General features: G+C 44.0%; 3 protein-coding genes and 1 pseudogene across 4 annotated transcripts; 3 read left to right on the forward strand and 1 right to left on the reverse strand.

Moving 5' to 3' along the window:
• The first annotated feature begins 15,566 nt into the window (after positions 1-15,566).
• LOC124973369 (zinc finger protein 239-like) lies at positions 15,567-26,669 on the forward strand. 2 transcript variants are annotated; one of them, XR_007106672.1, is made up of 3 exons: positions 15,567-15,610; positions 16,431-16,493; positions 25,362-25,500. XR_007106672.1 is itself a non-coding variant. In XM_047537324.1 (2 exons), exons 1-2 carry the CDS (start codon positions 20,734-20,736, stop codon positions 26,359-26,361), a joined length of 1,008 nt encoding a protein of 335 aa, XP_047393280.1. In that variant the 5' UTR covers positions 19,459-20,733; the 3' UTR covers positions 26,362-26,669. The 2 variants fall into 2 exon arrangements, 1 of the variants encoding a protein (XP_047393280.1); XM_047537324.1 differs by lacking the exons at positions 15,567-15,610; positions 16,431-16,493 and adding an exon at positions 19,459-20,741 and having other exon boundaries at positions 25,362-26,669.
• Positions 26,670-48,946: 22,277 nt separating this feature from the next.
• LOC124973364 (zinc finger protein 709-like) lies at positions 48,947-63,881 on the forward strand. Its single transcript, XM_047537319.1, is given in 7 exon segments — positions 48,947-49,034; positions 54,510-54,562; positions 56,355-56,387; positions 60,291-60,417; positions 60,625-60,685; positions 61,587-63,290; positions 63,292-63,881. Coding segments are annotated over 6 exon segments (2,082 nt in total). The 5' UTR covers positions 48,947-49,034; positions 54,510-54,532; the 3' UTR covers positions 63,419-63,881.
• Positions 63,882-85,331: 21,450 nt separating this feature from the next.
• LOC124973383 (ADP-ribosylation factor-like protein 5A) lies at positions 85,332-86,070 on the reverse strand (annotated as a pseudogene).
• A 1,050-nt stretch (positions 86,071-87,120) lies between these two features.
• Positions 87,121-102,806, forward strand: LOC124973382 (zinc finger protein 670-like). Its single transcript, XM_047537334.1, is given in 7 exon segments — positions 87,121-88,227; positions 88,423-88,589; positions 90,875-91,012; positions 99,191-99,317; positions 99,499-99,559; positions 100,303-100,520; positions 100,757-102,806. Coding segments are annotated over 5 exon segments (927 nt in total). The 5' UTR covers positions 87,121-88,227; positions 88,423-88,589; positions 90,875-90,982; the 3' UTR covers positions 101,248-102,806.
• The last annotated feature ends 41,373 nt before the right edge of the window (positions 102,807-144,179 follow it).

Here is a 144,179-nt window from a genome sequence, read left to right on the forward strand (position 1 = left end):
AGAGTCTTTATCAAATCAGTGAATTAATTCCCTATAGGAATTAACCGAGTGGTAACTGAAGTGGTAAGTTGTGGAATTTGTTGGAGGACTTTTGAGAGGTTTAGCAGTGTAAACTGGAAATGGTTTATGTTATATAGGGAGCTTAATGGCTGATGCTGGTGAGAGCACAGAAGACCAGAATCCCTATAGGACTCTGGACAGTAAAGACAGGAATCAAGAGGGTTTAGAGGAAAAGGAGGACGCTATTAGTAATTGGACTAGAGGCCATTCCTCTTATGTTCTGGCTATGAAGTTGTCTGCCTTTTGCCTGTGTCCTGGTACTTTGACTGATTTTAAAAGTGATGGACTTCTTAATCTGGCAGGAGAAATTTCTAGGCAGCATAGCATTCAGGCACTGGCATGGATATTGCTGGCAGCTTTTAGCCAAATTTATTGTGATAATCAGTAGCAGAAAGCAGAGCACAGCAGAAAGATTTGGAAAACAAGGACTTGAAAGACTGGAGTATAACTGGGGCTAGGAAGTTGCTGTTGGTAAAGACTTTACTGCCACTAAAGAAATGCTAACTACTTTGACCAGAGACAATAAGGAAGATGGCCTGAGGGTATCTCAGGAGCTGGCAAAAACCACACCATTCTCATGAAACTCAAGGGAGTAACAGTTAAAATTGTCTAGAGAAGAGACCAGTGGAGCATCCTTCTTACACAAGAGGGCCTAGGAAGTTTTTCAACATGCTCAGCCACCCAGACACTCAGAGGCTTCTGCATCCAGGATCTGTGACTGCTTGAGATGGTGACAGACCTTGGTGTCAACCATGTGCTGCTCTCTCTACAGGAATGCAGGATGCTGAAGATAAGGTGTTTCTGTGAAGATATGAAAGGAAGGCATGATAGAGCAGGCAACATGCAGCAGGGTCAGAGTCCCTTTGGGCACTCCCTGACAATTCAAGGTGTGCAGATTTGAGGAGGAAGCTTAAGATGAAGTGGAGAGCCCAGAGATTAAAAAATGCTAGCAATGTGGAACATCATCCTAGGAAACCTGCAGGAACAAAGCAGTGACAACACAATGGAAAGGTCACTTGGGCTGCAACCCACAAGGCCACAAGGATGGAGCTGCACAAGCCTTTTGAGGAGAACATCACAATGCTATGTGCCCCAGGTGCTAGACGTGGAGCTACAGGACCTCTTTGCCTAGCTGTGTTTTGGTTTACCTATGGTCCTATCCTTTCTTTCTATGCCCCTATTTTTTTAAATTAAAATGTTTATTGTGTATCTTTATAAATTAGTTGTAAATAGCTTTTGATTTTTACAGGAACTCATAAAGTGAGTTTGCCCTGAGTCTGAGAGGAGACTGTAGTTGATCTTTGGGCAGTCTTGGAAATGGACAAAATGTACTTTGCATTGGAGATGGTTGTGGGCTTTTGTGGGCTAGGTTCGAAATGTTATGGTTTCCATATGAGATGTCCCCCATATCTTCATGTGTGAGTCAATGCAAGAAGGTTCTGAGGAGAAATGATTTTGCTGTGATAGTCTTAACCCAACCAGTGAATTAATTCCCTGATAGGGATTAACTGAGTGGTAACTTGCCCAATCCAACACCACCAAACCTGTGGTTCTGGTGAGGGACAATGGGGGATTAGAAAAATAAAGACTCACAAATGTAGATTTTAAAGCAGGTGGAGTGCTGCTTTTTGATGGAAAGAAGCTCTAAAGAGTTACACCAGCAATCTTTATTTATATGTGTCTCACAATCAGGTTAAAGACTGTGCAAGCCTTATTGTTTGTATTCAGGAATGTTACAGAAACTAGGACATCTCTGTAGCTTTTCCACAGTTGAAATCCACAGTTGCAAAGTGCGATGTTGAAAGCTTTGTGTAGCTCTCAAGAAAGTCCATTACTTAAAGTTACTGTTAAGTGGGCAGGAGCAGCAGTGCAGGTGGTAGAACACTGTGGTTTTCCAGCATAAGAATTCCTCTATTCCCAGGGACTGTTTGTGTGCAATCAAGGTCAGAGGTGGTAGGACTTTTGCACAGAGCCTCCTCATGCAGGGCATTGTCAAAGCAGCTAAGCATCCTGTGCTGTTGCACGGGAACATTCCCAGGCATGCCACAGCCATGAAGTCATCAGACACCCCTAGTCTTAACCACTGCTCTCCCATCCTCTGTCATCCTATCCTCTGTCACCACTCTCCACATTAACTGAATTTATAGGGTGTGACTGGACGACGTGGGACTTGGAGGGTTTGGCTTTGGGTATATATTTGTGTTTAGCCAGTGGAGACCTCTCTCTGCTTCCTGGTCCTGGTGTGAGCTGCTTCTCTCTGGCACACTCTTCTACCACATGTTCTGCCTCACCTCAAGCCCTAAGAAATAGAGCCTGCTGTCTATGGATTAAGACCTCTGAAACCTTGAGCCCTTAGTAATCTTTTCCACGTCTACAGTTGTGCTGGTTGGGTCATTTAGTCACAGCAGCGAAAATAACTGACTAAAACAAGCCTTGTGAATGTAAACAATGTGAAAAAGCCTTCACTTGTTCTAGTCATTTTCAAATACATGTCCTAATTCATACTGGAGAGAAGCGTTACAGATGTCCAGTGTTGGAAAGCCTCCATTTTTCCTTCTTGCCTTGACAGACATAAATCAATTCATATTGGAGAGAAGCCTTATAAATGTAAGCAATGTGGCAAAGCCTTCACTCAGTCCAGTTACCTTGACTTACACGTCAAATTCATACTGGGGAGAAATGATGGCTGTTAACAATGTGGTAAATCCTTCATTATTTCTGATTATCTTCACAGACATGAATGATTTATTGAGAGAAGACTTACAAATATAAGCAATATTGCAAACCCTTCACTAGTCCAGTCAGCTTCACACACATGAACAAACTCAAACTGGAGAGAAGCACTTTGAATGTAAGAAATGTGGGAGAGCATTCACTAATTTTGCTCACATTAATAGGCACAAAATAGGTCATACTGGAGAGAAAGTGAATGTAAAGAGTGGGCGAAAGACTTCAGTAACTAAATCTTACTTTCATATAAATGAACTGTCTCATACTAGAGAGAAACATCACAGATATAAATATGAGACACCCTTTGCTAGTTCAAATTGCCTTCAAATTCATTGTGAAGATTAGTTGGGGTCCAGCTATAAAGGTGAAGGGGAGAGCAATAAAGAGGCAAGCACACAGGATGACTTCCTTGGAGAAGCCAGTTCAGTTTTATTAACTATTCCAGGGTCATATCAATTACATTAGGTTATATAGTACAGTTAGCTGTGCGCATATGCAGCTCATATAACTTGCTCACTTCTCAGAGTTCAGTAGTAACAAATATTCTTATAATAAGGTAATGTCTCCAGGCCTCAAGAACAGAGGAGTTGCAGAGCATTTCTAAACCATTCAAACAGGGGGTCTGTTGTCTTACGGAGATTGCTCAACTCAGGACATCACTCCTTTGGACTTTCACTGGCCTGAAATCTCTACAACTCCCCTTTTCTGTTTTGTATGGCCTTTTAAATAATTTCTGCTTAAGGAAGGTGGAAGGAGAAAGCAAGACAGACATTGGGAAAAACAAGCATAGCATAATAAGGCAAGTGTCAATAAATATCCTCCACTGTAAAGCTGTTTGATCCATGTAAAATTTGGTAGTCATGAGGTTAACCAGTCTAGTAAATCCCAACCTTTATCATCTATTGCACCTTCTTTACAATGTCTTTAAGATGATCCAATTTTTTTGAATGGGATTACTGTTATCAGTTAAATGGAAACAACCACACATTATGAAATTCATGGCATCTCTTATGATGTAACAATAGCAGATAATCAATAGCAGCCCTGTTTTCAAGAATAGTATGATGTATACAAATTTCAGAAGAATTAACAATTTCTGCTAAGTACGGGCACTACCAATGAGGATACAACAAAAGAGGAATAACACAATAGCGAAAATAGTTGTGGCATTTTGGGTTAGTTTGGCAGAACCATAACCAGATTTTCTGGGGTACAATTAAACTCATCTATACTAGCAATTGTTTAGCAGATGTTGTTAAACTCTTTTTGTGCCCCTAAAGTCACTAGATGATTTTGAAGACCAGGGTTTCCTTGGTCCTCTCTTTCTTCCTGGAGGTTCCTTCTTTGAATCAGTGTCCTCTTCATCCAGGATGAAATGGAATTTGGGAATCGAATTGTGAAGTCCTTGATGGCAACTCATGATGATTGATGGGTCTCATACACCTGTCAGGAATCCAAACAGGACTTACAGGAGTAAGAACAGCAGCATATACGAGAGACTGAAGTGAATTTATAGCAACATCAGCATGGGCATTTCCCTTAGTGAGTGGTCCAGGAGTCTTGCTATGTATGTGAGCAAGAAATATTGAAGCTGTATGTGCCTATAAAAGAGATTGAAGAGTGATAAACAGGGATAACAAATTAGAGTCCAAAATAGGTGACAAAATTGCAGAGGAAATATGAGGCATCAGTTTTTCTATATACTGAGAATCTGTAATGAGGTTTAAGGTGGTGGGAAACGTAAGAGCCAAAATAATTGTATTTAATTTTGCTCCCTGAGGAGGTTTGAGGCAATGTACAGTAATCAGTCCATTTTTTATCAGTGAATATAGATACCATACCCTGTTGTTTCCTCCATCAGTGTAGACAGTAATCCCACTGGAAAGTGGAATGGGGGAGATTATGGAAGAAGGAGCATGAAAGACTTGACACAAAAGGAAACACATTTACCATGAGTTGCATGGAAAGCAATAGGAGCTAAAAAATCAGTTAAGAAATCTTGAGAATATGAAGAAAATTGTAAACATTGCGAGTGTAAAATCTTTACATACGTAAGATAAAAGTACATGAATATCTATTCCTGTAAGAGAGAAAATACAATTGTGCACATCTGAGATCAATTGTGCATACATATTAGCATAAAGGAGAACACTCCTTCCTGAAAAGTGAGGAGAACATATCCACTCTATTATATACAAGTCTTGATTATAAATGGCAACAACTGCAGCAAAGGCATAGTCTTTCCAGTTAAGATTATTAGAGATAAAGGAACATTGATTGTTGGAAGTCTATAAGAACTGTAGATAATTTTTCATTAAGATGCTGAAGAGCAGTGCAGTAGTTAACTGGATAAAACTGGTGGGATTATTTTTTTTAATAACTCAAAAAAGTGACAGTGAATCAATAGTTAAAGAAATATAAGGTCAGGCCCAATTTAAATGTCCTAAAAATTGTTGTAAATGAACAAAGGAAAATGTGGAAGGAGGGTCAATTTTGGAATATGGAATGGAATAATGTTGGAGTATTTTGTGTTCTAAATAGTTAATAGGGAGTTGTCATTAAATTTTCTCTGTGGCCACATGGAGGCCAGATTGTAATAGAATGTGCTGCAACTTAATTAAAGTATCTTCTGTAAGTTTTGGCTCAGCAATCAAAATATAATCCATATAATGATACACAAGAATGTGTGGGAATAATTGTTGGAAAGGCCGAAGAGCCTTATTTACAAAATGTTGACATAATGTGGGGCTATTTAACATACTTTGAGGAAGAACATTCCACTGATATCTATCAACAGGATTATGATGATTGAAAACAGGAATTGTGAGGACACATTTTTCTCGATCATCAAGAAAGACAGGAATAGTAATAATTTTAAAAAAAAAAAAAAAAAACCAGGCCTATAACACATAAGAAAACATCCTGTGGAATTAGATTAGTGTTAGGCAATCCACAGTGAAGTGGACCCATAGGGTTATATACATTTATTTCTCTTAAATCTTGTAATAATTTCCATTTCCCTGATATCTTCTTCATGATAAAAATGGGCATATTCCATGGACTAGTGTAAGGTCCAATGTGTCTGTCCCAATTGAAACTGGTCTTGAATGAGGGCCTCTGCAGCTGCCACAGTCTCCTTAGACAATGGCCATTGTTCTCCCCAGACAGGACTGGTGACCTTCCATTTTAATGGCAAGGTGGTCAAATCCTCAGAGGCCCCTATTAAAAAGGTGATTCCATAGACATTCGTAACTTGTGGAAGATGTCTCTGCCCCATATAGGAAAGGGAACTGCCATAATGTATGGTTGAATATCAATAATAACTTGCCATTGGTTAGAAGGGGTGGAGCCCTTATGGAGCCCTGGGGGCAGCCATAGAGAGCTCTTAAACACATGTTTATTATTGCCTCCTATGAGGGCCATGCATGAGATCACATTGAGAGGTGTGTAGCTGTAACATGAGCACTGGTGTCCAGCAACCCTGTGATTGACAGCCCATTTAAACAAAGGGCTAACTTTGGTCTATTTTCAGTAATAGGTAAACATGCTCCAATAACAATGCAACCAAACCCTGCATTCGCTCTATCATTTAGGGGTTGTTGTGCAGTAATATAAGGCATGACAAGAGCTATGGAGGATCCTTTGGGGAGATATAAAAGTATATGAGACCACACTTTAATATACATTACACCAGTATAATCAGAATCAATTACTCCAGGAATTACAAATTTTCCTTTTTTACTACTGTGTCAAGCAGAGCAAAATTAAAGCAAAGGTACCTTTAGGTAGAGCTCCTTGAATTTGCGTAGCAATTTTAAATACTACCCCAGAGAGACATACTTGAGCATCCTCAGTAGTAGTCAAACCTATTTCTGTGCTCCCTCTAGTGGCATGAAAGAATTTGTGGAATGAGCTTTTGTTTGAATTGGAAACATTTGTGAAGGAGACATCTGTGTATGTAGGTAAAAAGGGTTCCTCCCGCTTTGGCCCTGGGTTGGGAGATAACCCATAATTGAGTTTCCCAACATGTCTGTTTTAGATCTGCATTGCTTAGCCCAATGAAATCTTTTATGACAGATTGAATATGTCTCGGCCACTTTTGTGGCCCTTTTTTTAAATCTTACAGTCCTTTTGAAGATGACAAGGCTTTTTACAATTGTAACAGATTTTATCAGGAGGCATTAAAGCAGCAGCCAGTAAAGCCGCTTTATGAGTTTCACTTCCGACATTCTGACATTCCTTTATTAAATCAGAAAGTGTAGTATCCACTTCATGGTAAATAGATTTTATTACTTCCAGTTGTTTGGTCAGACTATTGGTAGTCTCCAAATTGTCTACTTATCTTTCAATAACTTTAGTCAATTGGTTAACAAAATCAATGAAAGGCTCCCCTGAGGCTTGTTGAATTACAGCAAAGGACTTGGAAGGATCCCGAGTGTCTGGGATCCTTCTCCATGCTTTACAGAGTTAGGTTCTTATGTGCAAAATGGATGTGGGCAAATGAGCTTGTTGTGATGTCCCTCTTTGATCCATGCCAAATAAATTGTCATAATCAATATTAACATTTTCCTGAGCATTATTGTCAACTTGAGCATGGGTTAAATCAGAGTATTCTTGTAAAAACACTATTTTGAGCAGGATAAGAAACCATTTTTACCAATGCTTTCCAATCATTGGGAACCAAGGCATAACCCATTCCCAGCCCCTTTATCATATTAAGAGTGAAATTACTATTAATTCCACTCTCCAATATGGTCCTCCTCAATACTTTAAGCACAGCAAAAGACAATTGTTCATATTTTGACTGATTAACATTGTTTAATCTAATGGGGCAGACAGCCAAGGTGTGAGGTTCTCCCTCTGTAGCTGCCTGCCTGAGACACTTAGATAAATGAGAATGGAGGAAAAAGGGGAGGGAGAGGAGTAGGAATGTAAGGAGAGGCCTGAGAAAAAAAACTTGAGTCTTAGAGACAACCAGAGAAGTTTATGGCTCTGTCAAGGCTATTTTTGAGATAGCATCTCGACACAACTACCAAGCATGTAACACAGGTAGGAGCCCTTGGCTCCTCGTGCAATTTTTTACTTATACCTTCCCAACCCTTAGGTCTCAAGGACCCACTCTCCAGACACCATGGGCAGCAAGAATCTATTTCAGACAGCAAAGCAGCAAGATCAACATTACTTATGGTATGCTTAGCCTTACGATGCAAAAAGGAAGTTCAGCCTGATGACAGTGTTGAGCGTCAGACAGGGAATTCCCCATAGATTACCAGTGGGATCAGTACCAGTCAACGAGAGACACATGTCAGAGCCTGTTCCAGGCTGTAAGCTATCCCCTTCTGTCAACATGTCCAAAAGGGTCCGTGCTTGGGCACCAGCTGTAAAGGTTAATTGGGGTCCAGCTAAAAAGGTAAAGGGGAGGCAATAAAGAGGTAAGCACACAGAATGGTGAACAGCAAGAAATGGCTTCTGTGGGAAAGCCAGTTTGGTTTTATTTTCTATTCTAGGGTCATATCAAGTTACACTAGGTTACAGAGTGTGGATAGCTTTGCACAAGTGCAAATCACATAATTTGCTTGCCTCTCAGAGTCCACTAATACCAAATATTGTTATATTAATATAATGTCTCCAGACCTCAGGACAGAGGAGCTGCAGAGCATTTCTAACTCATTCAAACTGGGTGCCTGTTGTGTCCTGAGGAGTTTGCACAACTCAAGGACAACACTCCTCTGCATAGTCACTAGCCTGAAATCCCTACAATACATACATCATACTGAAGAGAAAGCCTTTGAATGTCAGAAATGTGATAAAGTCTTCACTAGGTCTGCTTACCTCACTGACATGAAAAATGCATAGTGGAGAGAAGCCCTGTGAACACAAACGATCTGGGAAAGCCTTCACTTGTCACAGTTACATTCTGAAACAAAAACTCATACTTGAGTGAAGCCCAGTTAATAAAGAGAAGGAAAAGCCATCCATTATTGCAATTCCCTTTTAAACCTGAAAGTAGTTCTATTGGAGAAAAGCCCATTGAATGCAAAAAAATGACAAATCATCTAATATTCTTTCACCTTCAAATACATGAAAGGACTTGTGAAAAGTTGAGTTGAAGGAAGGAAGAAATATACATATATGTGTGTGTATATAAAATCATTGAGTGTTCTCTATAGTCTTCAAAGCATTTCACTCACTGGGGAATACAAAGCCTGAATGTGTGATGTTTCATTTTCCTTTCTATGCATGAAGTGACTTGTGAATGTGAGGTTTATGGAAAAGCTTCCAGTTTTCCCAGTTCCTTGAAAGACACAAAATGTGTTCACAAAGGTAAAAAACCCTATGCAATAATAAATATTATACAGGATTCCAGTGTTCCAGTTCTCTTCATATACTACCCAGATTTCCATTCCTGTGTCAGAACACATGATAAATCAACCTATGGGAGGAAAGATGATCATGCGATTCTCTCCAAAACTGGGTGGCTCTTTGGGGTGGTCTGAGGTCACTTACAACATCACGGTGAATGAACAGAGAAGGGCAGTCCCCATGATGGCAGCAGCAAGAGGTTGAAGAGAGAGGAACAGGCCAGCAACCAGAAACCCGATGGCTGTTTTTGTTTAAGATCACTGTTTTCTTGTCATCTTAGTACAACAGGTCACAATAAATTAGGTAGATATGAATGTGACCTGTGGTCTGAAAGTTGTTACAATAAGTAATCTAAATGCCGTGCAGCTGTGTCTGAGTTAAAATACTGAATGTTTAACTATCATGAGGTTGGATTTACCCATTTTGACTTCTTAAATTTGTAAAAATATGTATTCTTTCTATTGTTACATGTGTCCTCTTCCATGTTAAAAAACGTTAAGAGGGAGCATATGGTTCTAGAATTTGTGCAATAAGACTTTTTAAATTATTGTTTTAAGACAAACCCTTTCACTTTTGCTCATTTCCTTGATTTTCACTACAGATAAGTGTACTGAGCTTTCTGATTGGTATATATGGGTTTCAATGCAAATTGTATAATAAAGATATGTTTTTGATGAGAAACTTGTTACTTGTTAAAAATAAATGACCAATTCATGATTGTTCATAGTGTGGATGTAAAAATCAAATAAAGCAGCAGGGAAGCAGTAAGTAATAGAGGTGTAAAGGATTTGCAAGGTGAGTGTGTGTGGTAAGGACAATTGAAATTGATGATCACAGTGATGTTATAATGATGTAGTAGAATAAAAATCTCAATGGACTTGGAATGGGCAGAAGGCAGTATGAGTCAAAACTGCTGCATAAGAAGCAAATTGTAGGTCTAAACAAGTCATAATACTTCAGAGGAAGCTTCAAAGCATTCATGTAACAAGAATTTTATAAGAGGAATTTTGTGAGTATCCACATTGACTCTAAGTAATGTGAAATCTTTTCTAATTTTTTTTCTAAATATTGAGCATTGATATTTCACACAAATCAGAATCTAATTCACTATATTAAAGTGACAAAGTCTCTTAAAATTTTGACCTAGTATTAGGGAAAAACAGTTGGAAGACATTTTCTAGTTAGTGTAAATATATATATATATATATATATTTTTTTTTTTCTTTTTTCAACTCTGAAACTAGTTTCTTGGAATGTTCAGCCATGTTCTGGACTGCAGTTTTACTCTGAGCATTATATTCCTCCAGTGTAACCTGATTGATTTTTCTGGATGTCTCTGCTTGTTCAGGGTAACTACAACTCTATGCATTTTCGTTTTTTTTCTGAGTCATGTATGCCCCTATTCATAGCACTGATTTCCTTACTCTTACATACCTCATAAACTTGGGCACACACGCTTGTAGTATCTAATTAAATTTAAATAACTGCATCTGATTTAAATTCCAGGTTATCTCAGTGACCTCCATGTCAGGAAAATCAACCATAGTACAGAAAGCTTTTCTTCACCTTTGATACCTGGCCTAGGAAAACCAGAATTTTGTGTTTTGTCAGGATGACTTCTTGTTGTCTGTGCTGACTTTATGTGATTTTCTATGTTGTAGAAATCCAAGACTTGAAAAAATAAAGCTCAGGGTCTTTTGTTTTCATTTGATACTGTCTTTGATTGAATATGATTTCACAGTGATCGTCACAGTGTTTGTGTGTTGGTTTGTTTTTCACCTTTGAGATAGGGTCGACCAAGTTCCCCAGACTGGACTAGCATATTGCTAAGTGCCTGAGACTGGCTTTTAACCTGTGATCCTCATGCCTCAGTCTCCCAAGTTGCTGGAATTACAGGCCTGTGCCACCACACCCTACTTCAATTCTGTTTTAATCAGATGCTTTAAGCCTGTTTCAACATCTTTGGCAGGCCTCCCCAGGATCAGAGTTCTAAATTAAATTCCTTCAAACTGAAGGTAAATTTTGGATACTTCAAAGAACCCCAGAACTTTTCACATGTTATTTTACAAAAAGGAGATATTAAGCTCTTCAGGCTAATTTGCAATGTTGAATTCTATGGGAACATTGACAATTAACAGTAATTCTAAATTCTTGAAAAGTTATATTGGTATGGGTGTCATTGTATGTTAGCATATGGAATTTGTAATTGTCCTGATATGATGCCATCAGGCATGATTTGGGTTATCTTAAAATGCTGTCTGAAATAATCGAATTTTTCAGTTACTAAAATTTTAAGAGACTTTTAACCATATGTATTCTAAGTCATTGTTACCCATAAACAATGACTATTTTGACTTTTCTCTGAAGCTTCACAGTTGGATGCATGGAAATGACTCTGACAAGTATCCTTGATACAGATTTCTGATCTTTTTATGACCTTGGAGGGATTATGCCTTCCATGCGGGCCCCTGGATAGTGCCCATGAGGGCATTGCTACACAAGTTAGAGCCTGTTTCCACTTAAATTTTTGAATAAATTTAAAAAATGTCCCTTTAGAGTTTCTCTGTGGCCCACTGTTTATTGAAGTGTCTTATTCAGCCTCTCTGTATAATGTCCACATTTTGTTGTTCTTGTTGTTGTTTTGGTTTGGATCTGGAATGAAAGCCTGGTCCCAGTGCAGTGGGGCTGGGTTTGGGTTCTTTCAGGAATGCCTGGGTCATGAGGGCTCTGACCTCATCTGTGGTTAGTCCCACGCTGTCTGAACAGGCCACAGGAGGAGGGACTGAGCTGAGGGAGAAGGTCAGTGGTGGTATGCCTTGGAGCCTCTTTTCCCTTCCTATCTCTTTTCCTGCTGCCGAGGTGAGGGGGAAAACCTTCCCTCTTCATCCTCCCTAACTAACCTCATAAGGCTGGCCTCCAAGGATTGACGGTGACCGGCACTCTCTGTCCCAATGACTATCACCCATCAGGAGCACAGGGTAACTGCCACTGTTGAATGTAAGTCAATCTCTTTCCTCATCAATATATGAGCAACATTTTCAGCTTTGTCTGATATTTGGGGACCAACTCAGCCTTTCAAAAACTCTATAGTTGGTCTTCCCAAAACCATCACATAACAAACCCCTATTATGCAGCATTGTGGGAACTCCTTTACTCCTTCTTTTAAATTACACTTCATCTCCCCACTCCCTTAATGGGAAAAGACCTCCTGTCAAAATTTCAACCCTCCCTCACCCTTTATTTCCCCTCCATAAGTCCCAATATGGAACAACCCATCCGGCAGCTACAAACGTCTCTCCCTCGTCTTCTTCTGAATCCCCTGTTTTCCCCTACACACACACCACCTCCTTGTTTCTTTGGCCCGAGTAAACTGCCTCCTTCACTCCCTCTGCCTCCACACTTGGTCCATCCTCATGTTTGAGATCTGACCATGGAGCTTTCGAATCTCACCATATGCCCATCTCCACATCCCTGAAGGACCCCTCCTTCTTCCCACGTCAGCCTCAATACCCCATCTCCCTGACTCATCTAGAAGGCAAAAACCCATCATAATAGATCTTAAAAAAGGACTCCTTCATCCCACATATGCTCCTTTTAACACCCCTCCTACATGTTAAAAAACCCAATGGATCTAATCATTTAGTATAAGACCTCCGCATCACCAACACAGCAGTCCTTCCAATTAATCCACTAGTTCCCAACCCATACACTCTATTGTCCCTCATCCATAATGACACCTCTTACTTTATGGTCTTAGATCTTAAAGATGCTATTTTCTTTATCCATCCCGACTCATAAGATATCTTTGCCTTTACATGGACTGGCCTGGATATTTATCATTCCCAACAACTCACTTGGACAGTTGTCCCCCAAGGATTTCAAGACAGTCCCCTTTTCTTTTCTAAGCATTCGCTAAGGATCTCTCATCTTTCTCTGTCACATACTCTTCTCCTCCAATATGTGGATGATTCCCTCCTCTGCAGTCTCGCTCGCTTTCCTTGCTCAGCGCTCAGCTCCTTCCTCCAGGTCGGGCATCCCGTGCTCCGGCGTCTCCGCTGACTCCGCAGCCTGTGCGCCCCACGAGCCCCGGAGGTCCCTCGGGAGGACGGCGGGTCACCCCGGAGGAAGCAAGGTGCGTGTGCGGCCGGGGCTGGGGGGATCCGGTCAGCACCTGCCGTGTGGACCCGGCGTGTGAGCTGCGGAGCATGGCCGAGTCCCGCCCTGGGGCCTGTCCCCGGTCCCGGGGGTGGGCTGGGCTCGGGTCCCAAAGGCGAGGACCTTCCTGTGCCTGCTGGCGTGTGCTAGGTGCTAGTGAGAACTGAGTTCCTGCAGGAGGGAGCCCTCCACTCTGGGGAGAGGAGAGCAAGTGACTTTCCAGAACCGACGCCCAGCTGCTGAGGTCCCCTCCTTGCCTAGGAGGAGCCACTGGGCTACGTGCACTGAGAGTGGTCCCCAAGATTGGGAGTGTGCTCAACCACCAAGCGGGGGCTCCTGGTGAACTGCGGTGACAGGCTGCTTCCCTGAGCTGGGTCCTGTGTCCTCCATCAGATCTGCTGCCATTCAGTTGACTGAATGTAAGATTTTTGTGTTCTTGGTTGACGTTTACGTGGACAGAGTAGTGAGATGTGAAAGAGAGGGAGTTCCTGAAATAATTTCAGTGCTCAGTTTAGTGAGAATCTGAACACCTGGGCATGTCCGGTCCAAATAGAGGGGAATGAGCCCTGGGCAGGCTGCCCTCTCTCCCTGCTCTGCCCTACCTGTGCCTGCAGGTGAGCGCGGTGCCACTTCTTTCTCTCATTCCTAGTCTTTCACCATCTGTGAGGAGGCAGAATGTTCTTTGCTTGTATCTTATTGAGTTTTCACTAACTCAGTGCTGCATTAGTCCTCTGTCACTGTTGGTGCTGTGACGTGTATGGTGCTTCCTCCGCTTCAGTAGTTAGAGTAGTTTTGCTGTCTGAGGCTGTGGTTCTCCCAGGTCCCTCCCTCTTTCTGCTTCAGGAACCTGACTGGTTCCCAGTTTAAAGTTTATGTTCTTGACAATTATTCTTTTTTTTCAATTTGGTCCCCAAATGTGCACACTTCATAAGTTTTGTACACATTGGAAAATTGGTATAAGATTATAGTGTGTGGATTATTTCAAGTTACTAGTAAATTCCAGTGTCATATATGCATGAACTCTGCCTGTTCATCCATGTGTGTTCATCCCCTACACACGTCTATTCTCTTTACTTCCATGTGGTAACATGTTGCTTTTCACTGAATACCATCTGCATGAGCAGTTTTCTGTGCTGTTCTATATTCATTGAAAAGGAGTTCAGTCATTTTCTCATGTTTAATTCATTTGTGAGGTTATTTCTTTTTCTTTCAACATACCTGCACATGAATTCATTTCCTTTGTGGGACTGCAGACATTTCCCCTGGGGTAGGGCAGCCTTCTTGCACCCTGTTGCAGTTTGATGGAGTAAACTTGGGTTTATCAGTCTCTTCCTTTGGACTTTATCATCTTATATGAGAAAACCTATAGAACAGAGGACATGTTGGATTTTCAGAGGTAAATCCTTAGGTGTCCCTTCCTGACCTTTGGGGACTCAGCCCTCCTGGGGCTGCATTTCATCAGTCAGAATCTGGCTTCCAACTTGGGAGTGTGTTTTCCTATGAATTGGGGGTGAAGCAGTCTCCTCTCCTGAGCTACTTCAAGTGTTTGCTTTGCATTCTTTTTAAATCTCTTTTAATGCCATACAGTTAGTTTTTCGTGCATTTAATAATTGTGTTCCCTTGTCTTTTTATGTTCTTGGAAGTGAGTTGAGAGAGTTACAGTGTGAGGAGGCCTTGGCCATGCAGCCACAGGCTCTTCCCAAGTGAAAGCTGCCTGTGTCCCTCCTCTCCAGTCTGGCCTGACCTGGATCCCACCTTCTCTGAGGTCGGGATCAGCTGCCTTGGACCCTGAGTGTGTAATTCCTCACACTTGCTTGTGACTCTGTGCTCAGGCAGAAGATGCAGGAAGAGGCTCCTGAGAGGAGAAGACGACAGGGCCTACTTGAGAAAGGTCTTAACTGCCTGCCTGGAAATGTTCCCCTGATGGAGCAGGTCCCCTTGGAGGGAGGAAGTTCTGATCAAAAGGGCTTTTGCCAAGAACCTGTCCTTCTGCCCTCACTTATCCAGGAGTCTGATCCATCCCCTGTCACTCAGACCCCACAGTGTGCATGTGTGGGCTGGGGTGAGAGAGAGGTCTTGTGTAGCCCTGGGCAGTAAGCAGGCAGCTGGTGGGAGAGGGTGGCCTTCCACAGTCACAGGCCTTGATCTCTCACCCTGTGCAGCTCAGAATCCATCTCTAGGATTGTGTCTCCTCTGCTGTGTGAGGCCCCAAGTGGCTCTGACTGAGACTGTGTCCCTGTGAGCTGCAGGTGCTGTGTGATCCCCAGGAAGGATGTCTGGACTCCCCAGAAGGCAGGAAATGGTGAGTGGTGGGGCCAGGACTCCTGGGGGAGGTGGGCTGGTTAGAACTGGTGGGAGCCAGGGGTGGCTGGACTCTGGCCTCCCTCTGTGAGCTCCAGAGTAGGCCCACCCAGAGCTGAGTCAGATGCTGCTCCAGCTCAGCCCTGCTGCCTTCAGGCCTTGGTGTGGGCTGGTCCAGGGTGGTTCCCAGTGTGGTGCCTGGTCTGCAGCCACTTTGGCAGAGCCCTCTGTGCACAGCTGGACCCCTGCCTCTGAGTGTGCAGTGAAGGCAGAGGGCCTCAGCTTTTCAAAACCAGCCTTAGCAAGAGAGAAGCACTGAGCAACTCACTGAAACCCTGTCTCTAAATAAAATGCAAAATATTGGGCTGGGGATGTTGCTCAGTGATTGAGTGTCCCTAACTTCAATCCCCTGTACCCACCTCCCCCCCCAAAAAAAGTAAGAATGCTCCTAGTGAAAAGCGAAAAATAAATGTCATTTTTGCTGCACAAAAGGGTTACATTTCAACAAAAACTGTGGTAGGTAAATTTTAACTTCAAGTAGTCATGAGAATATTGGTTTCCTTGTGTAGTGAAGATCTCAAGACAGTGAAGAACTCCTTTTTGCTTCCTGTTTTCAGAATTTGAAAGATTACCACTACATTTCATGGGACTAACATCTCAATTGTCACAAATATCAAATATGGTCATTTTCTTCCAAACTGATTTAGTATCATGGAAATTGATATTGAATATCTCTGTTGTCTGAACACACAAGTTTTTATGAGATTACCAATAATTCATGAACACCTTTCACGATCTCATCTAATCCCCTTTTTTCCCAGATGCAGTCCCACTGTGAGTCCACGTTGTACCTTGTGAAGTTTGGGGTTTACGTAGACCTTCAGGTAGTGTATAATATTACCTGACAGTGTTCTCTAACAAACTTTTGGAGACTCGTAGACATTTTGGCTGTTAGAGCTTTTTGTACTATTTGCACTTGTAGAAGTTTTCTGAAGTTGCTCAACAAAGCAATCCTGGTCTTGGACTTCACAGAATTTGAGAAATGAAGCCAGAGAACCAACCGAGCTGCCCCTCTGCCATTTGATCAAGCTGCATGCAATTCATTTCTCCTCTTTTCTTTGCTGATTATTTCCCATTTAGTCAGGGTGCTGAATCCAGCCACCTGTGGTCAGGCAGGTTCCCTGGCTTGGCTGCCAGAAACTTTTCACATCACAGCATGTCACAGGCTACGCCTGGAGGAATGAATTGGAGTGTTACCTGCTTCCTTTTAGAGGAGATTAAGGAGAGTTTTCTTTTCCTCCTAGTGTGGTGCAGAATCCACCAGGACACCACTGGGCCATGCCTGTCCTTTGTTGACGGTTATTATCACTTCATGAGCCTGTTCATGTTGTGTGTTCCTCCTTGTGTGTGAGTTGTGCTCGATTGTTTGTCTCTAGGAGTTGATCCAGTTTATCTGAGTTCTCAGATTGTGGTCAGACACTTATAATATTCCTGTCCAGTTCTTTTACTCTCTGTAGGATTAATAATGGTGTCTTTCACTTCTGCGGAGTTAGTTTTGTGTCTCTTTTCTTAACTAAGCTGTGGTGTGTCTGTTACGAGCATGTCCTTGAAGAACCTGGTTTTTTTTTTGTTGTTTGTTTGTTTTTTGCGGTGCTGGGGATTGAACCCAGGACCTTGTGCTTTTAAGGCAAGCACTCTACCATCTGAGCTATATTCCCAGCCCATGAAGAACCTGCTTTTGATTTTGATTCTCTTGATTTCCTGGTCACAGTTCCACTGATGTCTTTAATTCTATGGCAGTGTGAGGCGTAGGTTCTCCTTGCTCTTTGTCCTTTGGTTCCTATAGTGGACGTTTTTATGGGTGATTTTCATCCTTCTTTTCTCATGTAAGCTTTCAGCACCTTTGATTCCCCTAAGCACTGCCTGTGCTGTGTTCCACAGTTTCCTAGGATGCGGTTTCAGATCTTTTCCTCTGACACGTTCAGCCCCATCTTGAGCCGTCCTTGGCCCGTGGGCTGTGTGGAACTCTGGGATGTGATCTGCACTCACCTGGAGGTCGCCCGGCTGTGCTTCTGGTACTGACGTCGGTGTGACTCCAGTGCTCCTGGTGCAGGTGCTGGAATTTGCCAGCCTTTTACACTCATGCCTGTCGTGGCTGCACGTGGCTGCTCTTAGTGCCTTCCCTGAGGTGTGGAGAAGGTTGGAGAGCCTGGCAGTGCCCATGACGTCCCTGTGGTGGGTGTGCTGTTGAGTCACGCTCACCTTGTGTGCTCTCTGTGTGCTCCATCTCTCACCCACTGTTAGACGGTTGCTGCTGTCTCCCAGTCACTGGATTTCACCACGTTTCCTTGTGAGTCTCAGTTGCTTTTCAGGTGTTTTCACCTGTTGTAGGTCATGCATCCGAAAGACTAAGGCAGTAGGGTAGGGACTGGGAATATAGCTCAGTTGGTAGAGCACTTGCTATGGATGCACAAGTCCCTTGTTTCAATTCCCAGCACCACAAAAAAAAAAAAAAAAATTAAGGCAGTGGGTTTAAGTCTTGTTAGTGAGTCTAGTGTCTGTGTTTTCTCAGTGATGCTTGAAGTCAAGTGTTTTCCATTGATGAGATGCATTTTTCTTTGTCTGTGCATTCCTTATTTGTTGCTTTTGAAAAGTACGTATTTGAATTGTATAATGGGTTCCTCTGAAATCAGTTTCTCCTCTATAGAGAATTTGCTCTCGTGTTGAAGGCTGTAGTCACTGTGTGTAGTGACTTTCCAGAGGAATTTTGGAGATGTTGTTTAGCTGTTCAGTGGAGTTAGTGGGTCTCTCTTAGCTGTGCTGAGCCAGAGTTTTGACTGAATTCCATGAGGAAATAGATGGAAAGAAAACAGAAGTACCAGCAAGAGCTCAGCTCCTCCAGTTTCTGTGGGTAGTTGTGCTGGGGCTGCTGCTTTAACCCCTGACTGTGCTGTTTAAAACTCTGCTTCAGCCTGTTCTCTGCAGAACCAAGCCTGCAGAGCAGCCAGTGCTGATCCTGTGGGTCTTGGTCCTCTCTGAAGGGTGTGCTTGGACTGTGTGGGCTTCTTCAGTACCTGGTACACCTGAGTGCTGGTGAATATTGATTTCTTCTTCTGTATTTTTTTTTTTTCTTAGTAGGGGTGCTCTATATCCCCAGGTCTTTTTATTTTTTATTTTGAGACAGGTCTCGCTGTGTAGCCCAGGTTAGCCCAAAATGTTTTGTCTTCCCACCTCATCCTTCTGGATTCCTGGGATTTGAGCCATGCAACACTGTGCCCAACTGAATACTCTAATTATTATTTTTTATGCCAGGGATTCACCCAGTGGTGCCTAACCACTGAGCCATATCCCCAGCTCTTTTAATTTTTTAGGGACAGGTTCTCACTAAGTTGTTAGGGCCAGCTAAGTTCCAAGACTGACTTTGATGACTTTGAACCTGTCATCCTCCTACGTCGTCCTCTCAGATCACTGGGATTAGAGCCATGCGCCACTGTGCCCAGCTTGAATACTGTCTTTTCTGAGAATAGGTTTTATTGTGCCTTTTCTCTCACATTCACATTGCAATTTTTTTTTCCTTAAAACATATTTAAGGGCTGGGTATAGTTTAAGGAAACATAGAAAATATGTTTCCTTAAACATATTTAAGGGCTGGGTATATAGCTCAGTTGGTAGAGTGCTTGCCTCGCATGCACAAGGCCTTGGGTTCAATCCCCATCACCACAAAAAAAAAAAAAAAAAAAACTTTTTAAGGGCTTCTTGTCTTTCAACTGGTAGAGCACTTGCCTAGCATGTTTGCAGCACTGGGTTTGATCCTCAGCACCACATAAAAATCAGTAAAGTATTGTGGTATTGTGTCCATCTACGACTAAAACAAATAAAAAAAAAAACCGTGTTTAAGCATTTCCCACTAATTTTCTACACCAGTTTTCTTCAGATTTCTGCAAAGTTGTGAGAGGCTTTTTACAAACTTTCAGATAGCACTAGATCCACTGTGATGTGCAAATGCACAGGTAAGTCCTTTCCTGTTCCCTCTGGAGTCAGTGGGCAGAGCCTCCCCTGGGCCCTCAGACTGCTGTCTTACATATTATTATGGATGTTATGCATATGTAGTATGTAGTATTGTTCTTTATATACTTCTGGATTTAATTTTAGGGGTTCCATTGTAAATTAACTTTTAATTGCTTTTAAGTGTTTCATATATCTGGAAGTTGATTTTTTATTATTAATTGATTTTTATTGATTTTTCTGTGTTAATTTTTACTGCTGACTTTGGGAACACATCTTCTTTGGTGCTCCCAGTTTTGAAAATCATGCATACTGCTGCTGTAAAGTTTGCAGTGCAGGATTTTGTGGGACCTACATTGTGAACTTGTTTTTGTTACCTCAACTTTGGGAAATGGCTTGGGGTCCAGGAACCACCAATGTAACACGAGATGGGGTTGAACATTCAGCCTGTGAAAGTCGCGTGGTCCTGAGCCTGTGAGGAGGTGTGTGAGACCTGTGTGTGTTCGTATCTGTTAGAGCCCATGACTTCCCAGGAGTTGATCTCCCCCATGTAGCAGGGTAGGTGCAGCCGTGAGAAACTCCATCAAATGCCCTGTCCACTTGCAGTAACTCTAGGGAGCAGGAAGCCAGAAATTCAAGTCAAATGTGTACCATGTGAGGTGGTTGCTATTGGTGGGGAGAGAGGGGTGAAGGTGCAGAGGCTACCTGCCTCCTCCCCCTTGGTGCCTGTGGCTGCTGTCTCTGCAGGTGAGTCTGAGTCTGTGTTTCCAGCACCCACCTGTGTCTGCTTGACAAAGTCCTTGACTTTGCCTCAATGTCTGGGGCTGTGTGAGTTTGCCCTGGGTTCTGAACACCATGACTGTCTTCCTGGTTTCCCTGGTAGCACCCTCTTGCTGTGCTGTCTAGAGGTGGTGGGAGCAGGCGTCCTTGACGCGTTTTTGTTGTCATGGAGAGAGCCTTTCGTTCATCAGCATAGCCTCAGGTTTTGTAGAACCCTGTGGCTTTTCAGGGTGTTTTACTCTTTCCCAACTATGTGGGTGTTGGTGTAGTGAAGATGGGTTGCGCTTTGTCAGCTGCTTTTTCATTCTTTCCAGGTATCGCCACCTCTCCTGAAGCCTGATGCACAGGTATTTCTGCAGTTCTCTGGGGTTCCATGCACTCTGCTGATGGTGTCCCACAAGGACAGAGTTTTCACTTTTTGGTGTTAATTCACTGTTAAATTCACATGCTGATGAGGTGCAGTGAGCTAGCTGCATACCTGTCCCAGTGCTTCTGATCAGATCAGGGCATCAGCTCTTCTGTCTCCTAACATTTGTCCTTTCCTGGAGTCTGTGGACTGCTCCCCCAGTTCATTTGAAGTGCACAGTGACATGCAGTGCACTGTGGTCCCCCTGCTGTGCTGGAGGGCAGTCCTCCTGACTCCTCCTGAGTGCATTCTGGTCCCTGATGCCCAGCCTCCTCCCCATCCCATCTTCTCCTCCTTCCCCTGTCTTCCTCACCTCTGGTAACTACTCTGTACTTACTGTGAAGTCAGCTTGCAGCTCCCATGTGAGTGAGAGCACATGGCATGTCTCTGTGCCTGGCTTATTTCACTTAGCTGGTGTCCTTCAGTTCCAGACTCATTGCTGCAGAACAGGACTGAAAGCTGTTTTTGGTGAAATCATGTTTGTCTATTACTTTTTTACAAATCACATGGAAGGTATAATATCCCAGAAACCATTCCCAAATCCACTGTTGCAAGACTTGTGAATTGGTGAGGTTTACATCTTACTCAGGACTTTGGTGCTGTGGATTTCCCGTGTGCATGAGCTGGGGGCAGGGTCTGACTTGAACTGTGTAAGTGTTCTGTAGTTTTCCTGTAAGACCTTGTGGATGATTCTAAACATTCTTATGCTGCTTTTGCCTCCTGTCCCTCATCCCATTTCAGTTGTGCATTCCTCATCCCACTCTGCGCCTGGCTCTGTGATGTCAAGTGTAGCGCAGGCTTCTCCTCCACTGTTTTCCATCTTTCAATTACCTTAATTTCAATATATTTGAATTTCTCATTCTTCTTCATTATTGCTTACTCTTGTTACATAAAAATGTTTTCCTGTAGAAAAAAAATTCTCTGCAAACTTGAAAATGTCTTAGTTTTGTATTTCACATCGGAATCTATAATGAATTAATATTTGTTCATGGAATAGCGGGAAATAATGCACTTTTTCAATTAGATGACAGTTTGTCTTGACTCATCTTTTAAATTACTTGTGAATGTTTCCACTCCTCTGTAGTACCTTTTATATCACTGTTCAGTTTTCCATGTGAATTTCAAGACACTGAAACTTTTGGGTTTTTTAATATTGATTGTTTTTAGTTGTTGACGGACCTTTACTTATTTATTGTATTTATTTGTTTATATGGGGTGCTGAGAATCTAACCTAGGGCCTCACACATGCTAGGCCAGTGCTCTACCCCTGAGCTGCAACCTATAGCCCTGGAATTTTCTTTTTCTCTTGGTCTATCTCTTGGTTCATCTTCATCTCTCTGCTAATCCTATGCTGTGTTCTTGGTACAATTTGAAAGTCTTTATTTGTAGTCAAGTGTCATTTAAACGTCTTGAAGTTCATTTTTAGGCTTCCTCACCATTGCACAAATACTGTAGTATATTTCTCAGTCCTAGAAAGAATAGCCTGGCTCTGTGGTGCTGGTGCTTCCTAGGCTACAGCCCTTCACAGCATTTCACTTTATAAGATACCAAAGGTGGTCATGCATTAGGTTGGTTTGTACACCCATCCCTACAAACACATTAGTAATTCCTTTACTACAGATAACTACGTATATGTAGCCCATTATTAACCAAAAATATCTTTGACCAAAGCATTGTTATGTGGTACATGACTGCACATTATATAATTCAACAGTCTTCTATCTAGAATATATTGATAGGTGTTACACATTTCTTATTCCTACTGGGAATTCTGTTTGCTAAATGTCAGAAAAGGAATTTGACACTTATCCAACTATATTTTGATAGTAATCAGAAGAAATTATCAGATTTTTTATTGATCACTGTTCTTGTTTACTAGTTGGTTAAATTTGATCTGAAATGAAGCTCCTACCAATTCTACTTGTTCTCTTGGTGTAGTCACATAGGATGGGCTCAATCACCAGTTACCATGTTGTGACCCATAATGAAATGTTGTCTACTAGGGAAGCTCCTACACTCTTTGCTCAGAGGGTTTTTTTTATTGATTTATTGATTTATTTGTTACTGTTATTATTTTGGAGAGTGGGGTTACTTAGAGCATTTAGGTTCTAACACAAGAATGGAACAAAATAATAGAATTTCTGAAGAAAGTAAATGTTAGGTAAATGTCATGTTGTGTATATACACTCTCAAGCATTATGATTCAGTGTAAATGCTTAGTTTGGTGGAATCCCTCCCAGTTCTTTAGTTCCCTGTACCAGCTAAAGTACCACTTTGTCATCAGGCATTTCTAAGGATAGGCACTGTCAGGGGGACTAATATTAGTTCACTTCTGCACATTAGGTGGTAGTGCTTCATTATTCCATGCACCCTATGAAGACCTTAGGGTTGACCCAGGAGCATATCTTACTCCCAGGACTCAACAATGAGAAGGGTGTTTTTGCTTTGTTGATGCTTTTCTGAATAGTTCAGGTCTTATATTGGTATGCCTTTGTGGGGAAGTGAGTGCAGAAAGAAAGCAGAAGTTTTAATGACCAAATCATGAACCCAATATTTGGAGATCACAGAAACGTGAGAACATCTCACATGTCGAGAATACAACCCTTATGTTGTCAGTCTCTTCTAGCATGTACTACATTTTTGTGGGTTATTTTAGAACTCTGTGGTCTTTGAGGATGTAGCTGTGAACTTCACCCAAATGGAGTGGGCTTTACTGGATCCTTCCCAGAAGAATCTCTATAGAGATGTGATGCAGGAAGTCCTAAGAAACCTGGCTTCTATAGGTAAGGATGTTTCATTACATATAGAAAGACAGAGCACCTGGGGACTGGGGATATAGTTCAGTTGTTAGAGTGCTTGCAGCAAGGCCCTGAGTTTAATCCCCAGTACTGGGGGCGGGGGGCGGGGGGGTGGATAGAAGACCTGGAAGTATTTTTTCCCCTCACAAATTTGGAATGTGAAAATGGAGAATTTGGGGAATAAATTTGACCTAATTTCATTGCACTGTGCTGCATAAATGCCAGAATTTTCTTTTTTCTTCTTTTTCATCTTTTTTATGGGTGCATTATAGTTGTCCAGATTGTTAATCCCATTCATTCTGAAATGATGATGATTCATAATGACTGTTCTGGGTCTACATTTTAGGAGACAGATGGGAGGACCAGGACATTGAAAATCAGAACACAAATCCCAGGACTGATAAGGTAATTTGTACTCATAAGAGGAAACAAGACAACATCTCTAGTAATAAGAGAAATGCAAATCAAAACCACCCTAAGATTCCATCTCACCCCAATCAGAATGGCGATTATCAAGAATACAAGCAACAACAGGTGTTGGCGAGGATGTGGGGAGAAAGGTACACTCTTACATTGCTGGTGGGGCTGCAAATTAGTGCAGCCACTCTGGAAAGCAGTGTGGAGACTCCTTAGAAAACTTGGAATGGAACCACCATTTGACCCAGCTATCCCACTCCTTGGCCTATACCCAAAGGACTTAAAATCAGCATATTACAGAGATACAGCCACATCAATGTTCATAGCTGCTCAGTTCACAATAGCCAGATTGTGGAACCAACCTAGATGTCCTTCAATTGATGAATGGATAAAGAAACTGTGGTATATATATACAATGGAATATTACTCAGCCATAAAGAATGATAAAATTATGACATTTGCAGGCAAATGGATGAAACTGGAGAATATCATGCTAAGTGAGATAAGCCAATCTCAAAAAACCAAAGGACGAATGATATCGCTAATAAGTGGATGATGACACATAATGGGGGGTGGGAGGGGTTAGTGTTAGGGTTAGAGTTAGGGTTAGGGAGGGGGGCAAGAATGGAGGAAGGAAGGACTGTATAGAGGGATAATAGAGATGGGAGGGGTGGGGGGGAAGGGGAAAAAATAACAGAATGAATCAAACAACATTACCCTATGTAAATTTATGATTACACAAATGGTATGCCTTTACGCCATGTACAAACAGAGAAACAACATGTATCCCATTTGTTTACAATAAAAAAAAAAAGAGGAAACAAGAGTGCCTTGAGGGAATTCTAGCATGTCCTGTAATTTTACATACAAGCAAAGAAAATAAATATGATATGAATTATATTTATTCTTTTTGCCCAAATGAGAACTTTACTGTGAGATACACATTTAGTGTTTTCAAAATAATCAATTTGTTGACAGTGCTAACAAACTGCTTTTATGATAGCACTGTTTCAGTAGTGGCTATGGAGAAGCAGTGTTGCAAAGTAATTGTGACCTTGAAATTCAGTTTAGACATGACAGAAAACCAGTACTTTTCCTGACCCTGGTAGTAGTGTAAGTCCAATGCCTATTAATAAATGTAAAAGTATTAATGAGCCAACCATAAATTGTAATTTTTTTTACAGGAGTCATATAGTAGGCTCTGTAAAAATTCAAAAAGGTAGTGAGTGTGGAAAAACCTCAGTGAGATTCCAAATCTTAGTCTTAAAAAGGACATTCCTTCTAGAAAGTCCATGTGAAAGCATTATGTGTAGACAAGTCTTCATGGATCATTTTTTCCTTAACAGGCCCATCATATCTCACTCTGCAAACAAACCATATGAGAATGAGGAGAGCGGCGGGAAGCCACATGAACTAAAGCAGAAGAGAAAATCCTTCACTCCTCTCACAAGTGTTCAGAGACAAGTGTCAGAGCACACTGTCAATGGATCTTATGGATGTTTGACATGTGGAAAAAGGTTCAGTTGTTCTGGGTGTTTTCAAAAATATCAACAATCTCATACTGGAGAGAAGCCATATGGATGCAAACAATGTGGGAAAGCCTTCACGACCTCAAGTTATCATCAAGTGCATGAACAAACTCACACCGGAGAGACACCTTACAGATGTAAACAATGTGGGAATGCCCTCATTAGTTTGGCTAACCTTAAAGTACGTGAACAATCTCATAATGGGGATAAACCTTATAGATGTAAACAATGTGGGAAAGCCTTTACTCATTCCTCTTACCTTCAAATACATAAACGAACTCATATAAGGGAGAAGCTCTATGAATGTAAACAATGTGGAAAAGCCTTCACTACTTCCTCTTACCTTCAAGTACATAAACTCTCTCATACTGGAGAGAAGCCCTATGAATGTAAGAAGCATGGGAAATCCTTCACTCATTCCAGTAACCTTCAAAGGCATAAACGAACCCATACAAGAAAGAAGCCGTATGAGTGTAAACAGTGTGGAAAAGCCTTCACTACTTACTGTCATCTTCAAATACATGAACGAACTCATACTGGAGAGAAGCCATATGCATTTAAACAATGTGGGAAAGCTTTTGCTACTTCTGGTAACCTTCACTTACATAAACGAACTCACACAGGAAAGAAGCCCTATCAATGTAAACGATGTGGAAAAGCATACAGTAGTTCTCCTTGCCTTAAAATACATGAAAGGACTCACACTGCAGAGAAGCCCTATGGATGTAAGCAGTGTGGGAAAGCCTTCACTCAGTCCAGTCACCTTCACTCACATGAACAAACTCTTACAAGAAAGAAGCACTGTGAATGTAAATAATTTGGAAAATGCCTTTAGTCCTTCCACTTACCTTAAAGTGCATGAACAGTCTGACACTGGAGATAAGCCCTATCAATGTAAATAATGTGGCAGAAACTTTATTTTTTCCCTTTTCCTTCAAATACATGAACAATCTCAGTGGAGAAAGGCCTTATGAAGGTAAATGGTGTGGTAAAACCTTCACTAGTTTGGCTTATCATCAAATACATGAAAAAACTCATACTGGGGAAAAACCTGATGGATGTAAATAATGTGGGAAAGCCTTCACTTCTTCTTGTGAGCTTTATGTATATAAAAATATACTGGAGGGGCTTGGGAGATAGCTCAGTCAGTAGAGTACTTGCCTTGTAAGCACAAGGCCCTGGGTTCGATCCCCAGAACCCCCCCAAAAAAAAAAAAATATGTATATATATACACATACACACACACACACACTGGTAAAAACCCTCTGAATGTAAACATTGTGGTAAATCCTTTACTAGTTGTGTTTATGTTCACATACATGTACATGCAGGAACCATACTGGGGAGAGGGCTCATGAATGTGAACAATGTGGTACAAAACTTTGCTTATTCCAACTCAATTTGAAAACACCAGAGAACTCATACTAGAGAGAGATTATGTGAATGTAAACAATCTGGAAAAGCCTTCAGTACCTCCACTTACCTTCAGTTGTATCAACACACTCAATGCGAAGAAACTCAGTAAATGTAAGCAATGTGGGAAAGGTTTCACTTATCAGCTTCAAATCATAAAGTCATACTGGATAGAAGCATTATGAATGTCAAAAATGTGTGAAAGCCTTCAGTAGATCTACTTACTTTCAAATACATGAACAAACATACTGGTGAGAAGCCCTTTTGAGTATAAACAATGTAGTAAAGCCTTCATTTTTTGCAGTTACTTTCAAAAACATGAAATAGCTTGTATTGGAGTAAAGCTATATTAATGTAAACAGTGAGAAACACTTTTGGTGCCATTCCCCTAGTAAACATTAAGGAACTGGTAATGTAGAAATGCTCTTTAAATACAAATATTTGGCAAGTCATTCGGTTTTCCTGGTCATTTTCAAAGATATGAAAGGATTCACAGAACACAAACTCCGAACATTAACATATGGTGAATCAGTTTTCCCAGTTGCTTTCAAAGCCATTTGACTCAGTAGGAAAGAATCCCTCAAAATGTCTGACATTTACTTCCTACACCTGAAAATTAATGGAGCAAAGAAATGTGTGAGAATGTCCAATTTTTCCAGTTCCTTTGAAGAACGTAATTGCATAGGGTGAGAAACTCTGAACCAGAAATCTGATAGTCTTCATATGTTCCAGTTTGTGTGTCAGATTTCCACTGCACTAGTAAGAATACTAGAGAATCATCAACTTAAGGGAAGGAAGACTTATTTTGGCTCATGGATTTATAACATTTAGACCATCATGGGCTGATTGTCTTGCATTAGACCTGAGGTGAAGCAGAACATAATGTGGAATGCTGTAGGAGAGTAGTACTTACTCTCAGGTAGCTGAGAAGGAAAGAAAGAATGAATGAATTAACTACATCACCTAGTTGCCTAACAGGTTTTTATTGTGCAGACTAGTTGTGGCCTTTCTATTTGCTTCTGCTTCCCTCGACACTGTAATGTATACTATTAATGCCAGGTATTGATTAGTAAAGAAAGGAAACTATGGTGCTACCTTCTAATAAAGCATGGGAGAGGCTCCCTCAAGTGTTCTCCAAGAGTAAAATCCCAAGTCAGTGTGTGGGCTTTCCTTAGCACTGCTGTTTACCAGCATTCCAAAGTTCCTATGAGAATAAGGTTTGATGGACTTAGACAAAAATGCCACTGCATTTCGTACTAACCCTAACAAGAATAAGTCACATTTCCTGAAGATAGGAGGTGGTGCCTTCTATTGTGGATTATTGGGTAGCTAAACTCTTTCACTTACCACACAGCACATGAGCACTACTGGAGATGAGATGAAGATTTTACCTGTGCAACCTGCAAATTTGCATGAGTAACTACCCCATAATTTTAATAAGCCATTTATGTAGAGAGAAGGGAGGAGTAGTTATGTGTAATGTGCAATCCTAGAAACCTAATGACAAATGACCTGCCTGACCAAGACCCTTTACTACTACTGGCTATGCCTCTATTTCAACAAGTATGCTGATCCCCTGGTATCAAGGTACAGGATGGTTCTTCAGTTGGTCTTGAACCAGCCCAGTGCTTCCCACCCCTGTTTGTTGCTTGTAAATCAAGAAAAATGTGGAATGTGGACATAGAAGAATGAAAAGCAATCGCATGACACCACTTTTCACACATTGTCTCTTAGAGAAGGTAAAGTGACGGAAGGGAAAACAAGAGTTGGCAGACATGGGGAGCAGAGGAGATGGGGAGAGAGCTCACTGACCATGCCTCTTTCTGGCTCAGGGGTCAGTAGAATGGATTGGGATAAAAGTTTTGTTTTTTGAAGCAACATCAGAGTAAATGGGAAGGGTTAGAGAGTGAAGGTTGTACGTTCCCTCTGGGGTACCTTCATCCCATATTTGCAAATACCAGCCAACTCCAGGGGAGCTACTCCCTGTGTGCCTCCTGACCTATGCTGGGTTATGATGTCCATCTGCTCCCTCTACTGGGCTGTGGCAGCTGTTAGCATCCAAGCAGGTATTCCAAGCCAGTCCTTTTTACATAGGGCACCTGATTGTTCCACAAGAAAAATATCCAGAAAGTGGTGACATCAAATGACAACTTTGCTTGCAGGGAAATAAGAAATTACTTTATTCTGAGGTAAATGTAAATGACCATGGCCTCAGCACAGAGATTCATGTTACCCTTCATGACATGTTTCACTAATGAAGAGTTTTGATGAACTTTTATACCTAAGGAACATGAAAAGATGATCATGAATCAGTAGATTTACTGAATTCCTCCCTGGGGTCCTTAGATAGGCAGGCAACAAGACCTGCTTTATAGTTTTCAGAAATTATCTTGTAGAATTCCTAGATTCGAGATTGATGTAGGGAAGAAATTGGCTAAGCTTAGTGATACATTTTCATAATATTCTCACAAGAAAGTTAGATCAGAAATAAAAGTTGAAAATACACAGCTTTTTTTGTGTGTGTGTGTGGTGCTGGGGATTGAACCCAGGGCCTTGTGCTTGCAATGCAAGCACTGTACCAACTGAGCTATATCCCCAGTCCAATACACAGCTTTTAAAGGAACTAAGATGGCCCAAAATAACCATGGTTCTCAATATGCAATATTTCCTCTTTTCACAATCATGAGTGTCTGCCCCACGACGGGCCTACAGTCTGTAGGATCTTTAACATACATGCAGCTTCAGAGAAGTTCAGCTTCATAGTGGCCCCTTTGGGCTGAGCACCACAGTGTGCATTCAGAGCTTGAGAGATTCTTCATAGCATTTGATAAAGACGCTGAGAGAAAGGAGTCTTGAAGAGAGAAATAAGTGTAAAGTCTTTATGGAAGCAATCCCTGAATCTTGTGAGTGATACTAGCCATTGTGAGCTTGTTCTCAGTTTTAGTCTTTCCATCCTCTGCCTCTGACAGCATTTCCCTGCAACATAAAATAGGTATATCATACCTAAAGTGCCAAATGTGAAGGTTATGTTGTGGAGAGAAAGTGGTGAATGAGTGGTTAGGCATCAAACCAACCCCAAACCTCTGTATATCCTCGTACTCTAATTGGACTGACAGTATGTTTCCTCCTGTATGTACAGTCACGTGTACTTTATGAATTACTTTATTTGATGGAGCATTTAATTCATTATCTACAGTTCAATTTTTTTCTCCTGGTCAATTTGAGTTCATGGCCATAGTTCATGTTCAGTAGTTGATTCTAAGAAAGGTTCATCTTTAATGTCCAAATTATCATAACTCTTATTCCCTCACTGTATAAATTTTGTAAGATTGAGTTGAAAATCTTTGGGAATCCCATATGACAGTCAGTAGATTAGAAGTGACTGTGGGGCAGGTGGAAATCTGAATGTGTCTTAGGGCTCCCAAGCATTTTCTGCATCTGGTGATAGTATTTACATCATCTGGAATTTTGAGTCCACCACATTGTTCCTATCAGTAATCCTCATGGATGATAGGCAGTTTTAGGTCCTTTGGGAGTTTGGGATGTCGGCCACAATGCCAAGGAGTCGTGTCAGGACAGGTTTGTTGTGTTGGCAAACTGGTTCAGCTGCGATAAATTGGCTATTATATTTGTCATATGAAATTTTTCATAACTTACTGTTTCCAGGAATAATAAAACTTATGCAATTGGCTAGAGCCACTTAACATACTTCATCTTTCCTTTCAATCGGAAGAAAGTTTTAGCTAGAAGATTTGGAATATGAAATAAAAGCATTCCCAAAGGGGAATTTGTTTTGGTTTTGATCTGTTGTGTCCCCAAAATGTTCCTGTTAATGCAGGAATATCCAGAGGTGAAATGATTAGATTATGAGAGCTGTGATCTTAATAGTCCATTCTAGTTTGGCTGGAGTGACTGGGTGGTAAATGCAGATAGGTGGGGTGTGCGTCGATGGGATGGGTCATTGGGAGCATGTCATTCTTCCTTCAGCCTCTCTCCATCTCTCCCTCCCTCCCTCTCTCCCTCTCTCTGCCTCTCTCTTTCTCTCTCCCTCCCTCTCACTTTCTCTCTCTCTCCCTCTCATCTCTCCCTCTCTCTCTCCTCCTCTCCCTCTCTCTCTCCCCCCCTCCCTCTCTCTCTCTCCCTCCTCCGTCCCCTATCCCTCCCCTCCCCCTCTCCCTCTCTCTCTGTCTTTGTTTCTTGACTCCATCATGACCCAAGTAGCTTCCATTACGTCGACTCTTCCACCAAATTGTGACTGCCTCACCTTGAACCTGGAGCAATGCAGTCAGCCACCTCTGGCCTGAGACCTCTGAAACCACAAGCCCCAAATCAATCAAATCAATATTTCCTGTTCTATATTGTTTTTTGTTGGATATTTTGTCACAGTGATGCAAAATCTGACTAAAATAGAGCTCCTTTTTGGTAGATGTGCTTTAGATTTGAGGTATCCTAGAAAAGCTCACGTGAGACATTGCAGGAAGGTTTAGAGGTGAAATGATGGGGTGGTGAGCATCTTAACCTGATCAGCTCATTAATCCACTTTAAAGGATTAACTTGGTAGTTAATGAGGAGGGAGGGTGTGGTTGGAAGGGCAGGTAGCTGGGGGCATGGCTTCGTGGTTCATATTTTGTCCTTGGTGAATGCAGCAGCCTCTTTCTGCTTCCTGGTTGCTGTATCCTGAGCTGCTTTCCTCCTCCGTGCCCTTCTGACATGGTGTTCTGCCTTACCCTGGGCCCAGAGTAATGGAGTTAGCTGTCTATCAACTGATACCTGTGAAACCATGACCACCAAATAAACTACCTGCTCTAAAATTGTTGTCAGATCTTTAGTCATGGTAGGAAAAAAGCTGATTAAAATTGTAGATGTAAAATATGGTTTTACCAACCTGAAATCTGGTCTTTTTCTTTAAATTTAATTAAATAACGAGAGAATTATTTCTTGGTGTTAAAGTAAAATTTGAATCTTTTGAACATTTAAATTTTGGTTCTAGTAAATAAGGAAATTTGAGTTAAAAATTTCATAACAAACTTGATTGATGTTAGAATATAATGTCATAATTTGTAATTAAATTATTGAGTTCATTTTTTCTTTTTTAAAAATTACCTTTTCATCATTATTATTTTAACATTTGTAATATACAGATGTTTGTAAAACAAATGCTGGAAAACTCAACAATCAACCAATAATGCAATTAAAAATGAACAAAATACATAAACATATATGTCACTTAAGACAATCATCAAATGGAAAATAAGCATATGAAAAAATTCCCAGCATTATTTTTGTTAGAGAATTTCACACTTAAACCATAATGGATAGCTAATAGACTGGAGATATATATATATATATATACCCAATATATACATATATATATGTATATGTATATAGATATAGATACATACAACACACACACATATGTATAGGGTATATATGTATATATTATTTCTTATTTGAAAAATAAAAAGTGTTAAACAATAAAATCAGCCTGTTGCTGTGTACTACATGATAAATGAGAGAATGAACAATTACACAAAAAGCAACAATCTTCTCTTGAGCCTGACCACAGGACTACTCAACCACTTTCCAAAATATTGCATCATCAAACCTATCATTTACTCAATTTTCCACTGACCTTCATGTCAGGTGTTATTTTTTCAATAATATTTATAATTAACTTAAATACAAATGATCTATGCAATTAAAAGGTATAAGTGTTAAACACGTAAAAAGCAAACAAAACTATGTCACACTTTAAATATCAATACACCAATAGGTTAAAAGCAAAAGAGGAACATGGGAAACCTGAAGTAGAGTTAGTAATATAAAATAAATTTCAAGTATTTTCAGAGGTAAAGGGGAACATTTCATAACCATAATAGGGTAACTTCTTCAAGAAAGTATTATGATCCTAAATGTGTATGTGCCCAACATTGAATTTCAAAATACATGAAGTAAAAATGAATAAAACTAGAAAGACAAATCCATAATCATATTTGGAGCTTTTAAGCCCCCTCATTTTTCTGGAAGGAGTAATGATCAAGAAGGCTTAACAACATTATCAGCCACCTTGACCTATTTGTTATTTTTTTTAAAATTTTTATTATTATTATTATTATTATTATTATTATTATTATTATTGCAGTGCTGGGGATTGAACCCAGGGCCTTGTGCTTGCAGCACAAGCACTCTACCAACTGAGTTATCTCCCCAGCCCCCTATTTGTTATTTATAGAGAACTATACATAAAAATGACAATTAGAAAATAATAGAGATAGACTACATTCTGTCATAAAATAAGCTTTGAGAAATTAAAAAAATTTGAAATCATGCAGACTGTTTCCTGCATGATTTATTATGTTAGAAATCAGTCACCTTAGGATATATGGAACCCCACACCCATATCTCAACTATTTCAAAATTAAGCAACACACTTATAAATATCTCACAGATTAAAGAACACACAAGAAAAGTAAATAAAAAGTGCTTTAAACTAAGTGATGATAGAAGCATAAAATATCAGGATCTCTGGGACGGAATTGTACTCGGATGAACACTTATAACTTAAAGTATTTGAATCAGAAAAAGCTAGATTAGCAATCAAATTATTTTCAATTAGGTAGTAGGAAGGACAAAATAACAGTAGGAGCAGAAGATGTGAAATAGAAAAGAAATAATACAGCTAAAAGTTGATAAAAATCTAAAGTCTTTTTAAGAAAAAAGAAGGGTTGGGAAGATAGCTCAGTTGGTAGAGTGCTTGCCTTGCATGCACAAGGCCCTGGGTTTGATCCCCAGCACTGCAAAAAAAAAAAAAAAAAAAAAAAAAAAAATCAATGGAAAGGGAGCTGTCAAAACAACACACAGATGGTAAAAATGTATTAAAGTAATATTATGGTTGTATAGTTGCACTTATATTGCTTACATAACTTGGTCTATGTTAGAGGATAGAAACCCCTGGTTGTTTATGTGATCCATATGAGTGATATGTGTTTTCCCATCCTTTCACCTTCAGTGTTGGATATCTTTGCCTATGAGGTGAGTCTCCTGGAGACAGCATATTGTTGGATCTTCTTTTTTGATCCAATCTGCCAATCTATCTCTTTTGATTGATGAGTTGAGGCCATTGTTCCTCAATTTGCTGGTTTTCACTTTTTTTTCATTTAATCTTCTTGGAATATTTTGTTGAGAATATCCTGAAGTGCAGGCTTTCTGGTTGTGAATTCTTTTAATTTTTGTTTATCGTGGAATGTTTTTATTTGATCTATGAATATGAAGCTTGATTTTGTGGATATAGGATTCTTGGTTGGCATGCTTTTCCTCTTAGAGCTTGGTATATGTTATTCCAGGACCTCCTAACTTTGAGGGTCTGAGTTGCAAAATCAGCTGAGATCTGAATTGGTTTCCCCCTATATGTAATTTGATTTTTTTCTCTCGCAGTCTTTAAAATATTATCCTTATTCTGTATGCTAGGCATTTTCATTATAATGTGCCTTGACATGGATCTGTTGTAATTTTGCACATTAGGGGTCCTGTATGCCTCTTGTATTTGATTTTCCATTTCATTCTTTAGCTTTGAGGAATTTTCTATTATTTTATTGAAAATATTGTGCTTTCCTTTGGTTTGTATCTCCATACCTTCATATATTCCAATAAATCTTAAATTTGGTCTTTTCATGTTATCCCATACTTCTTAGCAGTTCTGTTCATGGTTTCTTAACATCTTCTCTCTGTGGTCAACTCTGTTTTCAAGATTCCATACTTGTCTTCATTGCCTGAGGTTCTGTCTTCCAAGTGGTTTAGTCTGTTGGTGATGCTTTTTATTGAATTTTTAATTTGGTTTATTGTTTCCTTCATTTCGAGGATTTTTTTTTCAGAATCTTTATCTCTGTATGGAAGTGATCTTTTGCTACCTGTATTTGCTGTGTTACATCATCCTTTACTTCACACGTCAGTTTATGTACATTCTAAATTCCTTCTCTGACATTTCTTCTACTGTGGTATGGACAGATTCTATTATTGGAGTATTTTGGTTGCTTGCGGCAATTTGTTCCCTTGCTTTTTCATGTTGTTTGCATGTCTACCCATCTACAGTATGTATCTGAGGCAGTAGAATTTCTACCCTGTGGACTTATAGTTTCCCTGAAGGCTTCCAGTACCTCACTGTTAAGGGGATACAAATGATAACAGCAACCAATGCAAACAATTTACAACATTAAACCAAATAGTTCCTACTATGATATCTACAACATTAATTATCACAGTAAACAAAAATGATATGATCAGTTATGCCTCTAATAAAAAGATCAAGTTTGCAAAAGTGTTTACATTTTCAGTGGTGGACAGGGAGGGAACAGAAGTGATAAAGGATGTGATGATTTTGAGGGAGGAGGAGAGAAGATAAGTAAAATATTAAAGATGGGTGAAAGAGAACAATAGAGATTGGTTGTTAGCAGAGGAAAAGAAATCAAGGAAAACAGATAAGAGAAAAAAAATTACATAAAGCAAAAATTTAAATTAACAAATTAAAAATGAAAGAATATAAAATTAAACTAAAATATATTAATCAAACATCCTAGTTCACAAAATACTAATCCATGTAAAATAATTGGCTTCAAAAATTCTAGAAAATAAATAGGAAACTATATAAATGTCCAAGTACCCTTAAGGTCAAAATTAAACAGTGAAAAAGAATCTTAAAAATCTTGATGAAAAGTTAAAGAATTCTTTCCATTGGAGTTCAAAAGATTCTCAATTTCTCTTCTCAGCAGTTTCATCTGGAGTCTTCTGTAGTGTGATGCTCCACCCTCCAGATTGCTGGAGTGAGAGAGGTGATCTCGTAGGCAGAATTCCTGGCGGCAGGGTTAGGGTTAGGTGGGTTCCAGACTCTTTCTGAATTCCAATTGGTCTGGAGGTTTTCAATCAGTGCACCTCCGGTGTCCAGTACTTGCTGGTCCATGCTGGAGGACTTTACCCCTGCGCTTCCCGGGGTTCCACTTGTGTGGAGGGGGAGTCAATTCTTAGTCCCCTATGTCACCTCAGACCCCACATTTCCTGGTCTCCAGTGTCTCCTGCCCTGGTCCCTCCGAATTGCCAGCCAGGTGAGTCTCTCCCAGACGGTCCTGCAAGCAGTCGGATTGGGGGGGAGGGGTAGAGCCGGGAGGGTTCCCACCACCAGTTGTCCCTGTGTAAACCTCTCTCCACTTTTGATTTCCTTCTGGTCACTCAAGCACACTCTGTGTCACGCAGCCTGCTTACTGGGCCTGTGTTTGGGGCCAAGTTGGGTTTGCCAGGAACCGCTCCCTTAGTTACTGGCCCCCATGCTGCAGCTGCAAAATGGTTCCTTCCTTTGTCCTCCACATGCCCCCTGGAGAGATGGTGGCTTCTTTCCCCAAACTCAGATACAGTGCAGTGAGTCCTTCAGGCTTGATGGGCCAAGCCCTTCCCTTCTAAGCACTTCATACCCAGACACACCTCGGGTCTCCCCAAAATGTGGGTTCCCTGAATTCCGTTATCCCTCTCCTGTGCTCACAGAGGGGTGCTTTGGAGCTTCCAGCCTGGCTGTGGCAGCATCTGTGCCACTGGGGTTCTCTTCCTTATTAGAGCCAACCTCCTATGTCCCAGAGCCGCTCTGAATGTCCAGTTTTGGTTCCAGTAAAGTCCCCATCTCTGTTTTTTGTTCACCCACCATGTGGAGAAGCTGCCTGTTTGCTTTCTTAGTTTCAGGCCGCAGAGAAGCCAGGAACTCAACCCCCTCTCTTTCACCATCGTGGATCTCCTCCGAGTTCAGCATTGTTCTTAACATTTAACAAAACATGCCAAGGAAACTCTCACCACCTAGGCATACGCAGGGCAGATATCATGGTAAGACAACAATAAACAAGAGAGTAGCACATTTTCCATAAAATATTGGCAAAAAAGGAATCTATTTGTAAGTTTTCCTCCTCTTTCTCTTCTGAGTCAAATCACTCAAATTTACCTTCTAGGAATGACAGCTATCAGGTCCTAGAAAAGGCAGAGTAGAAAATTGACATTAAAAGCTCAGAGCTTAGTCTTCAGGCTAAGCATTGTGTCAGATACCATCATTTGCCCAAGAAAATAAGGATGTGAATAGGTAAAGACTCACTAAGACAAGACGAGGGGCTGGGGTCAGTGGTAGAGCTCGCCTAGCACATGTGAGGCCCTGGGGTCCATCCTCAGCACCACAAAGAAATGAATAAATAAGATAAAGGTATCATGTTCATCTAAAACTGAATGTATTTATGACATAAAGTTTCTTATATATTTCTAAATTTACACCTTTTCCATTCTTTAGTGATTTAATCCTCTTTCCCATCTTAAGATTGAGAGACTCGCTCTTATAAATGATGATTTCCCTTATAGGCATCATTTTTTTGGGGTGGTATCAGGGATTGAACTCAGGGACCCTTGACCACTGAGCTACATCCCCAGGCCTACTTTGTATCTTATTTAGAGACAGGGTCTCACCGAGTTGCTTTGTGCCTGTCTTTTGTGAGACCGGCTTTGAATTCGAGGTCCTCCTGCCTCAGCCTCTGAAGCAGCTGGAATTACGGTTGTGCACCAATGCACCTGGCTCAGCATCATTTTTTTTTTCATTTTTTTAAACAAAAGGGTCTCAAAATAACATGCTGAAAATAGTTCATTTTGAAATCTCATTTTTGTAGTTCATTGTTTTCTGACCCACCTTGTGTTTTTTAACTGTGTTAAAAAGTGAGGTCCATTTTGCCTGCCACCCAATAGACCAATCCATGGAATGATGAATGAGAAAAAAAAATTTATTTAAGAAGCAGCCAGATGTGAGCAGATAGGAGCAGCCTTCACTCTGCCTCCAGAGGATGGACAAAGGTGAGGTTGTCTGTGGTGTGTCAATGTCCTGACTCTTTATAGGACTGTGTGCAACAAATGGCAGCATTGGCATAAACTGAGGACAGAACTTTTGGCTTTTTAATGTCAGTGTTCACCCTCTGGACACATGTGCAGCCCCAAGGGAAAGACTAGTGGTTTTACTATTTTGAGGTAGACAAACTAACAGGGACTGCTTGGCTAAAAGCCATGACCCTACTCATGCCTGAAGTTGTCCTGTGGGTAAGTGAGCAGAACGAAACTTGGCATATCTGCCTTCACTTTGTATCTTTGTCCTTTATTACCAAGAACTTTGGATCAGATCTCTGCTCAGCTCTGCACATAGGCATGCTAATCACTTAGGGACTGTTCATCTAAAAACTAGCTATTAAAGGTTTATTAGCTCCATTACTGACTCAATCTCTTCCCCCTCAAGATGGCCAAAATTTACAATATCCTATTTCAGACCCCTGGAGTGGCATCTAGAGATTTTAATTCTTTGTCTTACAACTTCCAAGAATGATGCGAGGCAGGCAGGTCACCCACAGTGGGACTGCTCCCCTGAGCAGGAGCTATCTTCTCATCCCCTCTCAGGATCACAGGTCTGATGGACAAACATCCTGAGCACGAAGGGAAATTGCCCCTCAAGCAATGACAAATTCTCCAGGGAGTTACTTTACAGAAGCAGGGCTGGGAGGGTGATCCACAACTGCTTCACCATACAGACCTCTCGCCCCTGCCCCAGTCCTTCCTCTACCTCTGAAGCTCATGTCAGCAACTGGAGGACAGGGCTGAGATGCTGGTGTCCCTCGGGCTTCCCATTGTGACCATGACCATGCTTATCAGTTGTCTTTCCTGCTTTGCACAATCACATTTTCTGTTTGGGTTTGGTGGAGAGTGGCCAGATGTGGTTAGCTGGAATCCCAGACTGAGGCATCTGGCCTAAGGCTCCCATGAAGCAATTTCATGAAAACAACTTAGTCAACCACTACCACTGTGACCCGTAGGTCAGAGGTCTTGTCTGTAGCAAAGTCAGTGGGATTGTGCTCAGTCTGATGACCTCCAGGACAGGTGGCAGTAGTGTTGGTGATGAGAGAAGGCTTACTTGGTTCCCCTCAGTCTCATCTCCATTAATAAAATCATGGTGAATACCACGGTATTCGCTGAGCACAGTGTATGCTTGGACTCGGCATGGGTACTTATAATACTGCCTTCTAGCAAGATACAGATTTGCCCTTTCATACTGTTTTCTTCCCAAAAAGAAGTCTGTAGTGTAGCAGAAGTAGAATGAGAAAGGCCAACAGGATAGCAGAGCACATGGTCACCAGGGTTTGAGAAGAGGGGGCTCATGATCGAACAGGGGAAAGTAGCAAATGATTGACTGTCACTTTAATTTGGAATGGGGAATTTGGAACTGTTTAGAAACTCCAACCAGAGACACACTCTTATCTCAGAGTTTTGTTCTTTTGGTCCCAGCATTCAGGATCTCTCTTGAGTAGGGGAGCAGTCATCGAGGAGGAGATCCTTAGAAGGCTGACAGGAGAGGGGAGGGTTACCTTCCAGTGCTCTGGTGATTTACAGTGGAGGTGGCTTCTCAGAAGAAAGGATTCTTTCATTTGAAGCCTACAATTTTGGTTTAAATTGTATGAGGTGGCCCTCTTAATCCCTGTAGCCATCTCAGTCGTAAGTATGTACGTTTGTTAAAAGCAAGAAGATGTGTGTGTGTGTAGGAGCAGTCTCCTCACCTTTGTCAGGAGTTTTCAGAGAGATGACATTTGATTCATTCATTTAGTTTTTTTATTACAACAAAAATATACCTCATTGATTCTGAGGCATTTGTTATCTCTTATTTTCTCCAATACATTCTACAGATTTAGCATTTTTTAGATTAAAACATCTCCAAAGTTGCCACTGTAATTCTATGTGATGTTTCATAAGACTGATTCCTTTCTCTGGGAATGCACAGGTTCCAAAGTGGAGAAGTTTTAGAATACTTGCATTCATATGAAATAAACATTATTCCTGTCTTCCTAGACCTTACCTGCCTGAGACCTCCTTCTGTGCACAGTCCAGTTTCTCTCAGGCCCAGTCTGACTGACATGGAGCTCAAATCAACTTCTTGGCATAATCTGAATCTTAAAGTATTCATGCAAATTCAGAACTCACAAAAAGATTTGTCACTGAGGTCTGAGAGACATCTTTGTGACACGTCGATATATAACGAGAAAGCAGTGAGCTCAGGGACTCCCCCTTTTCCCATGCCTGGTTACTTGAACTAATAGTAACTCATGATTCAGAAGCAACCTGCTAGTGATTCGGGGTTCTTGCAAGACGTTACACAAGAAACACTTATAAGGTGTGTCCAGAAACAAGGCAAATTAAATACTCAGTTGTATAGAGAGTCCTTGGTGGTTAATTAGGGTTTGGAATTGAGTTAGTCTGATTTGAGTTTGGGTTTGCTTATGTAGAAACCCAGAACACAGTTTGTCCATAGAATGTTATACAATCCGCCCTCACCACCTCCCCTGAATATGGAAGCATGCTTTCCCATTCTTACCAAGATGAAAGATTCCAGGGCCAACTTAAAACACAAGCTGACTTTGGGACCTGAAGAGGGCCTTGTGTCTCCAGGAAGAGTGGGGTGCTGCGAGGACATGGGGACAATGACAGCCATGCCACAGCTTGCTCCCAGGAGAAGGCCAGTTCTGGAGGCTGCTCCTGTACGGGGGAGGGAGACACCCGGGTCTTTAGAACTGGACCTGGAAGTGCCTGGGTGGCTAGATGATCCGGGGCTCTTCACAGACCCTGCAAGATGCATTTCTGGGACAGTGACATTCCCAGGCCTGACTAGGTCACCTGCCCCCACATTTCATCAAAACCTGGGCCCAGAACAGGGAATGTGGTGAGCGACTGGGTCCCAAGTCTGCCCCAGATCTCCATCCTGGCTGCTTGAGTGCATGCAGGTTGGGACTCTGGCCTTCCAGGAGAGTCTGGGTAGGAAGAGGAGACCCACAGAGGTGTGGTGCAGCTCTGCTGGATGACCAGCTTCCCCTCGGTCAGGACAGCCACAAAGGGCTTGGGGGTTGAGGACAGGCCCAACAGCCTGGACACAAGGGTTCTCTGGGAGGGGACTTGAAATGGAAGGGGAGGACTGAGACTCTGCTGCCCGCCCCCAGTGCCTCCCTTCCATCTTGGATGCCTGGCCAGACCAGCACCAGAGGAGTCCTGTCGGCCCCTCTTTTGCCCAGTTTCAAAGTGAAAGGTAGAGTGCCTAGGTGGGCCACCTCTGTTGGTGAAGCCGGGATGACACCTGGACTGGAGGAGTCAGACAGCTGCACTGGGACCCTGGCTCCTCGCTGGCCCCTGTGACGGGTGTGTCTCAGCAGAGACGTGGTTCTCTCCTGCCTGCAGGGGGCGATGCTGTGATCACTAACCTGAGAAGATGAGCCACAGCCGGTGTGGGAACCCAGAGTTTATCTGGGCCAAATGCAGGATGATCCCCAGGAGAAGGAAGTTCTGCCCACCCAGAATTCATGCTCTGGAAAGTGCAGCCGAGTACTCTGGGTTTGCAGATCCCCAAAAAAACAACAGAGGAGGAACAGGGAGGAAGGAGCAGCCCACCTGCTGCTGTGCTGCACTGGCTGAGGACGGCAGCACCGGGTGGCTGGTGGGTGGTCACTTGTGTCACTTGTGCACTGCAGAGGAGGACTGTGCTCACGATGGGGCTCCTCCGGGGCTGTCTGCTGTCTTGGGCTGGTCAGAATGACCGGGATGGCTTCGGTCTCAGGCCTCCTGTTTTCCCAAGCTAAATGATTTTGTGGCCTCTTTCGCTTGCCTGTGTGTTGTGCTTGGGACCCTTTTCCACATGGTGGGGTCACATGTGGACACTGTCGAGTGACCAGAGCTGGAACACACCTGGCAGGGAGGGCCAGGAGGCTGACCTAGGGTTCTGAGGGCAGGTTTGTGGAGATCCAGCCTCCCTTGTAGCCTCCTGGCCTCTTGACTGGTCATAGCACTGTCAGTGGAAGAACCTCCTCCTCACACAAGGTCAGGGGCACCCTCTTCCTCAGCAGCAGGGTGAAGATGGGGCCCACGGAGCTCCAATCTGCTCCTCCAGCTCTGACAAGACCGGAAAACTGGAGCGCATCTTCTGGGATTCCAGGAAGTTATGAAAAGAGCACATGTTGCATCCCTCATTCCTGACAACCCTTCCTCAGCTCCTATAATTCTGGTGAGGGAGGGAAACATCCAGTTCTTATAATTAGTCCATGCTAGATTTGAGCAGGATACTAAAATTTGTCCTCTACCGTTTTGGAGTTGTTTTATCACTTCACTTGCAGTGAAAGCATAAGTGAGAATCAGACTCCAGCATCCCTCCTTGACTTGAGAACCCTGCAGGAGGAGTGTGAAGCGTGTGGGAAGGGCGCCCCCTGCCTGGGCTCTGCAGGATCACAGGCTGCACAGCTCTCAGGGTCCAGGTGAGCCTCAGGATGTGCCACCTGAGCGGCAAGGAAAGACAGGCCCTCAGGTCCCCAGACTTCAGAAGTGCAGGGTATTTGCACAGAGCATATCAAATGCCTTGGGAAAACAGGTGAGTTAAAATACCTCTGCAGGAACTGTGTCCTGATCCAGGTCAGGGGCAGACTTTCCATGGTGCTGGAAGAAGAGAGAACATCCACAGGAGTCATGTGGACAGACTGTGGTATGTGCTTTTATACTCACACCTCATTGAGCAGAAGTTGAGGTGCCGAGGGTGAGGCACACATAGGACGTGGGTGGAGAAGATGGCAGGCTTCTCCCGGTGCATGTGAAAGCACCATGCCTGTAGGTCGGTCTCTGTACTTGGAGACCCACACACATCTGGAGATGTCATCACAGCACTGAGCAGCCCCACTGTGTGGAGGACAGTCTGGTGATCGGCAGCTGGGTCCATAGACATGGGCCTGCATAACTGAAGGGTGCCAAGGTGTGCAAGCAAGGAAGCAAGGTCTTGCTGAGCAGCCAGTTGCAATGTGGAGAGCGTGCGATGTTTAATGATGAAAACCGTGGAAACTGTGTTAGTCCTCGTGGTCAACAAGAAACACCCTTTGTATCTTAAAAGTAACAGACCACACGTCATTGGTGTTCTTTCTCTGATAGTCAAGGTCACAACGAATCATCTTGGTTTTTACTCTATCCACCTACAGTCTTGATAGATCCTGGTTCTTTCATTCAGCTCTGGTTACTCGGCCTCCCTTTGCTTGAAATGTCAGGTTCCGTTCTCTCACTTTATCTGTGTCTGCCTTTACAGGAGAGGTTGATTTCTTGAAACAGTGTATTTTGGGGTCTTGTTTTTTATTCGTTCAACCAGTAGATGTCTTTTATTTAAATTCTTATTATGTTTTTTTATTTTAATTCTTTTTGTTAGCTTATCTTCAGTTATTGAATGACATGGGCTTTGTCATTTTCTTGGTTTTCTTCTCATTATTTCAAATATCCCTGTACTTCTTCCTTCTCACTCATCTCTGAGGTCTGATGCACACTGACGGATCACGTCTGATTCTTCCCATTCTCAGTTAAACCTGTGCTCTTGTTTTGGGACTTATTCTTCCCCGTTTTCTTATTTTGGTGGCCAGCTTTCCTCCGCTCCCAGGGGTGGGATTCCGTTCGCCCCATCAGTGCTGTGTGTGGTGGCCAAGCATTCCCTTCTTGCATGCATGCCTTGGGGGTCTTTAGTGCTCCTTTGGGCCGGCACTCTAGCCTTGCTGGTGTGGGACCCTTTGCTGGCACTTGCTTTATTTCAGGACATGAGAAGCCCCTTCCGTGGCCTCTGGCCTTCAGGTCTGCTGAGAAGGCCGGCATCAGCAGTGGTCTGCCTTCGGGGTGCCGGCTGGTGCCCTCGTGCTGGTCCTTCAGCTCCTTGTGCTGCGCTTTCCCAGACCGTGCTGTGGTGGTGGTGGTCTGTTCTCAGTGCACTTGGGGTTCTAGAGCCCTCTGCACCTGGGTGTCTGCGTCCTTACCTCTGCACCACTAGGAGGCGTCGACAACGGCGTCCCGTTCTCCCCCGAGAAAAGTGAGCAGCCAGGTTTGAGTGTGAGTGGATAGTGGCCGTACAAACTGAACTTTTTAAAAAACATTTTTTATTTGAATAATGGACACGATATTTTGTTTGTTTATTTTTATGTGGTGCTACAACTGAACCACAACCCAGCCCCAAATTGAATGTTTTTGCTCGTTTTTTTTCATTTTGTATTTTCCTTATAAAATTTTGTAACTGTTACTTGCTCGTGTTTTGCAGAAGCACTACTTGTACCAGAACAAACTGAGTTACCTTAAGAAGCCTACAAGACAGGATAAAATGTTGACTCCCAGTACTAATACTGACCCTAATTAAGTGAAAGGGGAAACTGTAAAAATTACAGGCATTCAAGTTAAAACCCATTACTTACTTCCACTTGAAGACTACTGGATATTAAACCCCAAAGTTGGAGCCCACACCTAAGGCAGTAAAATGTTTAAGAAAAATATTAGCCAATATTTTGGCCCTTGTTCTCTTTCTTACTGTCTCTCTCTTTGAGACTGGGTCTCACTGTGTTGCTGAGGCTAGCCTCCAACTTGTGATCCTCCTGCCTCAGGCTCCTGAATGGCTGAAATGACAGGCATGTAGCACCATGTCCAACTGGCCCTTGTTCTGTAGGGTCACCCAAGATCCAGGGAGTTCTGGAATCCCTTGAAGGACCTTACCCCTTGAAGGACCAAACTCTGGTTTGTCACCCAACCTCCCAATCAGGAGGGTTATGAGGACCCTAGAGAACAGGGGTCAACCAGTGTACATTCTGCAAAGAGGAGAGTCACTGAAGAGGGAAGCCACATGTGGTCAGCAAGAGCCTGACCCATCCTGGCAGACGGCACAACAGGTAGAGAAAAAGCTACAGAGCCAGGAGGCTTCTCACAAGCCCGGGTGTCCCCTGAGGAATCTCACCTGACCTGACAATAGATAGGAACAAGGTCTATTTTTATCAACCTGGTATGAAACACCTGACAGGAAAGTATAACCAAAGCACAGTCACATGTACGCTGGGCAGGAAGACGATGGCTTTCCAAGTGTGACTTGTGATGCATGCTGTGTCCATCCTCTCAGAAGCAACAGAGCTGGGAGGGTATAAAGAAAGGTGCTGGTGTGGGAGTGCTAACGGTGACTGTCCCCAAGGCTCCTCCCGTGTCATAGGTGTGTCCCGAGGCAATTTGGGTCTGATCTCACAGACCTACCAGTCTTCCTGACCCCCTGCATAGGCAGACTCGATCTGTGACTGTTCTCGCTGGTCCGATCATCTAGCCCCAATATTTACCCCTCTGATTGGTCTAAAGATGTAATGTGGCATGTCGGTGCACAGACTTCCCCAAGGCAACCCTAAGCGACGCATCAAAGGACCCCTCTCCTAACACAGTGGTAACACTGGGAAAAGGCTGTTTTACAGACACCAGATGACATCAGATACCTTGACCACAGTTCAAGGTGACACTCGTGCCATTACAGAGACTAACTGCCAGGTTGGACTGTGGCTCAGTGGTAGAGCGCTTACCTAGCACATGTGAGGCACTGGGTTCAATCCTCAGCTCCACACGAAAAAAAATAAAGATATTGTGTCCATCTACAGCTAAAAGTATTTTAAAAACTCATCATGTGTGTATGTTTCTCACAATTCTGAAGATTTTTCTAAAGCCTTAAAGGGCCTCCACTCACAAATCAGTGGCATGCGGGCTCATACCTAAGCTGTCGTGAGTCACAGTCTTCACGGCTTTCGGAGACTGACTGATGGGGCTGATGGCTTTTGTGCTGTTGCAGAAAATAGTTCTCTGCTGCCTTGTTTCCTGTTGTCTTAGCACGATCCTTGCCCTTCGTGTGCCTCATGCAGTTGTGCACAACATGGACCTCTGGAATTGCCCAATGCTGCATACCCTTAACTGTCCATGCCCCACCTGAGAAAGAACAAGGGCTTGTGGTCACTTCCCCAGGTTCACTTTCCCTTAACAGGAAGCAGCCAGATCATGCTGATGTCCAAATGTCTTGGAAGTATCTAGGGGGGACTGATAAGTGGCCAGTCAGCCACGGTAGGTAAGCAGGGAGAGAACAGGAAGAGCAGCCAAGAGCCACAGGAGCCTCATCTGAGAGGAAAGCGCCTGCCGGACGGGGGCCTGCTGGGCCCAAGCCTCCTCCAGCCGTAACGACGGGAAAGCATCGTTTCGGGACCATGTCATCATTACTGGGCACAATCAAGTCTCCTGGATCCTCCCTTATCACCAACACTATGTCAGACCACGTATTAAAAAGCAATGAATCAATTAAGGGGCAGGAAGTTGTGCCAAAAATAGGGAAATTCCATAAGAAACCCATTCAGGGCATGGGAAATAGAGACAAAGCGGTGGGACTCAATCTCCCTGAAGACTTTATTGTGAGCACCACATCCTCCTCTCATGGAGGAAATCCAGGCAGTTCCTATGATGTCAGTCAAAAGGCAAGAGGTGGGCATGGGCAGGACTCTGGAAACTTCCTGGACTTCCCAATAAAACTGGAGGGCAGGAGGGGTGTGCCGCCCCCTTCTCCCTGAGAGGACACTCTCTGCCTGGAGGGGTCCTTCTCCACTTTCACAGATTCTAATGAGCTCATTTCAGACCCTGAGAAACGTGTCTGAAATCTTCCTGGCATGATTGCAAGAACTGGGGTGAAGAGGGGATCTCATACCACCTAGCTTTGTGGAAGAGCTCACACCTGTAACATCACTCTGGGGTGGAATGAGCCCCATGGTTCCAGAGCTGCTCCAGCCACAGGGCTGCACTGACTGTGACGGAAGCAGTGTCTTGGCTCTGCCTGTCTTCCCACCCCTGGATTCGCAGCCCAAGGAGGTGTGGAGAGGGACTTGGACACATCCTGCTGTAGCTCCGTCCCAGTTGATCTGTTCAGTGGAAAGAGTTGTGGGGAGAAAATCCCTGTCACAGACCGTGGGTGCACAGGAGGCCTGGGAGGAAGTGTGCCTGGCTCTGGCCCCAGCTTGCCCAGTTGAAGCGGTTGTAAGGAAAGGCCTGGCTGTCTTCCAGTCCCCAGGCATGCCAGCTAGGCCACACCACAGCAGCAATAGAGGGGACCCTGAAATCTCCATGAGAACAAGCCCACATCAGTCTGCTGGAGGAAGGCATACCACAGGGATGAAAGTGGAGGTGCCCCAGTTGACACGGGGCACACCCCTAGAAGCAGAGCTGTCTGGTCAACCAGCAGGATGCATGCCTGAAGGAGCCCAGCAGAGCCCAGCTGGAATCTGGAATTGCAGGCCAGCTCATTCATGAGCTAGTAACTTTTGGGGTGATTTGTTTTGCAGCAATAGCTAAGAAATGCACAAACTCAGTGCAAATAAGTGAAATGTTTCCTCTGATATGCAGAAGCTAATCCAAAGTAAGAGGGGAGAGGGTGGTAAAAAAAAAAGTAAGAGAGAGAAAGGAAAAAAAAGGGTATGTGGGACAAAAGATGAACCCCAAGGCAAGCTCACAGTGACATCCACACCCTGTCTGTTAACTGGCGCCATCTCGAGAGCAGTTTTTCAAATTACTAATCCATCAAGCAGATGAATCCACCCTGAGGCTATAAGATAATAATATAATCTCCTAATATAATCATTTTGATGGGTGGCAGGTAGATGTGAGTGGTGGGAACATGAGGTTAAGCGAATGATTCTCGAAGATGGGCCCACTGTGCGCCCGCCTCATGGTTTCTTTTCCAACAAGTAATTCACCTGCAGTCCTGTCTGGCCTCTGTGGACAGGCTATGTCACATTCCCCTCAGCAAACTACCTGTTATCTGCAGGAGAAATGCAGGCCGGAAATAATGTCCATACGATGAAACCAAGTTACTCTGAGGGGGATTTTTGTGACTCTTTCCCAGACCAGATCCCAAAACTCAGGGAGATAAGGCTAATTCCCCCAACCATAAAATCTGTAGCAAGTTTCCAATCAGAACCAGTCAGCATGGGCCAAAGTGACCTAGCATTGTCATGACAGTGGGGAGTAAAAGTCTGATGTCATTCTATTGTCAGTCAAAAGTCACTGTGTGTAACCTTGGGAACTCTCGGGAACTTGGGGGGCCAATAAAACTGGAGGGCAGGAAGGGCAGGCTGTCCCTCCCCTGAGAGACCCTCTCTCCCTTGAGAGTGTCCCCTTCCTCCTTCTTATCCCTTCTAATAAACTCATGCCTGTAATTCTGAGCAACTTTCCTGAAAACTTTCTGACTTGATCTCAAGAACTGAGGTCTAAAAGGGGCCTTCGCACTGCCTCACTTTCCTGGAAAGCCTCAGGCCTAAAGCAATTTCATCTCTGAGTGTTCCTGATGTGTGCCACATGTGAGCTCTTGGGGAACATCTCATATCCAGTCCATAACGACATGGACTGTGGCTGTTCTGGATTGAAATGTACTGGAAGATTAAAATACAGAATAAATTTCAAAGCTGTCTCCCTCACATATACATTAGTAAAAATTTGCATTGGGTTGATCACGGGTTAAAAAAAAAATTGCTCACAATCGTTGAATAAATCATAATCAATGTCACCTGCTTTGACTTTGCTCCCATGGCTCCCAGAACACTTAGATTCACTCTCGGGGCACCTATTACATGCCTACTGCATACTGCTGTCTTAGGAGACTGCTTTCTTTTCCACAGCCAGGCTGTCTCCGCGAAACAGCACAAGTCAGGAAGGGTAAGAGCTGAAATTCTAAAACAAAGGTCATATTGCTGCCAATCATGTGTAGTACACATTTTTCTATGCTTTGCTCACATTTTTGATAACTATTTATACACTACCTTCTATCCTAGCTTCAAAGCAAACATGCCCCAGGAGGGTCAGGTCTCTGCACAACCGCGGTGAGCCTGAAAACGGATGGGTCAATGAACCTGTCACTCTGGCCTGGATAAACCAGGGATTGGATCAAAGTGTTGTCAGTCACGATGCGGGGGCAGTGCCTAGATGGTGTCCGTCAGGGCACTGAGGCGGAGCCGTCCAATCAGGCGTGCGGACGGGGGGGCGGGGCGGGCTTCCGCGGTCTCGCGGGCTTTTCTTCCTCACCCGCTTCAACTGCTTCCTCCCAGCCCGCGTCCTCTGCTCCGGAAGCCCGGGTGGCTGCGGTGGCCTTGTCCCCGCGAGCTCGGGTCCCTCAAGGTTCCTCGGCAGGACAGCGGGCCGTCCCGGAAACAAACGGTGCGTGTGCGGCCGCGGCTGGCGGAACCCGGTCAGCACCCGCCCGGGGATCCGGGCTTGACCCCGGGGCGCGTCCGCTGGGCCCGCGGTGTGGGCTGGGCGGCGTCCTGTCCCCTCCCTGTGGGCGGCCTCCGGGTCACCTCTGGGCAGTTCCCCGAGCCCCTGGCTCCCGGGGAGGGTGTCAGGATGCGGCGGCGGGTGGGCTTCTGCGCCCTGTCCCTCCTCTTCTCGCGCGCTCGGGCCGCCGCCTCGGGCGTCAGCAAAGCCCTGGGGCTCCAGCTTCCTCCCGCAACCTCCAGTGCCCGCCGGTCGGCTGTCCCTTCCGCAGTCCGCAGTCAAGGAGACCGTGTTCTAATGCCGTGGACTCAGGCGCAGTGGACGGCACTTTATTTTTAAGTGGGAGTGGAAAGCGGAGCGGAATGGCCTGGACCTTGAGTTTCAGAAGTACTTATGCCTCTCTGTCTTTCACTAAGCACAGCTGCCTCCTAAACGTCGTTGGGCACAGGTGTCCTCTGGCTACTTTACAGACCCTGAGTCACCAGCCACTATCCTGTTCTTTCGTGGGGCTGTCAAAGGGTGGCCGCAGCTGCCCGGTGTCTTGTAGGATGCAGGGAATTTCAGGCCCTGGGTCAGCCTCTCCTAGAGGACAGCCTGAGGTGAGGGTGCAGCCTCTCCAGGGAGCATTGGAGGCCCTGGGGCTGAGGAATCTCCTGGAGGGACAGTCTCCCCTTAAGACCTGTTCCCATTCTTTCTTGTTTTCTTTGTTCTGTTTTGTTTTTTGTATTTGGTACCAGGGATTGAACCCAGGAGCATCTGACCTCTGAGCCACATCCCCAGCCCTTTTTTATATTTGGAGATAGGGTCTTGCTGAGTTTCTTAGGGCCTCCCTAAGATGCTGAGGCTGGCTCTGAACTCATGATGCTTCTGCCTAGCTGCTGGGATTAGGAGCGTATGCCACTGCACCCTGTGACTCTGTGCATTCTTAGAGACACACTGGTCAGGCAGTGGGATGCTGTAATTAGGGGAGAGGGACAGACATGATTCTTACCCTCTGGATTCTCTCGGACTTGTGAAGGAACAACAAGGATTCCAACGAGCAGGGAAAACTGACCCCAGAAAGGTGGAGCAACAAACTACAAACTTGTGGCACATGCCTACAATCCCAGCAGCTTGGGAGGCTTTGACTGGAGGGTCCCAGGTTTGGACCAGCCCCAGCAACTTAGGTCCTCAGCAACTTAGCCACATCCTGTCTCAAAATAAAAACAAAAATGATCCATGGGTGTGACTCAGTGATTAAGTGACTGTGGTTTCAATCCCCCATTCCAGAAACCAGCCACCACCACCACCACCCAAACACCCCACAAAGCCCTTCAGCCAGCATGAGTGGGGTGGGAGGATGTGCTTGGTGACAGATGCCGGACCTGAAGCCTGACATGTCTGTGTCAGGTCAGGGGTGCCCTGCCCTGGGCATGTTGCCTTGGAAGGCTTGTTCCCTTCAGTTACTCATTAACTGCACAGTGTCGTTTATTAGTAGACCTAAAAAGATAAGAAGATATTTCCAGAGGGCAAGTTAGAGGGGTAATTCAGAAGAATAAAAAAGAAATATTTGGTCTAACACTTCATTAATTAAAAATTCTAATATACTTTTTTTTTTTCCCACCCACGGTGAGCTTATTGCTTTTTTAAACTTTTTTTTTTTTTTTTGACCCAGGGTGCTTAATCACTGAGCCACATCCCCATCCTTCATTGAATTTTTTAGTGACAGGGTCTCTTTTAGTGCTTAGGGTCTTGCTAAATTGCTGGGGCTGACTTTGAACTCATGATCCTCTTGCTGCAGCCTCCCAAGCCTCTTAGAGCCCCTGGGATCACAGGCCTAGGCCACCACAGCAGGCAATGTATTTCTGAGATGTGTTCTTTCTTGGGGGTGGGGGTAGGGTGATTCAAAACAATTCCAGGGCCTGGCTTTGGGAATGCCACCTGGGAAAAGAAATAGAAGAGTTTTTCCAATACAGCTGCAGAAAGTGAGTACATTTCCCAGTACATTGTAGTGGATGAACTGGTTCCTTACCAAGGTTCACCAAGACATCAGCTCCTGTGTTTCACAGGATTTGGTCCATGGGGGGAGCGTGGGGGGGGGTCTATTCTATATCCTGTGAACTGCAAGTGGATGTTTAACACTGACTCTGTTGACAGAACTGACAATTCCTAATAGTAATCACCTGTGATTATTAATTACCAAATATGTTATCTTGGAAATACTATTTGAATAACTTATTATCTGAAAGGGAATGATTTTTATTTTTCTGTTGTATTAAATGTAAGTGGCTTGTTTTTTTCCCTATAAACACTGAGTTTGAGTGATGTTACAGGGTTCTTTAAACACTGAACCTCTTCTGATTGAAAGTTGAGAGTAGAGATCTTGATTCTAGTGGCTGTAATCCAAGGCCAGACTAGATCCTGCAAAAGTCAGAGCTTTCTGGGCGGCCTCCCTGCAGAGGCCCAGGCTGCTCACACCAACCCTGGAAGGAGCCCTTTAGGCTGAGAAACTCCAGAGCTCTGGAAAGCTGGGGTCCTCAGGCAGTTGTGGTGGGAGACAGGATGGGAAGGCTAAGGGATGCCCTTCTTGAGGGTGCAGTTGATGTTGTCCAGGGCTGTCCCCAGAGTGTGCAATGAAACAAGTGTGGATTTGGGCAAGAAGCGCCCTTGTTCTGAAGGAGTAGTGCACTCGGGGGCAAGAACCCCAGGTGAGCTCTGCAGGCACCCACAGCTCCTGCAGAACAGGGCTGCTTCCCCAGGGAGGGCAGGCAGGGTTAGGAAGAAGCTGGAGGGGAGGCAGCAAGGAGGGGCAGGGTCAGATCCCAGGTCAGAGTGTTTCTCCAGAAGTCAGCCTGTTCTCAGGAGGGGGCAGGAAGAGGGGTCCTGTGCTGGCTCCAGGGGCCAGTGGGTCAGAGTTCAGGGTCCTGGAGGAGGGAGAGAAACTGGAGGCAAGTTTGATTAACAAGTATTTGTTCTGATCCCTGAAGAGAAGTGTGTTGAGCTAATTGCTTATGAGGGAACAAAGAGGGGAGGCATTTCAGGATCAGGGTGTGTCTGCCCTGGTGAAAAGGGAGCATCTTCCGAGTCCTAATGGAAAGGGGTCTCTGTGCAGGCTCTGCTCCAGCAGAATGCAGAGGAGGGGGTTTCTTCATCATAGATCTTTCCCAGGATTCCCTTTGGCAGTTTCTTTTTCATTGGCCAATCCTAAGTTGCATCCTTTAGAGCAAAGTGAACATCAGTGATGTGCTTGGCTCAAATGAACTCACTGAACGTGAGGAGGGGGCAATGAGTCCCTGTTTGTAGCTCTTTGCCCTCAGCAGTGTGACTGGCCCTCCTGCCTTGCAGCTGGCACCTGTAGAGGGGAGTGCTGTGGAGCCGAGCCCTGGACTTGGGTTTGTGCTGACTCTGGTGCTGTCCGCTGACCTGTTGAACCACCAGTAGTTTTGGAGAATGGATTGGTGCTGAGCAAACTCACACGGTAGGTGTCAGAAGTGGTTTCAGGCAAAAGGCCTCACAGGAGAGGACCTTCATGTGCCTGCTGATGGGTGCTGGGTGCTAGTGAGAACTGAGGTCCTGCAGGAGGGAACCCTCATCTCTGGGGAGAGGAGAGCAAGTGACCTTCCAGAACCAACGCCCAGCTGCTGAGGTTCCTCTCCTTGCCTAGCAGGAGCCATCCGGGCTGCATGCACTGAGAGTGGTCCCCAGGGTTGGGAGTGTGCTCAGCCACCAAGCGGGGGTTCCTGGTGAACAGCGGTGACAGGCTGCTTCCCTGAGCTGAGTCCTTTGTCCTCCATCAGATCTGCTGCCATTCAGTTCCAGTTTGTCCCCAAGCACTTAAGTATTTCATTCTTTGACTGAATGTAAGATTTTTGTGTTCTTGGTTGACGTTTACGTGGACAGAGTAGTGAGATGTGAAGAGGAGGGAGTTCTTGAAATAGTTTCAGTGCTCAGTTTAGTGAGAATCTGAACACCTGTGCACGTCCCGTCCAAATTGAGGGGAATGGGCCCTGGGCAGGCCGCCCTCTCTCCCTGCTCTGCCCTACCTGTGCCTGCAGGTGAGCGCGGTGCCACTTCTTTCTCTCATTCCTTGTCTTTCACCATCTGTGAGGAGGCAGAATGTTCCTTGCTTCTGTCTTATTGATTTTTCACTAACTTAGTGCTGCATTAGTCCTCTGTCACTGTGGTGCTGTGACCTGTGTGGTGGTTCCTCTGCCTCAGTACCTTAGACTGGGTTTGCTGTCTGAGGCTGTGGGTCTCCTGTTCCCTCCCCTCTTTCTGCTTCAGGAACCTGACTGGTTTCCAGTTTAATGTTTATGTTCTTGACAATCATTCTGTTTTTTTAATTTGGTCCCCAAGTGTACACCCTTCATAAGTTTTGTACATATTGGAAGGTCAGTGTAAGGTTATAGAGTGTGGATTATTACAAGTCACTAGTAAGTTCCAGTGCAGTGGCAGTGTTGTTGCATCCTACTGCAGTTTAATGGAGCGGTCTCATTCTTAACAGAGTTGGGTTTATCAGTCTCTTCCTTGGAGTTTCTTTATCATCTTATATAAGAAAACCTGTAGAACAGGGGACATGTTGGGCGCCCAGAGGTAAATCCTTCATGACCACTGGGGACTCAGCCCTCCTGGGGCCACATTCAGCCCTCAGAGTCTGACTCCCAACCTGGGAATGTGTTTAACCCGCTGCAAGTGGGTTTTCATTATGAACTATGGGTAAAGTGGACTCCTTACCTGAGCTGGTTGAAGTGTTTGCTTTTCCTTTCACTGAGTTCTTTTTATCATTGCCATGTAATTAGTTTTTCATGCACTTAATCATTATTTTTCCTCATTGCTGTCTTTTTATTTTCTTTTCTGAAAATGAGTAGACAGAGGTAAAGTGTGAGGAGGCATTGACCGTGCAGCCCCAGGCTCCTCCCAAGTAATGGATGCCTGTCTGCCTCCCTTCCAGTCTGACCTGGCCCCCACCTTCTCTGAGGTCGGGGTCGGCTGCCTTGGACACTGAGTTCCTAATTCCTTACACAGGCTTGTGACTCTGTGCCAAAAGAGCAGGAAGACATCTGGACCTGCCCTGCAAAGCCAGGCTCAACTCTGCCTATGTGGAAATGACCCTCTGGTGGGGCAGGTCCCCTTGCTGGGAGGAAACCCTACCTGAAATGGGCCTTTGCCAAGAACCTGTCCTTCTGCCCTCACTTATCTAGGAATTGATCCATCCCCTGTCACTCATGGCACCACAGTGTGCATGTGTGGCTGGGGTGAGAGAGGGGTCTTGTGGTGCCCTGGCCAGTCAGCAGGCAGCTGGTGGGAGGGGGTGGCCTTCCACAGTCACAGGCCTTGATCTCTCACCCTGTGCAGCTCAGAATCCATCTCCAGGACTGTGTCTCCTCTGCTGTGTGAGGCCCCAGTGGCTCTGGCTGAGACTCTCCCTGTGAGCTGCAGGTGCTGTGAGATCCCCAGGAAGGATGTCTGGACTTCCCAGAAGGCAGGAAATGGTGAGTGGTGGGGCCAGGACTCCTGGGGGAAGTGGGCTGGTTAGAACTGGTGGGAGCCAGGGGTGGCTGGACTCTGGCCTCCCTCTGTCAGCTCCGGAGTCGGCCCACCCAGAGCTGAGTCAGATGTTGCTCCAGCTCAGCCCTGTTGCCTTCAGGCCTTTGGTGTGGCCTGGTCCAGGGTGGTTCCCAGTGTGCTGCCTGGTCTACAGCCACTTTGGCAGAGCCCTCTGTGCACAACTGGACCCCTGCCCAAGGCTCTGAGTTTGTGCAGTGTAGGCAGAGAGCCTCAGGGGCTCCTGACTGAGGTGTGGGCTCCTGTGTGGAGGATGCTGACTGAGGGGTCCCTGTCCCTGTCCTCCCAGGAGTCACCTTGAGGTCTCCCAGGCTTCACATTGTGCTTTTTTAGTGTAAACATCTAGCCAGATGCAGGATTTTGTTAAATAAAACATGTTTAAGGATTTCCCACTAATTTCCTACCCCATTTGTCTTCTGACTTAGCACTGAGAAGATTTTTTTCAGACTTTCAGATAGCACTAGATCCACTGTGATTTGCAATTACTGTAATTCACAGGTGAGTCCTAGTCACTGGTGTCAGTGACAGGACCCCAATTGGGTCCTCAGGCTGCTGTCTGCAGTTTGGTGCTGAGTCCAGGGTTTGCAGCAGGACAGTTGAATCCTCCGTGAGGCTTCAGCTGTGTTTCACTGAAGCTGCCTCATGCAGTCATGTGAAATTTGAGGTGTTCCAGCGTCATGACTGTTGGAGCAGCTGAAGCTGCCATTTTGCTGCCCGCCTGCTCCCTGAGCTGTTGTGATTCCTCACCGCCATGGCACTCCTGGTGCCATGTCTGCACCCTGGTCACTGTTGCTTGAGGCAAGGTTTGTACTCACGAGGTGCTAGTCAAACTGCTGTTGTCTCTTTCAAAATTGTGTGCTATTTGGGGTCATTTGCAATGTCCTATGATGTTTTCAATGTTTACAAAGAAATCTTGGGTATTACTGCTCTAAAGTTTGCAGGGCAGGATTTTGTGGGACCTATGTTGTGAACTTGTTTTTGTTACCTCAACTTTGGGAAATGGCCTGGGGTCCAGGAACCACCAGTGTAACACGAGATGGGGTTGAACATTCAGCCTGTGAAAGTTGAGTGGTCCTGGGCCTGTGAGGAGGTGTGTGAGACCTGTGTGTGTTTGTATCTGTTAGAGCCCATGACTTCACAGGAGTTGATCCTGCTGTGGAGCAGGGTAGGTGCAGCCGTGCGAAACCCCATCAAATGCCCTGTCCACTTGCAGTAACTCTAGGGAGCAGGAAGCCAGAAATTTAAGTCAAATATGCACCATGTGAGGTGGTCACTATTGGTGGGGAGAGGGGGTGAAGGTGCAGAGGCTGCCTGCCTCCTCCCGCTTGGTGCCTGTGGCTGCTGTCTCTGCAGGTGAGTGAGTCTGAGTCTGTGTTTCCTGCACCCACCTGTGTCTGCTTGACAAAGTCCTGGACTTTGCGTCAGTGTCTGGGGCTGTGTGAGTTTTTCCTGGGTTCTGAACACCGTGACTGTCTTCCTGGTTTCCCTCGTAGCATCCTCTTGCTATGCTGTCTAGAGGTGGTGGGAGCAGTCGTCCTTGACGCATTTTTGTTTCATTGAGAGAGCCTTTCGTTCGTAAGCATAGCCTCAGGTTTTGTAGAACCCTGTGGCTTTTTAGAGTGTTTCCTTCTTTTCCAGGTGCGTGGGTGTTTATGTTGAGATTTTATGTTGTGGTTGTTTATCATGATCTGTCAGCTGCTTTCTCTTCATTCTTTCCAGGTATCACCACCTTTCCAGAAACCTGATGGCCAGGTATTTTCTACAGTTCTCTGGGGTTCCATTCACTCTGCTGATGGTATCCCACAAAGGACAAAGTTTTCACTTTTTTGATGTTGATTCACTATTAAATTCACACACTGATGAGGTACAGTGAACTAGCTGCATACCCGTCCCAGTGCATCTGATCAGATCAGGCCACCTGCACTTCCATCTCCTAACATTTGTCCTTTCCTGGTGTCTGTGGACTACTCCCCCACTTCATTATGAATAGTACAGTGACATGCTGTGCACTGTGGTCCCCCTACTGTGCTGGAGGGCAGTCCTGCTGGCTCCTGCTGAGTGCATTCTGGTCCCTGATGTCCAACCTCCTCCCCATCCCATCTTCTCCTCCCTCCCCTGTCTTCCTCACCTCTGGTAACTACTCCGTACTTTCTGTGAAGTCAGCTTGCAGCTCCCATGTGAGTGAGTGCACATGGCGTGTCTCTGTGCCTGGCTTATTTCACTTAGCTGGTGTCCTTCAGTTCCAGACTCATTACTGCAGAACAGGACTGAAAGCTGTTTTTTGTGAAATTGTGATTATTCTCTTGACTCTTGAAGATGGTATGATATCCCAGAAACCATTCCCAAATCCAGTGTTGTGAGACTTGTGTCTGCATTTTATTCTAAGAATTGGTGAGGTTTACATCTTACTTCAGGACTTTGATCCCCATGGATTTCCTGTGTGCATGTGCTGTGAGGTGAGGGTCTGACTTCAGGTGTCAACAAGAACATCCAGTTTCCCAGCCTTTTATTCCCCAGAAGTCCAGTTGCCCTGGAATAACCGTGGCCCCTTGTGGTACAACCTTTCCTTCTCTGGGTCAGCATTGTCCGGGGCCCCCATTCTCCTCCTCTGCTATACGTGTCTACCTTTAACCAGAGCTACACTGTCTTTGTCACTAGTTTTAAGCAGGTTTTGAAATCACCTTGTACTTTATTTTTTTTTCCTTCCATTTTTAAGTTTCTTGCTATTCCATGTGAATGTTATAATGATATTTCTTATTTTTGTATTGAAATGTCATTGGTAGTTTGAAAGACATTTGATTTCATTGTTAATTTGGGGGTAGATTTACAAATCTTTGGGTTCACAAACTCTAGATACCTTTATATGTGTCATTTCTTTGAGAAATATATTGTGGTTTTTGTTAAGTCTTGGGTAATTTTTAAACCTTATTTACTATTGATATTTTGTGATGTCTTTTTCAGGTTACTCATTTTTAGTGTATGTAAATGTAACTGATTTATGTTTACTGTGTTGTATAGTTTGGTGAACTATTCATCAGTTCCAAGCATGTGCATTTTCTTCTCCAGTGCATGCACAGTTTAGAATTTTCTACCTATGAGATCATTTCATGGCTTCATTCCTAAGTACCTTCAGCCTTTTCTCCTCCCTGACCCAGGCAGGAAGATTAGGGGGACATAGAGCTGGGTGTTCCTCTTTCCCCAGAAGGTTTGCTCCATAACGTCTCAAGTGATTCAGCCTTTGGGAGATAGTTCTTCTGAATGCCAGGCTCAGGAAGGAGGCTCTGGGCATACTGGAAACCACCATCTTTCTTCTCCCTGTGCTTTATGCTGTGTGTGTGTGTGTGTGTGTGTGTGTGATCTTCACTGTGATATACTGGCAGTGTTTGTGGAGGTAAAGCATGGTAAATATGTAGGAACAATCAGAAAAATCCCTGGTCATGGTCAGTTTCAGGTAAGAGGCAAGCGACTGCGGTGGCAGCTGTCCTGCTGTCCCCACTGCTGCTCCCTGACTGGCGGGTGCTGGGCCTGCAGTGGGTTTCAGGGTCCTCTGCTTGGCGTCCCCTGGGCTTTCCTCTTCACCGGAAGGCAGTCCTTCCCCGTAGGTGGCTTTCCCCTCTGCTCCGCATCCTGGCTCTTCCCCTTTCAGTCCTGGATCGTTCCTCTCACTCTGCCCTGACACACACACACACACACACACACACTCTCTCTCTCTCTCTCTCTCTCTCTCTCTCTCTCTCTCTCTCTCTCTCTCTCTCGTAGCAGGGACTGAACTCAGGGGTACTTTGCCACTGAATCACATCCCCAGCCCTTTCTAACATTTTATTTAGAACCAGGTTCTTACTGATTTGCTTAGGGCCTTGCTGTGTCGGAGGCTGGCTAGACTTTGTGATTGTCCTGCCCCAACCTCAGCCACACTTGGCACCCTGACTCTCTGATGTCCCATGTGTTGCAGGCTTCTCCACTCATTTCCATCTTTTAATTTCCCTCTTTTAATATATTTGAATTTCTTTTTCTTCTTCATTATTGCTTACTCTTCTAATATAAAAGTATTTTTCTTATTCTTCTAGAAAAGTATTCTCTGTAAACTTGTGAAACTGTTTTAGTTTTGTATTTTACATCAGAATCTATAATGAATTAATATTTGTCCATGGACTTGAGGGAAATAATGCATTTTTTTCAATTAGGTACCAGTTTGTCTTGATTCATCTTTTAAATTGCTTATGAATGTTTCCACTGCTATACCATAAATATTATGCCATTACTCAACTTTCTATATGAATTCCAAGGCACTGAGAATTTTCTTTCTTTTGTTCTATCTCTTGGTTCTTCCCTCTGTTAATCCTGTGCTGTTTCCAATAGTAGAATTTAAAAGATAGTCATTTATAGTCAGGTGTCACTTAAACATTCTGGAAATTCTTTTTTAGGCTGCCTCACCACTGCACAAATGCCGTAGTGCTTTTACACAGTCCTAGAAGGAATAGCCTATTACTTCCTCTCTATGGTGATGGTACTTCCTAGGCTATCAGCCTTTCACAGCATTTCACTTTACAAGATACCAAAGTGATCATGCATTAGGTTTGTTTGTACACCCATCCCTACAAACACATTAATAATCACTTTACTACAGATAACCATGTATATGTAGCCCATTATTAACCAAAAATGTCTTTGACCAAAGCATTGTTATGTGGTACATAACTGCACATGATATAATTCAACAGTCTTCTATCTAGAATATATTGATAGGTGTTATACATGTCTTATTCCTGTTGAATTTGGAAAAGGACTTTCTGTTGATGACTTGGAATTGTTTTTAAATGTCAGAAAAAGTATTTGACACTTATCCAACTGTATTTTGATATTAATCAGAAGAAATTATCAACTTGTTTATTGATCACTGTTCTTGTTTACCAGTTGGTTAAATTTGATCTGAAATGAAGCTCCTACCAATTCTACTTGTTCTCTTGGTGTAGTCACACAGGATGGGCTCAGTCCTCAGTTATCATGCTGTTACCACCTCAGTGAAATGTCTACTAGGGAAGCTCCTAGACTCTTTGCTTAGAGGGTTCTTTTTTTGGTGGAAGGGACTTTGATCCTTTAGGTTCTAATGTAAGAGTGGAACAAAATAATAGAATTTCCAAAGGAAATAAAGGTTTAGTAAATACCATATTGTTTACATACATACACTCTCAGCACCATGATTCAGCCTTACTGCTTAGTTTGTTGGGATTCCTCCCAAATCCTTAGTTCCCCTCCTGGCAAAGATGCAACTTTGTCAGCAGGCTTTTCTAACAGCAGGTGCTATCAGGACTAATATTAGCTCTCTTCTCTACACAAGTAGTAGGGCTTCATTATTACTTTATTAGACATGCACCCTACAAAGACACGGGTGACCCAGGAGCATGAATTACTCCCTGGACTCAACAATGACAAGGTTGTTTTTGTTCTGCTCTTGTCTTCCTGAGTAGTTTAGTTCTTATATAAGAATCTCTGTTTGAGGAAGTGAGTGCAGATAGAGAATACAAGTTTTGCTGACCAAATCATGGAATAAATATTGGAGGACACAAAATCATGTGAACATCTACATGTAGAGAGTAGATTCTTCATGTTGTCAGTCTCTCCTGGCCTGCACTACACATTTATGGGATATTTTAGAATTCGGTCGCCTTTGAGGATGTGGCTGTGAACTTCACCCAGGAAGAGTGGGCTTTGCTGGATCCTTCTCAGAAGAATCTCCACAGAGATGTGATGCAGGAAGTCCTTAGAAATTTGGCTTCTATAGGTAAGAATGATAACATTTATTTACATAATCAATTGCAGATATAGTGGGTCATTTATTTTTCACTTCACAAATTAAGAATATGTATGTAAAGGGAGTACTCTGGGGAGCAAATCAGGCCTGATGTCATTTGCACTCGGCAGCATGAATCCTGTAATTTATTCTTCAATTATATTAATTTATAATGATTGTTCTGGGTCAACATTTTAGGAAACAAATGGGAGGACCAAAATGTTGAAGATCAGAACAAAAATCCTGGGAGAGATCTAAGGTAATTTATGCTCCCTAGAGGAAGCAGAATCCCTTGAAGGAACTTTGCATGTCATGTAATTTTTAAAACAAGCTAACAAAGCAAATAAGTAGAATATGAAATATGTTTATTCCTGGCAATGTGTTATTGGAAATATGAATTTCAATGAATAGGTTAGAAGTTTAGTATTTTCAATATAATTGATGAGCTGCAAGTACTAAGTTACTGCTTTCATGATACCAGTCTTTCAGTAATACCTGTGGGAAATCAGTGTTGCAAAGTAATCAGTGCATTTACTTTCAAATTTTAGATATGACTATAAATCCAAACTCCCTGATATTAGTAATAATGTAAGTCTAAGACCTACTAATAAATACAGAAGCATTAAAGAGCCAACCATTAATTTTGCTTGTAACTTTTTACAGAATTCATGGTAGGCTCTGAAAAACTAAAATGAGGTTCTTGCTGCCTGATATAGGGGTTTGGCAAGGAGTGCAAAATTAGGGACCCAGTGTCTGAAAAAAACAGCTAAACCCAGGAAGGAGAGAACATAATCTGCCGTTTCTGGCAGCTGTAAGTCACCCAGGGCTTGGATTCTATCTGTTGTGAGACCCTTAGAGGTAGGAGTGAGGAGTATGCCCAAATATGTGACTGAAAGGATGGTAAGTTGGGCTTTGGTTGGAGAGACTCGATAGCCTCGAGACCCCAGGAAGTTAAGGAGCTGGACAGTGTGAGTCTGGGAGGCCTTGAGGGATGGGCTGCATAGGAGGAGTTCATCCACATATTGTAGGAGTGTGCTACTCATGCAGAAAAACCTTCAGTGAGATCCAAATCTTACTCTTAAAAGGGACATTCCTACTAGAGTAAGTCCATGTGAAAGCAGTATGTGTGGACACGTCTTCATGTCATTTTTCCTTCATAGGCACATCAGTCCATCTGATAATGAGGAGAGTAGAACGAAGCTATCTGAACTTAAACAGAAGAGAAAATCTTTAATTTCTCACACAAGTGTTCAAAGACAAGTAGCAGTGCACACTGTAAGTGGACTTTATAAATGTTTGACATGTGGAAAAGAGTTCAGTTGTTCCAGGTCTTTTCGAAAACATGGACAATCTCACACTGGAGAGAAGCCATATGGATGTAAACAATGTGGGAAAGCCTTCTCTTGTTATTTTTTCCTTCAAACACATGAACGAACTCATACTGGAGAAAAGCCCTATGAATGTAAACAATGTGGGAAAGCCTTCACTAGTTCTTCTTACCTTCCAATACATGAACGAACCCATACAGGAGAGAAGCCCTATGAATGTAAGCAGTGTGGAAAAGCCTTCACTACTTCTGCTTACCTTCATACACATGAACGAATTCATACTGGAGAGAAGCCCTATCAATGTAAACAATGTGGGAAAGCCTTTAATAAATACAGTAACCTTCATACACATGAACAAACTCATACTGGTGAGAAGCCCTATCAGTGTAAACAATGTGGGAAAGCCTTCACTAGTTCCAATTACCTTTTGTTACACGAACGAACTCATACTGGAGAGAAGCCCTATCACTGTAAACAATGTGGGAAAGCCTTCACCAAGTCCAGTCGCCTCCACACACATGAGCGAACTCATACTGGAGAGAAGCCCTATCAGTGTAAACAATGTGGGAAAGCCTTTGCTACATCCAGTCACCTTCATATACATGAAAGAACTCATACAGGAGAGAAACCCTATCAATGTAAACAGTGTGGTAAAACCTTCACTAGTTCCAGGAACCTTCCAGTACACAAACGAATTCATACTGGAGAGAAGCCTTACGAATGCAAGGAGTGTGGTAAAGCTTTCATTAGTTCTGCTTACCTTCAAATACATGAACGAACTCATACAGGAGAGAAGCCCTATCAATGTAAACAGTGTGGTAAAACCTTCAGTACCGTCGGTCCCCTACATAAACATGAACGAACTCATACTGGGGAGAAACCCTTTGAGTGTAAACAATGTGGAAAGTCGTTTACTAGTTCTTCTTACCTTCAAATCCATCAACGAATTCATACTGGGGAGAAGCCCTATGAATGTAAACAATGTGGGAAAGCCTTCACCACATCCAGTCACCTCCACAAACATCACCGAACTCACACTGGTGAGAAGCCCTATCAATGTAAACAATGTGGGAAAGCCTTTACTAATTCCACTCACCTTCATGCACATGAACGAACTCATACTGGAGAAAAGCCCTACCAATGTAAACAATGTGGGAAAGCCTTCATTAGTTCTGCTAACCTTCAAACACATGAACAAACTCATACTGGAGAGAAGCCCTACCAATGTAAACAATGTGGGAAAGCCTTCAGTAGTTCTGCTTACCTTCAAATACACGAACGAACTCATACTGGAGAGAAGCCCTATGAATGTAAACAATGTGGGAAAGCCTTCATTAGTTCTGCTTACCTTCAAAAACATGAACGAACTCACACTGGAGAGAAGCCCTATGAATGTAAACAGTGTGGGAAAGCCTACAGAACATCTAGTCACCTTCAGGCACATAAACGGACTCATACTGGAGAGAGGCCCTATGAATGTAAGGAATGTGGAAAAGCCTTTGCTAGGTCTAGTCACCTTCATATACATGAACGAACTCATACAGGAGAGAAACCCTATGAACGTAAACAATGTGGAAAAGCCTTCACTAAGTCCAGTAACCTTCACACACATGAACAAACTCACACTGGATAGAAGTCCTGTGAATGTGAACAATAATGAATGAACTCATACTGCAGAGAAGTCCTATGAATGAAACTGGTAAGACCTTCCATAGGTCCATTCACCTTCAAAAACATGAACAAACTTCTACTGGAAAGAAGCCCTGTTTGTAAACTGGGTAATAAAGTCTATATTCAAAAGCATCAACTCATGCTAGAGAGAAACCCTATCAATGAAAACAATGGAAAATGCCTTACACGTTATTAGTTCTCATTGTATGCATGAGAAAAAAATGCAAAAAAGAAAAAGGCAAATCATTTAATATTTCTAGTCACCTTCAATGGCAAGTGGAAAAAAAAAGGTAGGTTCTCAGTTGCCTTCAAAACTGTTTCACTCACTCTGACAAACAAACCCACTGAATGTGTGATGTTCCACTTTCCATCCTATGAATGGATGGAAGACCTTGCATATGAGGAATGTGGCTAAGCTTCCAACTTCCCAGTTCTTTTGAAAGACAAAAGACAAAAAGAAATCACACTGGTGAAAAATCCTATGCAAGAAATGCATCTTATAAAGGCATCTAGTGTTCCAGTCTCTTCATGTATTACTCAATCTCCTATTGCTATGTCAAAACACATGAGAATTTCAAGTTACTGGGCAAAAGATTTATTTTGGCTCATGTGATTATAGGTTTCACTTCATCTTGGGTGGCTGTGTTGGTTTGGTCCCAGGTGACTAAGAACACAACCAGGTACCCAATGACTATTTTTGTTTAAGGTTACTATTTCCACAAGTACTCTAAGTACAATGGTCAGAAAAAATTAGGCAGAAATCATGTGTGATAAATGCTTATAACTTATTTGTTTTAGGAGTCAAATATATATATCATGTGTTTATATATACATATATATATATCAACATATTCCAGTTATTTCTGAGTTAAAATACTGTTTAGCTGTTATCATGAGGTTGAAATTTATCCATTCTGGGCTTTTTAAATTTTGTGAGAACAAAAAGATTTGAATCTATTATTACTTGTGTCCTTTTCCACATTAAAAATTGTTATGGGAGAGCATATGGGTCCTAGAATTACATATTCTTAAATTTGGGGTATAAGACAAACTTATAAAATTTTGCAGGGTTTTTACTACAAGTGAGAGTTGTTAAGACTTATAATTTTTAATTGGTATATATAATTTTCTATACAAGTTGAACAAATAAAGTATCGATGATACAACTATTAAAAGCATGAACACATGATTTGAGAAAAAAGCAAATTCAGAATTTTTATGATATGGATATAAAAATAAAAGCAGAAGGAAAACAGTAAATAAGGAGAGAGGTCTAAAGGAATATGTAAGTGTGAGCATGTTTTTTAAGGAATTTTGCAATTGATGAAGGCAATTTTTTGTGTAAGAATATTGTGTGGTAGAATCAAAATTTTCACTTAATGTAGAATTGATGGATTGTACCTGAATGTACCGAAGGCGGTACAGGGCAAATCTACAGGCATAAGCTAGTTATAGATCTGAACAAGTCATAAAACTTCAGAGGAAGTTTCAAAGTACTCATGCAACATGAATTTTATAAGAGGAATTTTATGATTAGCCACACTGACTAAAGGAAATTGTTTCTAGATTTTTCTAAAAATTTGAGCATTAATATTTTATACAAATCAAAATGTAATATTAAAAATCACAAAGTTTTCTAGACCTAGTGTTAGGGGAAAAAATGTGGAAGATGTTTTTCAGTTTGTATTTTTTTTTAATTATGAAAACTGTTTCTTTAAATGTCCAACCAAGTCCTGAACTGCAGTTTTAGAGTTTAGAGTATTATTTTCCTTCAGTGTAACCTGACTGATTTTTCTCAAGTATGTCTGCATTGTTAAGGGTAACAGGACAATTTTATTTGTTTTAATTTTTCTGAGAGTCACATATGCCCCTGTTCAATGCACTGATTTTCTTATATAACTCATAAACTTGGGCACAGACTCTTCTAGTATCTAATTAAATTAAAAAAACTTGTTCAACTTTCAGGTTTTCAGTGGACTTCACATAAAGAAAATCAACCATACTGCAGGAAGTTTTTCTGTTCCTTTTGTAAATGTTCTGGGAAAACAAAGCTTTTATGTTCTGTTGAAATAATTTCTTGTTCTCTCTTGATTGAATTTTCTGTTATTTAGAAATATGAGTCTTGAAACAGTTAAATTTAGGGGTGACTTTTTTTTGGCATCTATTTTCTTTTAAACTCTTCCAGTTGGTTCTGCCTGTGAATGAATATGATTTCTAAGTGGTTATATTTTAATCACATTTTAAACCTGTTTCAATACCTTTGGTAGGACTTCCCCAGAATCCAAGTTCTAAATTAAGTTTTTTTGTTCCTTGTTTTTTTTTTTTTGTTTTGTTTTTTAACTTAAATTTGGGACATTGCTGAGAACCCCAGATCTTCTCAAATGTTTGTTTTACACAAAGGAGGTAGTAAGCTAATCAGGCTAATTTAATGTGTTGAATTGTATGTAAACATTTTCAAATAATATAGTAATTGCAAATCATTTAAAAGTTATATTATTATGGCATCAATGCAAATATATTAGAGAGCACGTGAAGTTTGTATATGTCTGTTGGTCCTGGCATAATGTCATCAGCCATGACTATGGTTATATTGAAATGATGCATGCAAAGGAAATAACTATATTCCTTCTTAGTTACTGAAATTTTATCAGATTTTTAACTGTATATGTTCTAAGTCATTATTATAAATAGTTATTATTTTGCTTTTTCTGTAAGCTTTGCAATCAGATTCATGGAAATGACCGGCAAGTATGCTTGAATACAGGTTTCTGATCATCTTAAGACCATAGATTAAATGAATATTTCCATTAGTTTAATAAATTGTTGATTAAAATTTTTAGTTAACAAAACAAACAAGAATTAATTACATGAGACCAAATTAACTGATCAATGTATCTACATGAGTTTTATGTAAAGTGCTATTAGTTCTTTATTTAAATGTATTTGTTTTTAAGATTTAAGAAAACACTTTCTAAGACTATCTGGAGTCTCCAGTAATTTGCTGAGTGCTGTGATCTGGATGTGGAGTAGGTATATCCCCCGAAGATCCATGTGTTGTCCTCTTGGTCCAGTGTTGTGTCGTGGGAGGTGGTGAAACCTTTAGGATGTGGAGTACATGTATTCCTGAAGGTCCCCATTTTGGCCTCTTGATCCAGTGTTGTGATGTGGGGCACGGGGGGTGGGGTAAATCTTTAGGATGTGGAGTAGGTGTATCCCTAAAGTCCACATTTTGGCCTCTTGGTTCAGTGTTATGAAGTGGGAGGTGGTGAAACCTTTAGGGGTGAGTGCTAGTTAGAGGTGCTTGGACCCTGGGCCTGTGCCCTTGGAGGGATGTGGTTTTCCATGTGGGACCCTGGTTTGTGCTCATGAGGGACTGCTACAGAAGCTAGAGCCCGGCTGCACCCAACTTGTCTGGTTTCCTGGCTGTTGAAGGGACCTGTTTCCCACAGGATCTCCCAACATTGCCATGAGCAATGATATGCCAGCCTAGGAAAGCCACTGCATTAGCCTTGCTAGCAGCCAAGGGACCAGGAGAGCCACAGGGATGGGGCTGCCCCAGGCCTTGGGAAGGTGAACCTCACAGTGTGCACAAGAGCCTGGACATGGAGCTTTGGGATTGAATTCTGCCCTGCTGGATTTTGGTCTTGCTTGGAACCGATTCCTCCTCTCTACTCTAGTTCTTCCCTTTGGAATAGGAGTGTTTATCCTGTGCCATTGTATTTTTTTGGAAATAAGGAATGAATTTAAAGGAGGCTCATACGTGAAGCATCTTTGTTAATTCTCACTGGAGATGTTGGACTTGAACTTTGAAATTGTGAGGCAGACATGAGCCTTGTGGCAAGGGACTGAAAACAATGGCTTGGGTGTGTTTAAGTGCATCCCCAAAATCTCATGCGCTGAGACTTGCTCTGCAGTGCAGCAGTGTGGGAGTTGTTGGGAATTTTAAGAGATGGTTCCCGTGGGTGGCCACAGATCCCTGGGGTGCTGTCCTCAGAAGGGAGTGGGTGTTTCTTGATGCCCAGTGAGTTCTCCTGAGAGGGTGGTGTTGCCTTGGGTGGGGCTGCACCCTCCTCTCACTTTCTGTCTGGTGAGCTCAGCTCTCACTCCGCACATGGTCCCACCGTCACCATCCACGGTGACGTTCTGCAGCCCAGAGCCCTCAGCAGAGCTAAGCAGTGCCAGGGCCTCTCCAAACCTGAGAAACTGACCTAACAAACCTTTTTTCCTGCCAAGTTAGCTCGCATGGGCATCTTATAGCCGTCCAGCAGTAACTGATTGTGACCAAAAGTGGAAACATTTACTTTCCACTGCACTCATGTGTGCTCCCGTCCCCTCCCACTATGACGTTCTGCAGCCAACAGTCCTCGCCAGAACTAAGCTGTGTGAGTGCCTTGCCTCAGAACCTGCAAAACCCAACCTCTTTATCTCAGCCTGCGTAGGGCATTTTATCACAGCTGTGAAAAAAAGTCCTCTTCAGGGAGGTGTGATTGTGAACAGAGTTGGAAACATTTACTTTCCCAGCATACTTGATGCTGCAAACCTCAAAAAATAAAAAAATTTAAAGTATTCTTTTATTTGGCAATGCAGTTACAAGAGAATCTCCCTTGTGTGACGGGATAAACTTTAAAACAATTATTTTACCAAAATTTTCAATGGGATGTCATTTAAATTATAGATGTTCAGACAAGTCTAAAATTTGCCTTGGTATCATAACTCCTAAGGCTGAAGATGTTTTTTCAAGACAAAGCTGATATTATATGTAGGTATTCTGCAAGCCTCTATGTAAATGATTAGGTAAAACTAACTTTGCAAATTGATTTTTCTAATTCTTTTGTAAAATACTGTATTGATGATTTAGAAAAAAATTGTTTCTAAAGAAAAACTACAGCACCATTGTGGTTAGTAGTACTGCTCATTGTTTTTATAATACATGTGTATATATTTGCCTAACCTGAAATTTTTCTCATCTCCTCTAATGTAGCTACACAAGCCTTACTTTCTCCCCTAAGAAAATCTTTCAGTTTGCTTAGGCTGCCTTGATTCGGAACAGCTGCACTGACTGAACTGTTATACTCCTTTAGGTTTTACTCTGCATTTTTTCTTTTAAAACTTTGTCTGCAGAAGTTCAACTGCTAACAGTTCAACTGCTAGGCAAGGTCCTGAGGTGAGAGCCAGTGCCTATCAGACAACTCTGAATGTGACCTTGGTCTCCAGGTAAGCAGCCTGAGGGCCACTCCTTCCAAGCCTCTTGTTGTGCAGGTGTTGCTTGGATTTAGACACCAAGTCCTAGTTGACAGTGAATTTCTCTCTGAAACAGGACCAGACCATCAACTGGTTAGGTCCATCCTGGCACTGAGAGACCACCAGAACCTAACATTACTGACATACAGTGATTTTACAGAAAACCCTATCAAAGGGGAATATATGAATGTTGTCCACTTAAAATGGAGTCACTTGTCTCAATCCCTCTCAAAATAAATAATGTTAGGAGGCTTGTGCACTTATATCTGATAACAAGAACTGTCATGAGAAACTGCCAGGACCACAACCTTGCCCAAACCCTGCTATAACCACACACATTTATATATAATCACCATATCTGGAAATAATAAGAGATCACAAATGAAAGGCATTTGCACTTCCTTCTTGCACCCCAGCATCATCTTGTCATCTTGAAAATACCTCTTGATTTGAAACTCGTCCTCTTTCCTCTACCTCATGTCATCATCTGTCTTTTCCATAGCTCAGAGCACCAGGGACCACCATAGGAATGATATTTGAGAGGGCTAAATCTCATTAGTCACTGTGAAAAGGGAAGCAGTATTAACTCCTTAAAATAGTGGAGAACCAAGTGTTTATAAAGTGACCATTATTTCAGATAGAATATTGTAAAACCAGAATGTGAATATTGACCCTGAAATTCCAAAGTCTTGAACTAATGTCTACTGTCCTTAGTAATAATAGGACAAGCAAACAACTGCAACAGGGGGAAAAAAAATCCTGTGGCTCTAGTTGAAAGAACTTGTTCTACAGCAAAGAGCAGTATGTATATATCAATTATTGAAAGAGAAGACACCTAATAACAAGAAGGAGAACACCACCAACCTCCTAGGTTTCCTTGTGATGTCCTTTTCCAAGCGACTTTCCTGGTCCTCATATGCATACGTTTTCTAACTTTTGGGTGAGCATTGCTTGTTTTTAAAGATTTGGATAAAATTGTGCAAAATATTCTCTTGTTGGTTTATTATGTTTATGTTTTATACCTTTTTTTGTCTTTTTTTTTGGGGGGGGGGACCTGGGGGTTGAACCCAGGACTTTGTGAATGCAAGGCAGATGCTTTGCCACTGAGCTACATCCCCACATTTTTTAATGTGATTGTTGTAGTGTATTTCATTTAGAGAGATATAAAAATATAATGCATCTTGTTTATTTTCTAATATTCATTTTTTGTTTTCTATTTAGAAAAGTACCAAATAATGTTGTGAGATTTCTTTTGCATGGTGAATATGTGGAGGCATTTTTGCTGGTTATATAGCTGAGTGGAACCATTGGTGCCTGGTGTAGATGTCCATCTCTAGGACTCACTGACAAGGAGTTGTGAAGATGGTTTTGGCAGTATGCACACAGGTGTGCATGAGGGTTCCCTGTGCTCTATATCCTCCCAGCATTTAATGTTGTCAGTGGATTTTACATTAGCCATTGCATAATAGCATCAAATGCCAGTTTGAATTTGGATTCTACTCATGAGTAACAATGTACAATATGTTTCCATATCATTCTTGGTCATTTTTTTTTTCTTTTCATGAAGTATGTGGTCTAATATTTGCCCATTTTCTAAGAATTGTCTATATTTTTCTTACTGTTTGTTATTTCTTATTCAGAAGAGAGCTGGGGTACATGTTCCATTATGTCCCATCAGGTTCGATTTTGAATTGATAGTCCTTAATATCCTGGGTCCCCCTGTTCACTCCATCCTCATATGGGTCCATTTTCTTCTCCACGTTCACATGGGAGAACACTCGTTTATAGAAGGGAACAATTAAGATGGAATAGAGAAGTGGAAGCAAAAGTTAAATAACAAGAGAATAAGAAAAGAGATTGGGGGCAACCCTGCCAAGGGCTAGTTCATCCATTCTAGCTACATTCTCAGAGGATGCTAACATGAGCATTGGATCCACAAGGTTCCCAGGCTTCTTGTACCCTAGCAAAAGAGAACAGAAGTGGGTTTCCACTGTCTACCTCTATGGATACCTGAAACTAAGATGAGCATACCCACCATGGTGTAGACAGGGCTACAGAAGATGAAGCTGTAGTTGCCTCCTGTATAAACTGGAGTGGGTTGCTACATGGGTGTCACCTGATCTTTAAGTGAGGACCACTTTTCTACATTGAGAACCCACTGTTCTGATTCCCTGAAAGAGTGAGGCTCTGGTGAAACAGATTGCCAGAGTGCTTCAGGGCTCCATAACTGTGAAATAAATGTGTATAAACCTTGTGGGTTACAGCATCTGGTTTGAGCAGCATAAGTGAACTAAGACCAAAGTGATACCTCAGCATTTGTGTCATGAGCCATTGGGATTGAGGAGGCTGCCTACAGGCTGCAATGAGACACATGTGTCAGATTGTAAATATAGGGGAATACACTAGGCATTTTATTGCTAGAGTATGCCAATATCTATATTTCATCTAATTTAAACCTAGATCTCACTGATGCAAAATTGAAAATAAGGCCCAGAAGGGAAGAGATCTGTCCAAGATCACACAGTTGGAACCAGGGTGGTCAGTTTATCCCATGCTACCTTCCACTCCTTGAAGTTCTTCATCTCTAGCATTGTGAGTTGTCTACATGTGACATGTGGGAGATATATGTACTGTAGCTTGGCAATCACTGTCAGGCAGGAGCCTGAATCTTAACCTTTCATTTCCCATGAGAAAGCCGAGGTCTTGGGACTTGCGTTGTACTAGGAAACAGGTCAAATAGAGCTGTGGATGGAGTCCTTGACCCACTCCATAGGAAGGAGAGACCTATCCTCTGCACATTCAGTGTTCACCTCTTGTCCATTCCACATCAACCCATCCCACCCACAGCACCTCAGTTCCCAGAGTTGGGGTTATGATGGACAATCTCTTCACAAAGAGCACTCAGGACTCTGAGTGCTCCATGGCTCTGGTGTCCATGATTGTAGGGTCCCCTTCCCATTGAGAAAAGAATGTTAGTGGGAAGCCAAGGCACACAACAGTCTGTACTAGTTCTGTTGGGCAAGGTTTGCCACTGTCTGGAGAGCCACAGAGTGAAAGGGTGATCAAGTTAAAAGAAGGGAGGAACAGCAAAGAGAGTAAGGACATTAAGCAGTTTAGCACAGATTGTGGACTGAAAGCTATACCAGGCATGAAAGTCACATTGTAGAGTCCACAGCTAGCCAGCCTCACTAGAGGAAATCAAATCGATACAGCTTTTTCCCATGATAAGCTAGCAAGAAATAAAATCAGAGGGAATATTCTGAAATGGGTCATCTTAGTAATCCATCTAGCAGGAACTTGTATAGGGATCACAGCCAGCTGAAATACACAAAACAAGTTCTCCCTTATTATGGACAAGGGAGTGGAGTGGAGCTGCCCTGAGAGCTTATCACTTTTGGGGAGTGGTAACCCTAACCCAGTGTTCTCCACAACCTCCAAGAATCCCAAAGGTGGGACAACTGGTATCCTACCTCCATCATGATAATGGGTAAAATCACAGTGAATAGCACCAGCCCAGATAGAGGTTTCTGTGTCACAGACAGCCCACAGAGCCCTCATCCACAGGTCCTAACAGCCCATGAGGTCTAAAAAAGTCCCAGAAGAGAGGATTAGGTACCTGTGATTCACAGCTGTGAACAATGAGTTCAGATGCAGGTGGGTCATATGATTGTCCCTGGACAGAGGCTTCTATGGCAAGGATGACTCACAGAAAGCCTGCATCCATAGGTCTCACAGTTATAGGAAGCCACCAGGCTCTATGCTGCTTTAAAGAAGGCCCTTTGGAGGGGAATGAATGCACAGAGCCCCATAGCCAACACAACAGTCCTGAGCCCTGCACTCAATAAAAACAGTCAGCAGATGCAGGGGACATCTTCAAACAAGCAGTTTCAGGGCCCTGAACTGACAAGAGCCAGTGGTAAGCAATCCATAGCAACCAAGGAGGTAGCTTCTGTGCCTCAGCACCTCTAGGAAGATCAAAAGCTGAAGAGTCATGGGCATCTTCTAAAGATCCCAAATTCTGACAAAATTCAAACCATGAGGACTCAAGAAATTTATCCACATTGGCATGGATAGTTATAAATAGGTCGAATGTCAATTTTGACTTTACATGTATTATTCTCCATTTCAAATCAAGAGATGTTCCCCTTTTAAGTACTGCACCTTTAACCCATTGGGTTGTATTTCTTCTAATGTTTTAAAGCATTAACTGGAATCATCTTTGTTTTCCTCATCCAGGTTTACACTTTCTCCTCTTAGCTCCTCTTTTCCCTCTTACATGACCTGCTACTGCCTTAATCCCCTTGCCCCATCAATCTTTTTCTTCTTATCTCGGTTTATATTTTTCTGTTGTATATTTTCTTCATGGACTTTTCTCAACTTTTCTCTTCTCCCCTTATCAGCCCCTATGTAATATGAGTAATTTTACTATCTTTAATAACTAATTTTCAATCTATTCCAAAACACTACTATAATCTTATGCCTGAATTGGAGGAGCTTTTGAGAACATTTCCAACAAGTTTTTGTTTTGACAAAGGTTAATTTGTGTGTGACATTGTTCTGAGGCGATTGTCGTAAATCGGGTTTTAGTGGCTTCTCTCAATACTGGCAACATCAGAAGACACATATTGAGTGAAAGTGTTGATGCCTGGATATTTACCTAGCCCAGAGTGCTTAAGAGAATGAAGTTCACTATATAGTCCCTTGTATAAAAGTAGAAGCAATAATCATCCTAGTAAAGGGTAAACATACAAACTGTATGAAAAAGAGAACAAACCATCCCAAAGTCCACAGCACTTCAACAACTGATTCCATTGGTACCACAGTGCAGAAAATGTATGTCAGAGAAATAATTTGGAAATTTCATAATTACAATGTTCAATGAGCTAGAAGAAAATATAAGGAAAGAACTTAGGAAATGCAGGAAGATAAAAGATCATTTCAATAAAGAGATGGAGATTCTGAAAAAGAACCAAATGGAAAATCTGGAAATAAAAGACTTAGTAAATCAAATTAAAATTTAGTGGAAGGCATCAGCAATAGATTATACCACTTTGAAAATAGATTCTCAGGCTTTGGAGACAAAGTATATATTAGAAGCAAAGTGACAATAAAGAAAAAAATGTTGAGATAATGACCAGAACATTTGATAAATCTGAGACAACAATAAAGAACGAGTATAAGAATTATTGGCATAGGGTACTGAAATATAATTGAAAGGAATGCTATTATCCAGTGAAATATAACAGAAAAATTTGCAAACCTTAGAAATGAAATGGAAATCGAACAAGAGGCATTTACAACCTCACATAGGCACGATCAAAAATGGACATTATAATGAAAGTGTATAATATACAGAATAAGGACAGAATTTTAAATACTACAAGAGAAAATGCACATTTAGAGGTAAACCAATCAGGATTTCAACTGCTTTCTCACCCCACCCTAAAAGCCAGAAGGGCTTGGAATATGTATCAAGCTCTGAAAGAAAGTGGTTGCTAACCAAAATTACTCTGTCCAGAAAAACTATCCTTCAGAATTGAAGATGAGATAAAAACCTTTCATGATAAGCAGAAGCTAAAAGAATTCATAACTAAATCTGCACAACACAACATCTTCAATGAAATATTTCATGTAGAAGAAATAAAATAGGAACCTGTTTAGGGATAAACTGCACTAAAATAATTAATAGAGAATAAAATCTGTATTAAATATTAGAAATAGGGTTGGGGTTGTAGCTCAGTGGTAGAGCACTTGCCTACCCTCAGCACCACACAAAAATAAGGTTATTGTGTCCATTTGCAGCTAAAAAATATTTTTAAAAAGAAATGGCAGGAAATAAAAGCATCTATAATAACACTGAATACGAATGGTATAACTGCAATCAAAAGACATAGATTGTTAGAATGGATTAAAAACAAGACCCAGACATTGTTTACCAGAGTCTCACATTACAGGCAAAGACACTAACATGTTGAAGGTAAAAGGATGGAAAAACATAATGGTTAAATGGACACTGAAAGAAGCAGGGGTACTCTTGCATCCTGAAAGTAGACCCAGCCAAAATTAATCAGAAGAGACAAAGTTACTTCATACTAGTTAAGGGAATCATCAAACAAGATATAATGATTGTAAATATTTATGCTACAAACATTGGTGCAACCCCTTCTCATAAAGAATTAAGTAGGTCACAATACAATAATGATGGTTTCAACACACCTCTCTCACCATTAGATAGGTCATCCAGACATAAACTTCAGAAATAAAAAATACTGTTTTGGGGGATGGGTACTGGAGATTGAACCCAAGGGTTCTTTACCACTGAGCCCTTTTGTTTTTTATTTTGAGACATGGTCTTGCCAAGTTGCTTAGGGCCTCACTAAGTTGCTGAGGCTGGTCTTGAACTTGCAATCCTCCTGCTTCGGTCACCTGAGTTGCTGGGATTCCAGTCTAAAATATACTATTAATCAAATGGACATAACAGACATTATAGAGTATTTTATTCATCAAAACTGAATTTACTTTCTTCTCAGCAGCACATGGAAGTTTCCCTAAAATGTGTTATATTTTAGGGCACAAAGTCTCAACAAATACAAAAAAGATAGAATTCCTTACAAACAATCAGATCATAATGGAATGAAATGAGAAATTAACTAGATAAAAAAAAATAAGCCATTCTAACACCTGGAGATTAAATAATACACTGTTGAATGAGGAATGGATCACAGAAGAAATCAAGGATGAATAAAAATGTCTTTAAAACAAACTAGAGATACAACATACCAAAATCTCTGGGGCAGTATGATGGCATTACTAAGATAAATGTTTATAGCACTGAGTTCTGACATTAAAATAAAATAGCAAGATACGAAATAAATAATCTAACATTTCACCTCAAGAATCTAGAAAAAGATGAACAAACTAATTCCAAAATCAGTAGAAGACAGCAAATAATTAAGATCAGAGCCAAAATTAATGAATTTAAGAATTAAAAATACAAAGGATTAATGCAACAAATAGGTTCTTTGAAAAAGTAAAAAAGGTTGATAAGCCCTTACCCAACTAACCAAAAGAAAGAGAAGACCCAAATCAACAAAATTAGCAATGAAAACTCTCTCCAGAGACACTTTAAATTCAAGAGAATCATTAGAAACTACCTTGAAAATTTATACTCAAATTTATTCTGGAAAATCAAGAATATACTGGTAAACTTCTAGCTACATATGACCTGCCCAAATTGAACCTTGAATATACAGAAAAGGAACTGACCACTATCAAATAATAAGTTTGAAGCAACAGTCAAAAGCCTTTCAACAAAAAAGCCCAGAGCTAGACAAATTCTCAGCTGAGTTCTACAATGCCATTGAAGAACAGCTAATACCAATGTTCCTCAAATTATTCCATGAAATAGAAAGGGAAGGGATATGCCAAATTCTGTGAAGCTAAAACCAAGCAAAGACACATCAAGGAAAGAAAACTACAGACCAATATCCAAGATGAATATAGATTAAAAAAATCCTTAATAAAACAATGGCAAACTGCATTAAAAAACACATTAAGAAGATAATACACCATGATCAAATGGGTTTCAGTTCGGCGATGCAATGTCAGTTCAACATGCATAAGTCAATAAATGTAATTTGTCACATAAATAGTGTTAGAATGGGAATCACATTATCTCAATAGATGCAGGAAAATCATTTGACAAAATCCAGCACTCATTCATGATTTAAAATTTTGGAGAAACTAGAAATAGAAGGAACTTACCGCAACATTTTAAGGACTATGTAAGACAAACACAAGGCCAACATCATACTGAATAGAGGGAAAAAAATGAAAGCAATTCCTCTAAAGTAAGGATCAAGACAAGGATATCCACTCTCACCACTTATTCAAAATAGTTTTTTTGTTTGTTTTTTGGTGCTGGGCATTAAACCCAGGGGCACATAACCACTGAGCTACAGCCACAGCCCTTATTTGTATTTTATTTAGAGACAGAATCTTGCTGAGTTGCTTAGGGCCTTGCTAAATTGCTGAGACTGGCTTTGGAATAAGAGAACTAAAATAGCTAATGCAATCCTGAGCAAGAAGACAGATGCAGGAGGCATCATATTACCAGACTTCAAATCATACTACAGAGCTCCAGTAGCACAAACAGCATGGTGTTGGCACAAGAAAGGACATGGGGACCAATGGAAAAGAATTGAAGACACAGAAACAAATCCACATAGATATCTGATATTTGTCAGAGGCAAAAATCATACATTGGAGAAAAGATAGCATTTTAAACAAATTGTGCAGGGAAAACTGGAAATCCATGTGTAAAAGAATGAAACTTGATCCCTGCACAAAAATCAAAGTGAATCAAAAACCTAGGAATTACTGAGAAACTTTCCAACTTTGAAGAAATCAGGCTTAACACCCATACACATTGGCTCATGCACCAACTTCCTTAATAAGACTTCTAAAGCATAATAAAAACCTAGAACCAATAAGTAGGACAACATCAAGTCAAAAGACTTCTACATAGCAAAGAAAATAATTAAGAATGTTTAGAGAGAGCCTACAGAATGGGAGATCTTTGCCAGATGCTCCTTCACCAGGGATTAATATCCATAATATATAAAACACACACACACACACACATACAAAGAAAAACTTAAAACCAAAAAAAAAATTGATTAATAAATGGGCAAATGAACTAAACAGACATTTCTCAAGAGAAGAAATATAATGTCCAACAGATGTATGAAAAAATGTTCAACCCTAGGAATTGGGGAAATGGAAATCAAAACTACATTGAGATTTCATCTCACTCCAGTCAGACTACTAATTATCAATAATACATCCTATATTTGGAAATGATCAAGTTCTGTCTATGCACTTGGTATCAGAAACAATCCTGAACCCAAAGCACTAACAGTTGTGGAATACAGCTGCCATAAGCTGCCTACATGATAGTGTGACAGATAAAAGAAGATTGGAGCTACTAAGAGGATGGGCTGAATTTCATCAGTCAGACTGAAAGATGAGTTTTATGTAGTCTCTGAAATGTTCTACTATGTGTAGCTTTATTTCCACACTTAAAAATGAAAAAAAAACTGTGATTCAAACTTTAAAAAAATACAAATAATGAATGCAGGTGAGGATGTGGGGAAAAAGGTACACTCATACATTGTTGGTTGGACTGCAAATTAATAGAAGCACTCTGGAAAACAGTATGGAGATGCCTCAAAACATTACCAATAGAACCATCATATGACCCAGCTATCCTACTCCTTTGCATTTATCCAGAAGATCTAAAATCAGCATTCTGTAGTGATATAGCCACATCAGTGTTTATAGCAGCACAATTCACAATATCCAAGTTATGAAACCAGCCCAGGTGCCCATCAACAGATAAATGAGAAAGAAAATGTATATACACAATGCAATTTTATTCAGCCATAAAGAAAACTGAAATTATGCCATTTGCAGGAAAATGGATGGAACTTGAGAATGAATGAATGGAGCATGTTAAGCAAATAAGCCAAACTCAGAAAATCGACCATCTATATGTTTTTTTCTCACGTGGAAGCTAAAGAGTGGAAAAGGGTTGGGGGATCCCATGGATATCAAAGGGAAATCAGAAGAGTAGAGGAAGGGGACCAGGGAGGAGAGGTGGGAGGGAAAGGGGAACTATTGGGGAAAGATATTTGCCCAATTACATCTTTAGATTGTTTGCATGTATGAATATTTAACAACAGATTCCACCATTATACACAAATATATTGCCCCAGTTTAAAAAGTATAGGAAAAAAAGAAATGAAAAGGTAGTCAAGCATCACTGGGTTTGATCCCCCAGTGCCAAAAAATTAAAAACAGGGAAGGTGATTTGTACTCACACACTTCTCCATTATTTCCAATTATCCTTCCTCACTTCACCTTTCAAAAGATAATCTTCCCAAATTTCAAGATCTGTGTGAAAATGGCATGCACCAAGGTTGGGCCTGCTCATCTGGGTGAAGTGGAAGCTGGAGAAGGGCAGGCATGAAGGGTTTGGTAGGGAAGGAGAAGGTGAGGTTTGAAGGGGGTCCTTGGTTCAGCCAAATTTGTTTTTCTCACTGAAAGTTTAACAAGTGTAGGTGTATCTCGTCTGCACGAACAGAAAGATCTGTTTGTCCTTCAGTCAGTGGGAGTGTTAGAGGGCAGAAGGCCTGGGATGGGGTGTATTCATGCTGGACCACTGTCAAGTTTGCTGGGCAGGTAACTCCAAGACTGGTGGCCGTCCTGTGGCCACATAGCTCCTCTAGCGACTTGATTGGATGTGGTAAGTAGGTCTTCCTTCCCTCTGCAAATGACCCAGCAAGACTTCCAGATGTCAGGCACCTACCCTGTGACTGCCTTCACTGCCACCCAGGTGCAGGGGCACCCTGCCTGTGCCATGGGTTGGGGTACACAGGCCTCCCAGGGCCTAGGTGATCAAATCTGCCACCCAGCCTTGTGAGTCTCCTGGAGATGTGTGCGCTTGCTGATTCTCCACTGTACCTCTTCTCACAGTGCTGTTCAATCCATTGTAGAGTTCTTACCCTGGTGCCCTATTAACTGGGACATATGCTTCAGACAGCTTGGGAGAAATGTTTTGGTACACACCACGAACCCTGGGGCAGGATGGGTTTGGAATTGGGCAGTCACTCCAAGGACAGGTGTAGCCCTCATGCCTACCCCAGCAAAGTGGGGGGCATATTTGAACAAAGGATTGCCTTGTCTACTAGCCCCTTGTCCCGTGAGTGTCAACAGACTCTAGGGCCAGTGCAATATGCAATCGAGGACGCACCAGGTCATGCTGATAAATGTGAGCCAATGGAACCATCGCCCTTCAAGGAAGGAGCAGCCCCTCAAGTGGCAGTGCTTGGTATACTGACACCCAGTAGAGGGCCTTCGCCTACTGTCATCTCCAGGTGTGATCCAGGAAGGGGACAGAGCCCCCAGAGGGCTGAGTTACGTAGGTAGGTGGTGGCACTGCATGAGCCAGGGCCCTGAGTGTCTGTGCAGGCAGCTGGGCTGTGTCTAAGAGGCTGGCTTTGAGGACCACGACAAGGAAAGTAAAGGTGGGATGGCAGGGCACTGTTCTTTGTGGGGTCAAGCAGGTGGCAGGACCTTCGGGCCTTAGGCCATGAGCGACGTGACTGTCGTTCGTGTTACTGGCCATGCCCCCTCTAGCCCAGGGAATCATGAGCAGATGCTTTGGCTAGGGTGCAGTGGCTGGAGTGGGCACTTCCCACTGACCTGGCGGCTTGGCCGCAGCGCTGCCTGGTCACGAGGAATGGAGTCAGCAGTGGGGTCTGTCTTTAACACAGGATGCTCTGGTGGGGGCCTGCCAGGCGTGTGAGGTGTGTGCTCTGGAATATCCACACCCCCATGCCCTGGAGTCACAGATGGCCAGATCACGTGGGCATGTCCCTTTGACACCATGGCAGGTTGATTACACTGGCCCTTTACTGAGGTCAGAAGGGGCCATGTTTGCCTTGACAGCAGTGGATATGGCTACAGGCTTGTTGTTTTCCTGGCCCTATGGTCAAGAGAGTCAGCGGGCTGTGATTGATGCCCTGAGAGTGTTCACAGCCTTGTACGGACAGTCCATCACAATGGAAAGCAATTGAAGGACTCATTGCACAGGTCAGAATGTGCAGCAATGGCAACTCAGTCACAGATTCAGTGGAGGCTGAGTCCCATGTGACCCACAGGCTGCAGGCATGCTAGGGAGCCATGATGGCCTGCTTAGGCAAGGACTCAGGACTGCAGTCCACCATGGAAAGTGGGCACAGCCTCTGTGGGCCCTGTGACAGCTCTCAGCAAGCATCCCTGGTCGGGGGGACCAGCTCCTGTGGGGGCTTTGCTCACGGCACAGCAGCCCAATACAGGTCCAGCTGACAACAGAGGATGTACTTAAGCCTGGGTTTGGGAAGCAAGGGAGTGTTCTCTTGCCTGTTCCCAATGGATTGAATCAGGAGCAAACTGTGGAGTGGACATGGCCCTGGACAACAAAGGCCCCACCTCCACTGGGCAGCACTGTTAGCCCCATGGGGTAAAGGTCTGGAGCATGAGTTCCTTGTGACACCGTGGGTGTCTCGTGAAAGCACCCCCAGACATGTGACCAGACTGGGTCCTGCAGATGGGAAAGAGATTTTAAAGGGCACTTTTGTTATTTCCCTTTGGCCAATTATGGATTCCCTGGTCCTGGTGCACATAGAGCTTGCTGAAGTTCAGAGCCAAGCTGTATGAGGGTGGTGTCACTGCCCAGGAAAGCGGACAGCCACTGTGCTTTCCAGGGACTCAAAGCTGGCATGCAGTCTCACAGGTTGACATGATTTTACTGGTAACTGCTTTGTCCTTTCACACATAGGTGGGTCCTCACCAACACCACTGTGAACTGGGCACGCAGCTGTGCCAGAGTAGCAAACAACCCTGCTGCTGGGTATACTCCCAAAGACCTGTGAGTTCTGCTGAACCGCCCTGGTGAATTCAGACCACATCCCTGCACAAGTGACGTGGCTGGAAGAGGCTTTTGCTGCTACTGTTGTGATGGCAGTCAGAGAATGACTTAGTGCCTCTCGTCCATGGTTGGTACTCTGTCTGGGATGGAATGGCCTGGCCCCCAGATGGAACTGTAGAACTAAGAGGCCCACTAACGTGGCGATCGGAGAAGGTACAGAACCTGTGTATTGGGTCCCTAGAGGCTCTATCAGCCTATCCAACCAGATGTCAATAGAACAGGGTCTGAACCCCAGGGCACCCTGTGGGCCTGTGGCACTTATGAGTGGCCACACCTCCCATGGAATTGGACAGGGAATTGCACCTGGCACCAACCGTACCTCCTGGGAACCACATGCCCAACACTGCCTCAGAGGTATGCTAACACAACTTTATGTGTTCAATTCATTCATTTACCAGAGACAGAGCCTAGTTTATGTGATTTGAGGCTCAGGCTGTGTGCTCAGCCAAGGCAGTTATCTGCATTTCAGTCACCACAGATGCGCCTTGTGGGAGAAACAAAGCCAGGAGACAACTGCCACCAGGGTGAGCAATGCCCTCCGTGATGGGCTTGAACCATTTCCCAGTTAGCATGGGTGGATCGCCGGGCAGGTCCCAGATGGCTGAAGTTAGGCTCCCTCACGGAGACGTCTAGCAGGCTGTGTTTAGTGAGCAGTCAAGGTCAAACGCCCTGAGTCCGTGTGTGCACTCGAGGTCATGAACGTTCGCTTGTGAGCAGGTATCCACCGAGGTAACCCTTCTGTCTGGCCTGGATAGAAAAAAGGCCTATGGAACTGGCTTGGGGGCTAAATAGGGCTGGCGAGGGGCTATTCTTGCGTCTGAATAAAGAATGACCGCTATCCCAACTGCACCTCGCGTCATCTTTTAACTACTGGAGCCCAAACCCTGCTTCCCCCGCCTGAGCCTCAGCCTCAGCACAACCCGTGTCCCGGCACTGCCAGGTCTCAGCACCACCGCCAGGAGGAGGCTGAAAAGGGCTGGGCCAAGGGTCTGTCACTCTGGCCTGCCTCAGCCAAGGATTGGATTACATTGCTGTCACTCAAGACACGGGGGCCTACCTGGAGGCGGTCCCTCAAGGGTACCCTGTGGAACTGTCCAATCAGGCGCGCAGACGGAAGGGAAGGGCGGGCTTCCGCGATCTCGCGGGCTTTTCTTCCTCATCCTTCAGCTCTTTCCTCCCCGGGCGCGGCGTTCTCTGCCCCGGAGGCCCAGGTGGCTCTGCGTTGCCTGTGTCCCCCACGAGCTTGGGTGCCTGGAGGACCCTCGGGAGGACGGCGGGTCACTCCGGAGACCCCGAACGTTGTGTGTGCAGCCAGGGCTGGGGGACCCGGTCAGCACCGGCCGTGGGGACAGGGCTGCGTGTGAGCTGCGCAGCGGGGCCGAATCCCGGCTGCGGGTGGCTGGCCCCTGTCCCCCGGACCCACAGGGTGGGCTGGGCGGCGGCGGGACCCTGGCGTCCTGTCCCCTCCCTGTGGGCGGCCTCCGGGTCACCTCTGGGCAGTTCCCGGAGCCCCTGGCTCCCAGGGGAGGGTGTCAGGATGAGTCCGCGGGTGGGGTTCTGCCAAAGCAGCGATGGCCCCTGCGCCCTGTCCCTCCTTCCCCCAGGAGGAAGGCGCCGACCCGCGGGCTCCCCTGCGCCCTGTCCCTCCTTCCCCCAGGGGGAAGGCGCCGACCCGCGGGCTCCCCTGCGCCCTGTCCCTCCTTCCCCCAGGAGGAAGGCGCCGACCCGCGGGCTCCCCTGCGCCTGTCCCTCCTCCTCCCCAGGGGGAAGGCGCTGACCTGTGGGCTCTCTCCCCAGTGCGTAGGAAGCGGCCCCTCAAATGCACTTTGCGATCTGGAGCCTCCTTCTCGGACTGTGGGCAAACCCCCAAATCCCAGTTCCTTCCAGCATCCCAGATGCCAGCCGCACCCTCCAGTGCACCCCTGATAAACTGTTCCATGGTCTACATTCAAGTGGACCGTGTTCTGATTGTCATGTTTTCACTGAGTAATAAATGGTACTTTTTTTTTTTCCGCAGAAGAATTTATCTTTTTTTCACAGTTGCTATTTCAGTTTTACATACAAGTACACAGGTACTGTTTTATTTTTGATGCTTAGTATAGAAGGTTAGAAAATAAGAATGTCACGTTTTGTTAATATCATGTAAGATACCAAGTATTCTCATGATATCATGACAATAATCAATTACGCTAAGCCAAATATAACAATGCAGTGCATGCTTTCTTTACACATCCAACGAAGAAAAAATTTTCCAACACCCTGATGACAAGTGAATGTGTCCATATGAGTTGAGGTGACAGGACAGCAATCCAAAGGAACTAAGCACATGATTAGTCAAATTAAAAATAAGAAGGACAAAGAGTGTAGATTTTTGGGACTCCCTTAAAGAATATTTGTCTCTGATGACACTGCAAAGTAGAATTAGGTTTTTAGGGCTGGGGAGATAGCTCAGCTGGTAGAGTGCTTGCTTTGCAAGCACAAGGCCCTGAGTTCAATCCCCAGTACTGCAAAAAAAAAAAAAAAAAAGAATTAGGTTTTTAAGGGAATTTTTAATATGCGACAAGTAATTTCAAAAGTATGAGTACATATGGACAAAGCTTAGTAATTTAGGATTTACTTTTGTAAAAGCATGAGAAATATTAAATGTTATATTTGCATTTTGAAAACTGTAACGTAAATATAAAACACGAAACTTCCAAAGTTAACACTGATATACCACACCCAAGTTGGATTTAGATACTGAGCATTTTATATTTTATAGAAAGAAATTCTCTGTTTTGTTAATGCTTATAGTATATACTGCAATTCCTGCCAAAATCTTCATGAAATTTAAAAGGTTGGTATTAAACATAGTTATTTCTTTTCTTGAACATTCTAAAACATGCCAGTTTGGATTAACCTTCAAATTTTCAGGGCAAAAAAGATATACAAATAGAGTATATATTTTAACACAGGATAAATCTGTTTACAATTATGACAAAAATACCTTCAATTTTCAGACATTAAAAAAAAAAAACCTAAGCAAATAAAAGGTATTTTGGGTCAAGTTATTTCTTAGTACAAATAATATATCATGTCAATCAGTTTTTCAGCCAACAGCATTAAAAAATTTGCCATTATTAATTGTTAAACAATGCATTTACATGGTGAAATAAGATATAAGACAACTTACAGAAACAAAAAAACTCAAAAGTATTCCAACTCCTAATTTAAGAAGTAAGAAATCTACAAATTAAAAAATTTAAGATGTTTCTTGGAAAATTTTTATGCCTTACTTGTTCTTTCAAATTCACTTGAACTGCTTGACATAAATAGTTTAATACTTCAGAAGACTGTAGCTAAATTATTTAATAATATTTATAGAATGTTACCTCTCTGGGTAGACATGTTTCACACAATAGTTCTTAATTAAGAACTAGATAGTTTTAATCGTAACTTATGATTGACTGATAAATGGATTAACAATCTATTCAGTAGTTTAGACCACCAATACAAGGAATAATCTGATAAATGCTCACTGTGCAATTCTGTCAACTGAGTAAGGCGAAGAATTTGACAGATGTTTCACTCAGTTGGATTACATGTTTCCATGTGTGTTATGGATCAACAAAAATAGGTATACAATGTCAAGCTTTTTCCTGTATCTTTTTTTTTTTTTTTTTTAAGAGCAGTTCAATGATTTGGGGTGGGGGGCATTGGTTAGTACAATACAGAGCACATACAGGAAAAGTATAAAATGGCACTTAACATCAATGCCAGTTCTTATCTCATTAGGGCAATAACTAAGGATATTACTAATTTTTGTGTTATTTGCTTTTCTTTAGAACTTAAAGTCATTAAATCGAACTTGAGGTATATATATAATACATACACAGCCTTAAGCAAAATACTTTTTTTCATAAGTAACATGACATTTAAAATATTGGAAACAGTATCTGTGCTGATTTGTATTTTGACTTAGTGGAACAAGAAGAGAACAACATTCAATTAGGGAGGGGTATACTGATAAGAAAGCTCTTAAAGTTCAAAACATCTTCCTCTCCCTTTGTACCTACCACAGGCTTTACATTGTCCTGAGAGGATTCATTGAGAAAAATTTCAATCACAGCTTTAATAAAGTACTTTGGAAGGAACTAACGAGAAAGCAAATTGGAAGGTGAGACTTCATCTTGTTTTCAAATAAGTGGTCTTAATTTTTCTTATAGAAAAAAATTGAAATCAGTTTATTATAAATATATCTAAACCATTAATTTTTGCAGCTTCCAGGTAAAGTCCAGCACTTTGTTTATACAAAGTCTATGAGAAGAGGTCAGCAGAGATCATCTAATCTTAAGTCGCGACATCATCCATTCAAGTCCTTGGCATAACCCCTCGCCAGTAAGAGCACAGCATGCCTGGATATGCCACTGATGATCTTTAATAGAAGTTAGCTTCAAAAACTGGGAGATTTCTGCTACACTCATGCATTCTTTAACATCTTGTTTATTAGCAAAAATCAGTAATCCAGCTTTTCTTAGGTCCTCATGTGCTAACATTTTGTAGAGTTCTCCTCTAGTTACAGAAATCCTCTCTCTGTCTGTATGTCCACAACTACTATTACAAACTCTGTGTTAGTATAATAAGTATTCCAGGAAGAACGAAGAGATTCTCGGCCACCAATACCCCACATTAGGAAACGTGTATTATTAATCACTCTCTCTTCTACATTACTTCCTATCTAGGGGATGTATGTACAACTTCATTCATAGAAAATTGGTAAAGGATGGTAGTTTTTCCTGCATTATCCAATCCAACAATGATAACTTTGTGCACCTGGTGATTGAACAGTCTCCATACTCTGGTGAAGAGAATTCCCATTCTGGGGCAGCGGACCCCCTCCAGCCACCCAGGCCACCTGGCCTCCCCTGGCTCAGGCTGAAGGATAGAGACACGCTGGAGCCTCCGCCTCTGCTGCTGTTGCTGCCCTTCCCGCCCTGGCCGCCACCCCCTTCCAGGGAACCCAAGGGAGGCCAAGACCCAGGCAGCCCTGCCCTGCACGAGGCCCGGCTGCCCCCGCGTGGTCTGCGACCAGCCTCGCGGGCCACCGTCCTCCCCCTAAAGGGTACTTTTTAAACGAGCTCTGTGTGTGTGTTGTGTTGTTGTTTTGTTTCGTTTTAGTCCTGGCGGTGAACCCAGGGGTGGTGTACCACCCGGCTACATCCCTCCGCCTTTTTATTTTCTTTTCTTTTCCAGGATGGTCTCCCTAAACTGCCACGCTGACTTAAAATCCGTCACACTCCTGCTTCAAGATTCAGAGGCACCGGCATTACAGGCATGCACTACTGTGCTTGGCAAGATTCGTGTTTGTGTGTGTGTATGTGTGCGTGAACATTTCCAATGAATGAAAAGCAAAGAATAATGACCTGGAATTCCACTTTAAAAATCTTTGTGCCTCTCTGCCTTCCCTAGGTGAACTCCAGGGCTTAGCCTTGGGAATATTCCATGGGACTAGAAATAGGGAAAATCTCTGTTGCAGTATGGCTGCAGAAAAGTGAATACATTTCTACAAGAAATTGTGTTCTCTACAAATGTTCACCAAGACATCAGTTCCTGCATTTTGCAGGATTTGGGCAGTGGAGGGCTCTGTTCTGTAAACTGCAGGTGAGAGATTAACACTAATTCCATTGACTGGGACTTGGCAACTCCTAGTAGCATTCACCTATGATTGATTACCAAACATGTTATCTTGGAAATACCAATTAAATTACATTTTTTGTCTAAATGAAATAGATATTTATGATTAACCTGTTGAGGAATTAAATATAAGTGACTTGAAATGTTTCTACCTATAAACATAAAGACTGAGTTTTGAGTGATTTTACTGGGTTCTTTAACACTGAGTCTGTTCTATTGAAAACTTGACTGAGAAGCAGAGATCTTGATTCCAGTGGCTGTAATCCAAGGCCAGACTAGATCCTGCAAAAGGAGGCCATTGAAGGTCCAGTCAGAGCTTTCTGGGCAGCCTCCCTGCAGAGGCCCAGGCTGCTCACACCAACCCTGGAAGGAGCCCTTTAGGCTGAGAAGCTCCAGAGCTCTGGAAAGCTGGGGTCCTCAGGCAGTTGTGGTGGGGGACAGGATGGGAAGGCTAAGGGATGCCCTTCCTGAGGGTGCAGTTGATGTTGTCCAGGGCTGTCCCCAGAGTGTGCAATGAAGCAAGTGCAGATTTGGACAAGAAGCGCCCTTGTTCTGAAGGAGTAGTGCACTCGGGGGCGAGAACCCCAGGTGAGCTCTGCAGGCACCCACAGCTCCTGCAGAACAGGGCTGCTCCCCAGGGAGGGCAGGCAGGGTTAGGAAGAAGCTGGAGGGGAGGCAGCAAGGAGGGGCAGGGTCAGATCCCAGGTCAGAGTGTTTCTCCAGAAGTCAGCCTGTTCTCAGGAGGGGGCAGGAAGAGGGGTCCTGTGCTGGCTCCAGGGGCCAGTGGGTCAGAGTTCAGGGTCCTGGAGGAGGGAGAGAAACTGGAGGCAAGTTTGATTAACAAGTATTTGTTCTGATCCCTGAAGAGAAGTGTGTTGAGCTAATTGCTTATGAGGGAACAAAGAGGAGGCATTTCAGGATCAGGGTGTGTCTGCCCTGGTGAAAAGGGAGCATCTTCTGAGTCCTAATGGGAAGGGGTCTCTGTGCAGGCTCTGCTCCAGCAGAATGCAGAGGAGGGGTTTCTTCATCATAGATCTTTCCCAGGATTCCCTTTGGCAGTTTCTTTTTCATTGGCCAATCCTAAGTTGCATCCTTTAGAGCAAAGTGAACATCAGTGATGTGCTTGGCTCAAATGAACTCACTGAACTTGAGGAGGGGGCAATGGGAGTCCCTGTTTGTAGCTCTTTGCTCTCAGCAGGGTGGCTGGCCCTCCTGCCTTGCAGCTGGCACCTGTAGAGGGGAGTGCTGTGGAGCCGAGCCCTGGACTTGGGTTTGTGCTGACTCTGGTGCTGTCAGCTGACCTGTTGAACCACCAGTAGTTTTGGAGAATGGATTGGTGCTGAGCAAACTCACATGGTAGGTGTCAGAAGTGGTTTCAGGCAAAAGGCCTCACAGGAGAGGACCTTCCTGTGCCTGCTGGCGGGTGCTGGGTGCTAGGTGCTAGTGAGAACTGAGGTCCTGCAGGAGGGAACCCTCCACTCTGGGGAGAGGGGAGCAAGTGACCTTCCAGAACCAACGCCCAGCTGCTGAGTTCCCCTTCTTGCCTAGCAGGTGCCACCTGGGCTGCGTGCACTGAGAGTGGTCCCCAAGGGAGGGAGTGTGCTCAGCCACCAAGCAGTGGTTCCTGGTGAACAGCGGTGACAGGCTCCTTCCCTGAGCTGGGTCCTGTGTCCTCCATCAGATCTGCTGCCATTCAGTTCCAGTTTGTCCCCAGGCAGGTAGGAATTTCATTCCTTGACTGAATGTAAGAGTTTTAGTTCTTAATGTTTAAGTGGGTAGAGTAATGTGAAGTAAAGAAGAACAGAGAGGGGCTGAGGCTGTGGCTCAGTGGTAGAGCATTTGCCCAGCACATGTGAGACACTTGGGTTCAATCCTCAGCACCACATAAAAATAAATAAATGAAGTTATTGTGTCCTTTACAACTAAAAACATTTAAAAAAAAAAACAGAGTTTTGAAATAATTTTTTTAATTTCATATTTTGATTCAATGTAAATTTTTATGTTCTTGGTAACATTTACATGGATAGAGTAATGTGATGTAAAAAAGATCACAGTATTCTTGAAATAATTCCAGTGCTCAGTTTAGTGAGAATCTGAACACCTGTGCACGTCCCGTCCAAATAGAGGGGAATGGGTCCTGGGCAGGCCGCCCTCTCTCCCTGCTCTGCCCTACCTGTGCCTGCAGGTGAGCGCGGTGCCACTTCTTTCTCTCATTCCTTGTCTTTCACCATCTGTGAGGAGGCAGAATGTTCCTTGCTTCTGTCTTATTGAGTTTTCACTAACTTAGTGCTGCATTAGTCCTCTGTCACTGTGGTGCTGTGACGTGTAAGGTGGTTCCTCTGCCTCAGTACCTTAGACTGGGTTTGCTGTCTCAGGCTATGGGTCTCCAGTTCCTTCTCATGTTCCTGCTTCAGTTTTTATTTACTTATTATTATTTTGTACCAGGGATTGAACCCAGACCAGGCATTCAACCCAAGGGTCCTGAACTACTGAGTACATTCCCAGCAGGTTTTATTATTTTATTTAGAGACAAAGTATCACTATGTTGCTTAAGGCCTCCCTAAGTTGCTGAGGTTGTTCTTGAACTCAGGATCCTCCTGCCTCAACCTCCTAAGCTGCTGGGATTACAGGTGTGTGCCGCCATGTCAGGCTCTAGTTTACATTGTTGACAATGTCATTCTTTTTTAAAGTTTGGTTCCCAATTGTATACACTTCATAAGTCTTTTACACTTTTGAAAAGAACATTGTCAGGTTTTTGATTATGGATAAATTCAAGCTTCTAGAAAAATACAATGCAGTGTATGGATCAGCTCTCTGATCTTTCATACATGTGTGTTTATCCCTTATACCTATTTATTTCTTGTGGCTACATTTTGCTTTTTGCTGAATACCATTTACATGAACATTTCTCTGTGATTCCATATTCTTTGAAAGGCTTTTCAGTCTGTGGCCATACCACCCTGAATGTGTCTGATCTTGTCTGCAGTGTTTTTCATTCATTTTGCCAAGTTTGATTCATTTCTGTGATAATTGCTTTTGTTTGTTCAAAGATACCCTGAACGTGAATTCATTTTCATTTGTAAAGTCTGCAGATATTTCCCCTCAGGTAGTGTGTACTTTGACGGAGTAGTCTCATTTTGAATATACTTGAGATTATCACTCTCTTCCTCTGAGCTTTATTTTCTTATACAGGAAGCCTAAGGTTGATGGGTACATTTGGCTCCCAGAGGTAAATCCTTAGGTGTCCCCTCCTGGCCTCCAGGCACTGAGCCCTCCTGGGGCACATTCAGAAGAGTCTGACCCCCAGCTTGACAATGTGTTTACCCTTCTCATTCTGAACTGTGGGTGAAGCAGGCTCCCTACCTGAGCTGATTCAGGTGTTTGCTCTTCTTTCTTTTTAATTCCTTTTATTGCCATATAACTAATTTTTGATGCATTTAATAATTGTATTTCCTCATTGTCTTTCTATTTTCTTGGCTAGAAATGAGTTGACAGAGTTAAAGTGTGAGGAGGCCTTGGCCATGTACCTGAGCGGTTCCCAAGTGCTGGATGCCTGTCTCCGTCCTCTCCCGTCTGGCCTGACCTGACCCCCACCTTCTCTGAGGTCAGGGTTGGCTGCCTTGGACACCAAGTGTCTAATTCCTCACACTTGCTTGTGACTCTGTATCTTAGCAGAAGATGCAGGAAGAGGCTCCTGAGAGCAGGAAGACAACAGGAACTACTTGGGAAGGGCTCAGCTCTGCTTAAGTGGAAATGTCACCCTGGCGGGCAGGTCCCCTTGCCAGGAGGATACCCTGCCTGAAATGGGCTTTTGCCAACTACCAGTCCTTCTGCCCTCACTTATCCAGGAATTGATCCATCCCCTGTCACTCATGGCCCCACAGTGTGCATGTGTGGGCTGGGGTGAGAGAGGGGTCTTGTGGAGCCCTGGCCAGTCAGCAGGCAGCTGGTGGGAGGGGGTGGCCTTCCACAGTCACAGGCCTTGATCTCTCACCCTGTGCAGCTCAGAATCCATCTCCAGGACTGTGTCTCCTCTGCTGTGTGAGGCCCCAGTGGCTCTGGCTGAGACTGTCTCCCTGTGAGCTGCAGGTGCTGTGAGATCCCAGGAAGGATGTCTGGACTCCCCAGAAGGCAGGAAATGGTGAGTGGTGGGGCCAGGACTCCTGGGGGAGGTGGGCTGGTTAGAACTGGTGGGAGCCAGGGGTGGCTGGACTCTGGCCTCCCTCTGTCAGCTCCAGAGTCGGCCCACCCAGAGCTGAGTCAGATGCTGCTCCAGCTCAGCCCTGCTGCCTTCAGGCCTTGGTGTGGGCTGGTCCAGGGTGGTTCCCAGTGTGGTGCCTGGTCTGCAGCCACTTTGGCAGAGCCCTCTGTGCACAGCTGGACCCCTGCCCGAGGCTCTGAGTGTGCAGTGTAGGCAGAGGGCCTCAGGGGTTCCTGACTGAGGTGTGAGCTCCTGTGTGGAGGATGCTGACTGAGGGGTCCCTGTCCCTCTCCTCCCAGGAGTCACCTTGCTTCCCCACCTAACCCCTGCCAGGGCTCACAGTAAATCCTTAAAATTCCTGGTCCCTCCACACATTTCCAGACTCCTCCTCCCACTCCCGTTCACGGCATTATCAACTCTTTGCTCCTCACACTGCATGCAGGTGGGCACAGCATCAAAGATTTGTGTTCGTTTGTGAATGTTTGCCATGTGGTGAAAGCAGTGAACAGTCACGTGGAACCCCCTATTGAACCCCTCTGGGTCTGTCTTTCTTTGCCTTCCTCAGGCACAGACACCTTAATACCTTTGGGCAGAAGTTCCCTTTGGACTCTTCACAGGGTCCTGTGTCTTCAGCCCCTGTCATTTCCTGGGTCTGCCACAAGGTGCCCATAGCTGCCCTGTGTCCTGCAGGGTGCAGGAAATTCGGGCCCTGGGTCAGCTCCTCCTAGAGGACAGCCTGAGGTGTGGGGTGCAGCCTGCCAGGGGAGCAGCTGGAGGCCCTGGTGCTGAGGAACCTCCTGGAACAGGCCTCATCTGGACAGCGATCTCCTTGGGACATGGTCTCCTCAAGCCCCTGTTCCCATTCCTTGGACACAGGTTGGTCAGGCGGGTGGGATACTGGTATTGAGGGAAAAGGACAGACATGATTCCTGACCTCTGGATTCTTTCAGAGTTGTAGAAAGATACAACCCTCCCAGAAGATGAGAAGCACCCATCCCTGTGCAGTGTTGTGGAAACCTGAGAATCTCACACTGAGTCATGGTCCAGGTCTTCTGCACGTAAATCAGAGAGTAAGTTCCTACCTAAATGCTACAGAAAGGGAGCAACAAAGAGAAAGGTTGACTCTGGTCTGATAAAAATGTTCCATGTATCTCTTTACTGGAACAATTATGGTTGTTTCATTTTGGGGTAAAATGCTTTGTCTTATTTTGAGCTGTTTTTCTGGTGAATTCACCTTTAATTCACACCTATGTTAATATTTTTTTCTGAATAGTGTTTTGTCTAACTAGAGTTTTTTAATAGCATCACCATGGCTGACAGATTCTACTCCTAATGTCCCCAAATGCAGACTCCCTGTGTTTGAGTACAGTGTAAATCTCCTACCTGTACAGATGGAATTCTTGGTAAAAGTTACTGAATCTTTGTCTCCTGTTTGTTTCATGTATATTTGCACATACCCATGTATTGTCTGTGGTGTCTACATATGGGCTTCTATCCATGCATCGTTTACATGGTTCCAGAATTGGCTTATAGATAAGTGAGTGCTCATAAGTTAAGAAAAATGGAATCCAAATGTCTTCAGTTTACTTCAACACAAAGGTCAATTTAAATTGGAAAAAACAAACATGTCTTTGAAAGTACTGACCCATACATTTTTCTAGGTGGCCAATCAATCAAGAAACTGTTTCTATAAAATGTTTAAATTGCAATATTCATTGCTTTAATGGATTTTTCTTTGGCAGAAATAACTAGGCTTGCTGGGCACAGTGGTGCACACCTGTAATCCCAGTGGCTTGGGAGACTGAGGCAGGAGGATTGCAAGTTCAAAGCCCACCTCAGCAACAGTGAGGCACTAAGCAACTCAGTGAGACCCTGTCTCTAAATAAAATACAAAATAGGGCTGGGAATGTGGCTCAGTGGTAGAGTGCACCTGAGTTCAATCCCTGGTACCCCCCAATTTATTTTTTTAAAGAAATGACTTAAAGTGTTAACTAGGTTTGTCATGTCTTGGTTTTCATGGGTAATCTAAAGTTAATAGAATGAGTAAATTAGATTTAACATAAATCAGTTTAATTTTCATAAATATGTTAGTTAAGTTAGGGAAACTAAGTCTTAAAAGAAAAGGTTGGTACCTGCTTTCAGGTTTTGTAAACAATTACTGCAATAAGGCATCACTTACAGGACAGGATATAATGTAGACTTCTAGTACTGGAAGTCAAAACCCGTTACTTCCACTTTAAGACTGGTGAAACTAGCCTAGCAAGGCTGATGAATGCTTAAAACCAGAACTTGAAGACCAAGGCCAAGGTGGTAAAAGGGCTAAGGAAAAAAGAGCGAGTATTTTGGCCCCTGCCCTCTTAGTTCAGCCAGCACTCGGGAAACAGTGGAACCTCACTAAGGGTCCTGTGACTGGTGAGTCACCAAACCTTTCGATTATTTCTTTAGAACTGACACCAGTGTATTTCTCAAGTTACAACAAAAGTTCTCCTTTGCAGAGTGTGCACAGGTTGGCTTCCTGTCCTCTAGGGTCCTCTCAGTCCCCCTGATTGGAAGGTTGGGTGACTCACCAGAGTTGTAGGACCCTCTGAAGTCCCATTGCTTCCTGAGTGCTGGCTGAACTAAGAGGACAGGGAGGTTCTAAAGGGTTCATCTGTATACATTTGAGACCTGCAAATCTTTGTAGCCTCTACATAGGTAAGAGTGCTCTGTTTTTCACTGGTATGATTATTTAGCCTCAACATTTATCCCTCTAAAAGAGGTGATGTGACACGTGAAGCCCTAAACAAAATTTTCCAAGGGGGCCCAGCTAAAAGCAACCCCTGTACCAAACAGAACACTAATAAAAAAAACCTTGTTTTTAAAAATCAGATGGTGTTGGATATTCATAGTTAAGATATCTAAGACATTATAAAAAATAAGTCATGTGTATGTTTCTAATAATTCTGTTAATGTTTCCAGAATCTTAAGTGGTCTCTACTCAAAAATCAGTGGCATGTTAGAGCCCACCTTAAGCTTTAATACATTACCTGTCTGCTGTGGTTTTCAGGGACTGGCGAATAGATTGCTTTGTGCTAGTTGTTTACAGACAATGCATTCCTGTCTTGTGTATTGTTGTCCTTACACAATCTATGCCTCATCTAGTCATTTGCCAGCCAACACCATGGACCTCTGGATTTCCATGATGCGCTGGATGCCCAAGCTACAAATAGCCTTGCAGATAGAATCTAAACCTAACTCTCCTTCTACTGGGGCCTTTAAACGGGCATCTGTAGAAGGACCCTGGCTGCTGGTCCCCTGTCATTGCGCCTTTTCCACCTGAAGTCTCTAGAGTGGTCATCGCCCCTTTCCCCTAATGGCAGTGAGGGGCATGTCTTCAGAGGGTGGAATGACGTGGCTCCCCATCTGCCAAGCCATAGAGCTGGCCCTCTGGTCCCTGCTGAGAAGCGGCAGCAGAGCAGTGGAGTGCTGGAGGGGTGGTCTGAGTGGGCAGCAGCACTCGTAGGCAATGGGCGTGGACTGGGGCCACAGGAGCCTGCCGTGCCAGCGTGCAGTGAACCAGTGCAGACACCTGCTCACCAGTGCTATGGTTTCAGAGCCCTGAGCACGCACTGTCTGCTGACTGCAACCTCCCGGGAAGCTGGGATTGCAGATGAGCAGTGAGAACGTGGAAGTGGGGCAGCCCTGAGTGGAAGTTTGGACTTGTTAACCAGTAGTGTGAGTGCTTTTATATACTCTAATTAGCAGAAGTTCAGATCAATAATGCCGACCCAAGTGCTATGAAACCACTAGGCTAGCACAACGAGATGGAAGCCTGCGGTCAGATCGCCTCTTGCCCTGAGGGAGTTCTGTTTCTGTTCCTATTCTTGAATAAATCCTCTCTTTTCACTCTTGCCTTCTGTTGTCCATAGCGTTTCCTTCTTTGGATTTGTGAGACAAGTACCCAGAAAGAAAGAAATCAGGGTTGAGTTGCTGTGGCTGTGGCAACACTGAGGGCATAGCCCTCTTCAAGAGCTGCAGAAGCTACGGCTCTTACAGACCCTACCTGCCAGCAGAAGTGGAAGATGGAGTTCTTCTCAAGCTCCAGTTTCAGCACCACGGTTTGCCCATGCAGTTATTGAAAGGCGTGTCTTCCTTCCCTCCAGCCCTGGGCAGTTCTGGGAATGACTGCGGTCGTCACTGCTGTGAGGTTTCTGTGCACATAGTTTTCACCTCATTTGGGTAGACACCTGGCAGCGCAGTGACGTAAGTGCAGAGTTGACCTAAGTGACTTTGAGAGAGCATGACAGCCTGTCCACCAGAGAGGCTGTTCTTTCCATTCACATCCGCAAGGAAAGAATTCTTGGTGAGAACTGGGCTGTGGCTCCGTGGCAGAGCACTTGCCTAGCCTGTGTGAGGCACTGGGTTCGATCCTTAGCTCCACATGAAAACAAACAAATAAAATAAGGTATTCTGTCCATCTACATCTACAAAAAGTTTTAAAAAGGAAAGCGTCCTTGTGATTCATTTTTCACCATCCTTCGGTGCTTCAGGTTTTGGTTTTGGCCGCTCTAGTGGCTATAAGGTGGTACCGTGTTGCTGACTGATTTGTAAAACTGATGACATGATGGTGAGCATCTTCTCAGACTGGCCATGTATATATCTTGAATGAGGTGTCTTTACAGATCTTTTGCCCATTTTTATTTTAAAATTTTTATTTTTAATTTATTTGTGTGTGTGTGTGGTACTGGGGATTAAATCCAGGAATGCTCTGCCACTGAGCTGTATTTCCAGCCCTTCTTATTTTTATTTTGAGACAGTCTTGGTACATTGCCTAGGTTGACCTTGAACTTGTGATCTACTTGCCCAGGACTCCCGAGTCAATAGGAGGCATGTGCCACTGTGCTCAGTCTTTTCTTTTTAAATTGAATATTTTTAGTTGTAGATGGACATAATACCTTTATTTTACTTATTTCTATGTGGTGCTGGGGATGGAACCCAGTGCCTCACACATGCTAGGCAAGCTCTACCACTGAGCACAACCCAGCCCTGCCCAGTCCCTTTGTTCACTTTTTATTTGGTTGTTGGCTTTCATACTGAGTTTTAAGAGATCTTTATCTGTTTCGAATACTTCTGTTATCATTATGTGTTTTGCAAAACATTTTGTCCATTTCTGCAGTTTGTCTTATCCTCTTAACTGTATTTTGACCTACAGAAACAATTTTGATCCAGTGTAGTTTATCAGTTTTCTCATTCAGAAGTCATGGTTTTGATGTTTCAAATGAAACCTTAAGGCCTAACCCAAGGTTGTATACAATCCTCTCCTGTTATTTTTGAGAAGTTCTAAAATTTTCACATTTGCTTTCAACATGTAATCTTTTGACTTTGTATGTTTCCGATGCGGGGATTGAATCCCAGGGCCTCAGCCTACAAGCAGGGACTCTACCACAGACTACAACCCAGGCTGTGCATTTTACTTTTAGGTGTGTGATCCATTTTTTTTTTTTTTTTTTTTTTTTTTTGCGGTGCTGGGGATCGAACCCAGGGCCTTGTGTTTGCAAGGCAAGCACTCTACCGCCTGAGCTATCTCCCCAGCCCTGTGATCCATTTTTTAGTTAATATTGTGAAGGTTGTAAAGTCAGTGTCTAATTCAGTTCTTTGCATATTAATGCTTAGGTGTTGCAGAACATTTATTGAAAAAACTATAGTTTTGTCATTGAATTTTCTTTGCTGCTTTTTCAAAGATTAATTGACTGTATTTGTGTGAGTTTATTATGATCTGGTGATTAGAACTCTTGGATGTGATCTGCACTCACCTGGAGGTCGCCCGGCTGTGCTTCTGGTACTGACGTCGGTGTGACTCCAGTGCTCCTGGTGCAGGTGCTGGAATTCTCCAGCCTTTTACACTCATGCCTGTCGTGGCTGCACGTGGCTGCTCTTGGCGCCTTCCCTGAGGTGTGGAGAAGGTTGGAGAGCCTGGCAGTGCCCATGACGTCCCTGTGGTGAGTGTGCTGTTGAGTCACGCTCACCTGTGTGCTCTCTGTGTGCTCCATCTCTCACCCACTGTTAGACGGTTGCTGCTGTCTCCCAGTCACTGGATTTCATCACGTTTCCTTGTGAGTCTCAGGTGTTCATCAGGTGTTCTCACCTGATGTAGGTCATGCATCTGAAAGACTAAGGCAGTAGGTTTGGGTCTTGTTAGTGAGTCTAGTGTCTGTGTTTTCTCAGTGGTGCTTGAAGTCAGGTGTTTTTTCCATTGGTGCATTTTGCATTGATGTATTTCCCTGTTTCTGTGTATTTGTTGCTTTTGAGCAGTGGGTATTTAAATATCATAATGGGTTCCTCTGAAATCAGTTCCTCCTCTACTGAGAACACTGTGTTGAAGGCTGCTGTGTGTCTTGACTTTCCAGAGTAATTTTGGAGACAGTAGTTTAGCTATTCAGTGTTCTCAGTGGTCTCTCTTAGCTGTGTCCAGTCAGTGGTGATTTTTTGTATAAATACCCAGGTGGATGTAGGATTTTGTTTACTTAAAACATGTGTAAGTAATTCCCACTAATTTCTTCACCAGTGGTCTCCTGACTTAGATTATGAAGTCAATTAAATGAAGTGTGACTGTGTAGAGTTCTTTCAGTTGAGATTGACTGTAATAAATGTAATCTTTTGCTGTTCATGTGGTAAGTTGTGAAGCAAGGGGAAGCATTCTGTTGACTGTGCTTTGGCCTCATTTTTAGGAATTCTAAGTTCCAGGGCTACGACTTCTTCAAAAATACTTATTAGCCCTTACTCCTCCCTGAGGCTACATAGGAAGATTAGCGGGAAATGGAAGCAGGTGTTTCTCTTTCCCCAGAGGGTTGACTCATAAAATCTCAGGAAATTCATCTTTTGAGAAGTAGCTTCTTTTGAATGTAAGTCTCAGAAAGGATACAATTTTCTGGGCATACTGGAAAATTGCTTCTTTTTCCCTCCCTGTACTGGAAGCAGCAATCAGCTTTATTTATGATCTTCACTCTGATAACATGGCAAGTACTAATGGTAATAAAGCATTGTTTATACCAACATTGAGGAATCCCTTTTACTACAGACAACCTTTGTATATATTAACTGTTAATTACCAAAATGCCCTTGAGCAAAACATTGTTATGTGGCACATAAGTGTTTTGGAGATTTGTGAAATTTCCTAAGGATATCATGTGGAAGAGGTGACATCTTGGGAACACTGAGTTGTTTCTAAGATACACACCATCTTTCCACATACCCCATTCTGCCTTGACATGGACCAATAGGAAAAATCAAACTGTCCTTTTTATTGATCACTGTTCTTATTTGCTGCTTGATTTGATTTAGTCTGGAGTAAACCAGTCACACACTTCCAGTTGTTCTCTTGGTGTCATCACATAGGATGAACTCAATTAATGAATGATGATAACCTGTATGAAATGTTGGTTACCATGGAAACTCATTAGAGACCCTGTGCTCAGAGGGTATCTATTTTTATTTATTTTCATGGAGGTGGACTGATCCTCTAGGTGCTACTGTAAGAATGGAAGGAATTGTTGCTTTTGAGAAGTGGGTATTTAAATATCATAATGGGTTCCTCTCAAGGAGAGCAGACATTTCGTAAACCCCATGTTGTTTACCTAAGCTCTCGGCACCATGACAAAGTCTAAATGCTTAGTTTAGTGTGCTCCCTCCCAAATCCTTTGCTCCCCCTACCACAAAACATACAACTGTGTCAACAGGCATTTCTAAGGGTAGTTGCAGGTGTTGTCAGCAGTGCTAATGTTTACCTGTCTTCTGCACAGAAGGTAGTAGGGATTCATATTGCATGTACAAGAGGTTCACCCTACAAGGACATTAGAGGTGACCCGGGAGCACTACTCACTCCCTGAACTCACCAGAGGGTGTCTTTAACTCTGCGTCACTTTTCTGAGTTTTAATTTCAGTATTGGGATGCCTGTACCTGTAAAAGTGAGTGCAGACAAAAAGTATGAGTTTCGCTGACATGATCTTGGAATGAATGTGTGGAGAGCACAGAATCATGATATAGATAGATTGAGTATATAGATAGATTGAGATTGAGTATAGGTTCTTCATGCTGTCAATCTCTCTTGGCCTGTATTTCACATCTGCGGGATATTTTAGAACTCAGTGGCCTTTGCGGATGTGGCTGTGAACTTCACCCAGGAGGAGTGGACTTTGCTGGATCCTTCCCAGAGGAATCTCTACAGAGATGTGATGCAGGAAGTCTTCAGAAACCTGACTTATATAGGTAAGAATGTCAACATTCATTTATTTAATCAAATAGAAAGCAAATGGTTATTTTGGTCATTTATGTAGGTTGAAAAGGAATACTTTGGTGAATAAATTGGGCATATATCTGTGTACAGTACAAATCCAATAATTTTTTTCATAGTTCACCATTCATAGATTTTTCTCATTCTGTATTTCAGGAAACAGATGGGAAGACCAGAATATTGAAGATCAGAGCAAAAATTATGGGAGAAATCTAAGGTAATTTATACTCAGAAAAGTAAACCATGTCCCTTGAGGAACTCTTGCCATGTCATGTAATTTTTAAAACAAGTAAACAAAACAAGCACAATTTGAAATATGATTATTCTTAGCAGTTTTTCATTAGAAAATGTATATTTCAGTATAGCAAAGAGGTGTTAATATTTTCAAAATAATTGATTTGCAAACACTATAAGAAAATGCATTTATAAATACCACTGTTTTGCTCATAGCTGTGGGGAAACACTGTTGCAAAGTAATCAATGCATTTGCTTTTTAACAATTTAGATATTACCAAAAAATCTGTATTTTGTTTGACTATAGTGATGGTATAAGTCCAAGAACTATTGATAAAATAGAAAAGTATAAGTCGACCAGCTATAGAAATGTGCTTCTCAGTTTTTACAAAAGTCATATGATAGATTCTGTAAAAATAAAAAAGGTGTTCAGTGCAGATAAACATTTAGTGAAATTCCAAAGTTGATCTTAAAATTTCTATGGAATAAGCCCATGGGAATACAGTGTATGGAGAAGTAAGTCTTCATGTTATTTGTTCCCTAGTAGATGCATCATCTCTCACTGTGTACACAAAGCAGTGGAAAGTGAGGAATGTGAGAAGCCATGTAAATTTAAACACAAGAAAACCTTCATTCTTTTGCAAATGCTCAAACAAAAATGATAATGCACACTGGAAATAGACCTTACAGATTAGTGATATATGGGGAAACCTTCAGTTTTTCCAGGTCTGTTAATAAACATACATGTAGTCATACTGGAGAGAAATGCTCTACATGTCTACAGTGTGGTAAATTCTTCATTAGTTCCACTTGCCTTCATAGATATGAACAAATTCATACTGGAGAGAAACTCTATGAATGTAAACAATGTGGGAAAGCATTCTCTTGTTCTGCTTATGTTCGAATACATGAGAAAACTCATACTGGAGAGAAACCTTATGAATGTAACTAATGTGGGAAAACCTTCTCTTGTTCTCTGTACCTTCAAAACATGAGAATATTCATACTGGAATGAAGCTCTATCAATGTCAACAGTGTTGGAAAGCATTCTCTTGTTCTGCTTACCTTAAAAAACATGAAAAAACTCATAATGGAGAAAAACCCTATGAATGTAAACAATGTGGTAAAGCCTTCAGTACTTCCACTCACCTTAAAACACATACACAAACTCATAATAGAGAGAAGCTCTACAAATGTAAACATTGTGGGAAAGATTTCTCTTATTCTACTTACCTTCTAATTCATGAAAGAACTCATACTGGAAAGAAGTTCTATGAATGTAAACAATGTGGGAAAGTCTTCATTAGTTCCTCTCACCTTCAAATTCATGAAAGAACTCATACTGGAGAGAAACCCTATCAGTGTAAACAGTGTGGGAAAGCCTTCAGTAGTTCTGCTTACCTTCAAATACATGAACGATCTCATACTGGAGAGAAGCCCTATGAATGTAAACAATGTGGAAAAGGCTACACTAGTTCTGCTTACCTTCACATGCATGAACGAGTTCATACTGGAGAGAAGTCTTATAAATGTAAACAATGTGGTAAAACCTTCACTTATTACACAAATCTTCATGTACATGAAAGAACTCATACTGGAGAGAAGCCCTATCAATGTAAACAATGTGGGAAAGCCTTCTCTCATTCTACTTACCTTCATAGACATGCATGAACTCATACAGGAGAGAAGCCTTATGAATGTAAACAGTGTGGAAAAGCCTTCTCTCATTCTGCTCAACTTCACAGACATACACGAACCCATACTGGAGAGAAGCCTTATGAATGTAAACAGTGTGGGAAAGCCTTCTCTCATTCTACTCACCTTCAAGTGCATGGAAGAACTCATACTGGAGAAAAGCCCTATGGATGTAAACAATGTGGAAAAGCCTTCATTAGTTCCTCTCACCTTCAACAACATAAAAGAACTCATACTAGAGAGAAGCCCTATGAATGCAAACAGTGTGGGAAAGCCTTTTCTCATTCTTACTTTCACAGACATGCACAGACCCATATTAGAGAGAAGTCTTATGAATGTAAATAGCGTGGAAAGTCTTACCAATGTAAACAGTATGGAAAAGCCTACCCTAGTTCTGCTTGCTTTCAAATACATGAATGAGCTAACACTGGAGAGCAGCTCTGAGTGTAAATAAGGCAGAAAAGCCTTCCTTATTTCACTTGCCTTTAAAATCAGCAAACAGTTCATACTGGAGAAAACCCCTATGAATGTAAACAGTGTCATTAAACTCTCATTAATTTCTCTAGCCTTCAAAGACATATACTGGAGAGAAACTCTGTGAATGTAAACTATGTGGGAAGAGACTTTGCTCATTATGGTTCCCTTCAAATTCATAAAAGAACTCATAGTAGAGAGAAGCCCTGTGATTGTGAATGATGTGGAGAAGCCTTCACTTGTTATCATTTCCTTAAAAATACACAAGTGAGCTCACATTGTAGACAGCCCCTATGACTGTAAACACATGATAAAGTCTTCACTACTCCCAGTTTCATTAGACAACATGAATGAACTCATTCTGGATGGAAGCCTTATGAATATTAGTATGGTAAACCTTCAATACATACAGTTGCCAACAAATATATGAATGAAGTCATACTGGAGAGCGCCCAATGAATGTACACAGTGGAGCAAAGCCTTCACTATGTTCAGTTCAATGTATTTCCAGTTAGACAACATGAATGAACTCATTCTGGACAGAAGCTTTATGAATGCAAATGGTTTGGTAAAGCCTTCAATAGGTCCACTTATCTCCAAATACATGAATAAATGCATACTGGAGAGAAGGCCTATGAATATGAACAGGGTGGTATAGCCTTACATTCAACATCAACAGTCCATGCTGGAGAAAAGCCCTTATTAATGAAAGTATGGGAAAACACCATCTGTTATTACAGTTCTCTTTGTGGACATGAAAGAAGATGTACTGAAGTAAAGCCCTTTGAATTAAAAAAAAAAGTGGCAAATCATTTCATCATTGCATATCTCGTCACCTTCAAAGACATGAAAGGACGCATACCCCACAGAAAGGCTTCAGTTTAAAAAATGTAAATAACTGTTCTCAGTTATGTTCAGACCTCTTGAACACTGGAATACAAAACCACTGAGTGTATGGTGTTTCATTTTTTTATCCTATACATGAAAGTAGCCATAATGGAGAGAATCCCTGTGAATGTGAGGAATGTGGGAAAGCATACAGTTTTCCCAGTTTCTTTGAAAGACATTAAAAGAGTCATATTGGTAAAAAATCTGATGCAAGTAAAACATGTTGTAAAGACTTCATATGTTCCATTTCGGTGTTTTTGTGTTTTTGTGTTTTTTTTTTTTTGTTTTTTTTTACGTTTTAAATTAGGATCACATCAGTCCTGCAGTCATATAGGTACATGAGGTAATAATGTCTGTTTCATCCTACTCTCATTCCTTCCCCATACCCCTTTCCCTCCCTTCACTCCCCTTTACCTACTATAAAGTAACTAACTCTATTATTCCCTATCCCCCCCAACCCTTATAGTGAATTAGCATCCACATGTCAGAAAACATTTGGCCTGTGGTTTTTTGGGTTTGGCTTATTTCCCTTAGCATGATATTCCTAATTCCATACATTTATCAGTAAATGCCAGAACTTCATTCTTCTTTAAAGCTGAGTAATATTTCATCATGATATGTGATATCACACATATATCACATTTTCTTTACCTATTCATCTGTTGAAGAGCATCTAAGTTGGTTCCATAATTTAGCTATTGTGAATTGAGCTGCTGTGAACATTAATGTGGCTGTGTCACTGTAGTATGTTGATTTTAAGTCCTTTGGGTATAAACTGAGGAGTGGAATAATTGGGTCAAATGCTAGGTCCATTCCAAGTTTTCTGAGGAATCTCCATACTGCTTTCCATAATGGTTGCACCATTTTGCATTCCCACCAGCAACATATGAGTGTACCTTTTCCCCCACATCCTCACCAACATTTATTGTTGCATGTATTCTTGATAATTGCCATTCTGACTGGAGTGAGATGAAATCTTAGAGTTGTTTTGATTTGCATTTCTCTAATTGCTAGGGATGTTGAATCATTTTTCCTATACTTGTTGATCAATTGTATATCTTTTTTTATAGCAAGATGATTATAGTTTATTATAATATATTATATACAAAATGTATAGGTGGGGATTTTGTGCAATTGTATATCTTCTGTGAAGTATCTGTTCAGTTCTTTAGCCCATTTATTAATTGGGTTATTTGTTTTTTTGGTGTTAAGTTTTTTGAGTTCTTATTATATATCCTAGAGATTAATGCTTTATCTGAGGTACATGTGGTAAAGATTTTCTCCCAATCTGTAGGCTCTCTCTTCACATTATTGATAATTTCTTTTGCTGAAAAGAAGCTTTTTAGTTTGAGTTCATCCCATTTATTGATTCTTGATTTAACTTCTTGTACTTTTGATGTCTTTTTAGAGAAGGGTCCTAGGCTGACATGATGAAGATTTGGGCCTACTTTTTCTTTTATTAGTTTCAGGGTCACTGTTCTAGTGCCTAAGTCTATTATCCACAGTTAGTTGAGCTTCATTCGAGGTGAGAGATAAGGGTTTAATTTCATTTTGTTACATATGGCTTTCCATTTTTCCCAGCATCATTTGTTGAAAAAGCTATTTTTCTCCAGTGAATGTTTTTGGCACCTTTGTCTAGTATGGGATACCTGTATTTATGTGGGTTTGTCTCTGTGTCTTCTATTCTGTACCATTGGTCTGCATGTCTGTTTTGGTGCCAATACCATGCCATTTTTATTACTGTAGCTCTGTAGTATAGTTTGAGGTCTGGTATTGTGATGCCTCCCGCTTCACTTCTCCTTGCTAAGAATTGCCTTGGCTATTCTGGGTCTTTATTTTTCCAAATTAATTTCATGGTAGCTTTTTATAGTTCTATGAAGAATGTCATTCACATTTTTAATAAGAATTGCATTAAATTTGTGTAACGCTTTTGGTAGTATGACCATTTTGACAATATTAATTCTGCCTATCCAAGAGCATGGGAGGTCTTTCCATCTTCTAGGTCTTCTTCAATTTCTTTTTTAAGTGTTCTGCATTTTTCATTTTAGAGGCCTTTCACCTCTTTTGTTAGATTTATTCCCAAGTATTTTTTTTTGAGGCAATTGTGAATGGGGTGTTGTTTTTTATTTCTCTTTCAATGAGTTCATTACTGATGTATAGGAATGCATTTGATTTATGGGTATTGATTTTATATCCTGCTACTTTGCTGAGTTTATTTATGAGTTCTAGAAGTTTTCTGGTAGAGTCTTTTTGGTCTTCTAAATATAGAATTATGTCATTGGGAAATAGTGAAATTTTGAGTTATTCTTTTCCTATTTGTATCTCTTTAAATTCTTGGTCTGTCTAATTGCTCTGGCTAGAGTTTCAAGGACAATGTTAAATAAAAGTAGTGAAAGAGAGCATCCCTGTCTTGTTCCAGTTTTTAGAGGGAATGCTTTTAATTTTTCAACACTTGGAAATATGTTGGCCTTGGGTTTAGCATATATGACTTTTATGATATTGAGTTATGTTCCTACTATCCCTAGTTTTTCTAGTGTTTTGAACATGAAGCAGTGTTGTATTTTGTCAAATACTTTTTCTGCATCTATTGAGATGATCATATAATTCTTATTTTTAAGTCTGTTGATATGATGAATTATGTTTATTGATTTCTGTAATTTGAACCAAACTTGCATCCCTGAGATGAACCCCACTTGATTGTGGTGCACTTTTAAATATTTTTTGTATGTGAGTTACCAGAATTTTATTGAGAAATTTTGCATCTATGTTCATCAGGGATATTGATCTGAAGTTTACTTTCCTTGATGCATCGTTGTCTGGTTTTGGTATCAGGGTGATACTAGCCTTATAGAATGAGTTTGGAAGGGTTCCTTCCTTTTCTGTTTCATGGAATAAATTAAGGAGTATTGGTGTTAATTCTTCTTTGAAGGTCTTATGGAACTCAGCTGGAAATCTCTCTGATCCTGAACTTTTCTTAACTGGTAGGCTTTTGGTGGCATCTTCTATTTCATTACTTGAAATTTTGCTGTTTAAATCGTGTATGACCTCCTGATTCAGTTTGTGTAGGTCACATGTCTCTAGAAATTTGTCAGTGTCTTCAGTATTTTCTATTTTATTGGAGCATAAATTTTCAAATTCGGTTCTATCTTCTGTATTTTAACTGTGTCTGTTGTGATATTTGCTTTTTCATCACATATTTCAGTAATTTGGGTTTCTCTTTTTCTCTTTGTTAGTTTGGCTAGGGGTTTATAAATTTTATTGGTTGTTTTCAAAGAATCAACTTTTTGTTTTGTCAGTTTTTTCAGATGTTTCTTTCAATTTCATTGATTTCAGCTCTGATTTTAATTATTTCCTGTATTCTATTACTTTTGGTATTGATTTGTTTTTCTTTTTCTAGGGCTTTGAACTAAATGTTGGTCACTTATTTGTTGACTTTTTATTCTTTAATAAATGAGCTCAATGCAGTGAACTTTCCTCTTAGAACTGCCTTCCTAGTACCCCATCGATTTTGGTATGTTATATCAATAATCTCATTTACCTCTAAGTATTTTTTTATTTCATCCTTGACTTCTTCTACTATCTATTTGTCAATTAATAGTGTATTATTTAGTCTCCATGTGTTAGAGTAACTTCTATTTTTTATCTTATCATTGATTTCTAATTTCAGTCCATTATAATCTGATAGAATGCAGGGTATTATCTCCTTTTTTGTATTTACTAAGAGTTGCTTTATGACATATGATATGGTCTGTTTTAGAGAAGGATTCATGTGCTGCTGAGAAAAAATATTCACTCATTGATGGATGAAATATTCTATATATGTCTGTTATGTCTAAATTATCGATTATATTATTTAGTTCTATAGTTTTATTTAGTTTTTGTTTAGAAGATCTGTGCAGTAGTGAGAGAGGTGTGTTGAAGTCACCCAGCATTATTGTGTTGTGGTCTATTTGATTCTTGAAACTGAGAAGGGTTTGTTTAACATACATAGAGGCTCCATTGTTTGGGGCATAAATATTTGCAACTGTTACATCTTGCTGTTGTATAATTCCCTTCAGTAGAATGAAATGACCTTCTTTGTCCCTTCCAATTAACTCTGGCTTGAAGTCTACTTTGTCTGATATAAGGATAGAAGTCCCTGCTTGTTTATGCAGTCCTTGTGAGTCCTTTCACCTTCAGTCTGTGGGTGTCTTTGCCTATGAGGTGAGTCTCTTGGAGACAGCATAGTGTTGGGTCTTATTTTTTAATCCAATCTGTCTTTTTTTTTTTTTTTTTGTGGTGCTGGGTATTGAACCCAGGGCCTTGTGCTTGCGAGGTGAGCACTCTACCAACTGAGCTATCTCCCCAGCCCAGAGTCTAAGTCTTTTGATTGATGAATTTAGTCCATTAATATTCAAGACTGTTACTGAGATATGACTTGTATTCCTGGTCATTCTGGTTTATTTCTGACTTTTAATTTGATTTAGATTCTCTTTTGATTATTTGTATAGTGTAGTTCCTCCCTTTGTTGATTTTCATTTTTTTTTTTTCACTTTGTCCTCATGGAATGTTGTTGAGAATGTTCTGTAGTGCAGGTTTTCTAATTGTGAATTCTTTTATCTTTTGTTTATTATGGAAGGTTTTTATTTCATCTTCAAATCTGAAACTTAATTTTACTGGGTAGAAAATTATTGGTTGGCATTCCATTTTCTTTCAAACTTGAAATATGTTGTTCCATGACCACCTAGATTTGAGGGTCTGGGTTGAGAAATCAGTTGAGATCTGAATTTGTTTTCCCCTGTACGAAATTTGCTTTTTTTTTTTTTTCTCTCTCACAGCCTTTAATATTTTATCCTTACTCTGTATTTTAGTCATTTTCATTATAATGTGTCTTGGTGTGGGTCTGCTGTAATCTTGTATATTTGGGCTCTTGTAAGCCTCCTGTATTTGATTCTCCATTTCATTCTTTAGGTTCAATGATATTATGTCATTGAAAAGATTGTGCATTCCTTTGGTTTGTATCTCTGCTTCTTCTATCCTGATAACTTTTAAATTTGGTTATCCCATAATTCTTGGAGATTCTGTTCATGGATTCTTACCATTTTCTCTGCATGATCAATTTTATTTTCAGTATTAAATATTTTGTCTTCATTGTCTGAGGTTCTGTCTTCCAAATGGTCTAGTCTGTTGGTGTTCTTTTCATTGACTTTATAGTTTGATTTATCGATTCCTTCATTTTGAGGATTTCTGCTTTTTTTTCCACAATTTCTATTTATTGAAGTGATCTTTCACTTCTTGTATTTTCTCTTTTATTTCACTCTTTATACCATCCTTTACTTTGCAGATCAGATTAACCATGTACATTCTAAACTCCTTCTTGGACATTTCTTCTATTGTGTTGTCAGTGACTTCTCTTATTGGGGCAGCTTGGTTTGTTTGTGACATTTCGTTCCCTTGTTTTTCCATGTTCCTTGTGTGTTTTCCCATCTAGTTGCATGGATCCGAGGCAATACAGATTCTACCCTGTATACTTATAGTGTCACTGAAGATTTCTAGTATTCTGCCTTTAAGAGGGAGACCAATGTCAACAGCACCCAGTGCAAACAATATACAACCTCATATCTAGTAGCTCCCACCAAGGTGTCTGTTGCCCTCTCACTATAAATAGCAATGATGAGTTTGATACCTGTCCACAATAAATACAGAAAATTTGTCAAATGGATTTACACTCTCAAATAGTGGACAAAAAAAAGAACAAATCTCAGTTGAAAATTGAACAGCTGTCTCTGCCAGCATCCAAAAGCATCTCAGCCCTGTCTCCGACTTCCCACAAGACCGCCTTGGCCCAGGCAGACCCAGTCACTATCTCACCAATCTGGGCCCCAGATGTCCTGGGTTCAGCCACATTGCAGTTCCAAGATGTCAGTGACACTGGAGTCTCCCTGGCAGCAGACCTCTGGGCAGTGGTGGAAGTGGTAGTAGCAGGAGTTGGTGGCAGCAAGCAGGGGGTCAGCAGCAGCTGCAGACATTGGTGACATGGGCAGTGGGTGGGGGACTGCAGCACCAGTGGTGGCAGCAGCTGTGGCCACAGCTGCATTAGCACACAGAGAGAAGACCTCCAGTGACCTCCAGGGAGTGGCGTGGTGTTGGAGGCAGCAGCAGCAGGGGCTGCCTGGCATCCAAGGCAGTGTCAGAGTCAGCAGACCTCCAGGTGGGACAGCATCAACAGTAGCAGCAGCACCCCAAGGAAGGACTCCGGGCACGGTGACAGTGGTGTCAGGGGCAGCTGTGCCCCAAGAGAACACCTCTGGCGATGGCAGCCTGGCCCCTAACAGCATTGCCTGGAAAAGACCTCCGGTGTCTGCAGTGGTGTGAGCAGCAGCTGCACCTGGAGAACACACCTGGGTGTGGGCAGCAGCGGCCTCAGGGCCAGAGGAGACCTAGGAAGACAGTGGGGGCGTCCGCAGGGCGACCTCGGGGACGGCGGCCACAGCTGTGGTGGTTGGCATCTGCAGCAGAGTGTCTGCATGTTTTGTGTTATTCACCTTTCTGTCACTGTGACAAACGTGAGAAAATCAGTGTAATAGAGGAAAGGTTTATGGCTCAACTTCAGAGGTTTTCTGTCCACTATTGGGTGGTTTCATGGCTTCAAGTCTGAGGTTACTTAGAACATCACAGTGGAGATCAGAGCAGAGCTGTTTTCCCCATTACTTCTGGGAAACAGGCTTGTGGGGAATTGAGCAGCAAGCAGATGCACCCTTCAAGGTCCTGTCCCAGTGGTCCACCTCCAGCAACCAGGTATGCCCTTCAAAGTCATGTCCCAGTGGTCCACCTCCAGCAACCAGGTACACCCTTTAGGGTCATGTCCCAGTGGTCCACCTCCAGCAACCAGATGCACCCTTCAAGGTCATGTCCCAGTGGTCCACCTCCAGCAACCAGGTACACCCTTCAAGGTCATGTCCCAGTGGTCCACCTCCAGCAACCAGGTACACCCTTCAAGGTCATGTCCCAGTGGTCCACCTCCAGCAACCAGGTACACCCTTCAAGGTCATGTTCCAGTGGTCCACCTCCAGCAACCAGATAATGCCCTTTAAGGTCATGTCTCAGTGGTCCACCTCCAGCAACCAGGTACACCCTTCAGGGTCATGTCCCAGTGGTCCACCTCCAGCAACCAGGTACACCCTTCAGGGTCATGTCCCAGTGGTCCACCTCCAGCAACCAGGTACACCCTTCAGGGTCATGTCCCAGTGGTCTACCTCCAGCAACCAGATAATGCCCTTCAAGGTCATGTCCCAGTTGGCCACCTCCAGCAACCAGATACACTGTTCAAGGTCATGTCCCAGTGGTCCACCTCAAACTAGACCCGCCTCCTAGTGTCTCCATCACCCCTAGCACTACCAGCGGGCACCAAGCCTCCAGCATGTGTGCCTTTGGGGGACAGTCCAGGTCCAAGCTACACCACTTCAGTTGCATAAATGAACTCATGCAGGGTGATCCCTAAGAGTACCAAATGTGAGAAAATATTCAGTTTTGCTGATTTCCTTCCTAGACACAAAAGGACTCACACTGAAGCAATGCCTGAGGACTAAGAAATCCGGTAAGGTTTCCATTTTGCAGTTCTCTGGAAACCATGGAAGGTTCACACTGAGGCAATGGAGTGCATGTCCGTAAGAACTGTGGTAAGGCCTCCGGTTGTTCCAGGTCCATTCAGACACATGACAGAACTCGTTACTGAGAACCAGGATGAGTGCATGGGAGTGGGGCACGCCTTCATTCCCCTGTGCCCATCCAGAGGCACGGGTAGTGCACCCTGGACGTGGGCGTCACATTGCTGTAAGTGTGCAGAGAGCACACTGCTCTCTGGGTCCACCTCTCACCTTGCAGGGCCCTTTTCTATTCATAGGTTCAGTTTTCTAATGATTTGTGGGGAATTTTTGCATGTATATTGGTCATGGTGTCCCTGATGTAATCCATGGTGTACAATTATCTAGTATACATAGGTGCGTACATGTATGTATCTCTGTTCACGAATAGTATGTAGGACACAGTGTAGTTTTGTATGTAATTAGATCATATGCAAATAATTTATAGGATAATGCAATTAAATGATACATAATTAACATATCATGTTGTGTTTTATAGCCTCAAAATATAGTATTAAAGTCCTCTCAGATTCACTATAAAGTTTGTAAGTCCCCTGCCAGCCAGCCTAAGGAATCGCACCTTACTTTCATGCCACTACAAAGCCCCCGCCCTTGCCTCTGTTCTCCCTGATGCCGAGTGCAAGGCATCAGTGGGCCTGGATGGCTTACATGGTGCCCTCCTCCCCTTGACTGTAAGTGTATATGATAATTGCCTTTTTTTTTTTTTTGGTACCAGGGATTGAACCCACGGTGCATAATCACTGAGCCACATCCCCACCCTCTTTTTTATTTTGAGACAGGATCTCACTAGGTTGCTTATGGTCTCACTAAATTGCTGAGGCTGACTTTGAACCTGTGATCCTCCTGCCTCAGCCTCCCAAGCTGCTGGGATTACTGGCATGCACCACCATGCCTGGCAATTGCTATCTATTTTCTATGTCCAGTGGTGGAGGTCATTTTTGACTCTCCCAGCAACCCTAGGGTGATAATCCCTTTGTAAACACTGGGGTGTGATGCTATTACTGAAAGTCACCTGGGCCAGAACCAACTACAGCTGATGCCTTTGGCTTTGGTCTGCACACATTTTGTGATTACTACCTGGTGTTACCATGTCTGCCCCCATACAACACTGTCATACCCTGCAGGAATGGTTCGTTGACTGTGCCTGAAATGGTATGTCCTGCCTCATCAAGACAGTGACAACATAGCAGCTTACTGAATCAGTTCTTCACTCCTGACTGCTGAGAGTGAGGCTGTATCTCTGTGATCTCTGCACTTAATCTGAGCACCATCACTGTTTGCTTTGGGTAACCTTGTGAATACAGTGACTGGAGAGAAGCCCCAGCGAATATAGACAATGTGGCAAAGGCTTTGCTTGTTCCAGTAGCCTTCAAAGACATGAACTGACTCATGCTGGAGAGAAGCCTATGAATGTGAACAATACAGGAAAGCTTTCACCACTCTGGTCACCTTCAAAGCCACCAACACGTTCAGTATTAGAGAGAAGCCCTGTGAATGTCGACAATGTGGAAGAGCCTTCACTTACTCCTCTCACCTTCAAATCCATCAAACCGTTCACATTGGAGTCAAGCTCTATCAATGTAAAGAGTGAGGCAAAGGTTTCACTTCTTCCTCAGGCTTTTGAATGCATGGAAGTACTCACACGGGAGAAGCACCAAGTGCAAGCAGGTGGTAAAGCTTTTGCTTGTCCTAAGTAAGTTAAAAAAATGAACAAACTCATTCTCAGGAGTAACCCTATGAAAGTAAATGATGCAGTAAAACTTGCTTCTTTGCATTACTTTAAAAACGTGAGCAAATTCGTACTGGATATAAATCCCATAAATGTAAAGAATTTGGTAAAGCCTTTGTTTCATCCTGTTATATTAAAAAAAAACATGAATAAACTTGTACTTGGGAGATACTCTGAGTATAAGCTATGTGTAAAACCCTCACTCCTTCCAGTTATCTTCAAAAGCATCAAAAACCTCTGGCGAGAAGCCCCTTTGAATGGAACGATAGGGGCAATGTTTTCCATTTTTCTTTTCATCCGTTCTTCCTCCTCCTCATTTTAGTTTTTTCCTGTGGCCCTGGAAAGTCAAATCCAACCATCTTGCTAAGTTGCAGAGGTTGGCTTTGAACTTGTGGTCCTCCTGCTTCATCGTCCAATGTAGCTGGCAATACAGCAATGTGCCACTGTGCCCAGAAAACCTTCTCTGTCTCCCTTTGTAAACATGAAAGGACTTCTACTTCCCCAGAAATCAGAATGTAAAAACTATGGTAAGACATTCAGTTTTCCCATTTGCCTTCAAAGCCAGATAATCTGCGCTGGGAAAAAAAAAAATTTACTGCACGTGGTGTATTTTGTTTCCCTTCTTACACATGAAGGTATTTTCAATGGAGAGAAGCCTATGAATGTAAGGAATGAGGGAAAACCCTAGTTCGCATATTTCCTTTGATGGACCTAAAAAGATGTTCCAGGTCCCCTTGATTACTTGAAAGAGCTCAGCAGAAGGTGCCTGTGAGTGCAGAGGGGGAAAGCATTGCATTTCCTGCTTCCTTCAAAGACACCACAGGACTTAATTAGAGATAAACCTGATGACTTTAAGAAATCTGCTAATGCTTTCAGATTTCCAGTTCTCTTTGAGGAAAAGCCTCTGTATACAAGAAAGTGGGAAGGTCCAGTTGTTCCAGACACGTTCAACCACATGACAGAATTCATCACTGAGAGAAACAGTGTCAGCGTATGAAGGTAGATATTCCTTTATTTCCCTTCTCTCCAAAGCTACATGATAATGCACATTAGAGATAGACACATGTATGACATTGATTTTAATGAATCTAACTTTGGTCTTCATAGCAAAATATTTCATGGAGTGTGTATGTGTGTGTTTTGATATATTCAGTTTTAAAGGATCTTGTTGAGTTTTTAGACCTAAGGGATGTGTGTACCTTAATAAGATATGTAGCATAAAATTGAGTAGTACATCAAATTTATGTGTGCCTCTGTGTGTGTCTGTGAGTGATATAACACATAGTACATTTCATGCAAAAGTTATGTAACTAGGTTATATGATGCATAATATGTACTTAGTTTTATATAGGAATTTGCAGCATGATATTATAGTGTTAGTTTTGTCAGTTTGCAGTATAACTCATTTTATTTCCTTCCCAGTCTAAAGAATTATCTGAAAGGGGCTGGGGAGATAGCTCAGTCGGTAGAGTGCTTGCCTTGTAAGCACAAGGCCCTGGGTTCGATCCCCACCACCCAAAAAAAAAAAAAAAAAAAAAAAAAAGAATTATCTGAAGCCAGTCACATGATTCAATGGGAACCAAGGGGAACCTCACTCTGATGGTGCTACAAAGCATTCCCCCATCGTATGCTGTTCTCTCTGTGACCATGGGGACTACCTCTGTGGACCTGGATAGCTGGGTGCCCTCCTACCCTCGACTGTGGGTGGATATGGAGGACGGCTGTTCCCCTACTTATCCAGTGATGGAAGTGAAGTATCTAACTTTCCCAGTCGCCCTGTGGTGCTGACTCCTTCCTCGTCAGGGAGGGATGGAGACCACTGGAACCACTGACGGCACAAAGAGCCGAGCAGCCATGTCTGAGGACATCTCGAGTTTAACTGCAAGACCTTTTAACTGCAAGACCTTTTAAAGTTTAACGGCAAGACCATCTCAAGTTTAACTGCAAGGTCTTTTACTGCAAGACTGTGAAACAGAGTCCCTTACTGAACCAGCGTTTCAGTCCTGACTGCTAAGAGTCAGGCTGGATCACTGTGGTCACTGCATTTAATCTGAGCACCATCACTGTTTGCTTTGGATACCCTTGTGGACGCTCCTGGGAGAAGCCCAGGGATGGTGCTTTGTGATGTTACAGAAGGAAGGGGATACTGTGGTGCTGAGAACTAAGTACATAGCCTAGGGCTTAACAGGAGGTATTGTGCAGCAAGAGTAGTGGCCTTGTCCACCTCCAGTGCTGCTGCTTCCCTTTGCTGCTATAGTGGGAACCCTCCCAAAGAGATGCACGTATGTGGTCCTGCTGGTCCAGGTGCTGGTGAGTTAAGAATGAGGGAGCATTCAGCATTGGTCTTCAATGAAGCATGAAAAGCTACCTCGCCTTTTCTCCTAGTGCAGAACCTATAGCCAGAGTGTGCCCTTTCCTTAGCCCTGCTGCTCACACCATGTCAGAGGTCTAATAAGGTTTGCTGGCCTTGGAACAGTGCCTATGCATTAACCTGAGCAAGAGTAATCTGCATTTCCTAAAGATGGCGATGGGGTCTTTCACTGTGGGTTACTGGGCTACTGAACTCCCCTTAGCCATACACATGGTGCTCACCACCAGGGTTCCGATGGAGATGGTACTGGTGAAACCTGCAAGTTTGCACTAGTGTAAATCAAAGTCATCCTAAAGCACTGTTGGTAGAGAGGAGACAAGGGGTCATGTGCAGTAATCAGATCTAGGAACCCAACACTTGATGGCTTGGCTTCCCAAGACCCATGAGTTGTATGGCCACTGCCACTACTGCCTGTGCCTCTGTCTCAGCAAGTGTCCTGATCCCGTGTCAGGTGCAGATGGCTCTCCAGCTATTCTTGGGCCAACCTGGCTCTCCCCTTTCTCACCTGTTCTCACAAATAGCTAGAAAGTGGAAACACAAGAAGGAAGATCAGTCCCAAGAGCCCATGGTCAAGCCTCCCGTGTCAGAGAAGGTGAGGAGAGGGAGGGCAAAATGCAAGAGGACAGAGGCAAGACTGGGTGTGGGAGAGGGCATGTTGGCAGCACCCCCTGGAGTTTAGAACAGTGTTTGTCTTTAATTCAACTTCATTCTGTACTCTCGGATTTTCTTGATGTGTCTATTTTTCAGCATGATGATAAACTTATTTGTTTTTATTTTAAAATCATATATGCCCTGTTCAAAGTACTGATTTTCCTATTTTTCTATACTATAACTCATAAACTTGGACACACAATTTTCAGTGTCTATTTAAATTCAAATAACTTCACTTAATCAAACTTCCAGTTTATCTAAGTGCGCTTCACATAAATAAAATAACATAGAAAAAATTTGTTCTTATTTTAGCAATTGCCTAGAAAACCAAGTTTTATGTTTTGTCAAGATAATTTCTTTTTTACTCTGGAGACTTTATTGGATTTTCTATTATGTAGAAAACTGAGCCTGAAAAGAGTTAAGCTTATCTATTTGCTTTTAAAGTCAGTGCTGAGAAACATTAAGTGAATATTATTTTAGTGTTGAAGGAATCGCATGCATCAAACCAGTTTCAATATCTACAACACGTTTCCCCAGCATCAGAGTTCTAAACTCAGGGTTTTCTTTTCTTTTCTGTTTTCTTCTCTTCTCTGCTCTGCTCTTCTCTTCCCCTCTCCTCTTCACTCCTTCTTCCCTCCCTTCCTTCCCTCCCTCCTTCCTTTCCCTCCCTCCTTCCTTCCTTCCTCCCTCCCTCCTCCTTCCCTCCTCCTTCCTTCCTCCCTCCTTCCTCCTTCCTTCCCTCCTTCCTCCTTCTTCCTTCCTCCCTTCCTTCCTTCCTTCCTTCCTTCCTTCCTTCCTTCCTTCCTTCCTTCCTTCCTTCCTTCCTTCGTTCCTTCCTTTTTCTTTTAATAAAAGTAAAATTGGGGCATTTCAGAGAACCACAGAAATTCACAGAGGTTTAGTTCACAAAAAGGAGATGTTAGGCTATTCAGGCAATTTTGTTACATTGAATTCCATGGGAAGAAGTTCAAATAATGTAGTAATTACAAGTGTTTTTAAAAGTTATGTGGATGGATGTCAACGTGAATGTGTTTGACAGTACATAAAGTTTAAAAATATCTGTTGGTCCTGGCATGATGCTGTCAGCCAGGACTGTGGTTCTCTTAAGTGATGCTTGCAGAAGAAATAACTGAATTCTTTAATTGCTGAGATTTAATCAGATATTTTTTCTTTCAAAAAAAATTTTGGAACTTATTTATTTATTTGTATGTGATCCTGAGAATACAGTCCAGTGCCTCACATGCCAGACAAGCACCCTGCCACTGAGCCACAGCCTCAGCCCATTTCTTCAGATTTTTAACCATACACGTTCTAAGTCATTTTATCCATAAGCAGTTGCTGTTTCCCTTTTTCTCAAGAAGGTTCACATATCCATGGAAATGACTCCAAGGCACTTTAATACATAATACATCAGCTAAGAGCAATGGACTGAATAGAAACTCATAACTTAAATAAACTGCCTTAACCCTACTACATTACAGGAATTTTTAAATAAAAATACAGAACAAGAATTAATTATGAGACTGACATTAATTAGATGGGACCAAATTAACTGACCAATGTATCTACATAGGTTTTATGTGAAGTGCTATTAGATCTTAATTTGAATGTGTTTGTTTTCAGGATTTAAGAAAACATTTTTTCAGATCACCTGGAGTCTGCAGCAATGTGCCGAGTGCTGTGCTGTGGATGTGGAGTAGGTGTATCCCTGAAGGTCCACGTGTTGGCCTCTTGGTGCAGTGTTGTGACGTGGGAGGTGGTGAAACTTTTAAAATGGGGAGTAGGTGTATCCATGAAGGTCCATGTGTTGGACTCAGGATCCAGTGTTGTGATGTGGGAGGTGATGAAACCTTTAGGATGTGCAGCAGGTATATCCCTCCTGATTCACATGTTGGCCTCTTGGTGCAGTGTTGTGATGCAAGAGGTGGTGAAACCTTTAGGATGTGCACTAGTTGTATCCCTCAACGTCCACTTTTTGGCCTCTTGTTCCAATGTTGTGATATGGGAGGTGATAAAAACCTGAGGATGTGGAGTAGAAGTATCCTTGAAAGTCCACATGTTGGCCTTTGGTCCAGTGTTGTGACATGGTGTATCCCTGAAGGTCCATGTGTTGGCCTCTTGGTCCAGTGCTGTTACGTGGGAGGTGGTGAAACTTTTAGGATATGGAGTAGGTGTATCCCTGAAAGTGCACGTTTTGGCCTCTAGGTCAGGTGTTGTGATGTGGGAGATGGTGAAACCACAAGGATGTAGAGTAGGTGTATCCCTAAAGGTCCACATATTGCCCTTTGGTCCAGTGTTGTTTGGTGTGAGGTGGTGAAACCTTTAGAAAGAACATAAGTTGTATCCCTTAAGGTCAGCGTGTCCTCTTGGTCCAGTGCTTTGATGCTGGATGTGCTGAATTCTTCAGGATGTGGAGTAGATATAAACATGAAAGTCAGTGAGTTGTCCTCTTGGTTCAGTATTGTGAATTGGTAGGTGGCGAAACCTTTAGGATGTGCAGTACACGTATCCCTGAAGGTCTCTGTGAGGCCTCCTGGTCCAGTATTGTGACATGAGAAGTGGTGAAACCTCTAGGATGTGGAGTAGGTGTCTCCCTGAAGGTCCGTGTATTGTCCTCTTGGTTCAGTCTGTGACATGGGGGGGTGGTGAACCTTTAGGTTATGCACTAGGTGTATTCCTGACAGTCAGCTTGTTTTCTTCTTGGTACAGTGTTGTGAAGTGGAAGGTGGTGAAACCTTTAGGATGTGGAGTAGATCTATCTCTGAAATTCACATTTTGGCCTCTTGGTCCGGTGTTGTGATGTGGGAAGTGTTGAAACCTTTAGCATGTGCAATAGGTACAAATCTGAAAGGCAGCATGTTGTCCTCTGATGCATTGTGATGTGAGAGGTTGTGATTATTTTAGGATGTGCAGTAATTGTATCCCTGAAGGTCTGCGTGTTGTATTCTTGGTCCAGTGTTGTGAAGTGGGAGGTGGTTAAAATTTCAGGATGTGGAGTAGGTGTATCCCTGAAAGTCATTATGTTGTCCTCTTGGCCAGTGGTGTGACATGGGACGTGGTGAAACCTTTAGGATGTGGAGTAGGTGTATCCCTGAAGGTCTGTGTTTCGTCCTCTTAGTCCGGTGTCATGATGTGGGAGGATTCAAAACGTTCAGGATGTGAGAGGGTGTATCTCTGAGGTTCTGTTTGTGGCCTCTTGCTCCAGTGTTGTAACATGGGACATGGTGAAACCTCTAGGATGTGGAGTAGGTGTATCTATGCAGGTCCGTGTGTTGCCCTTTTAGTCCAGGGTTGCAACATGGGAAGTGGTGAAACTTTAGGATGTGTAGTAGGTATATCCCTGTAAGTCTACATTTTGGCCTCTTGGCCAGTGTTGTGATGTGGGAGGTGGTGAAATCTTTAGGATGTGGAGTAGGTGTATCCCTTAAGGTCCACATGTTGGCATTTGGTACAATTTTGTGATGTGGGAGGTGGTTGGGAGGTGGCGAACCCTTTAGGGCTGAGTGCTGGTTAGAGGTGCTTAGACCCTGGGCCTGTGCCCTTGGAGGGATGTGGTTTTCCATGTGGGACCCTGGTTTGTGCTCATGAGGGGACTGCTACAGAAGCTAGAGCTCGGCTGCACCCAGCTCATCTGGTTTCCTGGCTGTTGAAGGGACCTGTTTCCCACAGGAGCTCCCAACATTGCCACCAGCCAGGGTGCAGTGCTGCCCACATGGCTGAGCCAGAGCAAGCAGCATGCCCTTGAACTCTCACAACTTCAGGTGAATAAATTCTCTGTGGCATGAGGGAAAAGCAGTGACTGCCGAACACTGGTGCCAAGGAGCAGGGTCATCAAACGACCTGAGAGTGGGAGGCAGCTTTGGAATTAGGGAACACACAGAGGTTGCAGAGTCTGGAGGTGCAGGCTAGAAAAAGCCTGGCGTGTTCCCAGGAGATTGTTATGGGAGGTTCTGGGGAGCGCTCAGGAGTTGAGCAGACTAGGTCACAGGAAGACCTTAGAGTTTGGAGACGGGCAGGAGAGCAGAATATGATGGGAATGTGGGAATGAGGACTCCGTGGGAAACTGAGCTAAAGACTCCCATTTCACCATGGCAGAGCTGGGCCTGCATTGTGCCCATGGCCTGAGACACTAAGAAATCCCAAGGTGGTGGGTGGCTCCACGTGGTGGAGAGAAGTCAGAGCAAGAAGGCATTCTGGCCACAGCAGGGGCACCACTATTCAGAGGTGCCTTCCACAGGCATTTAACCTGGGGTCACCTCTGCATCGGTGGCCCTGCTCTCCTGTGCACTGTCCGTGATCCCCCACAGCTGCAGCGCTGGCCTAGCAGACCCAGGTGCGTGTTGTGCAAGTGGCAGACGTTGGCATTCACACAGTGCGGAGTCTGCAGGTGCACAGGATGCAGGAGTCCTTGGATCAGGACAGCTTCTCCTTGACTTATCATTGAAAGCCTGGAGGCCATGAGGTTTGCTTCAGGGTCAGGGTCAGGTGTGCTGCAGGGAGCCCCTGATGGGGAAATTCCTGATGGAGCTATGGGTGTGGAGGTGCAGTGAGGTCCCCAGGAAAATCAACTCACCATCAACTGGATGTGCCAGCCTAGGAAAGCCACTGCATTAGCCTTGCTAGCAGCCAAGGGACCAGGAGAGCCACAGGGACGGGGCTGCCCCAGGCCTTGGGAAGGTGAAACTCACAGTGTGCACGAGAGCCTGGATGTGGAGCTTTGGGGTTGAATACTGCCCTGCTGGATTTTGGTCTTGCTTGGAGCTGATTCCTCCTCTCTACTCTAGTTCTTCCCTTTGTCATAGGAGTGTTTATCCTGTGCCATTGTATATTTTTGGAAATATGGAATGATTTTTTAAAGGAGGCTGATACCTGAAGCAGTGTTTGTTAATTCTCATTTGTGGGGGTTTCAGCCACATCCAGCATTGATGAGGGAAGGGTTAACTGCCAGAGGATGGTGCTGGCTGTACATCAATCACTCATATACTTATCTAATCCATAAACACACGAGAGCCCATAATCTTTGAATGAGAGGGGGCTAGATGGATCGGGCCATACCTGATGGAGTAGCCCACCTCCTTTATTTTATGGTCACATCAAAGGGGACTAGTCAGGAGGGGCTTCTGTGAGGAACAGGGTGGGGTAGTTAGAGTTAGGAAGTCGCTGGCTCAGGGAACTAGCATATATGGTAAGCCACTCCCCCACAGCACCACCTACTCCCCAGTGATCTGGAACAGTCCCTCGTGGCTGCCAGTTCCTGGGAGTCAGGCCTTTGTGCCCCATGGCTCAGCCATGTCTGATTCTGCTAGATAAGGATGGCTCCCCACGTTCATTGGAAATGTTGAACTTGAAGTTCTGAAGTTGTGAGACAGGCATGAGCCTTGCAGGGTGAGGGAGGGAACCTAATGGCCTGGGTATGTCTAAGTGCATCCCCAGAAGTCCATGTACTCAGCTAAAATGCGGAACCAGCCTAGAGGCCCTTCCACAGATGAATGGATAGAAAAAATGTGGTATCTATATGTATGATGGAATATTACTCAGCTTTAAAGAAGGATGAAATCATGGCATTTTCTGGCAAATGGATGGAGTTAGAGAATACCATGCTAAGTGAAATAAGCCAATCCCAAAAAACCAAAGGCCAAATGTTTTCTCTATGTGGATGCTAATTCAGAATAAGGGGGATGGATAGAGAAAAGTAGAATTACTTCATATTAGGTAGAGAGGAGTGAAGGAAGGGGCAGGGGCATGGGGAGGGAATGATGGTAGAGTGAAACAGATATTATTACCTCATGTGCGTGTACAATTCCATGGCCCATGTGACCCTGCAAAATGTACAATCAGAAAAATGAGACAGCATATTCCATTTGTGTACGATCTGTCAAAATGTATAATAGCATTCTGCTGCCACGTACAACTAATTAGAACTAATAAAAAATCAAAAATTCTTTTAAAAAGTCATGCGCTGAGGCTTGCTCTGCAGTGCAGCAGTGTGGGAGTTGTTGGGAATTTTAAGAGATGGTTCCCGTGGGTGGCCACAGATCCTGGGGCGCTGTCCTCAGAAGGGAGTGGGTGTTTCTTGATGCCCAGTCAGTTCTCTTGAGAGGGTGGTTTTGCACCTCGGGCGGGGCTGCACCCTCCACTCACTTTCTGTCTGGTGAGCTGAGCTCACTCCGCAGATGGCCCCACCGTCACCATCCACGGTGACGTTCTGCAGCCCAGAGCCCTCACCAGAGCTAAGCAGTGCCAGGGCCTCTCCAAACCTGAGAAACTGACCTAACAAACCTTTTTTCCTGCCAAGTTAGCTCGCATGGAGCATTTTATTATAGTTGTCCAGCAGTAACTGATTGTGACCAAAAGTGGAAACGTTTTTCCACCCTACTTGATGTCCCAAAATTCAAAAAATGTTTAAGAAGTAGTCTACTTTTTGACAAAGCAGTTATTAACAAAAGATAAGTAAGAAGGTCTTTGTAATTGGATAAGGTTAGAAAGTATTGGTTTTTTCCCCAGCATTTTCGGTGGGATGCAATATTGTTTGCAGACACTGAGGGTAAGTCTGAAGCGTGCCTAGGTCTGTTCTCTAGGCTGAAGATGTGTTTTCAACACTAGTGTGATGTCGTCAGGTGGTAAGTCTGTATTCTCCAAGCACTTATGTAAATGATCAGGAAAACTCGACAAAACACCTGATTTTGCAATCCAATTGGTTCTTCTGTGATTACCCTGTTAGATGCCAGGGTGATAGTGGAGAGGAGCAACGTGTTTCGGAAGATGAGCTGTCACACGCCTACTTTAGATCACAGCACTGTGTGGAGATAAGACTGGACGCTCAATTTTCTCAATTTCCTCTGGTATGTAGTTATTGGAAGTCTCTTTGTCCTCTTCATCTTTCAGTTTCTTCAGATGGTTTTGGGGTTATCTTCTTGACTCAGTGATTGCACAAACTGGATTTGTATGCTCCTTTTTGTTTTATTCTGTTTTTCCTTTTAAACTTTGTATTTGTTCCCTGTCAAAATTCTGCAGTAGTTCGGCTGGTGACAGCACAAGGCTGGCCAAGTTCTGCAGGCTGATTGGCAGTGCCTGCCACAGGGCCAGAGCTGCATCCTGCCTGGGTCTGCGGATGGGAGCTCCACTGCCCGCCTCTAAGCCTACCCGTTGCTTCTTTTCGACATACTTTTATGATCACATCAAAATGAACCCTGGCATCATGTACAGCCATCGTGAACAAGTAAGAATCGTCAAAGCATGTGGGTCATGGTCATCAAGAAAATAAATGAATAAATAACATAGGAGGCTATGAAGGAAGGGGCCTGAGCACGCGTGCCTGGGCGAGGACCGTCAGGAGCCCGCCAGGAGCAATCAAAGGTCACGTCCAACTGCCTTGAACTGATACCACCTTCACTATTCTTCTTTTTTTTTATTTTTTAAATTTATTTTTATTGTAAACAAATGGGGTACAACTTGTTTCTCTGGTTGTACATGAAGTAGAGGCGTACCACTTGTGTAATCATACATGTACATAGGGTAATGGTGTTTGTCTGATTCTGTTTTAGTATTGTTCTATTGCATATGGATTTCCAGTTTTCCCAGCACCATTTGTTGAAGAGGCTATCTTTTCTCCATTGCATATTTTTGGCACCTTTGCCTAGTATGAGAAAATTGTATTTATTTGGGTTTGTGTCCGTGTCCTCTATTCTGTACCATTGATCTACCTGTCCATTTTGGTACCAATACCATGCCATTTTTGTTACTATTGCTTTGTAGTATAGTTGAAGTTCTGGTATTGCAAAACCCGCTGCTTCACTCTTCCTGCTAAGGATTGCTTTAGCTATTCTGGGTTTCTTATTCTTCCAGATGAATTTCAGGATTGCTTGCTCTATTTCTGTAAGGTACATCATTGGGATTTTAATTGGAATTGCATTGAATCTGTATAGCGCTTTTGGTAGTATGGCCATTTTGACAATATTAATTCTGCCTATCCAAGAACATGGGAGATCTTTCCATCTTCTAAGGTCTTCCTCAATTTCTTTCTTCAATGTTTTATAGTTTTCATTGTAGAGATCTTTTATCTCTTTGGTTAGATTGATTCCCAAGTATCTTATTTTTTTTTTTTGAGGTTATTGCAAATGGAGTTGTTTCCTCATTTCCCATTCAGATGTTTCATCACTTGTGTAAAAAAATGCTTTAGATTTATGCGTGTTGATTTTATAAACTGCTATTTTTCTGAATTCATTTATGAGATCTAGAAGTTTTCTGGAGGAGTTTTTTTGGATCCTCTAAATATAGAATTATGTCATCAACAAATAATGACAGCTTAAGTTCCTCTTTTCCTATTTGTATCCCTTTAATTTCTTTAGTCTGTCTAATTGCTCTGGCTAGTATTTCAAGAAAAATGTTGAATAGAAGTGGTGAAAGAGGGGCTGGGGAGATAGCTCAGCTGGTAGAGTGCTTGCCTCACAAGCACAAGGCCCTGAGTTCGATCCCCAGTACCGAAAAAAAAAAAAAAAAAAAGAAGTGGTGAAAGAGGACATCCCTGTCTTGTTCCCGTTTTTAAAGGGAATGCTTTCAGTTTTTCTCCATTAAGAATGGTGTTGGTCCTGTGCTTAGCATAAATAGCCTTTACAATGTTCAGGTATGTTCCTACTATCCCTATTTTTTCTAGTGTTTTGAACATGAAGGGGTATTGTATTTTGTTGAACGCTTTTTCTATGTCAATTGAAATAACCATATGATTCTTATCCTTAAGTCTATTGACATGATGGATTATATTTATTGATTTATGGATGTTAAACCATCCTTGCATTCCAGGGATGAACCCTGTTGTATCGTCATTCTCATTAACCTCTAAGAATTTTTTTTATCTCCTCCCTGATGTTTTCTGTTATCCATGTTTCATTCAATAGTGTATTATTTAGTCTCCAGGTGTTGGAGTAATTTCTATTTTTTATTTTGTCATTGATTTCTACTCTCATTCCATTATGATCTGATAGAACACAAGGCAGTATCTCTATTTTTTTGCATTTCCTAAGGGCTGCTTTGTGGCATAACATATGGTCTGTTTTCAAGAAGGTTCCATGTGCTGCTGAGAAGAAAGTGAATCCGCTTGTTGAATGGCATATTCTATATATGTCTATTAAATCTAGGTTATTGATTGTGTTATTGAGTTCTATGGCTTCTTTGTTTGGTTTTTGTTGGAAGATCTATCCAGTGGTGACAGCGGTGTGTTAAAGTCACCCAGAATTATTGTGTTGTGGTCTATGTGATTTCTGAAATTCAGAAGGATTTGTTTGATGTACATGGATGCACCATTGTTTGGGGCATAAATATTTATGATCGTTACGTCTTCTTGGTTTGTGGTTCCCTTAAGCAGTATGAAATGTCCTTCTTTATCCTTTCTGACTAACTTTGACTTGAAGTCCACTTTATCTGAAATAAGAATGGAAACTCCCGCTTTTTTACTGAATCCATGGCGTGATAGGTTTTTTCCCATCCTTTCACCTTTATTCTGTGGATGTTTTTTCCTATGAGATGAGTCTCTTGCAGGCAGCATATTGTTGGGTCCTTCTTTTTAATCCAATCTTCCAGTCCATGTCTTTTGATTGATGAGTTTAGGCCATTAACGTTCAGGGTTATTATTGAGGTATGATTTGTATTCCCAGTCATTTGGCTTATTTTTGGATTTTAAGTTGGCTTGGTTTCTCTTTTGAGTGGATTTTTCTCTAAGGTAGTTCATCCCTTTGCTGACCTACATAGTTGTTTTTCATTTCCTCCTTATGGAATATCTTGTTGAGAACATTCTGTAGCACAGGCTTTCTATTTGTAAATTCTTTTAACTTTTGTTTATCATGGAAGGATTTTATTTCATCTTCAAATCTGAAGTTTAGTTTTGCTGGCTATAGGATTCTTGGTTGGCAACCATGGTTTTTCAGAGCTTGAAATATGTTGTTCCAGGTCCTTCTTACTTTTAGATTCTGGGCTGAGAAATCTGTTGATATCCATATTGGTTTCCCCCATATGTAATCTGATGCTTTTCTCTCGTGGCCTTCAAAATCCTATCTTTAATTTGTATGTTAGGCATTTTCATTATAACATGCCTTGTTGTGGATCTGTTGTAATTTTGTGCATTTGGTGTTCTGTAAGCCTCTTGTATTTGATTTTCCATTTCATTCTTCAGGTTTGGGAAATTTTCTGCTATTATTTCATTGAATAGGTTGTTCGTTCCTTTGGCTTGTATCTCTGTGCCTTCCTCAATCCCAATAATTCTTAAATTTGGTCTTTTCATGATGTCCCATAGTTCTTGGCGATTCTGTTCATAATTTCTTACCATCTTCTTTGTTTGGGCAACTTTATTTTCAAGATTAAATATTTTGTCTTCGTTGTCTGAGGTTCTGTCTTCCAAGTGGTCTAGTCTTTTGGTGATGCTTTCCATTGAGATTTTTTTTTTCTTGGTTTATTGTTTCCTTCATTTTAAGGATTTCTGTTTGTTTGTTTTTTTTGAGAATCTCTATCTCTTTGTTGAAATGATCTTTTGCTCCCTGCAGTTGCTCTTTCAACTGCTTATTGGTGTGATCATTTATTGCCTGCATTTGCTCTCTTATCTCATCCTTTGCTTCACAAATCATCTTAATCATGTATAATCTGAAGTCCTTTACTGACATTTCTTCTACCATACTATCATTGGATTCTATTAATATAGAATCTAGATTTGTTTGGATCATTTTCTTCCCTTGTTTTTTCATGTTGTTCATGTATCTTTCCCTCTAGCAGTGCAGATCTGGGATATTGTGGATTCCCCCCTATAGGCTTATAGTGGCCCTATAGGTTTCCAAAACCTTTTCTTTAAGGGGAGATCAATATTAGCAGTGCCCAATTCAGACACTATGCAATCCTAGACCTAATAACCCCTATGAGAACATTAACAATATTGTCATCATAAATAGAATGGGTTCAAATATTATCTTCAGTATAACCAACAGATTTGCAATAAGGTCTGCAAAGAGGATGCAGAGGGATGTAGCATGTAGCTGTTAATGGGATAAGAAAAGAATATACAGAAGTTCTAGATAATAGAAAGAGTGAGAGTATAATCAAAAGAAACTAGATGTTAGCATGCAAAAAGGGAGAAAGCAACTCTGAGGGAACAGGTAAACAAAAGGAAAAGAGAGTAAGAAAAGTAAAGAAATAAAAACTTAAAATTGTTCAATAAGGAGAGAAAAGAAAATCTACAGTATAACAGTCATATAGTATTCAAACCTCCCAGTCTTCAGTAGCCTAATGTATGAGAGGCACCTGACAATGAGCTTGAAGTCTCCAGCAGGCGTCTCAGGATGGGATTTGCCCCACCTAAAGATCGGAGCTACGACTTCCAGGATTATCCAAGATGGCCACTCTGGTTTCCAAATGTGTTGGCAAATGGGGAGCTGCAGCTCGGGGTGTGGATATGGTCGGCTGGAGGTCCTGGAGGACCTGGAGGCGGGGTGCAGTTGGTCAGGCAGGGGTCCTGGAGGTGGGGTGTGTTTGGTGTGGTTGCGGGATCCTGGAGGCAGAGTGCAATCAGTCGGTCTGGGGTCCTGGTGATAGGGCGCAGTCGGTCTGGGGGTCCTGGCGGCAGGGAGCCGTCAATGTGAGGGTCCTGGAGGCAGGGAGTGAATGGTTAGGTTGAGGGATCCTGGAGACAGGGCTGAGTCAGTCCGGCCAGGGTTCCTATGGGGCCTGGCTGTTGTCTCAAAATGGCAGCAGCCACGTGTAATCAAACCTGCAGGTACTGTAACAGTGAACTTCCAGGCAACAGCAGGCAGCTGGTGCTCCACTGGAAGTCGGCAATCAGTTTGCTGACTGTTGTCCGATGATCGGGAGGTGAACCTCATGTGGTGGGTGATGGATATGTGTAAGGCAGGCGATGGACAGGCAAGAGGCAGGCAAATGGCAGATGATAGGTGCCTGACAGTGAGCAATCTGCACTCAAAAAAGCCATCGATATGCTGCAGACTGCAGGTGATCACAGTAGACAAATGGGGTAAACAGCAGGGGACCGATAAGCAGCAAAAACTGCCTCATCGAGAAACAGATATCTTCTGCTTGAAACCAGAGTTACAGAGCGACAAGGAACACAGCCTCCCTCTAGTCTGCCATCTTGGATCCTCCCATTATTCTTCTTTATGGCCAAGTATTATCACTTCTAAGCCACTTGCATTGTCCTCCTCATTTAGCCTCTGAAAATGTCCCCTGGCCCGTCATCCTTGAATGTGTCCTAAGTCACATACCAGGCGCTCCCTCTGCAGGACTAACCTGTCTACCCTTGGGAACCCTCTCCCATTTTAAAAAAAAGTTTTGACTGACAGAGGAAGAGAGGAGCGCAGCTGCTGCTCAGTGCTGGAATACTGGGTCCAGCAACTCTGGAGAAGAAGCCAAGTTTGAGCCAACCTCAGAAATTTAGGGAGACTCATCTCAAAAAGTAAAGTTGGCTGGAGATATAACTCGTGATAGACTCTTCCTGGATTCAATTAAAAGGGAAAAAAAAGGAGAAGGTAGGAAAACACCCCCCAAGCATCTGTTCATCAACTGAAGGAGAGGACTCAGGAGGTGCTGCCTCCTCTAGCGCCTGGTGCCTGCTATGCACAGCCGTCTGCAGCCTTTGCAGACCCACGTCACCTTGTGTGGTCGCAGGGTGCCACAGGGCCTCCTGTGGAGGTGGCTCCGCAGCTTCCATCGTCCTTGCCGTGACCACGTTCCCTTCCATTTCCCCCATGTGACCTCTTGAAACCTGCAGTTGCTCAGCCTCTTGCGAGGTAGAAATCTTTATCCCAGAAGCAGCATCCATATGAAATGTCTGGCTCTGGATGACCAAGGGTCCTGCCTCCCTCAGAGCTAAAAGTGCCACCTGTTTGTTGATCATGTGAACAGCCACCGTAGCACAACCAAAGGAACAAACGAATCAATCATGCTAATAAAAAGGGTCACCTGTGAACACTGTAAGTTGCTCAGAAACGGGGGTGCCTGGGTGTGTCGGACCAGGTCAGAACAACCAGGTCCATGAGCTCATCAAACCCCAGACCACCAAATGCAGCAGCCCCCTCGCTGAGCTGTAAAAGGAGGGGAACCCCAGACTGGGCACGGTGGCACCCTGGCCCCATCCACCTGGTCAGTCATCATCAGCCTGGTCCAGGAAAATTGCCACGCGAACGGACCTACAACGTCCTGTCCCGCTGGGCTTCAGAAGAGCACAACTCCTGCCCACCATGGCTGGGCATGGCCCACTCCAAGCTGACACCTGGGCTGAGGCCGCCATGGGTGTGGACTCTGCTCTGACAACTGCAGAACGGCTGCGTTAAAGCCAGGGTCCAGCACCCACAGTGACTCTGTCTCTTCACTCGTTGCTCGACTCACGCTCTTGACTCAGCATCTGGTAACTCAGCAGTCATCCTTACCTGCTGATCATGTTCCATAAGATAAACCATGAATATACATGTATCATATGCTCATGCAATAAATCTCAGTGTGTGTGTGAGACAGAGGGATTCAGAAAGGGCTAAAAACTGGAGGAATCCAAAGGAGACATGCTGAAAAAGCTGAAAGACTCCACGTGCCCCAAATGGAATCTCACTATCTTTGGATTGTAGCCCAGAGAACAAAACTCGTCCACAAGTCCATTCTGATAGAAAAAGATTCCATATTTAAGGAAAAAAGAAAGAGTGGAGGGGATGAAGGAAAGAAGGGAAAATCCCTGAGTTGTGAATGTATTGGGTCATAAAACATAGATATATCCACAGCAACCCCACAGGAATGATTACCACTCAAAAACTTGTGGGGAAGTTTGAGAGAGAAACAGTGTATATCTATAACCTGGAATTAACTTCTCTTAAATAGTCATAGATGCCTTTTCTTCTCTTAATTTCTTTGAAGACGTCTAACCACAAAACAAATGTTTTCTGCACTGTTGGACATTTCCATTGTGTAGACGTCAGATTTGCAACAGTAGCCTTAAAGAGAGGAGGAGATAGTGTTGTGTTGTAGCAATGTTTTTATCTTTGTGTTTTTAAAAACTATATTAATCCTAAGTAGATCTTGCCATGAGGAAGTCGTGATGCCTGAGGCATCTTTCTCTCTTTCCCCGTTGAGATGCATGTGGGTCATTTGCTATACGGGGTTATTATAACTAAAGGACAATGAACGTTCCTCAACAAATAATTTCTGTATTCATTTTTTTAGGGGGGCACTGGGGATTGAACTCAGGCACTCGACCACTGAGCCACCTCCCCAGCCCTATTTTGTATTTTATTTAGAGACAGGGTCTCACTGAGGTGCTTAGTGCCTCGCTTTTACTGAGGCTGACTGAACTCTCCATCCTCCTGCCTCAGCCTCCCGAGCCCTGGGATTACGGCGACTCCTGTTCATTTTCATTCTTTTATTAGAATTTAAGTGACACCTCTTTGCCTACTTCCAATAGTCGCTCCAGGGATTATGTGACTTCATCATTTCTTTCATGTGGAAGATAGAGCAAAATAAGGAGATGAAGGTGGTGGGAATCAGATATACAATGTGGGGAAGATCTGTGGTGCCGGAGCACCAGCGGGAGGAAGGATGGGAAACGGGAGGGTGCGGAACTCATGTAGCAGACTTACGATGCTGCATTTGTATGCATACCACAGGGAATTTCACCGTCATGTGTACATGCAGAGTACCCATCCAACACAAATAAATAAAGAGCCAACGGAAGAGCAGGGACGGAACGGGGACCGAAACCAAATTCTTGCATGCATGACTTTGTCAGAATGAATCCAGGAATCCAACTGCTATGTGTAACTGTATACATATCAGCGCCAAGTCGCCGAGGGCCTGGCCGAGGCGCCGGGGCGGACTCCAGGGGCCGCGCCAGCAGTTCCCAGACCCAGCCACACGGTGGCGGTACAAGACCGCAGGGCCCGCGCCGCGTCAGCCCAGACCCCAGCAGGACAGGCACGCCTGGGCCTCTTACCCTGGGCACCGGGCGGGTCGCACGTCCATGCACACCGCGTGTCACCCTGCGTGCCTTTTCCCTTACGGGACAGGAATGGGCGTGGTTTCCTGCTGCAGACACTCGCCGCTGGGCTGCGGTGCCCGTTCCTGGCGGTCCAGAATCGGGCTCTGGAAGAATCTGGCGACCGTCCTAGGATGGATGCGTGCGCACACCGACAGCGGGAGTCTTCGTGGTGGTCTCTGCTGGTACCCCCAGCTGTGTGGCACTCCGTCGTTCTGAGACCCCGAATCGAGGCTCTGCCCCTGCACAGCTAAGGGACTAACTCCGACTGACCCCGAGCCTAAGGGAACTAACTCACCATGTCCTTATCACCACCCCGGTGTCCACCTGATCTCTGGGTAGCTGGAAACACCTGATTCACAAGTCCCTGTGCCCTGGGCCCACACTTGCTTTCTGGCGATGTGAGTCGGGGAGGAAGCCTCAGGGTGCTCAGGCTCCCAGGCCACCGGGCTCCCCTGACAGAGTGTGGGACGGGGTGCCAGGATCGTGGCACGGAGAGGCCTGCCCCGCGCGGGCGTTGTCGCGGAGGGACCGCTGGCCTCACGGCAGCTCGGGCACTGCCCGACCAAGCAGCTGTCTGGCAGGAAGCCCGGTCCTTGCAATCCGGAGGTGCTGGTGACCCTCCTCCCTCCTGGGATGTGTCAGCACCGCTTGCACCGCCGTCTCTAGGTGAGGAGAAGCCTCAGAGGGCAACACAGCCAGGCCATCAGTTCAGCTGGATGCTTGCTGTGCCCCCGCGTGCAGTTGGAGACGCCTCTTCTAAGGCCGCACAGAATGGAAGTGAAGGGCGGGTGGCAGCGGGCACCTCCAGACCACTCGTTTCCCTGCCACTGCCAGCGTCCCGCACCGGTGCGCGTCCGTGGGGGTGGACAGATGCACACGCCTGAGTCCAGCTGTAGTCTCAGCCACGGCCGCCTGATTCCAAGTGGCGTGAGGAAGTGGCCAGAGGGCCTTGACTCTTTACCCACCCAGGCAGCCCAGGAAGGAGTCTGCCCCGCTGGTCCAGCTGTGCACCGGGAGCCAGGCAGGGTGGGGGATGGGGGAAGGGAGGAGGGAGGGGGAGGGGGCCTGGTGCTCAGGGCAGCTCCGCCTCCTCCTGCCCATCCACTGCTGAGGGAGGCCCAGGCTACTGTGGTCCCAGCTCTTTCCCCTCCTGTGAAGCACCTTGCTCACCAGTGAAGGACAGGGGAACTGCCCACCACGTGCAGTAGGACATCACCATCCTCACAGTCCTTCCCAACTCCCTGGCCACAGCAGAAGGCCATGCTGGGCGTGCAATGTGGCATCCACAATTCCTGTGTGCTGTGCAGGACAGGAAGGTCCAGTGGTGACAGGTGACAGGTGCACTCTCTTCTCACACTGCCTGTGGCGGTTCACCAGGAGCCCGCATCCACCCCTCAGGGCACCGTGTCCCCTGGCAGAGGCGGGATGAGCCCTCCGCCTCCACAGTGCCGGTTCTGCGAGGGTCTCTGCAGAGAAGCTGCAGCAGCAGTGACCTCATTAGCTTGCTTGGTTTTGAAGCCAGAACTGGGGACAGGCAGTTAGTGTAGAAATAGGGGATTGGGCCAAATCGAGGAAATGGAGCCATGAAGCCACCTGCCTCTGGAAGTTGGAGACTGCCCCTGGGAGAATGGAATGTCAAGGATCACCAGAGCCCATCGATTACCAAATTTACCTGCCCTTATCAAGGACTGCAGCAGGGAGCTGCTGCTTAGTGCCCCCTGCGCCCTTGCCTGGCTGAATCACTGTGGCCCTCCCCCTGCCCCATCCGCTTCTCACTTTTTACATCTCACCTGCAAAACCAGGCCTAGTTGTGTAGGCAGGAAGGAGAGATAAGGGGGAGAGAACTGGAGCACAAGAGACCTCAGCCTATCAGAGAGGTAGGGTGCGCTCACTTCTTGGGGCTCTAGAACATCAGCCATGGCCCCCTTCTCCCTCCCGGGAGAAGTCTGTATTATTACCTTTAAATAAAACCTGCTTACTATGCTTGACTTGGCGTGCTTCTCTAGTGTTCAGTCTTCAACATTAGAGGGAGCAGAACTCGTCACCGGTAAATGGTGGTATCAGTTTGACCAGCATTCCAAGGAGCATCTGCCCGGAGTGCACACAGGAGAGCAGCCTTAACTCCCCATGTGTGAGGGGAAGCCCGGAGGGTCTGTGTCCAGGCCCTCAGCCCAGGTCGGCAAGTCCTCGGCAGCTGGAAGGGTGTTTCAGAGGCAGGTGCTTTACTCTTTTTGAGGATGACACAAACAGTATTTAGAAACCTCAGTCTGAGAACTGGGGTGTTTATGGTCACTGATTTCCCCCTGTTGCGGAGCCCTGTTGGTAGACTATCCATCTACCCACTCTCCCTCCACAGTCCTTACCAACCTCCAGTTATCCTGAGTCTACATCCATGGACTTCCCTTAACCTCCAGGTTTGAGACAAAACACACATGCAGGGTTTGTCTTTCTGTGTCTGGCTTATTTCACTTAACCTAGTATCCTCCAGTTCCATTCTTTTTGCTACAAATGACAGGAATACGCAATTTTATGGCTGGATAACAATCTATTGTGTACTTACTTACACCATGTTTTCCCTTTTTCCATTCATGGCCTGGGCTGCGCTGGTGGCTGAGTTAGCGTGCAAGCCGTTGCAGATGAAGCTGGGTATGCAGGAATCCACGAATGGACACAGATCTGGACCTCTCTCTTCCCTTTCTTTCTTTTTTCTTTTTCTTTCTGTCTGCAATTCTGGACAGACACATTAAATACACAGATGTTTGCAAGGGCAATCCAGACAACAGGGCTCATTCCTGTGCTGTCTGTTTTCTTGGAATTGTTTTCCACTACAGTGAGAGACCAGACCTAATGATCTACTATCTATTTACCAACATATAGGAGAGTTTCAGAATCACTAGAACATTCCCTTGTAAGAAATGCTTTTAGCAATGAGCTGCAGCCTGAGAACTCGAGGTGCAGTGTCCAAAGTGACAGCTAAGGGCGTCCCTCCCCCACCCCCACGGGGCTGTCACCTTCGTTATTCAGCGTTTGCATTCCGTCTGAATCCCAACGTATGTGTTGAATTTTTAAGTTAAGGTTTTCTCTTTTACGTAACTTGAGGAAACACCTCAGGCTGAAAGACATACACAGGTGTACAAGCTCTGTACGTCACACGTGCACGTTTGTGGGTTGCGGTACCCCTTCGTGGTTCACTGACCCTCTGTTTTGGTAGTGTGCACACTGCTCACCTGGAGGGCTCTGTGGCTGCCTGCACACGCACCCAGCTCACGCTCACCCACACGCCCTGCTCTGCCCGCCCTCCCAGAGCCTCCGCGTGCCACCTCCCACCTTCCAGCCGACCTGTGCACTTCCCACCGTGGCAGAGAGCTGCGGGACCTGTGCGTCTTCCTCTGCTCCTGTGGAACACCGGAGAACGGCTCTGCAGAGCTTTTGCCATCCGCGTTCATTCCCAGCTCTATGTGCTCCGAATGGCCACTCCCATTTAGTACTTGGAACTCAGTCTTTCATCTACACCATTCCCATTGGTAACTGACATCTCATTGTGAATTTTGCTTCCTACTTTAAAAGATTCCTGTATTGGCATTAGCTTTCTCTCTGCCCCTGAAGGGTGTAACCACATTTTGAATTGTACACGTAGTTTTAATATATATATATATGTATGTACTTTGGTACTAGGGGTCAAACTCAGGGGCACTTGACCACTGAGCCACGTCCTTGGCCCATTTTTGTATTTTATTTAGAGACAAGGTCTCACCGAGCTGCTTAGAGTCTCACTAAGTGGCTGAGACTGGCTTTGAGCACACGATCCTCCTGCCTCAGCCTCCTGAGCTGCTGGGATCAGGGGCATGTGCCACCACATCCGGCTGTGGGGCCGCTTCGATGTCACCCCCATTCTGTTATTTTTCCCTTAGTGCAACTCCTACACCCCCCGCTGGGCTTGGCAGGTGACAGACGTGCCTGGGTCTCTATTTTTTCCCCTGGGACATGGGCGCTGCTGGGTGCAGACCCTGCGTCTCTTCCCTTCTCTGTGTTCTCTCTCCCTCTCCTGGGACTCCATCAGCCCACAGGCCCCTAACGTGTTCTCTTCGTTCCTCACCCTTTTTCTTCCTGTTGGAGAATCTCTGTGACTATCTCAGGGTTTTCCTTCTAATTCTCTGATGAGCTCAAACTCAGACTTCCTCCTTTTATTACCTGGTCATCCTTTCACACTCCTCACTTCTCTGGGGACGGCCCACATCTATCGACCCATCCTGGGACTGTTTCCTTGGCACCCACGGGGTGTCTGCAGCAGCTCCTTTCCCTCCTCCCCCAGGCAGAAGCATGCCGCACACCTTGGAGGAAGCTTCCACTTCCTGCTTCTGTCTTCCGTGTTCTTATTCCTCCTGGGGTCCTTGAAAACCTTCTAAGACGGGGTGATTCACCACCTACAAAAGCTAAGTTCTGAAGTTCTAGACACCAGGAAGTCAAAGGTCAAGAGGCCAGTAGGCTGCTGGTGACTCCTCAGCTCTAAGGGAGATCAAGAGGCCAGTAGGCTGCTGGTGACTCCTCTGCTCTAAGTCAAGAGGCCAGTAGGCTGCTGGTGACTCCTCTGCTCTGAGGTCAAGAGGCCAGTAGGCTGCTGGTGACTCCTCTGCTCTGAGGTCAAGAGGCTAGTAGGCTGCTGGTGACTCCCCTGTTCTGAGGTCAAGAGGCCAGTAGGCTGCTGGTGACTCCTCTGCTGTAAGGGCCTGCTGGGTGCGTCTTCCTTCAACAGAGGTGGGAGGGCAAGCACATCCTGGGTGACCACCCTTCAGCAGGGCCCCGTCCCAGCCAGCGCTGAGTGTGTGCGCAGCCCTGTCACCCGAATGCCCCAGCGCTCCACACTGATGCACTCGGGCCTGAGACTCCAGACACTTCAGGGGGGACAGGGACTCAACCGCAGCCTGTGTGGGTGTCTCCGAGCTCCCGCACGTGTCTGCAGAATCCTGAGGCTGCCTGGATACACTGACGGGCGGTCGTGCTCTGGGGTCGTGTGTTCCTGCTGAAGAGCTTAGCGGGAGGGCCACCCCAGCCTGGAGGGGCTCAGAGTCCTACTTACCCTAAAATGACTGCGGTACTTTGCTTTTAACTTGAAACACCATCAGTGTGTATTGAAATGTGAAAGCAGCGTGTCTTCCTCCCAGTCTTGGAAGATGAGCCGGGGGGCTTGTGCCTCTGGGGAGCCCAAGGCCAGGGAGGTGCCCCGCGGAGCTGCAGGAAGGGATCACCAGGGCCCCTCCTGCGGCCCAGCTCACCAGTGACCGGGAGACCCTTGCACAACCTGCTGTGGGGCCTGGGAGGATCCGAGGTTTCCTTCCTCACCTGGAGCGTAGATATAAGCCGTCCGAGGCCAGCCTCGCAGGGTGGTTCTGAGTAAGGAGCGGGTCCTCGGCACGCAAGAGGGTGCTGCCAGGATGCCGGCGCCGCCGCCATCTCTACCCACAAGCGCGACGACAAGACCAAAGCCTGGCCCCGTTTCTGTGCTGCCCGACTGTCGGGTCCTTTGGTCACCATGCCCAGGTAGGGGATCTGGGTGACTGGCCGAGCATTCTTACTTCTCCGCGGGTCTTTGTTCTAGAATCGGTGCGTTTCCCCAAGTCCATGCGCGTCCTGAGGTTTATCAGGCGCCCCCAGACCCGCCTCGCACGTTGGTCAGGAACAGTCCCCACCGCCTGGGCCAGAGCCGGGCGGATCGCCCTCGTTCGCAGAGGTCTCGGCGATTCTGGAAGCGCTGGACTCCGCAGACCGCGCGGACCCGGCGCTGCTGTCCTGGGGCAGCGCCCGCCCCCGGCCTGTGGTCCCTGGGCACCCAGAGGCCGCCGGCCAAGGGAGAGGCCTACACAGCCTCGGCCAGCAGGGCGCGGGCTGCTCCGGGCTGGGGCGGGGTCTTCGGAGCTCCGCCTGACCCTGCCTGACCCCGCCCTGACCCTGCCCTGACCCTGCCCTTGTACCCCGACCCCACCTGACCCCGCCCTTGTACCCCGACCCCGCCTGACCCTGCCCTCGTGCCTTGACCCCTCCTGACCCCGCCCTGACCCTGCCCTTGTACCCTGACCCCGCCTGACCCCGCCCTCGTGCCCTGACCCCGCCCTCGTGCCTTGACCCCTCCTGACCCCGCCCCGGCCCCGCCCTCGCACCCTGGAGCCTCGCCCCGTCCGCCGCCCGCCCGCAGCCTCCGAGGCTCTGCGGCTGGGCGGAGGCAGTGCGGCCTCCTCTCGGGAGGCACTCGGGCTCCGGAAGGCCGAGCCGCGTGGTCGGCGAGCTGCGTCCGCCCGCGCACCGGGCATGGGGGGGACCGGGAAGGACGCGCTCGGGCTCCCGGGGCCCCGGGCCGCTTCCCGTCCTCGCCGGCCGCTGAGAGGTCGAGGCCTCTGGGCTGCGACCCCCGGGAGGCGCCTCCGCCCGAGCCAGCAGAGGACCCGGGAGGTCCGGGTCCGGCGAGAGCCCGGGAGGCGAGAGCGGGGCCAGCGTAGGAGGCTGCGGCCTGGGCGGCGCTACCCCGGGGAGGTCGGGAGGGTGGCGGGTGCTGCGCCCTCCGCTCGGTCCTGCCCCGGTCGGGAGGCCGCCCAGTCGGATGCCCGGGACTCATTCGGCCGCGACAGGAAGGGGCGCTCGGCCTGGCGGGGTGCGGAGCAGCCGGGCCGCGGGTGGCTCAGGCCTCCGACGTCGGCCTCGTGCGTTTTGCTGCAGTTCAGCGAAGGCCCCGGGGCGGCTCGTGTGTAGGGACGTCAGTCTGGAGCGAAGGCGCGACTCCACGCCCGTCCTTCCCCGTGCGCGAGGCGGGCTGAGCCGGGACTTAGAAACACCCTCTTTTCCCACTTGACATCCGTAGTCTGTTCTTGGAAAACCGTGAATTCTAAAGCCAACCAGGAGATTCTTTTTTTTTTTTTTTTAAACATTTGTTTAGTTTGGACGAATCTTTATTTTACGTATTTATAAGCAGTGCTGAGAATCAAACCCAGTGCCTCACACGTGCTAGGCAATCGCTCTACCACTGAGCCACAACTCAGCCCAGGAAATTATTTCCTATTATTCAAAATTTGGGAGACCACTGGGCATGCGTGTAATCTCAGTGACTGGGAGGCTGAAGTAGGAGGATGGTGAGCTCAAAGCCAGCCTCAGCAACTTAGTGAGGCCCTAAGCAACTGAGTGAGGCCCTGTCTCTAAACAAAATACAAAAAAGGGCTGGGGATGTGGCTCATCAGTTAAGCCCCTGTGTTCATTCCCAATTCACCCCCAAAACAAAAAATTGGGGGGAAATTAAGGTGTTGGTTCCAGGGGGTGGGAGTCTGCAAGGGCTTGGTCCTGGAGCAGGGCGCACCTCCTGACCCAGGGAGGGTGGGATAACCACGTAGCATACAAAGCCCCAGACCGGGAGGGAAGAGAGGACCGGGAGGGAAGAGAGGCCCGGGAGCTGAGCAGGCTCAGGTCTGGAGGCAGGCGTCAGGGCCCAGCGCGGGTGAGCTGAGCGGGAGAGGTTCACAGGACCAGGCCCGTGCACACCTGCAGATCTTGCCAACGGCTCACTCTCCACCCTCCTGGTTCATCCCAATCAGTGAGGACTGTCAGGGCAGGGAATGATGCCACCAAAGGTCACCTTGGCTGCCAGTGGAAGAGTGTGTTTAAGGAGGCGAGGTTGGAGGTGCTAAGGAGGCCGTCGTGGGTGTCTTCGCACGTTCGCGGTATTTGGACCAGGGTGGTGGTTAGGGTTAGGGAGCCGTGGACGTATGCCAGAGATACCTGGAAAGTAAAATCAACAAGCATGAAGCGGGAGAGGTCCTTGGCCTCCCAGCGAGGCTGGTCTTCCCGACTGCAGAGATGCTGAGGAAGCACACAGGATGCTCAGCCTTCTCACCGCCACCCAGGTGCAGCCATCTGCTCATCCCTTTCCAGGACCTGCAGTTCCAGCTCTGATCAGGGTACAAATGACATGGGTAACATTTGAAAACACAGGTAGAGGATGCAGCTAAAATCACCTGCAGGGAATTTACCACCTTAGCTACACATAGGAGAGATGGAAAGGGTGAAAGGCAACCAAGTTAGACAACAGCAAACTGAATTCAGAGAAAATAAGAGGAAGGAGAAGGAGTTAGTGAAATAAAGGCAAACATACAAAAGACAGTATTAAAGCCCCAACTCAATTCTTTGAAAACACAAAATAGACAATTTCTTAGCATGACTGACCAAAATAAAAGGAGAGAAGATGCAAATAACCAATAAGGTGCAAGTAACCAATAGGAGAGAAGGTACAAATAGCCAATAGGAGAAGAGGTACCAAAAAAAAAAAAAAAACTGTGAGAAAGGTACAAATAGCCAATAGGAAAGAAGGTCTAAATAACCAATAGGAGAAAAAGTACAACTAGCTAATAGGAGAGAAGGTCCAACTAGCCAATAGGAGAAAAAGTACAAATAGCCAAAAGGAGAGAAGGTCCAAATAGCCAATAGGAGAGGAGTTACAAATAGCCAATAAGAGAGAAGGTACAGATAACCAATAGGAGAGAAAGTACAGATAGCCAATAGGAGAGAAGGTGCAGATAACCAATAGGAGAGAAGGTACAGATAGCCAATAGGAGAGAAAGTACAAATAGCCAATAGGAGAGAAGGTACAAATAGCCAATAGGAGAGAAGGTACAGATAACCAATAGGAGAGAAAGTACAGATAGCCAATAGGAAAGAAGGTATAAATAGCCAATAGGAGAGAAGGTACAAATAGCCAATAGGAGAGAAGGTACAGATAACCAATAGGAGAGAAAGTACAGATAGCCAATAGGAGAGAAGGTACAGATAGCCAATAGGAGAGAAAGTACAGATAGCCAATAGGAGAGAAAGTACAGATAGCCAATAGGAGAGAAGGTACAAATAACCAATAGGAGAAAAAGTACAAATAGCCAATAGGAAAGAAGGTACAAAAAAAAAAATCACTGTGAGAAAGGTACAAATAGCCAATAGGAGAGAAGGTCCAAATAACAAATAGCAGAGAAGATACAAATAACCATCTGTGAGGAGTGAAGGGGGACATTACCACAGAGGGCCTCCTGTGAATCCAAGTTCCGTCCTCACTCCAGGATCTTTCCCAGATTGAGAACCGCTTAGGGTCTTCTTCTGCTGACTCCTCTACTTATAGTAAGGAATTTAGCTATCTTACTCTGTTGCTGGGTAAAGGGAAATGGGATGGAGCGGAACAGAGCAGAGCTGAGCGGAACGGAACAGAATCTCCTGGTTCTTCTGAGGGAGGGTGCGGATCTCAACCCTGAAGGGGGAAGCCCGAAAACCCTCCCGGGTTTTGGCACCAAATGTAAGCTCAGGGGCACAGTTAGCAGCCCAATACAATTGAACACAAAGCAGCCGAAGCAAGCTTTATTCGAATCTGGCTCTCAGGCAAAATTCCCAGCCCCCCCCTCCCCCGCCAGGGTACAGGTCAGGGTAGGGAGCCGGAGAAAATTGCACATGGCCCCGGCTGCCCAGGGTCTTTATAGGCCAGAATGGGCAGGGGTCCTGCTGAGTGATAGGTGGAGGTAAGGGTCAGTGGAGTTTTCCTGCCCATTTGATTGGTGCCTGTGTGGCACGCTGCCCTCTGCCTCAGTTGCTTTGCTGTCCCTCATATAGTTGCCCAAATTCCTACTTAACTACCATCACAAGTTCGGCTTATTCAGGGATGCAAGGTTATTATAGATTTTAGAGTCAACTAAGGTACCGTACCAATTAACATAATAAGAAAGAAAATCCATCAACTCACCTCTACAAATGTGTTCACAATAAAATCCATAAAATTTCTGGGTGCAGTGGCACACACCTATAATCCCGGTGGCTCAGGAGGCCGAGGCAGGAAGATGGAGAGTACAAAGCCAGCCTCAGCAACTGCAAGGTGCTAAGCAACTCTGTCACTGCCCGTGGCAACAATTGCGCGGGTATTTATCGGTGGTGGACTGGAAATAAACTACTTCTATTTCTGCCTTGCTTGCTTGCTTATTCCCTAGCTTATTGAGGAAAGAGAGGCTTGTTTGATTTTAGAGGAAGAGAAGCTTTGAGAGAAAGATAGGCTTTGCTTACAGAGAAAGTTTTTAGAGAAAGAGAGGCTTCTACACTTATCAGAGATCTATTTCTTCTTAGAGTTCTGCTGCTTCTTCTTAGATGTAGGTCCTTCATCCTGTGAACTAGGTGCTATCTAGCTGAGGTGGTGCTTAGTGGTGCGCCCCGCGTACTGCGATCTGAGCTGCTTCTTCTCTCTGCTAGCTGCTTCTTTTAGCTGCTTCTTCTCTCTGCTAGCTGCTTCTTTTAGCTGCTTCTTCTCTCTGCTTCTTCTTACTGCTAGCTGCTTCTCTTTCCTTCCGCCTACTGCCCACTTATATTCCCTCCAGGAGGTGGAGGGCGGGGCTACGCCAGTTGAGATCAGGTGAGGAGCCAGCTGCCCTATCACATCAAAGGAGGAGGCCTGAGCAGGAGCACTCGGGAACACCTGTGCATGCGTTGTGTGCGTGGACTTAATTGAATACGGCCAATGGTAAATCACCTGGGTGTGCTTATGTGAATTAACCTCCTCACTGCCGATGTGATCAAAGCAACCTCCGACTGGCCGCCAGGCGCCATCCCCACGCAGCCCACATGGCACAGCCCCCAACACAACTCAAAATACGGCTGGGCATGTGGCTCAGTGGTTGAATGTCCCCGAGTTCAATCCCCAGTACAGAAAAGAATTCATAAAACTAACCTCCATTCATGATCTTTAAAGCTCTTAGCCACCTAGAAAAAGACAGTATTTCTTAAATCATATGAATTATTTACAGAAAACTTACAACAAACTTCCCTCTGAGCTAGAGAATAAACCTCTGCCTTCTGTCGGCCTTTCACAGAGTCCTGACAAGAACAATAGGGGAAAAAGAAAAATAAAATGAAAACCAAAAAGAAAGGAAGAAATAAAAATATCACACACATGATTGTGTATGAAGAAAATACAAAGAATATTCAAATAAACTGTTAAAATGAGTGATTCTAGGAGTATTGTTGGAATAAGGTCACTATATTTTAAGTGTATTTTTATGTAAAATACAATTTAAGGGATGGAGATGGGGCTGAGCAGATGGCCAAAGGGCTGGCTGGGAGGGTGAAGTCATGGAGGCAGCCTGGAGGTAGCCGGTGGGTCAGGAGGTTGGTTACGCACAGGGCAGTACGAGAAGCCAGTGCATCCAGGGTAGTCGGAGGCAGGTCTCTCCCTGCTGGTGAAGGGAGTTATACCTATGGAAAAGCAGGAAGGCCAGGATGAATCTGTGGTCCAGTTGAAATTGGAGGTATCGGTGGGAATTTGTGTATTTAATGGAGATAGTTAGATACAGAACAGATACGAATGTGGGTACACACATTTAAAGAGGAATTAAAACAAATTCTACACAATTTCTTCCAGACCATAAGAGAGGTATCACATCCCAACTCATTTTATCAGACCAACATCACCAGGATACCGAAACCAGATAAAAACAATATAAAAAGAGAAAACTACAGATCAGTACCCCTCCAGAACACAGACTCAAAATTCTCAGCAAAATACGAGCAAACTGAGTCCAGCAATATATAAAAAGATTCATGCATCATGGCCAAGCGGGGTTTATCTAAGAATGCACGGCTAGTTCAGCATCTGGAAACCAGCCAGTGTAATCCACCCAATGAACAGGTTAAAGAAGAACACCAACTTCAGAAAGAAAAAAACAATACCAACTTCGAGTTCGGTCCCGCTCGGTCCCAGTGAGTAGAGCAGCCTGACCCTCACCTGGGTCCGCGGGCTGGCCCTGTGACGGGCTAGCAGCTGTGCACGAGGCGTCTTTACGTGTTGTAGCACAACAGTGCGTTGCTCTGGGTGTTCCTTTATGTAACCTCATTGTGTGTTTTAAAGAAGCCAGGAGGCACAGTGGGTGAGCGTGAGCTTGCAGAGTGTTTGCATGAATCTTCTTGCTGCAACTGCTCTATGGCAGCTGGGAGGATAGAGCAAAGGCAGTGTGCAGTTAGACCACCTCCTGATTGCTGACCTGCTTTGTTTTGTTTGGTGTGAATTCGGGTCACTGTCTGAGGCCACCTACTCTCAGCCCAAAGAGCTTTGTTTGAAAGAAAGGTCAACAGGATCAATCTTGTCAGTTTTTATTCACCTGGAAATATCTTCATTTGCCCTTCATGTTCGGAATATGGATGTGTTTTTGGCGCATCAAGGATTTTCACTGTCAACACTTTGTTCCTGCCTCGCCAGCGGGAGATGGGAAGTCAGATGCTGAACTTTCTGTTTCACCTCTGCGTGATGAATCGCCTTCCCTCGGGTTCCCAGGTTTTCTTACCTTTGGTTTCCAGTACTTTGTAGTGTGTCTGGGTGTAGATCTGTTTGCACTTATCCTGCTTGGAGTTCATTCCATTTTCTGGATATGCAGGTTAATATTTCTCAACAAGTTTGGGATATTTTCAGTCTTAAATGTCTATGTGCATGTTTAGGTAGCTTCTCACAATTGTTCCCGTTCCTCTGTGAGGCAGGGCTGCGGGGACATTCTGGTGAAGTTCGGAGGAACCCGAGTCTGATACTTTGGATCCCAGCAGCCGAGGTGCTGTTCTCAGGCCACGTGACCAGGCCACTCCTGCCTCCCAGCCTGGAGGCTCATTAGTGTGGCGAGTACCCGGGCCTCTGGGGTCCTGGGGAGAGAGTTGCTCTGCCCAGGAGCCTCCCCGCCACCCCACCCCCACCCGCCTTCACAGAAAACTATGTAAACTCCGCGCCCTCTCGCCTGAGCGCTCCCTGTCACCCAGGGTCCCCAATACACCCTTTAATGAGGCTTTCTTCCTGCTTTTCAGTTTTGGTTTGCTTTTTGTTTGTTTTCACCACTCTCTTCACTTCACGGTGGAGACAGGAAGCAGCGTATCAGCATTTCTGGGAGGCTAGAGAGCTGCTGTGCTTTGTCCTCACCCTGACGACGAACCAGATCCTGAAGGAGCCCCACAACTGTGAGTCGCTGTCAGCATGAAATGGAGGCGGGATCACGTCCACTGAACTCCCTCTGCGCTTTTGGAAAAGTCTGTTCCTTCTCTGACCCCTGTGCAGCGGCTCGAGGTTTGTGGCTTGCTGGTAAGTTTCTTTTCCCGAGTCCCCGTCACCTTTGCCATCTCTTGTGATGCGCTCTGCTCGGAAGGGCGTCTGGGGAGGCTCCAGCTCGGCGGCGCGGGCAGAATCGGGCACTTGCTGGCTTCTGATGTGATGCACGCCCCTTTGCCTGGTCTGGAAGGGGAGTGTGCAGCGTGACGTCCTGGGGGCGAGCGCTCTGCCCGGTGGATGAGGAAGAAACGGGCAGTGCGATGGGGTGGGAAGGCGCAGATGGCGGGACGGGACCCAGGCTTCCTCATGCTCGGCCTGGCCCGGTGTTCTGTGTTCTCGCCCCCGCCTGGGAGGTAAGACGCGCTGACCACGGAGCGCAGGCGATGCTGCAAAGACGACCCGCCCGCCCGGAGGTAGAGACGCGCTGACCACGGAGTGCAGGCGATGCTGCAAAGACGGCCCGCCCGCCCGGAGGTAGAGACGCGCTGACCACGGAGCGCTGTGAAGACGGCCGGCACGGGCGGCTCTTGAAGACCCTCCAGCTTCAAGCCCAGGCTCTTTGCCTCCCAGGGCTGCACGTGGTTTCCAAGTCTCTGTGCCTGGTTCTCGAGGACGTGCGGACAGCCGCATTGGGCGGCACCCCTCAGCCGTGGCCGGTGCTGCTCCCCGCGCCCGCCGCACCAGGGCGGAGTGAACTCCCAGCAGAAGCAGCGGGGTTGCCCAGCGTGGGGCTCATCCTGGTTTGTGTTTATGGGTCCTGGCAGGCGGGCCGTGAGTCAACACAGGGGGTGTTCTAAGTCACCCCACGTCGTCAGAGTATATTAGCAACCAACCAGTTGTCTAAGAACTTTATGACTCTTATTTTAGTTTCAGTTTCTCTAATGTCTTTGATTTTTTAGATATTAAGCAGGATTTAGGAATACAGATAAGATTTTTAGTAACATGTATTTATATTTTGTCTCAAAATTGCACCACTTTGTTGATTTGACTTGAGAAACTGTTATGTGAAAATAACTGTTTTTAAGTGCATTTAATGAGTCAGCAACGTGATGTGTCTATCAAAA

The sequence above is a fragment of the Sciurus carolinensis genome (genome assembly GCF_902686445.1).
Source record: "Sciurus carolinensis chromosome 19 unlocalized genomic scaffold, mSciCar1.2 SUPER_34, whole genome shotgun sequence".
Lineage (NCBI taxonomy): Eukaryota > Metazoa > Chordata > Mammalia > Rodentia > Sciuridae > Sciurus > Sciurus carolinensis.